Raw genomic sequence first — 121,896 nt, 5'->3', positions numbered from 1 at the left:
CATATTCCAAGTGAAGACAGTGTTTCTAGAAAGATGGCATCACCAACCATGTGAAATGTTGCTAATTCAAATGGTGATAATGATGAGGTCCAGCACGTACGCCTGTTGGTCCTAATGTTTTGCCCTGCGCGGATTTTTATTTCTTGTTATTTTCATGATACCAGGTATTTATCAGAGCTCTAAACATTCCATATAGTAGGCAGAAGGAAAAGGCATATAAAATGCAAGTGTATTTCTTTCCTTTAGTGATACTTTCTGGCAGTTTGGTGCACAATTTCTGCTTGCAACCACTGAACTTAGCCACAAGGCCATGATTGACTACAGGGAAAATGAGGACATGTAGCCTTCATTCTGGGTGATACAGATAAAAATAAGGGGTTCTATTGGTATGGGAAAGAGGGAAATAAGTATTTGCAGATGTTGCATTTCAAGTTCCCTGGGAAGCAGAATCTGAGATAGAGATTATTTCTAAGGAAGTTTATTAGAGAGTATTCTCGGGATCGACAGCTGATGAAAAGTTGGGGAAGAGAATGCGTATGGGAGACATTGAACTACTCCACAGTCCCAACAAAGATCTAAGCCAATCCTATTCAGAGTTGTCCATTGTTGGAAGTGGGCAGGGGCAGTCAGTCTTCATATTTCAACTTTGGTCATTTATTGCAGGCTTCCGACTGTTGCTGAAAGATATGTTGGGCAAGACAATTCTCTTCAGCTGAGAAAATTTCCAAAGAGAAGTGACAATTGAGGGCTCTCTGGCAGCACTTGGGGAAAAAAATCTTCATTCCTGTAAAGGGACCTTATAATATCTATCATTGAAGACTGCTAGAAGTATGTTTACTGTGGAGGATAAAGTAGGAAATAGAAAACACATTTGCCTCATTTGCCAAATGAGGACCTTACCTTCTAGTTACATTCCAAAGAACTCAAACACAAGGTTGGAAGAACTAAGTATTTAAAGAAAAATACAAACAGGGGTGGGTTTCAGAGGGTACAGTTTATCCACTCATTTACAATTCTTATTAAGCACTTACTGTATGTTAGATACCATGCTAGACAACATGATAAAACAAATGAATGTGATGGTGTGTTCCTTTGCCATCAGGACATTTAGTGACTCATTTGGAAGAATGATTGAAAACAGGTAAATAAGTGAAATAGTAGCTAATTTTGATACATGATAGAAAGACAATATTAATAAACAGTAAACAAATGACTAATTATGAGATATGTATTTGAAGGAGATGCTCATAGGAAAGAAGGAACTATATAAGCGAGAATCAATGATGAGAAGGAAGCAGCCTCAGGAAGAATGAGGGCACAGATTTCTAGGGGGGTCCATTCTATGGCAAAGTGACAAGTTTGAGAACTACAAGAGCATCTGCTTGACTGGGACACAGTAAGCAAAAAAGAGAGTTGTGTGAGATGAGATTAGTAGTAAGATTACTCAGTGCCTGAGAATCTGGGTTATTTTCTAGGCACAATGGAAGACAAGGACTTAACATCAATGAAAGTATATGTGATCAGAGTAATATGGTACATAAATTATCTCTGGGTGTAGTTGAGAAACTGATACTTAGGGATTAAAAAGACTTCAGAAAACTTGACATTATTTTGGAGAACTGCTTTCAACAATTATTTAATAAATACATAAATGTTCCACACTCTAGAAATATGGTGATGAGAAAACAGACAAAATATCTTGCTTAATGAAGCTTAATTTTTTATAAAGTGATTCTCTTTCTATCCCTATCACTTCTCTATGCACAAACACAAATTTATAAAATTGAATGTATGAAAAATAATTTCTGAATAACTCTTATAGCTCTTCATATATTTATTTTTGCTTTTAAAAAATACCATTCTTTTACCTTGTATTAGAATTATTTGTGATACATACACACACTATCTGTATGCATACTACCTTTTATATATATATTCTATATGCTGTACATGTATATTATGTACGTATGTGTGTATATGATGCATGTGGGTTCCAGATGGCACAGTGGTAAAGAATCCACCTGACAATGCAGGAGGTGCAGGAGATGTAGGTTTGACCCCTGGCTGGGGAAGATCCCCTGGGTAAGAAATGGCAACCCACCCCAGTATTCTTGCCTGGGAAATCCCATGGACAGAGGAGGCTGGCAGGCTACAGTCTATGGGGTTGCAAAGAGTTGGACATGACTGAGCGACTGAACATGGGCATGAGAGCAGCTGAGCATGAGCACGATTATGTATGTATACACATTTATATATTATGTATGTATAGTATATATATTATATATGTGTATAGACTACTATATAGTGTTATATATAATATGCTCATGCTAAATTATGCAGTAATACATAGAGTATTCATTTTTGTTAACTATTTGAATAAAAGTAGTAACTTTAATAGTTTGGAGTGTAATCTCAATTTTGTCATGCCCCATACTATATAACATACCACAGGATATTCTCTGCTGAATTCACAAACTTGTGTTCATATGTTTCTATAAAAATAATTTTATATTTTAATTTTAATAAATAATTATTTTAAATATCATCTTTTCCTGTTTTATGTGAAAATATACCTAAATAAGCATTTCTTATTTTTAAATATGTCAAAAGTTAGTGTCAAGGCAAAAATATTTTTGCTTACCTATGACTAATTATTATTTAACTCATTCTAATTGTGATAGATATGTCAGGGGAGTGGGTAATTTTCTCCATTCTGTCTCATCACAACAAAAATTTCAAGCAATGGACGTTAAAGGACTCAGCATGTCGCAGCTCTCAGACCATGTTATAGCTCTTGGACAGATCAGTGTTACAGCTCCGTGTTACAGCTCAGTTTTATTTAGAAAATAAAAGGAAAATACATCATTGAGGTGTGAGTGCATGCTGACCCAAAAGACACGAAGAGAAGAGAGAGAGAGCTTGCGTGTGTGCGTGCACTTGTGTGTAAGGGAGAGAGAGCGAGATCCCCAGCCTTTTGGCTCCTATTTTTATATGATTTTCCTCCCCCTGGGCCTGCCCTATATAAATTGGGCTAGCCAGGAGTGCTGTTTGTTCTGCCTGAGGTCCTCACTCCAGTCCTCGGACATTCCTTTGTTCTATTTTTGTGGGCTTTTCCCTTCCTTGTCTTTTGGCCACTGCCATTTTGGACTCCTTTGTCCTATTCTAACTACCTAACAGATATTTATAAAACAATTTAGAAGTTTTCTACATTGATTCTGAATAGGATAGCTTAGTGGAAATAGAACTCAATGTAATGCTCTTTTATATGTTGTATTTTCACAAAATCTGTGATAGAATTTTGGATTATTTCATGTGAGAGATTTATGATACTTTGCTATGATTCTACCCATTCCATAAGAGTAGGGTAACTAATGGAATGCTTACATAATTAAAGAAAAAAGAACACCATTTTTTTTCAAAGGTTATAAACATTTTTTGTATATGAAGCATGCAAATATTTGAAGCATAAATGGATTTTAAATTTTAAAAAGAACATTGTTCTAGTCAGGGTTTATATTTTTTGTTTGTTTTTTCTTAAATAGACTGTGTGTGTGAAAAGCAGAACATTGAAAACTCACTAGAATTTAGCTACACTTCCATCCATATGCCTCTAAACTTTTAAATGTGTTTTAGACAGAGATCTGAATGTACTATAACCTGGAGACTGTTTTTCAATCATAAACCATGCATTTAGTTGGGGAGTCTGAGCTGATCAGGGAGAGAAAAATCTTTAAGGGAGCAAAATACACATCAAACTGATGTCAAAGCTTCCACTCCTTTGAGCTACAAAAAAGAACACCATGAACTGATCACTAATCATGTGCACTACTAAGCCTATGGGATTCACAAGACTGTTGGGATCCAACAGTGCACATGGCCCTTCCCACCGGCTAGCAGAGGAAAATCTTTTTACTCAACAGGAGAAATGTGACACATGCTGAAACAGAGGCAGAAGCTAAGAGTAAAGAGATTTAGCTGACTGAAACTTTTCTAGACTCTAGGAAAATTCTGTCAGAGGCAAACTCTCAAGAACTCATTTTCCATTCACTCCTTAGAGCTGTATAAGAAACTATAGAGAACACTTTAGCAAAGAATTAGAGCAGATTTTATCAGCAAGCATGGCTGATTATGAAATGCTCTTAGTAATGTAACCCAGGCCTGCAGCAATGGTGTTAACCAAAAAGCTAGAGCAGGTTACCCTAGCTTTCACCACTTTTTTGTTTTGTTTCCTAAATATGATAGAATTAAGTCTAAATCTTAATACATAAGATTTATATATATTGATATATTATGCCTGTTTTCAATACTGACTTAAATATTATTAATTATCAAAGTATAATGCCGTCAAGTTTTTTGAGAAAACTCTCTTAGACTTCTATTAGTCAGAACACTTCCATTACAGTGGCTAAATCTCCAGGTTGGATAACACTTCTTAGTAACAGCCTCAGGATCACATCAGCTTTGAAAGGACAGGAGCAGGCTGGGGGTCAGTGCCTTCAGGCATCTTAGTTTCTCTTTCTCTGGGCTTCTGTTGCTAGGCACTTACAGAGAATAAAGGCAGGGCTATTGTTTAAGGGTGGGTTTCCCCCTTTCCCTCCTAAGCTCCAGTTTCTCTGGTTCTGAAATAAGTGACTATTTGGAAACAGACTACAAAGAGGCCAACAGAAATTTCCACACATTACCATCTAGTTAATATCCCTGGGCAAAGAATTCTAAGGTAAGAGCTATCAAGGAGTTTTTCTAAATTTGCATTCTACTTGAAGGAAATTTTTTTAAACAGAAGTTTGATATTATTAACTCTAATAAAATTATAGGTTTATCTTGAGTATTAACAGTATTAGTATTTGTTGAACACACAATAAATTTATTTTTAAGGTATTGATTTTCCTTTGAAATGTGTGGTACTTTTAATTCAGCAGGAAATTGAAAAAATCTTTTTGGCAGAATTTAACAATACAGACTGAAGGAAAGCATTTATGGTGAAAACTGTGATCATGCTATTATATTGCCTATGGCACAATTATTTAACTTTCTTTAGTTGATAAACTAAATCAATGGACTTTGTACTGTGAAGCTGTTAATATTTTGGGAAAAGATTGCTGCTGCCTTAATTTTACAGATATTCTGATTGCTCTGGACACAGAAATCATGAAGGACATTTTGTCCCTTTGCAAATGTGACTGCTTTCTTTCCTTTTGAAACCAAGCTCCATGTTAACTATTTCAACCAGTTTTCTAATATAACAGGAACTGGCCTCTGTGTGTCAACAAAAATGAAGAATCTAGCATAATACATGATACCAGGGTAAACTGGGAAGAGGGCAAACCCTCAGAGTTAAAGTATTACTGCAATTATCAGGAGAGGTTATGTGTTTGTCTGTCTAAGGCCATAAGGGGAAACAGAAAAATGTATAAATATGTTCAACAAAAAATTTAAAAAGAGATGAACCACACAGAAGGATTTCTGGTATTTTGAGTAAGGAAAATCCTTCCTTGAAGATCAAAGAAATTCAAGAATAGATGGGTCCAAGTCTTACTTTGTCAAGAGTATAGAAAATATAATGGAAGTTAAGTATTGTTGGTGGTGGTCAGTACCTAAGTCTTGTCCAACTCTTGGGAACCCTATGGACTCTGCATGCCATGCTCCTCTGTCCTCTACTGTCTCCTGGAGTGTGCTCAAGTTCATATCCATTGAGTCACTGATGCTATCTAACCATCTTATCCTCTGCCACCTCCTTCTCCTTTCCCAGCATCAGGGTCTATTTTAATGAATCAGCTCTTCAATCAGGTGGCCAAAGTATTGGAGCTTCAGGTTCAGCATCAGTCCTTTCAATTAATACTCAGGGTGAAAAAAAAATACTCAGGGTGATTTCCTTTAGGATTTATTAGTTTGATCTTGCAGTCCAAGGCACTCTTAAGAGTCTTCTCCAGCACCAGAACTCTAAAGCTTCAATTCTTCGGTGCTCAGCATTCTTTATGGTCCAACTCTCACATCCATGCATGACTACTGGAAAACCATAGCTTTGACTATATGGACACTTGTCAGCAAGGTGATGTCTCTGCTTTTTAATATGCTGTCTAGGTTTGTCATAACTTTCTTTCCAAGGAGCAAGCATCTTTTGATTTCATGGCTACAGTCACAGACCACAGTGATTTTGGAGTTCAAGAAAATAAAATCTGCCACTGTTTCCATTTTATCCCCATCTATTTGCCATGAAGTGATAGGACCAGATGTCATGATCTTAGTTTTCTGAATGTTGAGCTTTAAGCCAGCTTTTCCACTCTCCTTTTCACCTTCATCAAAAGGTTCTATAGTTCCTCTTTACATTCTGCCATAAAGGTTGTGTCATCTGCATATCTGAAATTTCTGGTGTTTCTTCTGGCAATCTTGATTCCAGCTTGTGCTTCATCCAGCCTGGCATTTCACATGATGTACTCTGCACATAACTTAAATCAACAGGGTGACAATATGCAGCCTTGACATAATGCTTTCTCAATTTGGAACCAGTTTGTTGCTCCATGTCTGATTATAGCTGTTGTTTCTTGACCTGCATACAGGTTTCTCAAAAGGTAGTTAAAGTGATCTGTTTATTCCCATCTCTTTAAGAATTTTCCAGTTTCCAATTTTTGTTTGACTGGAAAATTTGTTCCAGTCAAATTTCCCAGTTTGACTGTTGATCCAAACAGTCAAAGGTTTTAGTGTAGTCAAAGAAGCAGATGTAGATGTTCTTTTGCAATTCTCTTATTCTCTCCATGATTCAGTGAATGTTGACAATTTGATATCCGGTTCCTCTGCCTTTTCTAAATTGAGGTTGTACATCTGGAAGTTCTCAGTTGACATACTGCTGAAGCCTAGCTTGAAGGAGTTTGAGCATTACATTGCTAGCATGTGAAATGAGCACAATTGTACTGTGATTTGAACATTCTTTGGCATTGTCTTTTTTCAGGATTGAAATGAAAACTGACCTTTTTCTAGTCCTGTGGACACTACTGCTGAGTTCTCCAAATTTGCTGCTGTGTTGAGTGAAGCACTTTCACAGCAACATCTTTTAGAACTTGAAATAGCTCAGCTGGAATTCCATCTCCTCCATTAGCTTTGTTTGTAGCAATGCTTCCTAAGGCCCACTTGACTTCACACTCCATGACGTCTGGCTCTAGGGGATTGACCACACCATCATGGTTATCTGGGTCATTAAGACTTTTTTTTGTATAGTTCATCTATGTGTTCTTGTCATCTCTTCACGTCTTCTACTTCTGTTGGGTCATTGCCATTCTGTCCTTTATTTGCTTATCTTTGCGTGATATAGTCCCTTGGTGTTTCCAGTTTTCTTGAGGAGATCTCTTGTCTTTCCCAATATTTTTTCCCCTCTATTCTCTGCTTTGTTCACTTAAGAAGGCTTTCTTATCTCTCCTTGCTATTCTCTGGAACTCTTCATTCAGTTGAGTATATCATTCCCTTTTTTCCTTTGCCTTTCACTTCTCTTTTTCTGTCAGCTATTTGTAAGACCTCCTCAGACAACTACTTTGCCTTCTTGCATTTCTTTTTATTTGGGATGATTTTGGTCACAGCCTTCTGCACAGTGCTGCAAATCTCCATCCATAGTTCTTCAGGCACTCTGCCTACCAGATCTTATCCCTAAATCTATTCACCTCCCCCTCCTCCAATCTATAACCATAAGGGATTTGATTTGGGTCATACCTGAATGGCATGGACATTTTCCCTACTTTCTTCAATTTAAGTCTGGATTTTTCAGTAAGGAGCTCATAATCTGAGCCACAGTCATCTCCAGGTCTTGTTTTTGCTCACTGTATAGAGCTTCTCCATTTTTGCCTGTTAAGAACATAATCAATCTGATTTAGGTATTGACCATCTGGCCATGTCCATGTGTAGAGTGGACTCTTGTTTTGTTGGAAAAGGGTGTTTCTATGACCAGTGTGTTCTCTTGACAAAACTCTGTTAGCCTTTGCCCTGCTTCATTCTGTACTCCAAGGCCAACCTTGCCTGTTACTCCAATTATCTCTTGACTTTCTACTTTTGCACTCCAGACCCCTAGGGTGAAAAGGCCATCTATTTTTTGGTGTTAGTTCTAGAAGTTCTTGTAGGTCTTCATAGAACAAGTCAGCTGTTCAGCTTCTTCAGTTGGGGCACAGACTTGGATTACCATGACGTTGTATGGTTTGCTTTGGAAACAAACCAAGATCATTCTGTTGTTTCTGAGATTGAACCCAAAGACTGCATTTTGGACTGTTTTGTTGTCTATGAGGGCTACTCCATTCCTTTTAGGTGATTATTGACCACAGTAATAGATATAATGGCCATCTGAATTAAATTCGCCCATTCCTGTCCATTTTATTTCACTGATTTCTAAAATGTCAGTGTTCATTTTTGCCATGTCCTGCTTGACCACGTCCAATTTACCTTATTTCTTGGACCTACCATGCCAGGTTCTTATGCAATATTGTTCTTTATAGCCCTGGACTTTTCTTTCACCACCAGAAAATATAATGGAAATTAAGCACTGCGTTGATCAAGTATAACTCTGGTTTCTTGATATAGTAACATCTCAACTTTGACCAACATATTACTTTACATTGTATAAAAAGTCTCGTGTACACCGACCCATGTAATCATCAGAAGGAGACTATAGAGGAGATAACAGAAGCTTGGCAGGATTGAGGGGCGTGTCTAAGATCATACCAGCAGTCCAGCACAGAGCATGGATGAGAAAGATCTCAGGTTCAAACCTGAGACCTTTGCCATGCTGCCTTCTTTCCACACTGCACTGCCTATGCTTGTAAAAGAAATAGATAAAGAATTTGGAAAGAAAGGGTTCATGATAATATGGGAAAAATTATGTGATTTATGGGGTAGCTGTATTTGGAAAAGAGATTTATTTACTGAGATTCAGGAGCAGAAGTGCTGATAAATTTAAGGGAAGGCCATTTGTTGGCTGCTTCAATGTAAATCCAGAGAGGTCCTTTGCCTACAGTCATAGGGATGTTTTGAATGGATAATTCCCTTTTCTATTTCTTCAGTTTAACTAACAATACACAGATCTGCATACTCTATGCTAAGCAATGAACTGTAACTGTCAATGGAGGCAATTTCTTAATTTTACTGACATGTAGGCTAATATCTAGTTAAGGTTTAAATTACAATCTGGCAAATACATACTTCAATATTCCATTTGTGAAGTTGAAGCAAATGCATTTGCAACATATTTCTTAAGTATAGGAATTGCTTATTCTAAGATATTAAAGGACCCAAGGTAATGTGGCTGTTTTCTGGTTATCACATATAAAAATCTTCAAAACTTGGGAGTTAGTTACTGTTAGATACAGTTGTTTTGTTAAAATGATTTCTTTTAACTATAAAAGAAATGAAAGTATTTTCATTTTGTGTAAATGCTTATGTGTGTATGAATGAGTTATATGCCTTTTTAAAATAAAAGATTGAGACAGAAATGTTAAAGTTGTTTAATGTTTCTCAGAGTTGCCCATGGTGAATGGAAGATGTCTTAGTCTACTCAGTACTGTTATCACTACTCTGATAATGGTTCTACTAGCATTGATTTATATTTTTATCCAGTCAAATACTATATACCTTCTACAATCCATTGTATTTTTGTGAGTAATACACTGAATCCATTTCTGCAGGTCTTGTTTTCAACTTACAGTTTTGCTTTTGGGAACATAACAGTAATGATACTACTAATGAAGGAGTTGAGTATAATAAGTTATGCATCACAACTGCTGAGAATCCTTCAGATGAATGCAAAGTCCTTTGTGAGCTATTTTTGTTCTGATTATAACACTGTTTACAACATCTGGTCATTCCTTAATTTATTACTAATGAGAGTTTGTTAGCAGCTGGGATCATGCTAAATTTAAGCTAAGCTTATTTAAATTAGGGTATGAAACCATTTTCCTGCTGCTTAAGAAAAGTAAACTTCTTAGGAAAATTACTTTCATATTTTGTCTCTGTGTGTTACAATCAAGTCCCTGCAGAACAACCATATTTCTTTTAGTTAATTCCTCTAAGATGTGACAAAATTATTGGCTTCTTATTTTTCTATTTTAGGGAAATTTTGTCATGGTAAAAAAAAATGAATTGTTTGATTGTTAGTCAACTACTTATCACCACTTATTATTAAATCTGTGCGTGTGCACATGCGTGCATATGTTTCATGGTTAGTCAGTTGGAAAGAACACTTAACATTTTTCGCAGTATTAAAATTAGACAAAATCATCTAAGCTCTGTAAAATTTACTAAGATATTTTTAAGAGAATGTGTATGAAGACAGATTAGGTATAAAAAGACTATTGATTTCATTTTACAAAATCTGAATTTTAGTCCTGATTCTAGCAGCAGAATTCACTGAATGTCCTACTGTATTTTTTTCTTTCATTTCATATTCTAGACATGTTATAGCCAAACATTCCAGGAAAAAAACTCACTCAGAAGAACAGCATGGCTAGTGGAGTGTAGTTTATTACACCAGTGGGTCTGAGGCAGAGTCTCCTCTTTAGCCAGGCACTCTGACTGACTTTCGCGAAAACCTTATATACCTTAAGTGTACTGCTCAAGCCCACATCACCAAATTCCTTAAACCTAGCCTGGAAAATGTTAAAGGGAGATATAATCAGGTTAATTGTCACCCTTATATGCAGAGTATGTCATGAGAAATGCTGGGCTGGAAGAAGCACAAGCTGGTATCAAGATTGCCAGGAGAAATATCAATATGCAGATGACACCACCTTTATGTCAGAAAGTGAAGAGGAACTAAAAAGCCTCTTGATGAAAGTGAAAGAGGAGAGTGAAAAAGTTGGCTTAAAATTCAACATTCAGAAAACTAAGATCATGGCATCTGATCCCATCACTTCATGGGAAATAGATGGGGAAACAGTGGAAACAGTGTCAGATTTTATTTTGGGGGGCTCCAAAATCACTGCAGATGGTGACTGCAGCCATGAAACTAAAAGACGCTTACTCCTTGGAAGGAAATTTATGACCAACCTAGATAGCGTATTAAAAAGCAGAGACATTACTTTGCCAACAAAGGTCCATCTAGTCGAGGCTATGGTTTTTCCAGTGGTCATGTATGGATGTGAGAGTTGGACTGTGAAGAAAGCTGAGTGCCAAAAAATGGATGCTTTTGAACTGTGGTGTTGGAGAAGACTCTTGAGAGTTCCTTGGACGGCAAGGAGATCCAACCAGTCCATCCTAAAGCAGATCAGTCCTGGGTGTTCATTGGAAGGACTGATGCTGAAGCTGAAACTTCAATACTTTGGCCACCTCGTGCAAAGAGTTGACTCATTGGAAAAGACCCTGATGCTGGAAGGGATTGGGGGCAGGAGGAGAAGGGGATGACAGAGGATAAAATGGCTGGATGGCATCACTGACTTAATGGATGTGAGTTTGAGTGAACTCCGGGAGCTGGTGATGGACAGGGAGGCCTGGCATGCTCTGGTTCACGAGGTCACAAAGAGTTGGACACAACTGAGCCACTGAGCTGAACTGAAATACTCTTGTATTCAGAATACACTTATAAGGGACTTCCCAAGTGGCTCACTGGTAAAGAGTCTGCCTGCCAATGCAAGGAGACACTGTTTGAGTCCTGGGTTGGGATGATCCCCTAGAGGAGGAAATGGCAATCCACTCCAGTATTCTTGAGAATCCCATGGAGAGGAGCCTGGTGGGTTACAGTCCGTAGCATCACAAAGAGTCAGACGACTGAGCATGCACACATGAATACTCTTGTACAGGACCTTTTGTGGACATATTTTCATTTATTTTGGATAAATATCTCCATGTAAAATTTATTTGACAAGTGTGAGATACATATTTAAACTTTATAACTGTCACATAGTTCTCCAAAGTGCTATCACCATTGTGCATTTCTACAGGAAATACATGAGAGTTCTGATTGCTTTACTACCTTCCAACATTGGGTGTTGTAAGTCTTTTTAAATTCTAGTTCTAATGGTAATGAAATGGTATTTCATTGTATTTTTGTTTTGCTTTACTCTGATAACTATACATTCTGGGCAGCTTTTCATGCATACATTGGCCACTTTTACATATTTTTTGTTATATGTCTATTTAAGGCTTTTGCCAATCTATTAATTGTATTGTCTTTTTATTATTTATTGACAGGAATACATTTTACAATCTGGATAGGTAACTTTTTCAAATATCTGAATTTCTATAATTTTTCTCCAATGTGAGTCTTGATTTTCATTTAAGAAAACTATCTTTTGATAAGCTGAAGGTTTTACTTCTGAAGGGATGGATCAATTTTTTATGGCGCATGCTTTCTGTTTCCTATCCAAGAAATCTTCCTCTGCACCAAGATCATGAAGATATTCTCTTATATTTGTTTTTTGAAGGTTATGGTTTAGGTTTTAAATTTAGTCTATGATCCATCTTAAATTAATTTGGGATTTGGAGTCAAATAGAGGTAAAGTTTCATTTTTTAAAATTATATATTTATTTGCTTCTGTATCTTTTATTAGTAAGATTTTTAATCATAGAATTGACAGTGTTTTTGCCCCCAAGTCATTGTTGATTGACTACCAGACTCACTACTTCCTTCACTGTTCTATTTTTAGAGAAAACTCTCTTGGCCTTATATTTTTTGGAATACCAAAATGTCTCTATTTAGATTATAGATTGTCTTGAAATCAGGTGTGAGAGTTAATCAATTTAGTTCTTTTTGAAAATTGGTTGAACACTTTAGATTCACTTTCTTGTGAACTTCCTAAGTTCATTAATTAGTAGAAGTTTTGAAAAATTTTTTGAGGATTACACAGAGTTGCTATGTACATAGGCATGCTATCTCTAGTAACGGCATTTTGTTTTTCCTTTTCATTCACTCTGCTTTTGTCTCTTTTGCTTGCCTTGTAACAGTGACTAGGTCTTCCAATACCACAGTGAGTAGAAGTTAAAAGATCAAGGATTTTTGCTTGTTTTTTAAATCAGAGGAAAAACATTCAAATGTTTTATGATTAATACAGATATTATCTGTAGATTTTTATTGATTGCCTTCTAGTTCCTGTATACCAAGGGATTTTAATATGAACTGGTGTTTAATTTTGTCAAATGCTTTTCCATCATCTATTTAGACATATATAACTACATTTTTCATTATGTATTTTCTTTTGCTAATGTGATCAATTACATTGCTTGATTTCTGACTGTAAACTAACCTTGAATTCTTAAAATAATCGTCATGGTGTCATGATATATTAGCCTTTTACATACTGCTTTTATTGAGAGCATTTTTGTTTACATGTCCATGAAGGATGTTAGTCTGTGGTTTTATTTTTATTGAAATGTTTGGATTTTTTTAAAAAGTATTTTGTTCTAGTTTTTTCTGACCTCATGAATTGAGTTGGAAAATATTAATTCCTCTTGTACTTTTTAAAAGAGTTCATGAAGACATGATATATGGTTTAAAGAACCTACTAATGATTCCATATGGGCTTGGAGTTTTTTGTTGTTGTTGTTGGAAAGTCTGTTATGAATGTAGCTTTTAAGATTTTTTTGATTCTATCTATTAAGTGTTTATAAAAATATAATAACATGCCTTTTCACTTAAATTGGAAAGTATATTGGCATGTGGATCTTCTGGAGACAAATCCTTTTAGGTTTTATCTATTGAAGATGTCTTTACTTCTCCTTTACTTTTAAGGATATTTTTATTACATAGATATAAAATTCTAGCTTAGCTTTTTTTTCCCCTTTGTGTATTTTAAACATGTCATTCCATTGCCTTCTCTCATTCGTTGTTTTTAATTAAAAGTCAGGAATAATAGTTGGACACTTTGTGTAATGTAACTTATTTTTAAAAATTACTGAGTGCTTTCAGTATTTTCTTTGGCTGTTCAGAATTTTACCTACAATATATACAGGCACAATCTCCTTCTCAGGATTTTCTGAACTTCTTTAGCGTTTGGGTTAATGTGTTTCATCAATTTTGGAAAATTTTTATCTATTGTCTTTTAAAACTGTATGTTTTGTCCTAGTCTCCTTTTCTTTTTCTTTTATTAAATCTTTTTCTTTTATTACATCTATGTTATACCATATGAAAATGTCCCACAGATCTCAGATACTGTTTTGTTTGTCTACACCTTTATCTTTTTTTGTTGCAGTTTGGCCAATTTGTCTATAACCTGCCTGTCTTCAAATAAGCCAGTTGTTTTCCTTTCTGTGTCCACTGTGTTATTAAACTTATCAAATTATTTCTAATTATATATATTTGCTTCTATTACTTCTATTCTCTTTATACCTTTTGTCTCTGCTGACATTCCCTCTGTATTCAGACATGTTGCTCTCATTTTGGGATATTTAAGTTAAATTATATCAATACATATAATATCTGAGCTTTTTCTGAATCTTTTTGTACTAATGTTTTCTTTCTTGACTATGGGTCACATTTTCTTGTTTCTTCATTTGTCTCATGTTTTTTTGAGAGTATTATGTGTAAAAGAACTGTAGTAAATAATATTTACTTCAGAGAGGGGCATACTTCACCTATCAGGTCTCAAATATGGGGTACACTGCTGGTTAGTCCCTTCAGTTACATCTGACTCTGTGCAACTCTATGGACTTCTCTGTCCATGGACTACTCCAGGCAAGATTACTGGAGTGGGTTGCCATGTCCTCCTCCCAACCAGGGATGGAACCCTGGTCTCCTGCATTGCAGACAGATTTTTTACCACCGAGCTACCAGGGAAGCCCCAATATGGGGTCTAATTCACACCAGTTTGTAGTTGCGGTAGGTTTAATCTAAGCTAAAGTTGTTATATTTTTATTGTTTTAACTCAACACAGTTTTAAAATTGATCATACTTTGAGTATGATCAGGATTTTCCTTTCGATTAAGCTTGAGATCAGAGCACAAACAAAGCTCCAAAGAGTTCTTTATTCTTTGCAATACAGAAAAAAATATCTCTGAACTTTGTGTATTACTGGCCTAAAAATAAGGTTTCCAATTATATACTGCCTCAACATGTGAACCCTAGAGGGCTTCTTATGGCCCTAACCACAAGTTCCCTTCCCCATTCTGCTCCAGTGGATAAGGTCCCCTGGGCAAATAATTCTCCTTATCAAGGGGACCAAGCACAGTTCCTCCTCATCCCTGAGTGGTGGGATTCAGTTCTCTGCCAGCTTGTAGAATTATTCAAACAAGCCAATTTCACCCTCCAGTGTAGGGGGCAACCTACATTCTTGATATTATAAAGCCGGCCCCTAAAAACCCCTGGCTATTTTACTCCGTTCTCAGGTACAAGCTCAGTGCAGACAAGTGTGGCATGTAGTGTCTTCCTTCCCAGGACTGTGAGTATATGTACAAACTGCTACCAATCTCATTTGTCCATTGTCAGGTGTCTTGTGTCAGCCATCTCTACCGTCATAAGGTGGAAATTACTCACCAGTGAAGAGGAGGTGATTAAAATGCTGTAGGAGATCTCCTGTTTTACAGTAAAATATCTATTTTATTTTCATCGCTAGTGAGTTATCTTTCTTCTCCAGAACCACCCCTGGATTTCTACAGTATGGAAGGTATTTCTCCCACCTTTTGCCTTATGTTCTGCCTTTAGGGGACCACTGAAGTATGCTCAGTGAAGACTAGCATACCTCAAAACCATTTTTATTTTCAGTCCTCTTGCCCTTTACCCAGCCTTTGGAGGGTTATGGAAATGACTTAGTGAAAACTAATTCCTCCTCTGTTAGCCTTTTCTTATCACTACCCCAGGGAAGGGATGGAAGCTGAGGCTGCTTGTAGCAGTCCTCTGAGTATGGAATCTAAGCTCTCCATTCAGCTTCTTCAGGCAGGGACAAGAGCAGCACCACAGTTCTTTCTGTGGTGTTTGGTGGGAGTAGAGCAATTAATGTCTACAAAGATTTCTGTCTTTCTAGGTTGGCCATTTTCTTCTGGTCCTTTGTATTTTCTTGGGGTTTTTATTGTTTATGCCATCAGTGTTTCTAGTTTGCCAAATTCTACCATACTTGGTCAGGCAGATAATAGGCAGAAAGAAAATCCAGAGAACCCCGTGCAGTTGTTCCTCAGGTCTCCTAGCCCATCCGCCTTCCTCATCTTCCAGAGTCTTCTTATGTTTGTATTATATATAGTGGCCAGGAGTTTTAGATGTACTTAGTAAGAGGAAGAAGAAAACATATGCTTCTATATTTCCAGAAGCAGAAGTCATTAATGATAATCAATCAATGATTAGCCACAACTCTCATGAAGAAAAAGAAAATGCTGTTTCTAAAATGTGCAAAAGAAATTAGTCTTAAAGACTTTTTAATACTTTCAAGTATATTGCTCTACTTAAATGGAAAATATAAAATAAGCAATAGGAAGTTTTGAAAACTATAATATAAACATTTCCTAAGAGGGTTATTTGGTCATCTTTTATCAATTTGCTCTTAATGTTCCTAATTATAGAGTTAAAAGTTTTATATTAAGACATAATATGTTCTTTCCTGACAAACTAATAAGCTTGTCTTGTTTAATTTTAAAAATTATTTGACTCATTATACTTCCATATTTCCTTTCCTACCAGACTACTGGACCTAAATTTTATAGTTAATTTTGATTTGTTTGCACATCTGAGATTTTACTGGCATAACTATTTCTTTATTACCCTTTAGTATACAGCTCTTAGACTTTGCTTTGTAGTTCTCATGTGCCTGTGATGGTTTCAAGATAAACTGTCTCAAACATATTTTGAAAAGAGATGAGGTAGAAACAGTGGGCTTTCTGAGTCTTATTCTAGAAGGATTTGCATGCAAGAGGTAATCGTATTAAAAGGGTATCCTAGGAGACTTCCTGAAATTGTACTCATAGGAGGAGTACTTTGTATTTATATATCTTGCTTTTTTTTTTTTTTTTAGTTTGTGTAGCTGTGCTCAGTCGCTCAGTCGGGTCCGACTCTTTGCGACCTCATGGACTGTAGCCCGCCAGGCTCCTCTGTCCATGGAATTCTCCAGGCAAGAATATTGGAGTGGGTTGTCATTTCCTTCTCTATGAGTTGGGGAATGGATCCTCCTCTCTAACCCCTGACAGGTGCTACTACAGCTATATAGAAGTACTTCATCATTTTATCCGTTCATTTGTTTATTTAGTAGACATTTATTGAATGTCTACCAAACACTATTCTAGATGCTGGGGATGTAGCACTCATACCATCCTGAAGGTTTCACTCTAGCAAATGAAGGAGCATATTATCTGTGCTAGTGAAGAATAAGGCAATTGCATCTGGTCCAGTAACTTCACAGCCAATGGAAAGGGAAAAAAGCAGAAACAGTAACAAATTTTATTTTCTTAGGCTCCAAAATCACTGCGGACAGTGACTGCAGCAATGAAATTAAAAGACACTTTCTCCTTGGAAGGAAAACTATGACAAACCTAGGCAGTATATTAAAAATCAGAGAACACCACTGACAAATGTCCATCTAGTCAAAGCTATGGCTTCTACAGGAGTCATGTATGGATATAAGAGTTGGACCATAAAGAAGGATGAGTGCTGAAGAATTGATGCTTTTGAAATGTGTTGCTAGAGAAGACTCTTGAGAGTCCCTTGGACAGCAAGGAAGTCAAATTAGTCAATCCTAAAGGAAAAGAACCCTGAATATTCATCAGAAGAACTGTTGCTGAAGCTGAAGCTCCAATCCTTTGGCCACCTGATGCAAACAGCCAACTCATTAGAAAAGATCCTGATGCTGGGAAAGATAGTATCACTGACTCAAGGGACACAAATTTGAGAAAACTAAAAGTTAGTGGAGGACAGAGGATCCTGGTGTGCTACAGACCATGAAGTTGCAAAGAGTTGGACCTGACTTAGCGAATGATCAGTGATCATACAATACTGAACAGGAATTGAAAAAGGCAGCCAAACGAGAGAATACAGTAATAAAGATTAGACTAAAAGCAAATTTACAAACAAAAAATTTCCCCTCCATAAATTTAAACAAATATAAATCACAATATTATCAGCAGTATCTCACTATATGTTTTATCTGTGACATAAAAGCAAAATATACAGTAAAAAACAATTGAGAAAATGAATGATGACAACTTAAAAATTATTTTCTCTAGATTTTTGTAAACTAGTCTTCTAATTTTCTATTTTTGGTGTGGGGGGTGGGCAGTGGAGTTTACTGTTAGATGATGGAAAGAAGAATTGGACATCAGTCTCAGTCTCAGTTCATTCACTCAGTCAGGTCTGACTGTGACCCCATGAACTGCAGACACCAGACCTCCCTGTCTGTCATCAAATCCCAGAGCTTGCTCAAACTCATGTCCATTGAGTCAGCGATGCCATCCAACCATCTCATCCTCTGTCATCTCCTTCTCCTCCCACCTTCAATCTTTCCCAGCATCAGGGGCTTTTCCAATGAGTCAGTTCTTCACATCAGGTGGCCAAAGTATTGGAGTTTCAGCTTCAGCATTAGTCCTTCCAATGAATATTCAGAACTGACTTCCTTTAGGATGGACTGATTGGGTCTCTTCCCAGTCCAAGGGACTCTCAAGAGTCTTCTCCAATATCACAGTTCAAAAGCATCAATTCTTCAGTGCTCAACTTTCTTTATAGTCCAACTCTTATATCCATACATGACTACTGGAAAAACCATAGTTTTGACTAGATGGACCTTTGTTGGCAAAGTAATATCTCTGCTTTTTAATATGCTGTCTAGGTTGGTCATAGCTTTTCTTATAAGGAGCAAGTGACTTTTAATTTCATGGCTGCAGACACCATCTGCAGTGATTTTGGAGCCCAAGAAAATAAAGTCTGTCACTATTCCCATTTTTTCGCCATCTATTTGCCATGAAGTGATGGGACCAGATGCCACGATCTTAGTTTTCTGAATGTTGAAATTTAAGCCAACTTTTTCACTCTCCTCTTTCACTTCCAAAAAGAGGCTCTTCAGTTCTTTTTCGCTTTCAGCCATTAGGGTGGGGTCATTTGCGTACCTGAGGTTACTGATACTTCTCCTGGCAATCTTGATTCCAGTTTGTGGTTCATCCAACCTGCCATTTTGCATGATGTACTCTGCATATAAGTTAAATAAGTAGGGTGCATATACAGCCTTGACTTACTCATTTTCCAATTTGGAACCATTTTGTTGTTCCATGTCTAGTTTTAACTGTTGCTTGACATCCATACAGATTTCTCAGGAGGCAGGTAAGGCAACCTGGTATTCTTATCTCTTTAAGAATTTTCCACAGTTTGTTGTGATTCACTCAGTCAAAGTCTTTGGTGTAGTCAATAAAGTCAAAGTAGATGTTTTTAGTCATGTATGGATCTGAGAATTGGAATATAAAGAAAGCTGAGCACTAAAGAATTAATGCTTTTGAACAGCAGTGTTGGATAGGACTCTTGAGAGTCCCTTGGACAGCAAGGAGATCCAACCAGGACATCCTAAATGAAATCAGTCCTGAACATTCATTGGAAGGACTGATGCTGAAGCTGAAATTCCTACACTTTGGTCACCTGATTTGAGGAAATGACTCACTGAAAAAGACTCTGATGCTGGGAAAGATAGAAGGCAGGAGGAGAAGGGGATGTCAGAAGAAGAGATGGCTAGATGGCATACCGACTCAATGGACATGAGTTTGAGCAAGTTCCAGGAGATGGTGAAGGACAGGGAAACCTGGTGTGCTGTAGTCCATGGGGTTGCAAAGAGTCGGACATGACTGAGTGACTGAACAACAATCTACAAATCATGAAGTCCTTAATCTAAGATTGTCTTTTAATTCCTAATTACATTTTTGTTTCAACTTAATATGATTTTTTCTTATGATTAGAAAAGGCTAAAATAATAATAATGAATAATAATATATTACAAAAAGAAAACGGAAATAACCCCATTATATCATCAGCTAGAGAGCGCCATTTTGCAAAATATATTCAATCTTTAAGGTGCAATGAAAAAGTGACATACAAACCAGATGATAGTACATAATATAATGAGTTTTACAGTTGCTTTCTTATAAATTACTCAATGAAAAAAAATGGCAATAGAGTGAGACAATTTAACTTAAACAATTTAGCAACCATGGGGGTATAGCAAAATGACTGGGTTCAGGTGTAAAAATTCTGATAATATAGTTCAATCCAGAGATAATTTTTATAGTAATTAGAAGAATGACTGAATATTTTTTAGGCAATAATCCCAGGAATATTATTATTCTTAACTGTTAGTTGATGAATATTAATGAGTCTCAAAAGCAAAATTTGAGGCTAGACTTCTGACAGTTTCTTAAGTATAGATACTTACTTTATGTCTCCAATTAAGGACTGATCCATACACCTAAATCCCTCAAATGAGATGGTGATTCTCTGGGGAGTTACAGCACAAGATGGCTTATTGGATTGATAATGAGATACAGAACCTTTAGCCTTCTAATCACAAGGTCACTTGTAAGCTAGGATAGGGGTAACCAAAATCATTATTGGTCAATATGTTACAGGAGGAGAAATGAATTGCTTTAGCTCAGCTCAGTTTTTATTACCATTTGAGAGCCATTTGTTGTCTCTTATAGATCCAGTGAGTGACCCTTTACCACTCAAGTTCATTTATCCTAAATAGGATCAAGATTTTTTTCAAATCATAGAACAAAAAAATGTATGTGTGTCATTATTCTGATTATTTCTTAAACTTTCAGGATGGTCTCTTAGTCTATTTTTACTAAATCTAAGAAAATGATTTAAAATTGTATACTAAATAGAAATACTTCACTTACAGCTTTCTAATTACTATTCTGTTCTAAGTCAAAGATAGTTGCTTGTGTCTTTTCCAGATAAAGAAGCTGTAATGTCTTTTTCTTAGTACTGACAACCATGCTTGTGTTGTAAAAACTATGCAGTTTCATCACTCTTCTTAGTACGTAATTACTGCCTGGATTGTCTGTGCTGGACCTATTTGCTCTTTTACAAATGCAAAGTTAGTTAGTTGCTCTGTGATATATCTGAGAAACAGATGTTTTGTACTACATATCATAGTCAGTTGGGTTGCTGCTGACTAATGTGTGTCGTAGTTTAATTAACCTCATGTTATACCCTCTCCAAATGTCAACAACAGTCTATAGCCATACCACCTTGAATGCGCCCGATCTTGTCTAAATGTCAACAATATCTTGTATAAGAGAATGGCGGAGATGAAGGGGAGAAAATGTATTAAGACCAAAAAGTTAGTAGTTCAGAGGAAATTTAGGCCTTGTTTCGAAACCTGGTGTCCTGTATACAGAATTAGAGACAAGAATATATATCTGTAGTTGTTGTTCAGTCGCTCAGTTGTGTCTGACTCTTTGTGACCCCATGGACTCTTTGCAACCCCATGTATAAACGATTAGAGACAAGAGAATATATCTATAATAATATATAACCAAATCATCACGAGGTTTCCAGTTTTTTGGTTCTGAAAGAAGACATCACAAGACTGAATATTAACAAGAATTTAATACCAGACCTTGAAGTTGACAAAAAGATTAATTACCCAGAGATCTAGCCTTCAGGTAATATATAATAGAACACAAGTACATTGAGACCCAAGAATATTCTTGCTTTATAATCTCAGCATCTAAGAGAGCACCTCGCTAAAGCTAGCAGGTGATTTGTGTTATTAGTGAATGAATGAATGAAAGAAGAAGTATATGGATGAATGAACTATTCTAGTTTGTTACTTATATGTCTGAAGAGTATGCTATGGAAAATTTTTTATAGCTCAGAGAGCTTAATGGAAGCCTGAGAATCAGACATGTGTTGGAACAGTGAAATCAAAATCCCATGAAGCATCCCTACCGGGAAAACCACCATTGAAAAGTCTTTGATCAATGCAATTCCCTATTTTCTGCTGCTGATATATTTGGCACTACAGTAAAAATACAAAAATTAATATATATGATTCCACCTTAATTGACTTTCATATGAGTCCCCTCTTTCTTCATCCTTCTTTAGTGGTAAAATACTAATCACTCCCAACCATGAGAAGATAAGGATTAGAAAATAAAAGAATTAAATTTCTGATGCTTCATTCCAATAATTGGTTCTAATAGAAATTTTGAGAGCAAAATTTAAAATGAGTTTCTTGTGTACTCACATAATGCAGTAATTTATGCTTTTCTTTTTTATCATCATCATTGAGATTGACTTCAAATAATGCTACAGCTAAAGTGTAGATAGAAAAATAGGGATATGTTTTTATTTTTTCACAATTCAGCCTGTGATGTATGAAAGGGCAGAGACACAGCAGACTGAGTTTTTATTTATGTGTGTGTGTGTGTACATGTCCTTAAACAAAACATGGCTCTCTGGATGGGGCACAGTTGAAGTATCACATTTTTTTTTCTCAATTTCCTTGCATAGTAGAACAAAATGTAAACTCTTTGACTTAACCCATCCAAACAAAATTCCATCATCACCATGAAATTTCTCTTCAAAACTGAGCGACACATGAGATATGAGTGGACCTGGGAAAGTTAACTTCATGTTTCTTTCATGGGTTTTCCTGATAATCATTGCCTGTGTTTTTCCATTTACCCTCAGCTTCGTCGGTCACGGTTTACTGCTTCCATAGATCATCCTACCAGAGGTCACAGATCTCACAGAACCTACAGAAACAGGAAATCAAACTTCCTGAGTCCACTACAAAACACAGAAACCTGTTTCCTCTTCACATCTCAAACTGGCAAACCTCTGTCTTAGCAGATTCAGTGTGGAAGCAGCTGTCCGACAGGCTAGAAGGACTTTATCCCCCAATTTTACATGTGCTTTCTAGCTTCAAACTACTGAAATGAAAGGAGCAAGGCTAATTATCCTGCTTTCTAGTTTATGGAGTGGAGGCTTTGGGCTTAATGACCCTATGCACACTTGGACTACACCTGAGGATGAGAACTCCCATAAGAACATGACCTCTGCTTCAGTTCCTCCAAACAAAGGACAAAGTCTCCAGGTGCTACCAACCCCCCAGATCACATCAACTGAGGCGGCCACAGCTCTTGATTTCAGCACTTCCGAAGACAGTCTTCTGAAATCAATACCACTGCCCTCAGAGACAAGTGCATCTCCTGAGGGTGTGAGAAAACAAACTCTCACACCCACAGAGAAGACAGAAGAAGGGATGCTGAAGTTACAAACTCTTGCCCTCCAGACAGAATCTGCCCTCAAGCTCAGTCCTAAAGCAGAGTCATTTATTCTTTCCAACTCCACCCTGAAATTTCTTCAAAGCTTTGTTGGAAAGACGAATGAAGGAGGCATTTCTCCAAACTCAGTTGCAGGCATGGGAAATCGATCACCACGGGAAACATATCTCAGCAGAGGTGACAGCCCTGGCAGCCAAAGAACCAGCAAACAAAAATCAAGTTTTGAAACAACCAGAGGAAAGTAAGAAAATTCTTTTTATCCCCCCCTTTCTAATGATATGGTTTATAAGATTGCAAGCTAACAGTTAAACGGTCTTATTTCCAGAAAAGATTTTATGCTCAAGATGAGACCAGATCATATGTCAGTTAGATGAGGGAATTGAGCATTACCTTATCTTAAAAGGAAAAGCTGAACAAACAAAATGCAGCAATTTGTTTTAATTGAAGTGGTCCAAGTTACTAATAGAGGTACTTTAACTGGAGATGGTCACTAACAGTGTAACCCTACAGTGGCTTGTTAGTTAACTCACATCAAGCATATGTTGTTTGTGCTCAGAATTACACACAGAAGGTGAAAGAAAAAAATGTCAATGCAGTTAAGGTGTGAACAGATTTAAAAGTTGAAACAGGCCGGTGCTTTGGAAACTAAACAGTTATCTAGATCAAACCAAGCAGAGCTGGGTTGGAATTCTGGCTCCCATACTGTCTAGATCCTTGACTTGAGCAAGTCAATTGATGTTCCTGAATCTAAGTTTCTTCATTTGTAAAGTACAGATAGGAAGTACAGATAAAAATACCAACTTTGCAGGGTTATCATGCAAGATTCAAATTAATGAAATGTGCTTAGAAACATGATTCTCACAGAATGGGTACTCAACAAATCATATTTTACTAGTACTGTTATACTGAGTTATCATTAATGTGTTGATTAGAAAGGCCAATTTTTCAAATGGATTTTGATTTAAAATTAGAGAAAATTCCATTTGAATTGTTGAAACAAAATAATAAAGCTTAAAAAAGTATCATTAAAGAAGACTTTTAAAAGCCTCAAAAAACAAGAACAAAACACAGAAATGCAAGTCAATGTTCTGTTCATTTAATGTTCAAAATTATTTCTATGTTTGGAATACTAGAAGTTTAGTATATTATGAAACTAAACTTTCAAATACCTTTTGCCTATAACAAAAATTTCAAGGCACCAAATAATACCTTGGAAGCCTGAGGTAACACCTGATTATATAAACTAATTCAAGTTAATAATAGCAACTTACATCTGCTATATGAAAGGCATTGTGTTAATGATATAAAGGTGTTCTTGATATAAAGATGAGGACACATTGGGAAGCATATAAACCAATAGATTTGTATTTATTTAATTCCATTTTCTCTATTTCAAAGATTATAGAATTTTTAAAATATGAAAGTAAATGTGATTTTAACTAAAAACATTAACTTGGTGGAATGTGGAACATGCCAATGTACTATAAAATAAATACTACAGATTATAAAATGTTCAACTTGGGATGAATATACTTTGTCTATAACAGACATTTTAACAGATATAAATTAAACTTTCTCATGTTTATGAACAACAGAATATGGACTATCAAATAATAGTAAAATGTAAACTATTGAGAGTCATAGTCACTTATAAAATCATCTCTATTAATATTTTGTAATATTCTATGATTTAATTTTTTAAACAAGTTGTATAGAAACCTTAGGCACTCATAGAAAATGTCTTGAACTTTTTAGAGATGTGTGTCAAGATTTTTCAGTAGACTAGTAAATACAACCAGAAGACAAAGGGAACAGTTCTAATTAAAATACTGCTTAAGTTTTACGTGGCATTTAGAAATGGCATATAGCTGTTTCATAATTAGAAGTAGTAATTGATAACTTGATGAATACTAGATAAATGTGCATTGTTTTACCCAGAGACCTCACTGTCAAAGCTTATGAACACCTACTTATTTGATGATTGTTATATATTGCCTATTATGTGCCTAACATTGTACTGGTCTCTGGGGAAATAGAGAATTTTTAAAATAATTCCTGCTTCCAAGGAATATTTTCTATAAAAAGTAAGCACCAACATGTCTCAGATTTTTAAAAATTCACTATATGTTAGGAGGAAACAAGACATTAAAATTGTAACCTGCTGAGCAGAACTCCATCCCTTGGATTTTCCAATGAAAATAATCTTATATCTGGGGCTTCCCAAGTGGCTCTAAAGGTAAAGAACCCTCCTGCCAATGCAGGAGATGTAAGAGATGCAGGTTTGATCCCTGGGTCAGGAGAATCCCCGGGAGAAGATAAAGGCAACCCACTCCAGTATCCTTGCCCGGAGAAACCCATGGACAGAGGAGCCTGGCAGAGTACAGTCCATAGGGTTGCGCAGAGTCAGACATGATTGAAGTGACTTAGCACACATGTACTGAGAGAGTCTTGAACAAACTCCAGGAGACAGTGGAGGACTGAACAGCAACAACTTAGAGAGTCTACATCCTGAAGTCCTGGAGAGCCGAGGGTCTATTTCATTGTTTTCGCTGAACCATGCATCACGCAGGATCTCAGTTCCCTGACCAGAGGTCAAACTCTCTGTATTGGGAGCTCTGAGTTATATAACACTGGGCCACCAGGGAGGTCCTGAAGTTCTCTTCTGGTAAACTTTTCATTAAGTCCCAGACTTCTTACTCATTAAGCCATGCAATTGATAGTGGTGTTAGAGAAAACTTAGGTCCATCTATTATGGACACAGTGCTGACGAAAAGAAACCTTAACAAGGTCAAGAGAGATCTTTCATATTTTCATTTGGTTAACAAACAATAATAGTAGCAAACATTTTATGGTATTTTCCCTAGTACTGTACTATTCTGAGTGTGTATATATATATGTGTGTGTGTGTGTGTATATATATATATATATATATATGAAAATATATAATTTTCAATTCTTTGAACATTACCATAATTATATGAAGATTCTTTTACTATTTCATTATGGAGAGGTTAAGAAACTTAACTAGGGTCACTTAGCTAGTAAATTGCAGGGCAAAAATGCAAACCTAGGCTGACTGTCTTCAGAGACAAAGCATTCTTTCCCTATGTTATACTCCCTCAGCACAGTCTATTATCCCAACTGGAAAAAAACAAGTGCCCAGTATATTTCCCCACTTCTGAAGCTTCAGCGGCTATTCTTTGCTCCATAACAGAGTTCAGATTTGTTACCCAGTCAGTCACACAATGCCATCCTTGATCTGGCTCTCACCTATCTCCCCAGCCTCATGTTCTGTCACTTTCTGGCCATTAAAACTTGTAGTTTTCTAGTCCACAGTATATTGTTTGTTAAACCCATCTCTGGTCCCTGTTTGTACTTTCTGGCTAGCATAGTCTTATTTTCCTATCACCTACTTCTTTTACAACTAATAATAACACCTCCAGGAAGCCTTCTCAGTCTCAGTCAGGGGTCCCTCTGACTGTACATGTACTCTGAATTCTTCTTTCACTGCACTTGCATTAGTGTATTATAATTATATATGTGATCTCCCTGCATCTAGGGACATATTTTCGTTGCTAGTAAAGTATTTGGTTTATAATAACTACATAGTATTTAATGAACTGAGTGTAAAGTTTATGGATCTGTATGTGAATATATAGACAAATCCTTCCTAAAGAATTATTATTTCTGTATAAGAAAACCTGACTAGCTGGGGATAAACTTATCTTTACGTTTTGGGGTTTTTTCCCTACTGTTTTTGGAATTTTATAGTGATTGTACTTAAAAGGAATACTTACATCAATAGAATTCTTTCTGGCATATTTTTGTCTCATCTTATATCTTGTCTCATCTTAGCACCACAGAACTCCTGGCCACACCAGAGTTGTGGTTTCCTGTCTCACACAATGGAGGTTGGTCAGTGACCAAGCACTTTGAAACAGGCAGGATAAAAAGGAGAAATTAGAATTAATGTATCTATGAAGTGAGCCAATATTTGCTGAGGACTAATACAGGCTACAGATCATGGGGTTGCAAAAAGTCAGACATGACTGAGCAACTAACACTTTGAACCTTCAATACGTCCCCAGCATTGTGCTTGTGCTCAGAGTGAAACAGTGAAAACAAACTCCCACCTGTTCTGCCCTCATGGAACCTGCAGTCCAGGAGGACATGGGGAGGAAAAAGAGAGCATCACAATTGCTGGTTTGGAATCAAAAATATTCCTGATTTCGGAGATGTGTGTCTTAAAAATCGGTGAAATTTGGTATTTTGCTCACATGCTCATACTCACTTGGTAGCTTTCCATTACCTATAGAATAAAATTCTAAATCCTCACCATGCACATTGGGTCTTGCTCATGACCCCCTATCTTTATGATCTAAATTTCCTCCATGCTCCAAGTTCACTCCACTTCATCTTCCCCAGCCACAATGGGCTTCCTTCTGGTTACTGGCCATGTCAAGTTCATATGCATCTCAAGGAAATTTCCTGTTTGCTCTTGATAGAATGCTCTAACTTCAGTATTTTGAATGATGGATTTCTTTTCTTCATGCACCTCTAGCATTGATGTCCCTCTCTCAAGCGACCATCTCTGACAACCCAATGTCAAATTGCCATCCTTATCACCTTTACTTTTTTCTTTAAAGCATTTATTTGAAATTATTTGGTTTATTAATATAGACATTCGTGTATTTTATATTTTTTCATGTCAAACATGCACCCTGTGATAATGGGAACCTTGCCCTTCTCAATAATTATTCTATTCAACTGCTAACATAAGTGCCATGCACATAGAAAAAGCTAAACAAAATTCTGTGGAATGACTGCTTATTGGATGGATTTGGAGTTTGAAGTAGAGATCAAGGCTATAGACATAAGTTTGGAAAATATGAGAACTATAAAAATATGGATAATCAATTGAGGAGTTTTCTCTTTTTTTTAAATGAAAAGGAAAAGGGAGAGAGGGCAGAAGTCAGAGCTGGCCCTGAGAGTTTCCCACTCTCTTGTTGCCATTGTATTTTATTTTGCATATAGAATAGCCATAAACATTGTAAAATGTTAATGAAAAGGCCAGAAGGAAAAAGTTGAATATGGAACAAGATGAATACTTTATTTGCTGAGTTTACTGGAAACTTGATTTATTTTAGAATTTCATTTGTTTATTCTTTCTATAAACTATATAACTTGCTTTAGAACAAATACGTGGCTCAAGTTAAATAAATTATGATTTCTAGTATGTCTAAGGGTTTTCCTGGTGGCTCAGTCAGTAAAGAATCGGCCTGCAATGTGGGAGACCTGGGTTCGATCCCTGGGTTGGGAAGATCCCCTGGAGGAGGGCATGGTAACCCAGTCCAGTATTCTTGCCTGGAGAATCCCCATGGACCGGGCAGGCTAACAGGCTGCCAGCAGGGTCGCAAAGACTCAGACACAACTGAGAGACTAAGCAAAGCACAGTGTGTCTAAAATAATAAATACAAGTCTTTTATTAATTAGACCTCCTGTAAATAGAAATTTTAAAAACAATTTTAAAATTTAATGGTTTAAAATCACAAAAACTAATCATCTAATTAATTATATTGCCTATTATAATAAGCATTTTTCTGCTTATTCTGTAAATTATGAAGTTTTAGATGTGAAAAACCTGGTCAATTGAATTCAGATAACATCTTAGTCCATCCAGGCTGTTATAACAAAATGAAAGACTGGGTGGCTTATAAACAACAGAAATTTATTTCTCAGTTCTGGAAGCTGGAAGCCCAGGAACAGATTGCTAACATGGTCAATGAGGGCTTTTTTTCAGGTTCCTGAGTTCTCATTTTACCCCTACATGGTGGAAGGGATGAGGGATCTCTCTCAGGCCTCTTTAATAAGGGCACTAATACTTTATACCTAATAACTCCCAAAGCCCCCATCTCTCAATACTATCATAATGGGCATTTGGATGTCAACAAATGGAGTTTGAGGGGGACACAGACATTCAGTCTATAACACATGTAGTTTGCAAAGTTCTTATCAAAGCCCTACTAGCATCCAAGGGGATTATTCTCACATGCTGTAAATATCTAAAAGGAAACACACCATTTATGTCCTTGAGAAATAAATGTATCTACTACATTATTGCCAGTGAAAATACTAAAGTATATGCCGCATCTCAATTTTTTCTTGTTAATCATTTCCTTTTATTTCTTTGATATTTTTACTCACTAAATTGCTGCTGAATATATAAATACATATTGTATGATACATGCCAGATTTTAAGGAGTGGTTATATAATATAGGTGGTGAGATGAGAAGTGTTTGTATACTTTGTTTACTTAAATATGAAATTAACTTAAAAATGTGTTACTTGGTGGCAGGGATGATGCTAAAAGATTCAGTTTACAGGAGCAACTGATTTAGGTATAGCATGAAGCATCACAGTATCTGCTAGCCTGCGCTTCCTGAGGCTCTGCAGTTTGCACAGTGGGAAAGTCTGACACCTACTGGAGTAGAGTTACAATGTCCCTGAAAACACTCAAGTCACAGGATGGGGAAAAGAAACAAAAATAAGATAAAATTAGGCAAAATAAAACAGATGTATGAAAAAAAGTTTAAATAACTTTAGTGATTGCTATTTATAAAAATGCATATGTTATGCATATCTAATTCAATATACCTCTTAAAAATGGTCTATCATTGGCTTTAAAACTTGAAAAATAGGTTCGGTCCAAAAGGCAAACTCCATGCACATTCTGGGTAGGGGGGACCCTCAGCTCATTCTCCTAAAATTTTACACTGAAAATTACTACTATTACTATTATGATGGTATATATGCAATAATTTGTGACTCTGAGCACATGTCATTAAAAGCTCAATTATATCCACTACAATGTGCCCACCATGGAAGGCAAATCAGTGGTGCCTGACAAAAGACTTTAATTGCAAAGGATGGCATATAAAAGGTTTTTTTTCCTTAAAACTGAAGTTAACCAGAAATTTTAAGTATCAGAAATTTCCCATCATCTGAGATTTTCATGATTGCCTCTCAAGATCTATTTCAAATATTTCTATGATTCTTTTATAAAACTAATACTTCTATCCCAGTTTAAATATTATATAGACTTTAGAAAACGGATGGGCTATATAAAGGTGTTACACTAAAATAAAATGAAGCACAATTTTTAAAATTTGAAAATAGTCATTTTCTTAAGGAGATTATTATCAAGATGGACTTATCTTTTGGACTAACTGCCAAAACTAAATATAAAATGTCTAATGCTTTATTGTTGTGTGATTTACATTATAAGAATCTTTTCTTTTTAATGGCTGAGTAATATTCCATGGTGTATATGTACCACAGCTTCCTTATCCATTCGTCTGCTGATGGGCATCTAGGTTGCTTCCATGTCCTGGCTATTATAAACAGTGCTGTGATGAACATTGGGGTGCACGTGTCTCTTTCAGATCTGGATTCCTCAGTGTGTATGCCCAGAAGTGGGATTGCTGGGTCATATGGTAGTTCTATTTCCAGTTTTTTAAGAAATCTCCACACTGTTCTCCATAGTGGCTGTGCTAGTTTGCATCCCCACCAACAGTGTAAGAGGGTTCCCTTTTCTCCACACCCTCTCCAGCATTTATTGCTTGTACACTTTTGGATAGCAGCCATCCTGACTGGTGTGTAATGGTACTTCATTGTAGTTTTGATTTGCATTTCTCTGATAATGAGTGATGTTGAGCATCTTTTCATGTGTTTGTTATCCATCTGTATGTCTTCTTTGGAGAAATGTCTGTTTAGTTCTTTGGCCCATTTTTTGATTGGGTCATTTATTTTTCTGGAATTGAGCTGCAGGAGTTGCTTGTATATTTTTGAGATTAATCCTTTGTTGTTTCATTTGCTATTATTTTCTCCCAATCTGAGGGCTGTCTTTTCACCTTACTTATAGTTTCCTTTCATTTGAATCAGTTCTAATGAGATGGATGAAACTGGAGCCCATTATACAGAGTGAAGTAAGCCAGAAAGATAAAGAACATTACAGCATACTAACACATATATATGGAATTTAGAAAGATGGTAATGATAACCCTATATGCAAAACAGAAAAAGAGACACAGATGTACAGAACAGACTTTTGGACTCTGTGGGAGAAGGCGAGGGTGGGATGTTTCGAGAGAACAGCATCTATATTATCTGTGGTGAAACAGATCACCAGCCCAGGTGGGATGCATGAGACAAGTGCTCGGGCCTGGTGCACTGGGAAGACCCAGAGGAATCGGGTGGAGAGGGAGGTGGGAGGGGGGATCGGGATGGGGAATACGTGTAACTCTATGGCTGATTCATGTCAATGTATGACAAAACCCACTGCAATGTTGTGAAGTAATTAGCCTCCAACTAATAAAAATAATTGAAAAAAAAAAAGAATCTTTTCACTAAATATAAATGCTTACTTCCAAGTTCTGTTACTATTTCTTTCACATTGTATATTTTCTTTGGACTACTTTCTCCTTTGTAACTGGTGCACTACCTATAAATACTAATCTATACAGTCTGTGAAATTCTCTAGGTCAGAATACTGGAGTGGGTAGTCTTTCCCTTCTCCAGGGGGTCTTCCCAACACAGGAATGGAACCCAGGTCTCCTGCATTGCAGGCAGATTCTTTACCAGCTGAGCCATAAGGGAAGCCCAATGAAAATAAAGATTCCTATAAAGATTACATAACATTTGGGAAGTATTTAGGTTCATGTCTTCTTGGGACTATAGAGACATCTGGAATATATTTCTTCTGAGAGCTAAGCTTCATCATATGCATTGAACAGCAACAATAATAGTCTTCTGTATTGACCTGATGTACATAAACATTTACAGTTAAGATGAATTTATCAGGTCATTAGAGAAGAAAATGGAGCAATCTCTACTAGTGTATGAGGCAAAAAACAAAGTGGGAGATTTACACATACATATATACAGCTATATAGGTATCTATTCCCTTCATAAAAATATCCTATTGAACTCTCTGAATCATGTAGTCAGTATCAGCAGCAGCAACTGCTGTTTTAAATATATTAAGTCATTTAATCTCACAACAATTTGTGAGGTAGGTAACATTATTAAATTTATTGTATAGATGAGGAAGCCACATTTAATGAATAAGCTTGTGGCTAAGTTGTTTAATTTCCTCTTGTCCCTCATTGAATCCCTGTTCATCTCAATAAAGGGATGACAGGAAATGAAGTTAAAAGGTCTTTAAATACATAGTCTCCCCAAGTACAAAACCTTATCCAACTTTCAAGAGAAAATTACATACCATTGGCTAGTTTATGGTGGGAATTTTGCTGATTGACTTTGATTTCTAGTGTATAGTCTCAGGAATTGGTATTTTCACGGTACTGTGTCAATTCAAATCACAGGGTGTGAATATAAACATTTAAACATTTTCTTCTGTGAACAGGATGACAAGCAATTTATTAATCTGAGTTTTAACGACTAGTATAAATACATAACATTAATATTTTTAGATTGGTGCTTTCTATTTCTTAAGAAAAACACTTGTCATGGTCATTATTTAAATGAATCCTTTGTTGCTTCAGCCCACCCTCAACTCAGGATAAGAATGGATATGTGTGGGCCATAGTTTGGTCAGTGTGCACAGCAAACTGCAAATGACCAACTCATGGAATTTTTGTTTCTAATTTACTGTTTTCACTGTCTCCTCGGAAGACTGGATTTCTAAAATGTTTCAAAGTAGAATGATTGTTTATTTACAGTGCTTTTCTTAGTTCCTTAACCTCAAGACTTCAAGTTGTCTGAATCAAAATAGAATCCTCTTCTATCATTACTTTTTTAAGTTCTGCAAGTGCATCTCATGTTCATAAATAGCCAAAGATGTCTGCTCTTCCCTCAAACAAATCTCTTACCTATTAACTTGGAAAATCCAAAGGATCAATACAAGCCTCTTTCAATACATGTTGCTGCACAAAAGCAAGTGTTATTACCCTTAAAGAGAATCCCAAATGCAGTCTGCTGTTTGGAGGATTAGGACCCCACAGAAAGCTCAACACTTCAAAGAAACTGCTCTCTGTTTGCCATAATCAGTCTGGAAAGGTACAAAGGATTTCCAGATTTAAGCAAAATGCTTGTCTGGGATCATTACATTGCTTTTAAACTTGCCTGTCACCATTTCACCATGCTGAATTTTCTATTTTTAAACTTATATTTTCAAATTATTTGGTTTTAAAATTATATTTACATATTTAATATCCCTTAATGAGCTTATTTCGTTGGTAGCATAAACCTAATTACGAGTCACACCAGGGACTCTTTGGCTGTGGATAGTTCTCCCAATTTACACTGGATCAAAGATTGCTGGGCCATGAGCAACCTACTGATCTGCTTTTTTGCCTTCTATACTATTTTAGTAATGAAATGGTTTTACTATTTAGACTTTTAAACAATCACTGCAGGTGATGCTGATTTACTTTCACAAACAATATCTAGCTATCTTTCTATCATCTTTTTTTCCCCCAAAATCCAGGTTATGTATTCACAGTGGTACTTTTTTCCTGCCTCATACTGTCCCCTCCATAATCATTCAGCCAATGTGTATGTGACAGACAATTTAACTGGGCTTCAGCTGAAGTTAATCATTCCCCGTAATTAGGATAATCAGTGGATTTGCATGAAAAATCTATTTTTAAAATATCCCTTTATTGTAGTCTTTAATTTTTAAATTTTTGTTACCTGTTTTTGCCAGTTCTTTGTTTCACATTATTTTTCCAAGTATCACCACACTTGAACAAAATTTGCTAATGTGTCTTTTTATGTCTTTATGGAACTGAATTGTCCAACTTCTCATTCAAAAGAACCTTGCACAATAAGCTGTATAATACTCAATTTATCTGCCTTAGACAGATGAATGACTGAGTCAGCTTTATTTGTAGAAGACCTAAATATTTCAGAGCAGGTATTTAGTGACTCTGGAGGAAAATGTATTCCTTCTTTGGTTTTTAACATTTAGGTTGATTGTTGTATTATTTTAATAATTATTATTATTTTAAGCAGTATAGATTTCTTATATTCTAGTGATTTGGTGACATACATCTCATACTGATTTGAACTCATTTATTGCTGTTCAGTTGCTCAGTTGTGTCCAACTCTTTGCAACCCCATGGCCTGCAGCATGCCAGGCTTCCCAGTCCTTCACTGTCTCCTCGAGTTTGCTCAAACTCATGTCTGTTGAGTCGGTGATGCCATCCAACCGTCTCATCTTCTGTCACTTCCTTCTCCTCCTGCTCTCAATCTTTCCCAGCACCAGGGTCTTTTCCAATGAGCTGGCTCTTTGCATCAGGTGGCCAAAGTATTGGAGCTTCAGGATCATTCCTTCCAATGAATATTCAGGGTTGATTTCCTTTGGGATTGACCGATTGGATCTCCTTGCAATCTGAAGAACTCTCAAGCATCTTGGAAGCATCAGTTCTTCAGCACTCAGCTTTCTTTATGGTCCAAATCTCCTATCTGTACATGACTACTGGAAAAACCATACTTTTGACTCTACAGACTTTTTTCGGCACAGTGATGTTTCTACTTTTTAATATGCTGTCTAGTTTTCTCATAGCTTTCCTTCCAAGGAGCAAGCATCTCCTAATTTCGTGGCTGCTGTCACCGTCCATGGTGATTTTGAAGCCCAAGAAAATTAAGTCTGTCACTGTTTCCACTTTTTCACCATCTATTCCCCATAAAGTGATGAGAGCAGATGCCATGATCTTAGTTTTTTGAATGTTGTTTTTAAGTCAGATTTTTCACTCTCTTTTTTCACCCTCATCAAGAGGCTCTTTTGTTCATTTGATGCTATAGTCATGAGCTTTGCTACTATACTTTGTAAATCATTTCTGCCTTTACCCTCAATAAAAATAGTCTCTGTTACAAATGAGAGGGAATATGTATCTTGTTATATTTATATATAGGGAGAAATGATAGAAACAGAAACGTAAGAATGAAAAAATCATATAATCCAATCAATCAATTAACCTATAGTTATTAAGAACTTTCTGGACATTGAAACTACTCTTAAGCTTTGATAATTATGAATAATACTGCTATAAATACTCAGATACATGATTCCTGGTACATATGTGCCATGGTTTCTCTAAAGTGTATATCTAACCACTGGATCAGAGGATTCAATATTCATTTTTACATGATATTAACACATTCGTTTTCAAAGTGGTTGTGCCACTTTATAATTCCACCAGTAGTATGTATGAGATTCCAATTCTCTATCTCCTCTGAACACATGAGACTGTCAAATCCTCAATGTTTGCTTTTTGGAGGTATAAAGCATTATTCCATTATGATCTTAATTTGCATTTTCTTGATGTTGACAAGACTGACCTTTTTACATGTATAATAGACATTAGTATTTCTTTGTATGAAATGTTTGTTCAAGTAGTTTATCCATTTTTCAGTGTTCTATTTTTTGTTTTTATATTATTTATTGGTAGGAATTTGTTATATTTTTTTGGATGTTATTTTTTTTGTCTTTGCCAAATATCTTCTCCTGATCCACAGTCTCTCTTTTTAGATTACTTCTGGTGCTTTCACATGAATAGAATTTTTAAATTTTATATATTTTAAGTATTTTAGCTAGTACAAAGAAAAGCAAGAGGGTTGTTTTTGTACTTTAACCTTATATGTTACAAGATAGCTAAATTCACTCATTACCTCTAAAAGTTTTTTGTAAATACATCACAATCTTCCACATAAAACATGTTTTCTGTAGGTAAATATAATTTACTTATTTTCAGTCTATGTGCCTTTCTCTTTCTTATTACACTAGAAAAGTTTCCCAAGTACTGAAGATATTTGTCTATGCTTTCAAGAGGTTTAGAGTTTTAACTCTTCCTTTGAGACCTTTGACCTGTTACTTGGTTAATTTTCATATCTGGTTTAAGATAGCAGTTCAACTTCATTTGTTGGCATGTGGCTATCCATTTGTCTGGTCTTGAAAAGAGTACTCTTTCCTCCGTTAAAGTGCTAGGCACTCTTGACAAAAATCAACAGAATATAAATGTAAAGGTTTATTTCTGGACTCTAACTTTGACCCATTGATCTCTATCTATATCCTATTAATTAAGCCAAATGCAAGTCTGAATTAACGTAGTTTTGTAGTATGCTTTGAAATTGGATAGGGTAAGTACAGAGTGCTCTATTTTTTTTCCCCCAGTATGCTTTGGCTTTTCTGAGTTACTTGCATTTCCCATATAAATTTTAAGCTTTAAATTTCTGCAAAAAAGGCAGCTGGGATTTTGATCAGGATTGTGTTTAAGAGATCGGATGACAATATTCACCAAATTGACCAAACAATGTTAAGTTTTCTAATTGGTAAACACTTTTTATTTATTTACATCACCTTTAAGTTCTTTCCACAATATTTTTTAATTTTTGTAATTCCTTTGTTAAATGTTTCATGAGGACATGATTACTTTGATACTAATGTGAATGGAATTGCTCTCTTAGTTTCATTTTTTGAATAGTTTCTAATGTGTAGAAACACAACTATTTCTCATATATTGCAACCTTGCTGTATTTGCATATTAGCTCTACTAGTGTTTTAGTGGACTCAGAATTTTCTACATGCAAGAAATATGCAAATATAAGTTTTACTTCTTCCTTTTTAGTATGGATCCATTTTTTTTTTTTTTTACTCTTCCCCAATTACCCTGAATAAAACCTCCAGTAAAATGTTAAAAGTTCCATCTTAATGACTCACTTTTCTTTAAGAGCCTCATATAAGTGCTTAGCTGTAAGTCCAAACTTGGGAATCCCAATATGACAAAACCCAGCCATTCCCCAGAATCCACACAATTGCCATCTAATAGTGAGTACAGCTACTCTAGACAATACTTTCCTCCTATTTGCAGTAAAAGTCTGTTTGCCCTTTTGATAATTCAAATTTTATGTATCTTAAAATTGGTTGAAAATTTATGCTTTTATATCCCTGGTCTACCAAAAAGTTTAAACTGAGGATTATATTTTGGTCTGAAGCTTCCTTAACTTTACTAGCAATTAGTATATCATCCACATATTAGATTAAAACTTCATTAATTGGAGATCCCTAAATTCCTTGGCTAAGGCTTCCCCCAAAATAGGCAGCAGCTGGGAGGGGCATGCTAAAATCCTTGTGGCAATACCATCCAAAAAATATTTCTTTGTATTAGTCTCTAGATCATCCCATTCACAGGCAAACAATTCTTGGGACTCAAGGCTATGTAGTAAAAAGCATCTTTTAAATCCAGAACTATAAACCAGCAGTAGGCTCTAGATAAAGCTGTTCACAAAGTATATGTGTTTGGCACCACAGGATATATATCCTCTACAGTTTGGTTCATGGCTTTCAAATGTACAACAATGATCATCTCTGATCCTGAGTTTTTGTTATTTATTTATTGGCCATGTCACATGGCTTGTAGGATCTTAGTTCCCTGACTAGGTATTGAACCTAGATCACAGGGCTTCCCTTGTGGCTCAGCTGGTAAAGAATCCATTTGCAATGCAGGAGACCTGGTTCTATCCCTGGGTTGGGAAGATCCCCTGGAGAAGGGAAAGGCTATCCACTCCAGTATTCTGGCCTGTAGAATTCCATGGACTATACAGTCCATGGGATCACAAAGAGTCAGACAGGACTCTGCAACTTTAACTTTCACTTTCTTTCACAGATCACAGCAGTGAAAGCCTGGAATCCTAACCAGAAGCCCACTAGGGACCCCTCTCTGAATTTTTGTACAAGCAGAATTGGAGGGTTATATGGGGGTTAAGAAAGTCAGATTGATTGGCATATAAGAAATGTGGCTATCAGAGGCTTTATACTTTCCTCCACATGCTTCTTTTGAAGGCTATTGCTTTGAATTTGGAGTCCTGGCACCTGGACGAATTTTTACTACTATTGGGTCAGCCATCTTAGTTCTTACCGTCCTCCTGTCATCCCAAACACCTAGACTTACCTTCCTGAAATTTTTCAGGAATTTCAGGTTGATGTTTTTCTCCCAACTATAACAGAACAGCTTGGAGAGTTTCCATAGTAGTGCTCAAAATAGTTTACTAGTTGGCTAGCAAAAATACCAAGAGCCTAGAAAGGCCTCTTCTCACATACATGGGGTGGGTCTGGTGTCTACCAGCAGAAACTCAAGGTCTGGGTGGTGCAATGTTGGCTGTACCCTTGACTTCATCGGAGATGAAGGAAGGCACCAATCTGGGGTTCAAAGCATATACTTTTTCCTTTATAGAGTCTTGCCGTCCTCACCAACTCTTCACCTTAATGCTGGTTCTGAGGGGTTAGCCCACCCCTCCAAGAATGAAGGTTTAGAAAGAAAGAGAGAGCACCTGGGTGGGCATGCAACCCCTACATCAAAGCTCGGTCAATATCCTAAGTTTTAAACCCAAGAGCTGAGAATGTATTGCAAATGGATTGTCTATAGATTGCAAGTCTTGAGAAAATGGCCTTCCCTTACTCCCCTCAAAAAGAAGGAAACAAAACAGCCTCAATAGGCATGAGAGAGAAAGTAAGAACCTTAGGATTTATTTATTTATTTGAACCTTAGGATTTAGAAACCAGTTCCTAGTTTTGTTTGGTTTCTGGAAAGAAACAAGCCAATGTAGCAGTGACTTGGCTGTAAGAATTCCCCAAGACAGCACTGAAGAGACCGACAGTCTCAAAGATGACCAGCGTGGATGTGAGGACTCATTCAGGGGTCACTGGAAACCTTTCCATTAGAGATGGTTGTCAGAAGTATAGCGTACACACGTGTTAGCCAGTTGCCAAGGAACTCCATCCACACATTCCCAAGACTGCCGCCAGCTTGGTCAGAGGGCCGTCAGTAGTTTTCTCCCACGTGCTGGTTGTGGGCTTGCCTATTGCAGAGGATCTGTCTCACTCACCACCTTGAAAGCTTACCTGATGAGGAGGGTGGAAGAGGTGACCATATCACCTTGAAGAAAGTGAAGTGAGGAGGCTACCTGAGGTTCAAAGCTGAATTTGACAGAGGATACAGGTTTTGACAGTGAAGGCCAGGGAAGCCTGGGATGCTGCAGTGCATGGGGTTGCAAAGAGCTGGACAAAAGTGAACTAAACAGGTTGAAATAATCAAGCGTTCACTTCTTTCAGAGCATGTTGGGGTTTAATCTTCCTAGTAGAAAATCAAAGCATTTTACCTCCCCAGCAGAGACCACAGACAAGCGAATCAAGACATCTGGGCAATTTCCAGGTAGAAAGCATTCACCTCAAAGCCTCCTCCACATTATAGCCTGTGGCATTGAGCACCACCACCAATGTTTGTTCCTACTGACAGAATTTCCTCTCTGCCATATATTGACAAACATATGTTGTTGTTTGTCACTAATGTATGTCTGACATTTTGCAACCCCTGAGACCATAGCCCTCCAGACTCCTCTGTCCATGGGATTTTTCAGGCAAGAATACTGTAGTGTGTAGCCATTTCCTTCTCCGGAGGATCCTCCTGACCCAGGGATGGAATCTGTGTCTACTGCATTGGCAGGCCTATTCTTTACTGCTCAGTCACCAGGGAAGCCCTGCCTACATATACACACACACACTTAAAAGCAGTTTAATGCCTGTTAGCTTGGCTGATACAAAAGAAGGTTAAAATTCTCAGTGAGGAAAAACTAAAATGTATTCAATTGTATAAAGGCTTCTTCCCTTTCAACAAACAGGGATAAAGCAAATTTCCTCCCATTTTTCCTCTTTTACAAAAGAAGTCTAATTGTAAGAGAGTGTTATAATTCAAAGACCATTCTTTGGCATTTTCCTCAGACTCCAGCTGATGTTAGAGCTATGCTGTGTAACAAAAGAAAGCCATTTTCTTTTTGTTGTTGTTTTTCATAACTTCAATATACCATATATACAGTAGGAAGTTTTATATAGAATTGCAAGAACATGTTATCATTTAAAGAATAAAAGCACATAATTGAAAGAGTCATGTTATAAGCAAGGACAGGTACAAACTTACTGATAGAGTTCTGTAACCAAATGATTCTTAGATATCTCCATTAGAAAGTGTCTCCATCTTTGAGATAATTCAACTTTCTCCAGCCACTCTTAGATGTAGTTAATACTACTTAACTGCTATTTTCAATGAGCTTACTAAGCATTCTCTTAAAGTTTTATTTGTGTTTTGGAAGGTGTTTTTTTGCTTTGTTTTATAGCTGGCTAAATGTAGGCCAAGTTGACTACCATATTCATTATTTAAACTCCAAGTAATTACATAAAATTCTTTTTTCCTGTTACTGCTTTAACTATCTCAACCTTCCTTAAATTCCTATTTGTCTAATAACATTGCCCCACCTGTTTTCTTTCTTTAATCTCTTTCATTAACTCACTGTAAAGACTCATGGGTGTCTCATATCATGCTAAGTTGGAAATCGATGATTTTTCTTCTAGTTCCCATTTTACTAATTTTACTTCATGTATTTCCCATTTATTTTTCCTATGCTTACTCCTTAGGCCGATTGGTATGATCACATACTTCTTTTCTTTTCCCATTAAATTTGCAAGTAAATGGTTGAGGTACCCCATTTTGGAAATTTCCCCCCTACACCTCAGGAAGACCAGAGGAAAATGATACCAAGGAGGTGTCTTAGGTGGAAAATTCCTCTAACCTAGGCACAGAATTTGTTCTGGAGTGGGCACTTTTCCTGATTTACACTCCCTCATCTCTCCTTGACTCTCTCACACAGCAGAGTAATCAGGGCTGGTTCCATTAAGAACACACATCTATACCTCCAGGCAATAATATAGGCATGAGTGAAAAGCCAACCCCAGCAGAAAGCAAAATTTCTAGTCAGAGAGCGACGTCTTCTCCTGAATCAGAGGGCCCTCATTAATATCAGGTTTAGGGCCTTCTTTGGGGGTCCAGTGAGTAAGAAACTACCTTCCAGTGCAGAGGATGCAGGTTTGATCCCTGGTCAGGGAAGATTACGCATGCCTTCTGGCAACTAAGGCCGTTTGCTGGAATTACTGAGCCTGCACTCTAGAGCCTGTGAGCCGCAAGGGAGACAGGACACAGCCAAGATTAAAATAGATAAATAAAAGTTTTTTTAGTGTATCAAGTTTATCACTTGGTAGCAGTCATTCCAAGACTCAGTGGCTATTAACCAAGTCTAACAAAATAAACACAGACAAGCATGGACAAAGAAATTCAAAAGCCTGGGACTCAATCCTTTGAGTACCTCAGCAGCCTTTAATTCCCACCCTACCTTGTGGAAGTGTTTGACCCTCAGTCCTGTCCGACTCTGTGGAGTATAACTCACCAGGCTCCTCTGTCCATGGGATTCTCCAGGCCAGAATACTGGAGTGGGTTGCCATTCTCTTCTCCAGGGGAATCTTCCTGACCCATGGATCGAACCTGGGTCTCCTGAGCGGCAGACAGTCTTTACCGTCTGAGCCACCCGGGAAGCCACACCACCCTCCCTTGGGGTGGGACTCTAACAATCCTGAGAAGGTTTCAGCACAATTTCAGCACAGGCACCTTTTAACAAGGTTACTCACCCTAAAGACTTATCCTGGAGCAGTTTCTCCTCTCAGAAGTGAAAACAGCACGGAGGAGCCTGGAGAGCAGCAGCAGGGATACAGGAACCTGACTGCTGACCCCTAGACAAGTTTGGTCTGGGCAGCCACTTAGGGTCAGTGGCCAGGGTCCACATGCTGCTAGGGGCCATAGTGCCCCGGTGCCTTTGGCAGACAGTCATAAGATTTCTCTCCCTTGGCATCACCAAAATCTTTACCTAGCAAGGGCTCCCTCTCCACCGTGCACAGAAGCCAAGGTACCAGCTCTTGAGAAGATAAAAGTGTATTGCAAGGTTGATTGGCTGTCTCCTGCATCCAGGGCTCAAGGTGAAATTTGGGGGAATTAGGGAAATTTTAAACTTGGAACCTGATTGACTTAGTCCATATAAACTCCCTCTGCTGCTGGAAGCCAGATTTTCCTGATTGAAGAACTTCTCATTTCATGAAAGCCTCAAGTAGCAACATTTTTGTCCTATTGAGTTCCACAAACCAAAGATTCTTGATCCTGCAGTTATTCTGGAGATAAGGGTTCCTGTCTTGCATATGCCCAGTGCTGTTTCTGTGAAATAACTCAAGGTTTCATTAACCAACAGTCTGCTCAAGGAAGCAAGACCCCTTTAGGCTGGTGCTATTTCCATTTGATTAATCAATGATGTATTTAAGAATACAAACTGGTTTAAGCCGGTCAGTATTTTACCTGCTGTTTAAAATTTAATAAGCTTAATGTTATTTTTGCTATTGTAACTATAACTGATCTTAGCCATATGGCTAAACTTTTTATTAATTATAAAAATGTTGACATTAATCTTCACTAAATTGCTAAACTTATCTATTATAATCATTTACATGGATTATATTTTCTTCATTCACAATCATGTCACCTGTGGCTAATAACAATTTTTCTTCACTTTTGAACCTTACACCATTCATTTGCTTACGTTTGTCTTACTGCATATTGTTCAATGGGTCTAGGTCTGAGTCACTATCTCAGTCTAATATTGATAATTTGCATAAGGGCAATCTTGGATTTTGAGTTAGCTTATAGCTCAACAGTAGAGATTCTGGTTTTAGCTATGATTTATTCTTAATTTACTTTGATCTTACAATGTTTATTAATCATAAATACAGTCATGCAATAACAGGCATGTTTTCTCTCATTTCTGGATATTTTAAAGCTAGATATCAAATTTTCAAGGTATCTAACATACAGTAGTGGCAGTAGATATAGGTCTATGAAAATAATCTTGATGAAAAGAATGTTTTCTGAAAATAATATTTTCCTAATGTAAATGATCTCTTCCTTAGGAACTGGTGTGCTTATGTACATACCAGATTATCTCCAACAGTGGTACTGGACAACCAAGTCACTCATGTTCCAAGTGGCAGAGGGCCCTGTGGCTGGACCAGTGGATCCTGTCCTCAAAGGTGTGTAATGTTTCTTGAAAATACCCACTGCTTATACCATAATCATGTGTGGCCTGTAATATGCAGAGAAAGTTAATCATACCAAGTACATGTATCTACAGGAGGGTCAGGGTAGGGCCATCACATTAAACTAGATGTGTGATCTTTAGTTAAAATGCACAAATTATCCTTGCATCCAGTCCCATCACTTCATAGCAAATAAGATGGGGAAATAGTGGAAACAGTGGCTGACTTTATTTTTCTGGGCTCCAAAATCACTGCAGTTGGTGACTACAGCCATGAAATTAAAAGACAGTTACTCCTTGGAAGGAAAGGTATGACCAACCTAGATAGCACATTAAAAAGCAAAGACATTACTTTGCCAACAAAGGTCCATCTAGTTAAAGCTATGGTTTTTCCAGTAGTCATGTATGGATGTGAGAGTTGGACTATAAAGAAAGCTGAGCGCCAAAGAATTGATGCCTTTGAACTGTGGTGTTGGAGAAGACTCTTGAGAGTCCCTTGGACTGCAAGGAGATCCAACCAGTCCTTCCTAAAGGAGATAGGTCCTGGGTGTTCATTGGAAGGACTAATGTTGAAGCTGAAACTCCAATACTTTGGCTACCTGATGTGAAGTGCTAACTCATTTGAAAAGACCCTGATGCTGGGAAAGAGGATGAGATGGTTGGATGGCATCACCGACTCAATGGACATGGGTTTGGGTGGACTCTGGGAGTTGGTGATGGACAGGGAGGCCTGGCGTGCTGCAGTTCATGGGGTCACAAAGAGTCAGACACGACTAAGCAACTGAACTAAACTGAACTGAACTGCCACTTATGGGTGTTTTTAACATATGTGAGATAAATGGAGTAACATGCTTAGCCTAGTGCCTGGTACTTTGTGGGTTTTTAATAAATGTTAACTCTTATGTTTGTTTCTATTTTTATTATTACTATTATTCTATGACCAGGCCAACAATCCTTTAATTCCATGAAATTCATATGGTTCTAAAGATTTATTGACAATTTCCCTTTCATATTAGGCTAAAGAGAAGCCCATAACTTGGCAAGCCACTAATTGCAATTATGCATGGTAAAGCACCTAGGTCGGCTCTTTCTTCTTGTGTCTATTTTAATGACTTATGTTATTTAGGGTTTTTTTTAAATTATATAATTTTCCTAAAATGTGAGGCTGGGTGATAATTCTCTGAATTCATGCAGTCACAGTAGCTCAGCTGGGGGTGTCTCAGGAAAGCCTGCAATAAAAACTAAAATTGTTATTCAGGCCATGATGGCTAATGTTATGCAAATTATCATACAAATAACTCAGGCAATGAATCAGTCTGGAACAGTGTGCAGTAAGGATACATAAAATCAAGGTGTTTCTTAGTCCCTAAGGGCATAGCTAAGGTCCAAGGTCCAATGAACTAAGCACATCTTAGGGATTTGGGAGACCTGAGGTCCAGTTCTTCTGGCATTTACTCCCTTTACGACAATTTCCTAGTGAATGTGCAATACAAAAAAAGGACTGTTAATTCTTTAGTAGTGAAAATATCACTAGAATAACCCCAATCACACTGCCCTTCTGAGTTTAAGGTGAGCTTTTTTTTTCTCTTTGAACAAACTAGAAATATGTATCTTTGTTCCCATTTTTTAATCTTTCTCTACATTTGAGTGAATCTCTCCATTTACTTTCTATTTCAGTAGAAAAGCAACATTTGTCAGTTTTTCTTTGTCTGAGCCACATGCACCAGGGATACAGTTTGTCAAAGCAAGAGCGGTTGAGTCTGACAGTAATGCAACTAACTGCTTGAGTTCACCCTGATAAACTCTAGAGTGTTTTCCCAAACTGCCTTACTCCCTGTTTAGCATTAGCTGATGGACTAGAGATGCTATTTCACTGGACAGAGTTATTTGCTGATTATAATTTACAGAAATAAATACAGATAAATGATTAGCCTACTTTCAGAGATGGAAGAAGTCTTATAGCTCATTTTAAAATTGAGAAATAATTTCACACATAATTAATCACCCGTCAAGTTATCACAGAAACTAAGACCCAGCCTGTTATAATACATTTTCCCACATAATCAGAGTTTGTCCATGAAAGTGACTACTGTTGTCTCCACATAGTCATATGTGACAGATTCAGATAATAATAGGTTCCTCATCAGCAAGCCAGGGTAATAATACTGTCCTCATAGAACTAATATGAGGATTAAACAAGATAATACAAACCAATTTCACAGACCCATTTAATAAGAAGTATTACCTAAATATTAAAGTCATAGGGATAAGAATCATGTGACCAAGTTGTATTTATGATTTACACTCACATATTTAAAGCTTGCAATTTAGTACCATTTGCTATTTATTATATATTGATTATTAACTTAAAATGCTATCGTTTCTTCATTTCCCTTTCATGGTTTCTTCTCAGAAACATTTTCTCATGTTAGAGCCTTTTCTCTCTCTCTCTCCCCGCTCCCCCCCCCCCCCCCCCCCGCTTCTTTCCTCTCTCCCTCTAAGAGAGATACTATATAAGAGAAATAAGAGGTAGTATAATTTTAAAACTTGAGAGATAAGAAAGTACAGGTTAAAATCATAGTGGCTATCATATTGTTAATAAGATCACCGATGTCTAACTTGTTTCAAGTTGTTTAATATTGATCTGGAGGAAAACAGATTCTTTTAATCCTGATGATATAAAAAATAGTAAGAACTAAAACTAATTATTCCCATAACCTATTTAAGTATTAGAATCAAAATAGATTTTAACATTGGCTTAGTGAAAAGCATTATCAAGGGAAAAATCATAGTCTCTTTAGAAAACATAATGATAGGTATAAATTTTAAATACCAAAGAGTATAAACCTGAATGTTTTTTATAATGTATTTAAAGAACTCTAAGTTTGACAGTAATATTGATGATGAAGATTATTATGGTAAGAAGAATAACAGATAACACTTAACATATGCTTTTTATATTAAATGCATCATCCCAAACACTTTTATTCCAACCGATAATTTAATGTGAGACAAATAATCTATTTTCCCCCAATTGTGCTCCTCTCCTCTAGATCTCAGAAGATATCAAATTCTGTGTACAGGATGCAACATAAGATTGTTACCTCATTAGAATGGAAGTGCTGTCCTGGATTCAGCGGACCAAAATGCCAGCTAAAAGGTATCTGGGTTCCATGCATGAGACAGGGTGCTCAGGGCTGGTGCACTGGGATGACCCTGAGGGATGGGATGGGGAGGGAGGTGGGAGGGAGGTGGGAGGGGGTTCAGGATGGGGAACACATGTGCACCCATGGCTGATTCATGTGACTGTATGGCAAAAACCACCACAATATTGTAAAGTAATTAGCCTCCAGTTAAAATTTTTAAAAAGGTATATTCTAATAGCAATTTCATAATCACAATGAGAAGCATAAAACTACTAAAGAATAAGCAACTGATTCCAAAGGAGTTGTGTTTTCTCTTTTGAATCCAAGTAAATTAACATGCAGCGAAACTACCAAGACTTACTATTTTAGAGCTTCCTAATGTGGGAGCTATTCCAGCACCCTAAAATTTCATAAGCCATCCTTTAAATTCTTTCATTTTTGTATTGGTTTCATATGATGAATAATTGGAGATCTGTCTAAATATTTTAATTTCCCTTACCTCTGTGGCATCAACAATGCCTTATTAAAATATCAGAAATTCTAACTTTATATTTTTAAGTAAACTGTCTTTAGAAGTGAGCCTATGTAAAAATAAAATCATCTTCTAGTTTTGTTCCAGTTCAATCATTTGAAATAATATCATCTATAAGTGAAATTCTGCTTTTTGAAACATATCCTAATGGAGCCATTCTTCAACAAAGTTTAAAGATTTTCTGGTGGCAAGCCTGATCAAATGCATGGTAACCTGCTATGCTCTAACATCCATGTGACTATTATTTTGCTTTGGGCTTTAAATAGGTTTCCTTTGAAAAATAAAGTACAGCATCAGAATACATATTTTAAATGAATGAATATTACAAGAAAGGCCATTAGCGGTAGCAGGGAATTCAATCAACAGTGTAAGAGACTGTGATTAAAAATTAATGTAAGTGTGGAGAAACCATTATGATTCACATTTTAAAAAAAGAAAGTTGTAATATAAAAGCTCTAGGAAACTTGCAGTTTAGTTAAGGATATTATATATGGTTCTTCTAGCCCATTCATTGAGAATCCTAAGCAAATTTCACTGTACTGCTATTTATTCTGGATCTGGACTGAATTTCATAAATGTTATTTAATACATTTTCAGAGTATAGCAGCATTAGGTAAAACAAAGTTTTAAGCAAAATATCATCTATACCAAAAATATTTGCAAACAAGGTAATTTAGCATGTTCTAAAAAAACCTCAAAATATGATCCAGCTTTCAAAGGATTTTTGATTTCCATCAGGTACACAGACATACTCTCTGTGATAAAACATATTTGTTTATAGTCTATGTATGTCAAATGGTTAAGAGTTCTGGAGAACATTTAGTACTCTATTTCTAAAGTCTACAGTTCATTTTTATATTTCTCTTCTTATGAAAAAAGATCCTTAGGATTATTAATTTCATTAGCATTTCTTAAATATTCAGTGTATGTTCAGAAGGGTTCACAATATACCCTTTTAGAAATTTTGAATGTCATTCCACGTCCTATTGTACATAACGGACTGAATTCAGACATGTAGCAGGAAGAGGAGTCTGCATGTCAAAGATTGTCATGGTCTCCAGCTGATGAGGACTATGTTCCTTCATGCTTCTTCCTTTTATACCTGCTAATGGATTATTAATCTCTAAAGGTGGACTGTTTAAGCCTAGGAGGAAAAAACACAGAATTCCATCATTATAAATGGACACACAATTAAAAAAAAGACTAGTTGACAGTTCTGAATACATACTATGTACTCTTTTTCCCTTTTTTCAAAGTATTATATGAAATATTTAAACTGAATCCAAATGGGATTTGCTTTGTTTTTTAACAACACCTCCTGGTATAATGGAAGCAACCTGTGGATACCTTTAATACTAGATTCACAAATCGTTATCTTGAATCCCCATTAACAAACACATCCCACAACAGTTCTGACTCCGACTTTCTGTCACAATACTGTAACTAGAATTATGCAGGTACCTGCTCGTTAAGCTGCTGTGGGAAGGTCTGCTTTCCATTGAAATCTATGGTAGGAATAATTTTCTGATGGTAGATGTGCCCATTGTGTCATTTTGTCATACAATCAACCCTAATACAACTGTGATTCCAAGGGAACCTACTGTTGGTCCATACGATATCCTGACCATCCCAGTCTTCACTTTTATTGCAGTACATAAAAGCTGTTGAATTTTTTATTAGTGCAGTTGATGCACTGGTAGTATCAAGAAATTCTGTGTCCCTTTGTCCCTTGAACCGTTCTTCATTATCTCATCTATCCTTGGGGCAGGGGGTGGGGGGTGAGGGGGAGTGCGCACATTTTCCTTCTGATTCCTACCCAATTACATACCAAGGTACTCCTCCCCTTTTCATCACACCTTATATATGTGCCAACAGTCTTTTATTCATATGTGGGAGAGAAAATTGTCAGGTTTCTTTTGACAGCACTCTCAATGCTGTCTCACATGACAAGCAGCTCCAAATATGGCAAGAACAATCAGTGTGGCTGATCCATTCTTTAAATCCCTTCAGAGCCCTCAAGGGTTTGAAATAACCGGGTTATGTAGCTACGATGACAATTATTACCGTGTTAGTCCTTTACAACAGGAGGGAATTATTTTATTCATAGAAAATTTGTAAAATATTACACGAATTTCATAAATTCTTCTTTCCCCACAACTTTCCTTCCCAAAACAAAATTAACTTCATAATAGAAAAAGTAACAATTTTAATTTAAATTGCACTGCTGCTGCTGCAGCTAGGGAGGTCTTTTTAAATATATAATCAATAGATCAGAAAATGGAATTGCTGGCAACTATACTCTCATTTATTTCTCCAGCTTCATTTTCTGCCCTTCTCTTTTTCTGTCTCTCTCTCTTTTACTAGACCAGTCCCCAGCCTGTTAGGAAAGGATGTGTGATCCAAAATCCATGGGGGCAAAAGAATTTGTACATAAACAGGTCCATGTTTATCTACAACTGAATCGCTTTACTGTACACTTGAAACTACACAACATTGTTAATCACCTATACACCAATATAAAATAGAGCATTAAAAAAAAAACCATGGGGCATTTCTTTCTGTGGTCTTATTCTCCAACATACTGTTTATATTATTACTAACCTTCCACACATGCTCTTTTTGCTGCAACTCAGAGAATCAAAATTCTGGTAAGAAGTTCTAGGTTAGCTATTAAAATATTAGTCACACTCTTAAGAAGAAACTAAGTTTTAAAAAGCATAAGTGAATAGAGTTTTGTTGGGAAGAAAAAGGGGCACCAAGTCCAATATCAAAGTAACATTTTTATATATTTTACATTTGTTACACCTTTCTTGAGGGTCAGCAAGCTTCTCTTCACAAAGTGACCTAGATTTGTGATATGGTATCCAAGATATGTTTTGAAATATCAGTAATGATATACTTTCTAAGACAATTTTATCAACTTGGTAATAATGTGCTTTTCCAGTAGATGTCTCTAAAATGTTCTGAAGTAGTTAAAGGAAATTTTGGCTTGCTCTAATGACACAAAGGACAGGAATTTAAGTTCAAATAATGTTAGTTTAGACAGAAGAAGTAAAAAAAGCTTCTCTAAAAATCTGCTTTTAAAAAAATCCAGTCAGCTTTAATCAGATCCTCTATCTAGGAAAAAGGTATTTTGTAAAACTTTTATAAAATATATCATAGTTATTATGAATGTCACAAAATGTAATTAGTTGGTTATTAGAATAAACAGACCCTGCCATATGTTATGAATATATAAAAATATTTCTTTTTATAAGTGTGCACTAATTCAATAAATTATGTAAGAGCTATTGTACTATTTTAAATATGGGGCTTCTCTAGTAAGATTATTTTGAAAATTACTTCAATTAATATACAATAAAAGTTACAATACTTGAAACAAAAAAAAGCTTTATTTCTTATATTTTTGCATATCTAGTTCTTCTTGGTGGTAATTAATGCCTTCCCCTGAAAAAGAACATTACCTCCTCTGCTCAATAATATTACAATACGTTTAGTCAAAAAGCACAATGTACTTTTGTTGCATCAAACTGTAATCTTCTATCTAGCTACTAAATCTCAGTAAATGTTTACATATGTACTCAACGTCATCATGCGAGTGTTCAAACTGGCCTTGTCAAGCCACACAGGAAGTCTGGCTCTAAGGTGGAGAGAGCAAGCTTCCTCATTACTGAGACGCCATTAATGACTTCCTCCATATGCCTCAAAAGCCTGGAAGGAAAAAAAAAACTCAAAAATAACACCTGTCTAATTAAAAGAAAAAAAGGAAAAGCACCTAATAAAGGAACAGTTGCTCTTGACACTTGCTGACCTTGCTTCTCTTAAGCCCTGATCCACCAAGATCAGAGATTCTAGTGCAAGGGCAAAAAGAGTAATTTTATTGGGAAAAGAGAAAAAAGAAATTCAATTTTTAAAATATATTGAACTTTTTAAAAATCAGAAGAACATAAAGATCTGTAGAATTATTCTACTTAAATTAATGTCCTTCTGTCTCAGCACCAATCTCTTAGAAAGGATCAAGAAAAAAACTTAGAAATTTGTACATAATGGAACAAAACAAAGGTCTCTGCTTAAGTGCAAGAAAAGAAGATTGCCTGGAAAACCTAGAATTGTGGCAGTCCTGTGGTAGAGAATACATAAGGAAGACAGAAAGAAAGATTGCTAAATGAAAAAATAAAAGAGCATCGATCAACCAGGAATTTTATCACAGAAGAGTAACTGACTCCACTCTCAGAGATCCTATCAGTGCTTCTCCACCATCTAAATCCCAAGAAATAAATTGGGATGAATGCAAGTATTGAACTCCAGTCAACAAACAGAGCTAAGAAAAGATAACAAACTATTGAATTTGCTAAACAGGCATTTCAGGTTTTTAACAGCCTTGGCAGAGATCCCATCCAGTGAATTCCACAGAAAAGAGGTTCATATGACAATTGGGTCTCAAAGATATTTTGTGGTGCTTAATGGTTGTTTCTTTTACTTAGGAGTACAATTCTTCATCCATTTCCTCCTAAAACAATTAATGAAAAATAACTATAGCTAAGAGCAAATGTGAAGTTTTATACACACACACACACACACACACATGCAATCACATTAGTTTTTGTCATTCAATATTGAAAGAGTTTCTTTCCACTTACATATTCTTTCAAATCAGTCTTTTTAAAACTTTAAAAAATACAGAGAAATATTCCTAGATTCCTTAAGAATTTCCATACCATATTCCATAGTGGCTGGAAACTCAAACAGGGGCTCTGTATCAACCTAGAGCAGTGGGACGGGGAGGGAGATGGGAGAGAGTTTCAAAAGGGAGGGATATATGTATACCTGTGGCCCATTCATGTTGAGGTTTCACAGAAAACAGCAAAATTCTGTAAAGCAATTATCCCTAAACAAAAAATAAATTAATTAAATATATATATGGAGAAATATTAACTGTTTTTTCATGAATTTATTTCCACATGCTGAGGAATGAATCAGCAAAAATGAGTATGCAAGAAAACAAAAGACTTCAGTCAATATTTCTGTGTTAATCTTTATCCTTTTCAGTTTATTTCTTTTTTTCTTCCTAAAGTGCTAGTGTTAGTCAGTCAGTCATGTCTGACACTTTGTGAACCCCATGGACTGTAGCCTCTGTCCATGGAATTCTCTAGGCAAGGATACCAAAGTGGGTAGCCAGTCCCTACTCTAGTGGATCATCCAGACCCAGGGATCAAACCTGGGTCTCCCACATTGCAGGCAGATTCTTTACCATCTGAGACTTTCTGAAAGCTTTCTTTATTTAATTCTCTTCTCCCATTTTCTTATTCTAAAGTTTTTTCTTATCTTTTTAATTCTAATTTGCTGATTTGCTCTAGTATGTCACTTACTATTCTCTCATTGGCAATGCAATAACATTTTTCCAGATTACATGAATGAAACTTACTTGAAATTCTTTTGATGCTAAGGTGAATAGAAAATTACACTTAAAAAAAAAAAGAAAGAAAATTACACTTAAATTCTTCCTATACACCTCCTTTCTGTTCTTGACCCTTTACCTCTTATCTAGGTTTGTTTTCACTTTTTGCACATTCAGGATCTGGCCTGGAGTGAGTGGCAAAGAGACAACCATAATTGGATGAAGTATTCTGCCTCAAATAGAACCCAGCACACGTAGAATACCCTTCACTTCCTCTTGTGTGAGTGTGTGTGTGTGCTTGTGTGTGTACGACTCTCTTTTTGCTGGTACTTTCCAAATCAGGAACATTCAATGAAATGGAATGTTACAATCTCCACATCAAATATGTAAGATTTAATACTTTGTAAAGAGAAGAGACCCGATTTCATTAAAATATGATAATGCAATATAAAATAATGCCTTATAATTTGTAGTGAAAACTTTTAACATTATATTTTAAACCCTTGGGAATGTACTGTGTAAAACGTTATTGCAATTTTTATTGAGGTTGCTTCACTTTAGTCAGGGTCATGAGTGCCTCAATTAATCTGCCTCTTGATTATGTGATGGGGTGGCAAGGGTCAGGGGTCATATTCAAAAACTTGACAACTAATTTGGTATCAATTAATATATGTCAATATAAAAATCAAAAATTAAGAATATTACTTTATTTTCTTAAGTTACTCCTGGAGGAGGAAATGGCAAACCATTCCAGTGCATATGTTACTTATATTATAAAAATATATACAAAGTAATTTAAATCATAACACAAATCAGTCATTATATTATTCAAATAAATTCTAAGCAATTTATTAATTTCTTTAAATTATTGATGTGCTCTTTTTTTATATATGGATGACATCAGCTAATTGATGTCCCCATCAGAGATATGTTTTAATATAGGTAACTGCCTCGATCTGTTTTAAAGACTTCTCCATCAGATTTAGAGCCATGAGTGACATGAAATCTCAGTAAGTTTATAGTTTCTTTTAACATCAATGGTATTGCCACGCCACTGAATTATGTACTAGACACCACTGAGTTAACAGTGACTGCATTATGTTTTTTCAGTATTTCTGTGCGTATTTTTAAATATTCAATATATTTATTATTAACTAAATCATAAAAATTCTTATAGGAATGTCCTATTTAATCAATTCATCTGCTGCTGCTTCTACTAAGTCACTTCAGTTGTGTCCGACTCTGTGCGACCCCATAGACAGCAGCCCACCAGGCTCCCCCATCCCTGGGATTCTCCAGGCAAGAACACTGGAGTGGGTTGCCATTGCCTTCTCCAATGCATGAAAGTGAAAAGTGAAAGTGAAGTCACTCAGAGCTCTGCAAACATTTGATCAAATTTAGGGCATCATAAATCAAGGCGCTTAAACATTACACTTTTGAGTTTTGTCATAAAAATTTCATTTTCACATAAGCTATTAGAAAATCTGTATTTTATCATGTAATTTCTCCCTTATTAATTTTTGTGTTAAGTAGTATCTGTAAACATTTTTCATATCTAAAATATCTTTTATCATTTTTCAAGTTATTTTCAGTTTAAAAGGAAAATAATTTTTTCCTTATACAGTTAAAAAATATTTAGAATGTCATTTATGAAAACCAATTCTCCTTTTCTTTTCTGTAAAAAAAAAGCTTGTTTTCCAAACGTTAAACATAAAACTGATCTGAATATCATGATGATGTTAAAAGTTCTAATTTTTTCTAAAATTCTTATTTTATTGAATTTTACTAACATATTTGATAAAGTGTTTTTGAAGCTTTTTATTTCAAAGGCTTTTACTTTATTTGAAAATTTTTATTATTACAAAAGCTTATTTCATGAAACTAATTGGTGGGCACTAGTGGTAAAGAACCCACCTTCCAGTGCAGGAGGCATAAGACATATGGGTTCCATCTCTGGGTTGGGAAGATCCCCTGGAGAAGAAGTGGCAACCCACTCCAGTATTCTTGCCTGGAGGATCCATGGACAGAGGAGCCTGGCAGGCTACAGTCCATAGGGTCTCAGAGAGTCAGACACGACTGAAGTGACTTAGCACACATGCAATTTCATAAAGTTCTTTAATATTTTTCTCTTGATCACAAATTAATTTTAACAGAAATTAAATGCCATTGAAGACAAAAAAGTCTAGTAATTTTTAATAATACAAATTTAGATCATTATTTGAAACCAACATTTCATATTAAGTAAAAACTGATGGACTTCCATGGTTGTTGAGTGGTAAAGAACACACCTGCCAATGCAGGAAAGGAGGGTTTGATCCCAGGGTCAGTAAGATCCCCTGGAGAAGGGAATGGCAACCCACTGCAGTATTCTTGCCTGGAAAATTCCATGAACAAATGAGTTGGACACAACTTAAGGAATAAAAAACAACAAAACAGTTCACTAATTTTTATTGAAAATCAAGTTGATTTTATTTCAAAAATACAGATTATATTTTAAAATATAATTTATTTTGTATATTGATTTGTTATTTTTGATTTTGATATCTTATATATCAAAAGATGTTCCAGACTGATATTTGCATTTTATCATTAGACAATTCAGGACTAGTTTCATTTTGATAACATTTCTATTTTTTCTAAGGTTCAAAAAATTTCACACTCATGATATCCAAAAGAAATACTTTGAAAATTTAAACTTTTGTCTCCTTTCCAGTGTTTTTAATAATTTATTATAAATTATTTAATAATATTTAGCAAAATCTATGTATTGAGAACAATTAGTATGTACTAGAAAGTAAACTAAAGTAAGCACCAAACAATTTAGAAATTCTATCTACTATATAAATCACACCTAATAAGAAACTGTGTGTGTGCGTGCTCAGTTGTATCCGACTGCAACCCCATGGACTGTAACCCACCAGGCTGCTCTCTCTGTCCATGGGATTTTCCAGGCAAGAAACCTGGAGTGGGTTGCCATTTCCTTCTCCAAAATAAGAAACTGATGTCTGTGAAAAAGTCGATGTAGCGTGTCAATTAAGGAATCTGCCTTAAACTAATGAATCTGCCTGCAATGCAGAAGGCTTGGGTTTGATCCCTGGGTCAGAAAGATCCTCTGGAGAAGAGAATGGCAAGCCACTCTGGTATTCTTACCTGGAGAATCCCACGGACAGAGGAGCCTGGAGGGCTACAGTTGGTGGGGTCCCAAAGAGTCAGACATGACTCAGCGACTACTGCTACTACTGTGTAGTGAATAAAACGGACCCAACAAATTGCTAGTTATGAAAACAATTCTCAGATGTTATAAAGGAATTCCATTTATCATGTATCCTAAACGATAAATCTTTTATCACACATACACAATTAACTTGGAATAATTTAATATTGCAATTTTTAAACTAAGTTTATCAGTTATTGTTATTTAAATTGTATCCAACTCTTTTGCAACCCCATGGACTGTAGCTTACCAGGCTCCTCTGTCCATGGGATTTCCCAGGCAAGAATACTGGAGCGGGTAGCCATTTCCTTCTCCAGGGTATCTTCCTGACCTAGGGATCAAAACCATGTCTCCTGCATTGGTAGGCAGATTCTTTACCACTGAGCCACTAGGCAGGTGCTTATCAGTGATTACACTTTATCATAATATATTTGCCAGTGTCTGCAATGCTGGAGACCCGGGTTCGATCCCTGGGTCGGGAAGATCCCCTGGAGAAGGAAATGGCGACCCACGCCAGTACTCTTGCCTGGAAAATCCCATGGACAGAGGAGCCTGGTAGGCTGTAGTCCATGGGGTCGCAAAGAGTTGGACACGACTGAGCGACTTTACTTACTTTGCCATAGCTGTATTTCAATATTTTAATAATTGCTAGGTCACATTGGTGCATACTGACTAAATACAATTCTGGAGTTAGGGCTTTGTGGGATGTTACCAGATAAGAGTGAGGTGCTATAGCCTAGGCTTTGAGTGGAAAGACCCTTTTATTTCTGAGACATACTGAAATTGTCAGTGGGCTCTAGATTTGATTGCTGGGTAGGTAGCTCAAACACTTCACATGCACACAGTTAGGAATCTCTCTTCGAGGATTGTGTGTGTTAACACTAAGAATAGTATTATCTATAGTAGGGAATGGGAACTGTGAAAACCACCCTCCACATCCACCTCACTTCATTGACTCCTTATAAAGATCTGCTTGTCTATGGAATGGGAGGAGACTAAAGGTTTTTATTCACTTATTAAATCAAGTGTTTAACATGTGCTCTTGTTATTAACAAAGCTAGTGGTTGTTTAAAATTTCCGAAGATCAATCCAATTGCACTCTGGATTGCAATTTTTAACTTAAAAACATCTGGTGTTTTCTGAAAAAAGAAAAATCTGGTACTTTATGGCTTATAACATTGACTTTATTTATTAGAATTAGAAAATTTTGAAATTTGTTCTAAATTAATGGTTCTTAACCTTGGTCTTGCATTGAAATCCCCTGCAGAGTTTAAAGAACTATATATACACATTCTCAATTCCCCAGAACAGAGTTACAATTCATAATCTTCAGATGGGGCAAGGAAGATGGACAGAATGTTGACACTTAGTTTCGAAGTTAACAATCACTTCTGATTTCCATCCATGACAAAAAACTACTAGTTTAAAGAAATGTTAAGAAAAAAGAAGAAAAGCAAGAACATAATGTGCTTTAAAAGTTAATGATAGAAAAATAAATTTGAAGAGCATCCTTTTTTGTATGCCACAAAATATGTGGTCTTCGTTTTTATCATAATTACACATTGCTTCCCAACAAAACCTTCTACCTACCAGGTTGTGGTAGGCATTTCAATGCACCAGTTCTTTTTATCCTCCTATGATCTGGCTCAGGAAGGTTAGCAGTAAAAAAATGAAAAGACCATTTGTTCATTTTGCTAAACCCACCTTTTCCTTTTGCTATAAATACAAGTCTATATCCTGAACAGTCTTCCACTGCTAAGACGAACAGGTAAGGTAGTGAGGTGGAAAGTTGCTAAGAATGATTTATCTTGATAGATGGATTTAATCCCAGTGATTCACAAACTTCAGTGTGCATTGGAATCAGCTGGAGAGCTTGTTAAAGCACAGAAGTTGTGCCCAAAAGTTGTATTTTTATAACTCCTAGGTGATGCTGATACTGCTGATTTAGGGACCCTGGTTTAAAAACCAACACTTTACTCTTTAGTAACACTCTTAAGTAGATAGATTTTAGCTGCCAAGAAAATACTTTATTACATCTAAGAAGGTATCTTGATTTTAAAAATTATACAATTATTTAACATATATTTCTATAAATTAATTTGAATTGGGGCTATAATAATTTTACTGCTAGGATCTAGCATAAAGTTAATACTCTTCACCACCTACCATAGCTCCCAAATACATATACTTTTCCCCAAGCTACAGATTGCCTTCTTCCACCAAATAAATAAAAAATTATCCTGGACTATTTATTATGCAGTGGAGAGAAGAAAATCAAAACAAAAACTCTGGACATGAATGGAGATTCATTAATTTAGCTCAGTGCCCTAAAGAAAGCAATGCAAAATTTAGTTCAACAATAGAGACTAAGTCAAAATTAGTGCCAAATATGTATACTTTCTATGGAGTAGAGATGATTTAGTATTATTGTCATAGCAACATATCCCTATGGAGCATAATTAACATATGCCAGAAGTGCAGTTTCATTGGTACATAATTTCACATGGGAAGAAGAAGTCAGACACCAAACACTTGTTTTCTCATGTCTGATATTCAGACCTCAATGAATAAATTTGTTCATTAGAAGTATGCAAATTACTGACATATATTACTTGATGTGTTCAATATTTTTAATAAATCTTCCATCTAAATTGTTTTCCCCAGTAAAAAATTATATTCCCATTTAAAATATTGTTGATTCATGGGGAAAAAGAAGCAATTCTTTAAGAGAATAAATTTATTTTATAAGAATTTCTATTTTTCTGAAATTTCACTGATTTTACTGCTTGATCCCCTTTAGACATGCCCTGTAATGGTTTACTTTTACTTACAGTGTTTCTGTTTTGAACCTATGTATTTCTTAAAAATCTGGGGAAAATCCATTTAAGTGGCACTATTAAGCAAATATTCTCTTAGTAAAGCACTTGTAGCTCTCCCTTACTTTCAAGTGGCCACCAGTTGGAAATTGCTTTGTTAAACAAGATGTCTTCAAGACAATCCACTTAGAAAGCTGCTACAGCTTTTAACACAGCTTAGTTTAAGGGCCCCTCAATTATACTGGCAGTATACATCACCAGTTTACACAGCTTCCCCAAACTATCATCCATTTTCAATTACAAGGAAACCGGAATAATTTTACTTTTTTCAAAGAGAGCTAGAATCTTGCACTTCCAGCACCAATGTGGTAGCACATCACCCTGTGGATGGGGGCAGAGCCGCTCACTCTGCAATCATGCTGGACCATGACCATCATGCTTCAGTAAATGGGAAAATGCACGATAGCCACATTGCTTCTTAGGACTGGAAAAAAGTGAGGCCAACCCAGTGCTTAACTCTCTCTCTTCTCTTTTTGTTTCTATCCAGCCCAGGAACAACAGCAGCTGATACACAGCAAACAGGCTGAAAGTCACGCGGCTGTTGGCAGAGGAACATTGGAGCAGCAGCAGCAAGACTGTGGTGACCCAGGTCACAGACTGTAATTTCTGTAGTCCCCAACCCAGTCATTGTCAGCTCTTTTCATGAAGACTTACAAACAACACCTCACTTGCCTGTCAAATGTTTGATGCTGGCACATTAGCATACCTCTTGACCCTTTCTACTGCTGCTGTGTATTCGGTGAAGCTGAGTGAGCTGCCAGTTGCCAGCATGAAGGGAACATGTGGAATTGTTGGAGCTCTCTGCACAGACACAGAAGGGAATAGAAATGCTGTCACACTAGGTTGTAAGGAATTCACAGGTTTTCAAATTAAATCACACTATTGTCCTCCAAAGAGTACAATTATGGAAGAACTTTGGCAAGGATGGAAGGACTTGATCATTTTAAAGTAGCTAAGTAGCCTCTCTTCCCTTGTTTGATAAGAGATTACCAAGGCGTGTTGGTCACAGACTAGAGCAAAGAATTGTGGCTCAGAATCAATAAGAATACCATGTTGATCTAAAGTTGGCATGTCACATACTTTCTCATCTTTCTAATCATAAATATTTCACCATTCCTTTTAGATCTCTTTAGAAACATAAAGTTGGTCACTGCTAAAAACATCTATATTTGGCATATATCTAGTCATACAAAACAAGGCACTCAAATTGAGGAATCTGATGTAAGGGAATCTCTTTAAGAATTCAGGTGAATATAGCTTATAAACTGTACTCGATTTTTGTTAATGGGTCAAACTTCAGTATTTTCACAAAATACAATGAAACCCTCCTTGAATTATTGAAATCACATGTAAAATTATGGAAAGTATCATTGCTTTATAAAGTGATTCTAACCAAATTCTGAATCTCTTTATCTCTCATTAAAGAATACCTCAGTAAATAAAAAATTATCAGAATATAGATACAAACTACATATATATGTAGTATATGCATATGTAGGTGTATATATGTAGTATGCATGCACATGTATATGTATATATAAAAAGTTACACTTCTTCAATTTTGGAGCATTGGATTTGAAAGCAGAAGATGATACATTAGCTTGGTAACCTCAAGCAAGTTATTTTAGTTTTCTGACTCAATTTCCTCATCTATTGAAAATATAACAGACACTTTAAGAAAAGAGAGACTGAAAATTCTGGGCAAAATTAAAACATTTTAGACTTCTAAGATATTGGAATGCTTTTTACAAATTTCTTCCCCTAAATAGTATAAAATTTAGGATGCCATTTGCCAAGTGTATATAATCTATATTTTCAAGTATGAAGTGCAAACACGGTATCTGAATTACCACTCAATCTATCATGAGATTTGAATGGTTTTAAATATGAATTTTTAAATGTTTCCTATTTTCTTATCTTACATATCAGCAGTGACACAAAAGATGACTGACCAGATGAACTACCAGGCAATGAAACTAACCCTTCTGCAGAAGAAGATTGACAATATTTCTTTGGTCGTGAGTGATGTAAGGAGCACGTATTCCTCACTAGAAGAGAAATTCAATGAAGACAAAGGCAGGGAATTTCAATCTTTTCTAAAAGGTAAATGTAAATTATTCATTTAGTTGAGACAGAAGGCAAATGACTCACTTATCTCTTCTCACATCATTTTAAGATCTTCTCTTTAGATTGGGAGGTAGAGAAGTCTAAAACAGATTTTGCGGGGAATAAGATACTTTTAAATCCCTTAATTTCTGAAATAATTGGAAACATATAAATATATTTTTACTAATACAGACAAATCTTTGAATATTTCATCTGACCTACTGACATTATGTACCCAGTTATAGCCTTATTTGTATTTCTTTATAGGTAAAAGGAGCTATACTTGATCTGCTTCCATTGTGTTTTCCAGTTCAAGATAAAGATGAGGTCAAGGGATGCTTATCAAGGCACATAGATCCATGATTGTCTCAATATTGATGAAGATATTGAGGATAAATCTAAAATATATTATTACCCCAGAAACTATCTAGCTCGTGGAATATAATCAATAAAATATATTCTAAATTCCATCAGGTCATTATTCATAGAAATCTGGGTCATTTTTGCCTGAATTTTTTGCTCTTGAAACAGCAGTCTCTGTTCCTTTCTGGAGGATCTGCAGGATAATCCATTTCCTGTTCATTTGAGTTGTTAGAATTCATTTTCTTGCAGTTGTAGGATTGAGGGTCCATTCTCTTGATGACTAAGCTTGTTCTCAGCTTTTAGGGGCTCCTCCACTTCTTGGCTCATGGTCTCCTTCCTCCATTTGCAAAAGCCAACTCAACAGCTGTTGAGTCCTCATGGAAGCTCTCAGACCCACTCTTCTGCCTTCTTCCTCATTAAGGACACATATGATTACATTGGACCCATCTGGATAATCCAGGATAATCTCCTCATTTCAAAGTTCTTAACCTTAATCATATCTGTCAAGATGCCATGGAAGGTAACATATTCACAAGTTCAGGCAATTAGGGACTGAACATCTTAGGGGCAGCAGCATTCTGCCTACCAGAGAGTTTTATGTATAGTGAGTAATTGGTATGGTAGCAATACAATAGCACCCCTTGATAATTTCAATAAATCCAATCTAAGGGGATCAGGGAAGGCTTCTACCAAGAAAAACCAAGTCAACTGATAAGTAGTGGATCAGGAGGAGTTAATTTGGCAAAGAGATTTCAGGCAGGCCATAGATTTTCTAGACAAATTTTGGTTACTAGGAGCATCTCAATTCACTAGGTTTATTGTATGTTTCCAGGTTTCAGGATTACTTGTCCCTTTCACTTTATTTTGTACATAAAAAATATTCACTGTGCATCCCATTTCTACCACTCATGTTATTTTTTTTCCTCTATTTTATGTGGTTCACAAATAAAAGAAATAAAAAGGTGAAGATTTCCATATCATTTATTAGTACAGAGCCATCATTACTTATTCAGTGATGTAAATTATTAGTGCTATTAACCAACTGAAAGAAAGACTCTGTCTTACATTTCTGGTATGTTCCCTATGGCTAAAACTCATAGCAAGCATGAGAAAGGAATAAATTTTCCCTGAAGTGATAGCTTAAGAAAGAAGTTAAATAGGAACAGTACACAATCAACTATAAACATCGTAATAAAATTTGTTTAGCAAAATTTAGTTATCATAACCTGAGAGAATTAGGCCTGTCAACAGCCTTTTGTGAACCTACTAACAAAACTTCTGGCCCTAACACAACAAAAATATGCCCTCATAGTAACAACAGTCCCTCTTCAATCAATTCAGTCACTCAGTCATGTCTGACTCATTGAGACCCCATGAATTACAGCACGCCAGGCCTCCCTGTCCATCACCAACTCCCGGAGTCCACCCAAACCCATGTCCATCAAGTTAATGATGCCATCCAACCATCCCATCCTCTGTTGTCCCCTTCTCCACCTGCCCTCAATCCTTCCCAGCATCAGGGTCTTTTCAAATGAGTCAACTCTTCGCATCAGTTGGCCAAAAGTATTGGAGTTTCAGCTTCAGCATCAGCCCTTCCAATGAATATTCAGGACTGATCTCCTTTAGGGTGGACTGGTTAGATCTCCTTGCAGTCCAAGGGTCTCTCAAGAGTCTTCTCCAACACTGCAGTTCATAAGCATCAATTCTTTGACATTCAACTTTCTTTATGGCCCAACTCTCACATCCATATATGACTACTGGAAAAATCATAGCTTTGACCAGGCGGACCTTTGTTGGCAAAGTAATGTCTCTGTATTTTTAATATGCTGTCTAGGTTGGTCATAACTTTCCTTCCAAGGAGTAAGCGTCTTTTAATTTCATTGCTACAATCACCATCTGCAGTGATTTTGGAGCCCAGAAAAATAAAATCAGTCACTGTTTCCCCATCTATCTGCCAGGAAGTGATAGGAGGCATTAATTGTGAGCTGAGCCCAGTCGGTTAAAAGAACCAGAGGGCTTGCAGTTAATGAATGTTCATACAGGGAACAAGAGCTAAATTCACCCCCAAGGTACTGCACTTTCCCAGCAAAACCATGACCCTTCTCTCACTTACACTACATCAGACCAAGCAGCACTGCTTTATCTGCTAGGAGCTGGAGAAACTATTTAAAATCAAATGCCCCAACACCTTAAGAGTTATCCAAGTGTTATGAATAGGCCATGCATTCACAGCCACAGGAGGGACAAGCCTAGGTATCTGATATCAGATATATCTGTTAAGTCACCATATACAATACCAAATTGTTTAGGAAGTAGTAGAACATGGAGTCACATGAAACAAAATCAAATACACTTAAAATGATGTGCTCACTCAAATATTGACATAAGGCGTTTTAACCTATTTTTGCAAAAGTTAGATTCTTGCACAGGTGTTTCTATAGTAACAAATTACATGAATATTATCTGAAGAGCTTGTTTTCTTGAAACAAGTTTTTAAAGCTAATAATCCGATTACTTTTCAAACACTAGCTATAATTTTTACCCTTTAGCCAATGCGGTTTTCCATTAAAATTTTAAAGCATAAATTGTTACTTTTATTGTTTATTTTTTTTATAATTACTTTATTCAGGATTCTATACTGAATTTTATACCTATTTACAGTGTTTTCACCTATTTTCATTCTTTTCCTGATTTTCAGATCATGCTGCTTTCCCCTTTAAAAATCCATTGTTATTGTTGCTATTGTTTACAATTAATAAATTCAGTTACACTTAAGTTTTATTTTACCTTGTCAATCTTGAAAAACATTTTAAAGCCAAAATCATTAGGTTATAAATTTCAGAGAAGTTTGATTCCTAACCTTAATTGTGTTTCATCTAGTTGTTACCATGAGAATTAAAGATAATTTTAACTAACGGAAAATGACTAAATGATCTTATATAAAGTGCCATAAAAATATCTTTTCTATTAAGTGGTGCCTTACACTCAGTGAAGCTACCGTATTCTGTTTTAAATGTCATAAATCTCATTGACCAAATTTCATTTTCTATGAAGCATCTAGAATATACTCAAAGAAGGTTTGTTGTATAAATGAGTGATGTGTCAAACGCAAAGTAAAATTTTAAAAATAAAAATACTTTATTTTTTTTGTTAACATTAAAATCATTTCTATTTTTATTTTATTTTTTATTTTTTTTAATTTATTTTTTTTTATTAGTTGGAGGCTAATTACTTCACAGCACTTCAGTGGGTTTTGTCATACATTGATATGAATCAGCCATAGAGTTACATGTATTCCCCATCCCGATAAAAAAATAAAAATACTTTAAAAACTGTCTTGGTATAATTGTTCATGTTAGTAAGTGCAAAAGCTAGACTGTTTCAGTATAATTTATCTTAATTGCAGCTATTCAATCTTTTCTAATAAACTTAGCCTTTCTTTAGTATTTTGGTGCTGTGTGTCACTGATTACTATTTCATACTTCACATGCTTTTTTTTTCTATTATATACAAGTTGATTTTCACTTACTTATAGTTTTTAGACTAAGTTTATTTCAGTTTCCAATAGGTTTAGAAATGTAAATTTTGTGCTCTAAAAATCTTAGACCTTAAAAGATCTATTAACAACATTCATCTTTAGTGTTTAGACTCCCTAAGGAAGTATTTATCCATTCACAGCTTTGTCTTTGTATCACATGAATTATCCAGTATCAAGATGCTTAAGCAATACATCATTCCATTTGGTATAATTGCTCTTTCACAATATGCTTTATGTAAGTCTATCAAGCAACTTAAACACTTTTGAAAACTTGCTTACAAAATAGAGACATGTAGAGACTATATATTTTTATTCGCTAATCACCTTTCTTGAATAGACTTCATAGTAGCCATAACTTGTTTCAATACTACATTGTGCAGACCTTCAATTTAAAATGATTTGTTATATGTTGCCTGTATTTTGCATTATAAATGTTGGCTACTTGTATTTGAATGGACATATCTTTCATTTATATCTATTTCATTGCCACATCTTATAAATATGCCTCAAGTATGTTTTAGTTTTTCCACTTTGTTTTTGTATGTAACTGGTTTGTCTGTTTTTACTTTTTAAAAATATTTATTTCCTGTTTTAAATGATTCTGAATAGTTCAAGAGTTTTTTCCTCTTTTCCCTTTTTTTTTAATGCTGCTTTTTGAATGTCCATAATTCTGGCTTGTGATCAATCTGTTCTTTCTAAAAGGGAGGTATTAGTATGTAGTTTATTAATGGCAAGTTTCCTCTCCCCTTTTTGTTAAGCATTAATGTAATGATATTGTAAATTAACTATACTTCAATAAAAAAATTAAAGAATTATCAAAATAAAAATAAATAAATAAAATCACCTAAAAAAGAATTAATATCATGTTATGATAGGTCATGTATATCTTAAATTTCTGTCTTTGTTTGACTTAGTTTTGTGGTTCCCCAAACATCTCATTATTTTTATTTCATTGTTGTTATGAACTATTGTTGAATTTTGTGATTATTACTTCATATTGCTCCTCATTTGGGAACCTCATGAAATTTCTTTCTGCAGTCAACACATTAAGTTTTAGAAGCACAAATACAAGCTCTGAAACCTAACTACAGTTGACCCTTTATCAACATAGGTTTGAATCTCCTAGGCCCACTTACATAAGCATAAACAGAGATTTTTCAGTAGTAAATACTACAGTGCCTCACAATCCACAGTCAGTTGGTCGAATCTAAGGATGTGGAGCTGTGGATTCAGACATCTGTTTTTTAGTCACTCAGTCATGTCCAACTCCTTTGTGACCCCATGGACTGTAGCACGTCAGGATTTCCCAGCCAAGAATACTGGAGTGAGTTGCCATTTCCTTTTCCAGGAGGTCTTCCTGACCTAGGGATCAAGCCCATGTTTCCTGTTTTGGCAGGCGGGTCCTTTTACCACTGAGCCACCAGAGATTCAGAGGAACCTCGGATATAACGGAGGGCCACTGCAGATAATATGTGGAGTTTTGGCTGTGCAAAGGGCTGGTGCCCCAATCCCTGCTTTGTTCAAGGGTCAACTGTACTAGGAAGCTAATAAACAGTCATGAGCTAACACCAGGTACTAAGGCAGAAAGCCCCAAACTGTTTATTTTCATATAAAACTAAGGCTAGAATCGTTGCATACAAGGATCTGTTAACTGAAGTCCATAGTATTTCCTTCATGTCTTTTTGTCCAGAGAAACTTAGTTCTATAATTCTAGTGTGTACTAACTGCAACTGATTTTTTCCCCTCATACTTACCAATTAAGAAGTGATCACCTTTTAGGAATGCCAGTAATTTTTTAAAATTTCATAAGCAAATGTAGTCAAGAAATATTTTTATCATTTCATGTCATTAATGTTTAGTCTCAAACTTTTACCTTTTTAGAGATATAAAGAGTTTTACACAGTTAAAATAATATGTCATTTATTGTTGTTTCTTATTTCTTTCTCCAGGCCTAAAGTCCAAAAGCATTAATGATCTGGTGAAAGAAATAGTAAGAGAACAATTAAAAATTTTTCAAAATGACATAGAAGAGACCGTAGCACAGCTCTTCAAGACTGTATCAACTGTCTCCAAGGAACTTGAAAATGTCAAACAAATAATTCAACAAGTTAATGAATCTGTAATTTCAGTAGCAGTCCAGCAAAAGTCTGTTTTAGTGCAAGAAAATAGGCCTACTTCAACAGATATACTGGACCTGAAAAATCACATTGTAAATATAAGACAAGAAATGACCTTTAAGTGTGAGAAGCCTGTTAAAGAACTAGAAGCAAAGCAGACTCATTTAGAAGATGCTCTAGAACAGGAGCGCTCCAGGAGAATTCTGTATTATGAATCCCTGAACAAGACCCTTTCTAAAATGAAGGAAGTGCAAGAGCATCTTTTATCGACTGAACAAACATCAAATCAGAAGAGTGTTCCAGTTCCTGAATCAGTTAGCAATAACATCACTGAATATGTATCTACTCTATATCAGAATATAAAGAAGCAAGGTTTGATGTTGTTGCAGATATCTGATGATTTGCACACCCAAGACAGCAAGATAAACAATCTTACCCTTGCTTTGGAGATGGAGAAAGAATCTGTCAGAAAGGAATGTGAAGACATGTTATCCAAGTATAGAGATAATTTTAAAGTTCAAATTAAGGACACAGAAGAGAATTTACAGGTTTTAAACCAAACATTGGTTGAGTTTCTCTTTCCAATGGACAATAAGATGGATAAAATGAATGAGCAACTAAATGATTTGACTTATGATATGGAGATCCTTCAACCCTTGCTCGAGCAGGGAGCGTCCTTGAGAGAGACAATGACTTACGAACAACCAAAAGAAGTAGTTGCTACAAAGAAAAAAGTGGAAAGTCTGACTAGTGCTGTTAACAGTCTTAATGTACTTACTAAAGAACTTACAAGAAGATACAACTTACTTAGAAATGAAGTACAGAGCCGTGGGGTTGCCTTAGACAGACGTATCAATGAACATGCCTTAGAAATGGAAGATGGTCTAAATAAGACAATAACTATCGTAAATGATGCCATTGATTTCATTCAAGACAACTATGTATTAAAAGAAACTTTAAATATACTAAAGTATAATCCTGAGATCCATCATAAATGTACCCAAAATATGGACACTATATTGGCATTTATTTCTCAGTTTCAACAGTTGAATGATTCTATTCAGATTTTGGTCAATGACGATCAGAGATATAACTTTGTTCTGCAAGTTGCCAAAGCCCTTGCATATATTCCTAAAGATGAAAAAGTAAGGCTGTCCACCTTTCAAGAGATTTCCCAAATGTTCAATGAAACCAGCTTCCAAGTCATAAAATTCCAGCAAAATATAAGTCAGCTGGAGGAAAAAATACTCTCAGCCACAAAAATTTCCCAAAATTTTGAAACTCGATTGCAAGGCATTGAGTCTAAAGTGACCAAGATGCTCATACCTTACTATGTTTCACTTAAAAAAGGCAGTGCGGCTACAGACGAGAGCAACCAGGCTCTACAACTGCAGGTATTAAATTCCAGATTTAAAGCACTAGAAGCAAAATCCATCCATCTTTCTATTAATTTCTCTTTAATTAACAAGACTCTCTATGAAGTAGTAACAGTATGTCATGATGCTTCTAGAAGTATATCAGAACTAAATGCTACCATACCCAAGAGGATAAAAGATTCCCTACCAAGTATGCAGCTTCTTCAGAAAAGTCTGACAGAACATGTGGAATCAGTAATTGAAATAAAAACTCAAATTGCCCTATCTAATTTAACTTGGTATATAAATCAATCACTGTCTAGTAGCATTGCAAATATTGTCAAGTCACAGAAGCAGATAAAACCATCGCTGAAGAAATCAAATGCTCTTAAACCAACAGTGAACCTGACAACTTTCCAGATAGGCCGGGCCCAAAGAAACACAGACAACATTCTACTTCCTGGTAAGCTATTATCAAAAAATAACATTTAATCTGTTTTCCTATTTAAGTCTATTTAGTAGATCTGTATGGTTTAGCAAGATCATAAGCTATAAAAGGCACTTAACTGAGCTTGGACAAATACTTAAGTAATTCAAAGATCTCTGATATATTATTTGAATCTTATATCATCCTATGTAAAGCAGTTATCAATACAAAACAAATGCTTATAGTGTAAATATTTGTTCTATATGTCTTAACTTTTTTTCTGACAGGCCCCCTATAAAATAATCAAGCTTGCCCTTGTGGAACATTTTCTTTGCATATGTAATTAAAGGAATTTATTAGACAATGAGCTCCTTGATGAATAAGACTAGATTGTGTCCTGTTTGTTTTGGTGTTACCTGACAAAATGCTTGGTGTACCATAGGAGCTCAGTGAATATCTGTTGAGTGACTGGCCCAGTGAATGCACAGTGAGCAGGAATTCAATTTGGGCTGTTGATAGAAGGCCCTGAATGACAAGCTAAGTATCTTAGTACCTTTGGGCTGCTTTAACAAAATTCCACAGGCTGGGTAGCTTATAAACAACAGAAATTTGCTTCTCAACCTGTAGAGGCTGGGGAAACTAAAATTAAGGTGCCAGCATAGTAACCATCTGGTGAGGGCCCTTTTCCTGGTTCACTTGGTTCTGATAACCACTGGCTATATTCCCACATGGCAGAAGGGATGAGGGAGCCTGTGAAGTCTCTTTGATAAGAACACTAATCCCATTCATGAGGGTACCACCCTCATCTCCAAAGCACCTCCAAAGTTCCCACCTCCTAATATCATCAATGGTGGGGGTTAGTATTTCAACCTATAAATTTTGGGAGACATATTCCAGGCAGGTAGACATGATTTTGTGAAGAGTGGTCTTTGGAAATTTCGAGCAGAGGGTTGGGTATGGTGAGAACTGCGTCTCAGGAACATGAAGCCAGCAGTTGTGTGTAGCATGAAATTAGAGAACCAGTTAGGACATTATTGGCAAAATCGTAAGAACTAGATCTCAGGAAGAGATAACTAAATCAGAGGAGATGGGTATGAATAATGTTGTAAAAGTACTCTCAGCAGAAATGAAAAGATAGTGGGGAAATTAATGGTCTAAGGAACAACAACACATGATTCCAGTCCTAGCTGTTTCAGTACATCTGTGTAGCCTTGAGTAAGTTCACCTATCTGAATCTCAGATTCTTGTATTCATATGATGGAATTGCAATCGGTATTTTGCTGAGCTCATTAGCATAAATATCCAGTCCCAGACTGTATCAGTCGCAAACTAGATCACTGTAAAAAAAAAAAAAAAATGTGAGCCATTCACAGCCTGAATGCATGGCACTTGGGAAGGGGAGAAAAGTAGAATATTCTGTGGTTTTGTACTTGGAAAATGCAAGGGTAAAAGTACCATTGACAAATACTGTAAACGCCAGAGGAGAAGCATACGTTTGGGAGGAAAGAAGAATTTATTGTAGTGCATATAAAGTACTTAATAGTCTCTCTGTATGAAAGAAGTGTTTTATTAAGATGTTTGGCATATGAGTAACATTAAATAATCTCTTCACAATGAAAAGAATACTATTCCTAAAAGAAATGGCAGTGTACCTCTCATATGAGTCTGCTGTTGAATTATACACTCATTTGGATGAATTTTGTATTTTATTGCTTTTTAATTACAAAAGGGTAATCATTATCCTAGAATAATATGACCCTTCATGTTTTATCTCTGAATGTTCTGATAATATTAAAAATCACAGAATAATACAAAGTTGAGATATCTTTTCACTATTTAAACTATTGTATTTACTTATGACTCCTTTCAAATTAATCTGACTCAGGAGAGCTAATCTTACTCTATGGGATCACAGAACAAATTATTTAGGCTTTACATATTTCCAAGAAAAGGCGATGTTTCAATACAAGATGTTCTCATAATAATCATTTTAGGAAAAACGTGTTGTTCTTCCTCCATATTATTTTAACCCTTGGTCTTTCTTCTATGGACACTGCAAATGAGTTTCTGTTAAGCTCCATAGGATGTATGATCATACACCAGGTAAGCCATGTCCTTTTCCCCCTTAAATAAAAAGAATACCTGTATCTATACAGCAACTATAAATTTAAATAGCTTCAAAATTAAGAGATTCAATAGAACATACAAAACTAACAAAGTTTCATGTTCTTTCATTATAAAGAATGCATGCTAGGAGCTTATAAAAATTGCACTGAGTATTTATATACCACTATATTAATGGGCTAATAATTAACTTAGTATTGATTCTTTTTTTACTGATGCCTTGATATAATTGCTTCTGGTTTCTTTATTTACTGTAAGTAGAATTTTTATAGACCTAAAGTTAATAATTAATTAAAAGTTCTTTATTTTATCTTTGTAAAGATAACCCATAATGATGTCATGGCAATGGAGATATATTGGCCTAATTTCATATCTGGGGTAGATATTCACTTTATGTAGGAGCAGCAACATAATGTGTGGGGCTCTTTCAAGTGGATGCATAGATATGCATGTTCATTAAGCCAGCTCTGCTTCTATGGGTCATAAAACTAGTGGCATTCATTGGACAGCTGAGCAGGTAAAGTATATGTAAGGTAATAAAACCAGTGGATTCAGGCTAAATTCTCCTATAAGAATAAACCAATTGCAAAATATACTACTTGCTTTGATACCAGCTGTGAGGCACAGTGAAACGCTACTTAAATTTGGCTGTGTTTCCTTTGACCTTTGCTATGGTCTGGTAAATATAGTCCAGCCACATTATCCCCTTACCTAATGCCAGAAGGTAACTTATCATCATTTTAAAACTCTCACAATATTATTCAGATAATAACCACTATAATTTGCAGAATAAATACAATTTACAGAAATAAAGATCATTTAAACATAGTTTTTTTAATTTAATTTTTTATGAAGTGTAATTGATTTATAATATATTTTTAGCTTCAGGTATACAACACAGCAATTCAGTTAGACACACATATATTCTTCTTTAGATTCTTTTTTATATTATACATATTTTTCTTTAGACTCTTTCCCCTTATGGTTATTATAAAATATGGAATATAGTTCCCTGTGCTATACAGTAGGTCCTTGTTGTTTATCTGTTTTATATATAGTAGTGTATATATGTTCATCTCAACCTCATTTATCCCTCCTCCCTCCCCTTTTCCCCTTTGGTAACCATAAATGTTTTCTATGTCTGTGAGTCTCTTTCTGTTTAATCTTAATAACTGATAACCTCCTTTGAAGCCTAGTAACAGGAATACTATAATGAGGTAATATTGGATACTGTTTAATAACACTACATCCCAGGCTCAGTTCAAACTATTCTACGTATGTTCCTTCATTTAACATTTATGAGGTAGCTATCATTATTCTTACTTTGAAGATGAGTAAACTAACCCTCTGCCTAAGGTCATGCCTTGCGACAGAGTCTGACTCCTGGCCTGCTGGACACAGGGCTCAGCTGAACCACGATACCCTCTTCCTTCTGCTTGTGTTTGATGCATCATACCTATTTCAGGCTCTGGCCATATCTGAATATTTCTTATGACCTGAGTCAAACTCCCAGAGAGTTTGCTTTTTTGAGAATCCAAATACTGCCACTTATTTCTGCTTCTGATCAGAGGGAAGTAAGTGGCTGTTTTTCAGTTTAGCTTTTCTATGATAATGGACAATGGGCAGTTGTAATTGAAAGTTACCATTGGCCATACAAGATCTTCTTGGGGCTGATACAACAGCAGGTAAAATTCAGAGTCCTCTTCCCCTCACTTTCTTCTGAGCCATTGCCACATTCAGTTATGCTAACTATGATCCCTCCTAGGCCAATGCTGATAAACTGTTCTGGTTGAATCCCTAAATATTTTATTTGTTTCTAAACAATAGTCCAATAGACATCAAGAGGATTTTATTTCCACTTTGAGGATTTGTTGTACAATTGGCAGACTTGTCCCTGCAGAAAGAGTTTAGCTGCTTGCCTTCCAAGAGAAGCTGAATTCTGTGGCAACAATGTCAGCAGCACGGCTGAGGCTGTGTCCTCTGCTCGTGAGTCCACTGGCTTTCTACTTGAACTATTTCCCCTGTATTTACCAGGTATGTTTAACTCTCCTTAATAAACCTCTCATTCATCACTATCACTTTAGTAGTCTTTTTAAGAAAGATTACATTTTGTAAAAGATTTGGTAGTGTATGATATACAGCTTTTTAAATGATCATTGCTGTGAATATAAGCAGTTTAAAAGAGAAAAATAAGAAACTAGTGGACATTTAACTGTTTTATACCATTTTAAAATCATTTATAAATTTTGTGACACAACATACAGGCAATTGTGGATGATTAAGAAGCACTGAATCACCTAGCAAGACTTACTTGTAATAAATCTTTTTTTCTAAAACTTACCTTCCTCATATATAAAATTAGAATAACATACCCACCTTACAAAGTTTAAGGATCAAAGAAATCAACTGGCACACAGTGTATTATTAACATGGTTATGACTATATGATACAATTTTCTCAGTTATATTCAATGTTTATATTTTCTTCCTTTAATATTTTCACTTAATATTTGATATGTAATTATACCCATGTATCAACATAATTTAAATGCTCATGGTATTCCATTGTTCTACTTTTAATTTATAAGTCACTGTGTTTTAAATTCAACATGTTGATAAATGAGTTTATGCTTATCACATAACAATAAGTCAAAAGGAACAAGATTAAAAATGTAAAGGCTTAAATGTATAAAAATTCTTGTGCATTACAGGCACTAAAAGAGATCTGCAGAAGTTTTAATGAGTATTTTCCACGGTATTTCGGCTCTTGATATGCTTTTCCATGTTATAAAAAATAATCATTCTCACATATGCCTCAGGATAAGTTGAATTCTATACAAAATAGTTGAATATAAGCTAATTAAATTTTGAAGGATTGCTGCTTCAATTTAGAGTTTACAATGCATTTCATAAGGTATCCAAAATGTTTGCCGATATGCTGGAAGCACTCACGGTACTCTGAAAATAGCTACACACATAGCTAAGGTTTATTATAGTGAAATGACACTTGATATAATTGGCAAAGGAAAAGGACCCAGGCAGAATCTGGAGAAATCCATGCATAGGCTTTCTTAGGCTCTTTCCCTCCTATAAGGGGGTACACTTCTGTGTGGGATCTTTTTTCCAGTCACCAAAACATGCAATAACATGAGATTTTTCTGCCCATAGAAGTCCACCAGATATTCAACTCCTAAGGTTTTTATTGGGGCTTGTCTTAGTCAGCGCACACGGCTATATTGCTATGACAAGTACCATAGGTAAGGTGGCTTACAATCAGTAGCACTTTACCTCTCACGGTTTTGAGATCAGGCCAGCATGGTCAGTTTCTGATGAAAGCCCTCTTCTGGACTGCAGACTGTCAGCTTCTTTTATTCTCACATGACAGAAAGGGAAGGAAGGAGAGAGCTCTCTGGGGTCCCTTTAAAAGGGCACTAATCCTACTCATGAAGGCTCCACCCTAAATACCTAAATGCCTCCCACAGGCCCCACCTCCTAATACCATCCCTTAGGGAGTTAGAAATTCCACATATGAGTTTGTGGGGGACACAAACTTTCAGTTCAAACAAGGTTGGTCATGTAGGCTCCCTCTGCTGAGCACATACCAAAACTCTAATAGGAAAGAAGTTCAGCCTATAAAACACATCATTTGTACCATGAGTCAGGGCACTATGAAGACAGTTTTTAATTAGAGAAGCCAAGTTCCCAGATATGGATCAAGGGCAAATTCTTGAAAGTCAGCATTTCTAAAGGTAGCAGTCTCAGGCCTGCTATATAAACTCTTTTCTGCTCATGATCTTAAAGATACTCTTTGTGCCAGAGTTGGTTAGCAAGCCTGTCTTCTGAGGATAGCATCGCCAGTTTGTGTCAATAAAACAAGGTTGAAGAGAATATTAAATGAAGTAGTTTTTGTTCATTGTTCCTAAGAAGAAGAAAAGAATCCCCTAGCTTTCCAGAGGATTCCCCTTTGTATGGAAGGATGACAGTTGAAGAGAAGATGCTGGCAAAATTGACAACTCTTTCCTGCTTAATGTCTTGTAATAAAGTGACCATGGAATCTAAAGGTGAACAGTCAGAACTCTATGTGCTTGACATTCTCATCTGAGCCAAAATTTATAACACATGCATCTGACGATAAAAAAGAAATGGAACAGGATACCAGGATTCATTTACATAGTCACTACATATGCTAAGATTAGTCTCCTAACAAGAATCACAGGAGCTATTTCTCAACAGCAAACTGTTTCTTTGACACCAAAGATTTGACACCAGATCTAATTATTAACTGGCCTGTGATTAAATACAATGAATGGATGTCTTTCCACTGGTTGCTAACAACACTGTAAGTTCAAAATTGCACCTGACACTGTAATATTATTTTATGTTGTACTCATTTTCAAACATGAGGAATAATCTGTTGGGATTATTAAATCACAAATTGTGAGTGTGTTGCACAGCCGTCTGAGTGGACATGATTCTCACATCTTGACAAAAAATTGCAGCATAAAAAATAGTTATGCCATATGTTTTCTGCACATGAAATTTGAAAAACATACCCTAAAAGTTTATAATTGCCAGTTTTACTATGCACAGCTTCAAAGTGGATCTGAAGAGAAATAATAAGTATTTTCTTAGTATTATTTCTCAGAAATAATAAGTATTAATATTTTCTCAGAGTCCCAGAGTGACTAGCTGGGATGTTTAATAATAAACACTATTTGGTCTTAAATAATAGGAAATATTTTTAAAGAGAAATAATAATTATTTTATTATAAATTTTATTTGAATTATTCAAATCTGCTTATTTTGAACATCACTTTCGGGGAAATATAACATGGTATTTTGTTTTGTTGATATAATTGATTAATCTAAACTCAAGTCTCTTCACCTTTCAAACTAATTACCAAAAATACTTATTATACAGTGTTTAGAGAACTAAAGAAGTCAGTGAAAGAAAATTACTGAGTCTTATTTTGCCAGTCATGTAGAAATTAAAATACACATCTACCTTTTACAAAGAAAGATATCATTTTAATAACCAACAGTCCCTTAAGAACTCTTTTCTAGACTTTATAATCTTAAACAAGTGTTAAATTTAAAAATTTTCAGGGATATTTATAATAGATTTTAGAGGTAGCTGCACAAATATTAACTACCAATAAAATCAGGTACTTTTATAGATGCTTGAGATACATAGCATTTTTAGAAATTTGTGTTTTTCGGAGCTTACACTCTAGCAGGGATAGAGAAAGATAAGCAAAAATGTAAATTATATAGTCTGGTAAAAGGTGATGAATGTTATGCATAAAAGAAAAAGCAGAGGTAGAGAATCAGTACTGTGGGATGTGCTGAGTGTGTGTAGGGAGCCAAGTGTAGTATTAGTAAATAAAATCATGGGATAGGGCTCAATTTCTGGAAAAATAGTGAACCCGGCAGGCAATGGGAATATAAAGAAAACTTTGTAATTTTGTTGTAACACAAGTTGACAGTGGAAGATGTACCTATAGAGTAATGTGGTATTTCATTGTTGTGTTTTATGTTTAAAAATTTTTTCCATGTGCTTCTGAACACCATGTTGATATAGCTGTTTTGAACATGAAAGAAGAGAGACATGTCACAGCATATACTAAGCACTAAATGAGTGTTATAGGAGTTTATTGTCATAAAAGCTCAGTGTCTTATTAAGAACTGGATGTTTGGGCAAATCTCATGAAAGAGGTAGTTTTGAGCTGAGCATTCATTCAATCAACCATTTATACCCTGTGTGCAGTATCATATGTTTAAATTCATTGCTAGTAACAATGAAAGATTTTTGAGCAAGAGTATAAGATGATCAATAACCTCAGATATGCAGATGACACCACCCTTATGGCAGAAAGTGAAAAGGAACTAAAGAGCCTCTTGATGAAAGTGAAAGAAGAGAGTGAAAAAGACGGCTTAAAACTCAACATTCAAAAAATGAAGATCATGGCATCGGGTTACATAACTTCATGACAAATAGATGGGGAAACAATGGGAACAGTGACAGACTTTGTTTTCTTGAGCTCCAAAATCACTGCAGAGACTGCAGCCATGAAATTAAAAGACACTTGCTCCTTAGAAGAAAAGCTATGACCAACCTAGACATGTTAAAAAGCAGACACATTACTTTGCTGACAAAGGTCCATCTACTCAAGCTTTGGTCTTTCCAGTAGTCATGTATAGATGTGTGAGTTGGACCATAAAGAAAGTTGAGTGCCCAAGAATCGATGCTTTTGAACTGTGGTGTTGGAGAAGACTCTTGAGAGTCCCTTGGACTGCAAGGATACCCAACCAGTCCATCCTAAAGGAAATCAGCCCTGAATATTCATTGGAAGGCCTGATACTGAAGCTGAAGCTCCAATACTTTGGCCACCCAAAGTGAAGAACAAACGGAAAAGACCCTAATGCTGGGAACGATTGGAAGTAGAGGGAAAAGGGGACGACAGAGGATTAGATAGTTGGATGGCATCACCAGCTCAATTGACATGAGTTTGAGCAAGTTTCAGGAGTTGGTGATGGACAGGGAAGTCTGGAATGCTGCAGTCCACGGGGTCACAAAGAATCGGACATGACTGAGCAACTGAACTGACTGATAGCATAATCACGTGTGTGCATTATTAAAATTTATTCTAAGTTCTTCCAGACATCAGTTACAAAATTACAACTATCCTGACTTGAATAGATTAAGACCTCAATAGGTGATAGAGAAAGGAACAAAATGAAAACTGCAAAGTTAGTTAAATGTGAATATATCTTTAGCAGAAAACAGCCAGTTGAAAACACAAAAACTTGGAATAAAAATAGCACCAACATTTAAATAAAGCATCGATGATGAGAAGTCAGTCATTCTATTAATGGAAATAGAAAGGTTAAGAAGGAAGTGCAGATGCACATGGGAAGAGAAATTTAGTCTGTGATACATTAGTTTAAAGCTCTGTATCCCTGCGTGTGTGTGTGAGCTTCTGCATGCCCAATCACTCAATCATGTCTGGTTCTTGTGACCCCATGGACTGCCCCTTGCCAGGCTCTTCTGTCCATGAAATTTTCCAGGAAAGAATACTGGAGTTGGTTGCCACACCCTCCTCCAGGGGATCTTCCCAACCCAGACTTGGGTTGGTAAGATCGCCTGCATTGGTAGGCAAATTTTTTACCACTGAGCCACCTCTATCCCTATGGAAATGTTCAAAAGTCAATGAGTAAATGGCAGATAGATGGGGGGACAGTGGAAACAGTGGCTAACTTTATTTTTCTGGGCTCCAAAATCACTGCAGATGGTGACTGCAACCATGAAATTAAAAGATGCTTACTCCTTGGAAGGAAAGTTATGACCAACCTCGATAGCATATTAAAAAGGAGAGACATTACTTTGCCAACAAAGGTCTGTCTAGTCAAGGTTATGGTTTTTCCAGTGGTCATGAATGGATGTGAGAGTTGGACTATAAAAAAAGCTGAGTGCCGAAAAATTGATGCTTTTGAACTGTGGTGTTGGAGAAGACTCTTGAGAGTCCCTTCGACTGCAAGGAGATCCAACCAGTCCATCCTAAAGGAGATCAGTCCTGGGTGTTCATTGGGAGGACTGATGTTAAAGCTGAAACTCCAATACTTTGGCCACCTGATGCAAAGAGCTGACTCGTTGGAAAAGACCCTGATGCTGGGAAAGATTGAGGGCAGGAGGAGAAGGGGACGGGGATGAGATGGTTGGATGGCTTGATGGACATGAGTTTGGGTTGGCTCCGGGAGTTGGTGATTGACAGGGAGGCCTGGCATGCTGCAGTTCATGGGTTCTCAAAGAGTCGGATGCAATTGAGGGACTGAACTGAACTGAACTGAATGTAGGTCTGGAAGCAGAAGAGGGTTTGTAGATAAAAATTGGAAATTATTGCACTGATGTGATAGTTGAGGGCACAGAAGTAAATTAGGTAGCTAGAGAAAAAGTAGAGTACTGAAGATAGAAACGTGGGAGAGAGAAAAAATAATCAGAACCAGGAAAGTATATGAGTCTCTGAACTCAAAGTCTTTAAGAAAGACATAAAGATGTAGAAGAAGGATCTGTGCAAACAAAATAATAGAAATAAAAATGTTGGGGAGATGTCTGTTTATTTTTAGTATAATTTACATAGAGTTAAATTCACTGTTTTTTTCTTTAATTCGCTATTTTTGACATGCAGTCTGTGAATTCTGACAGATGTGTAGTCATGTAATCACCACAAAAGTCAAGATGAACAGTTCCATCACACCCTCAAATTCTCTTATGTACCTTTTTAGTCAACTCTATCTCCACTCCCAGTCACCACAGTGATATGTTTTCTCTCCTTTACCCTTTTATCTTTTGCAGAGTATCTTTTACATTAAATCATGCAAAACATTATACAAATCCACCAGTATCTGTTCTAGATACTATGTCCACCACGACATTATAACTTTTCTTTATCTTTCATGCTATGTACAAATCCACCAGTATCTGTTCTAGATACTATGTCCACCACGACATTATAACTTTTCTTTATCTTTTATGCTATGTAGGCTTTTGAGCCTGGCTTCTTTCACCTGGTATATTTGAGATCCTTCGATGTTGTTGCATGTGTTCCTTTTCATCACCGAGTAGTGGTCCATCCTATGGATGACCTACAGTTTGTTTACCCATTTAGCAATTGAAGGATGCTTTGGCTGTTTACAGTTTGGGGTGATTATGAATAAAGCTGCTGTAAACATTCAGGTTTACACTCATACATACAGGTTTTTGTGCATACACAGTTTTCATTTCTCCTGAGTTATACAGCCATAGCATAACTTAGTTATAAAATAAATATAGTTTTAACTTTGTCAGAACTGGTCAACCACTTGCCATTTCCATTAGAAATGTATGAGAATCCTAATTGCACCACAATCTTGTCAGCACTTGTTGTTTATTTTACTATTTTAATAGATATATTATTGTATTTAATTGTGATGTTATTTTGCATTTTCCTAATGACTAACATTGTTGAACATGTTTCAGTACCTTTGCCATTTTTAATATTCTTTTGATTGAAGATTATAACTCTAAAGAAAAAGGCAAAACAGATGATAATGTTGAGTAAAAAAACATTTCATTTTCTGGGTTGTGACTTAGGATAAATATAAATGACAAGTGTTAGAGTAAATCATCTGAAACAGGGCTAATCCATTTGGTAAAGATTGTTGATATGATGAAAAGAGCTTTAAATTATATTTGAAGTGTTGAGAAAAAAAGATCCCAGAAACAAGATCAAGAACAAAAGACATGAATTTAAGAAGGAGAACAAAATAAAAACTGATAATTGAAGGAAAAGTAGTAAGATGGTTGAAAACAATGTTTCGATCCATCTCTAACTAATGAAGAGAGTATGAGTGTCTGTTCATAACTAATGGACAGGAAATGAATCTGAAAAAGTAATATAAACAACTGCTCACATTTCTAGAAGTTGTTGGAAAGGGACATATGAAACATTTTTAGAGCAATGAAAGGATACGACTTATATGATAGATAGTTTTGATAAATGATGAAACAGAATAGCCCTGAAAATTAACATATACATTAGTATGAGGGTGAAAACATGTTAGCATTGGCATCAGGAGGAAAGGTAAAGAAAAGTTACAATGTTGTGTGGACACAGTATCTAGAGCAGATACTGGTGGATTTATACAGTGCTTTCTTCTGGGTACGAGAAAAGTCGCCCAGAGGCACTGAGAGGTCCTCTCACTAGTCTGTTAGAAACTCCATCCTGACCTCAGCAGGGATCAGAGTTATCGGTCCTGCACAGTGTTATTATTTAAATGATGAAATAAAACAATAAAATCCTGATGCTAATCTATAACTAAGCATTAAAAATAAAAATAATTTAAATAATAAATAAAAATAAGATATTATATAAAACATGTATGGTGCTAGGTGTACTATAAACAAAAATAGAAGTACAAGACATCAGTATGAAGTGTCTCTTCGTTATTCATCAAATGCCTATTGAATGAGTGCTGAATGAGCACGGAGAAAAATTAAGTGGATAGAGGGGTAAATTAAACACAACCTCTCTTCTCATGGAGTTCATACATTAAACAAGCAATTAAAATAAAGAATGGTAAATATTGGCAAAGACAGAGTGCTTTGAAAATGTAAGGAATTCTTCAAGCAGTTCAAATTTAACATGAGTCTTTATAAAATATGGAAGTAGGATTAATAGAAAAGTATAACTTGAGCACCTATCAGGGTTCAGAAAGCAAAGACCAGAACAAATTGAGACTTATGAAACATTCCAATACAGTGGTAAAGGAATTTTAGTTCTGTTCAGATCAGGAAAATGAATATTAACAGATTAGTCATGCTATTTGCACAAGATGAGAGAATATTGAGTTGGCAGAACTTAATTGTGCTGATCTTCATCAAAGAAAATAAATGTACTGGAAGGAGTTTGAAGTTCTACCCAAGATAGAAGTTGTGGAAAGTTTGCTTGAAATAATTCCATGTCTCTAGAAAAACATGCCAATGGCATCATAGAAGCAAACTGTACCTGATCTTTGAGAAAAAGTGAAGAAGAAATAGTGTTAGATAAAGGATGAGATCATCTACTCAATCTTCCGTTGATTTGTTTATTAAAAGACAGTTTTTAAAACTGTCTTTAAAAAGACAGTTTAGTACTTCAATATGTCAAGCACTGTGCTAGTCAGTAGTGACACAAAGTTTAAAAAGTAGAAACCCTGAGTCCTGTCCTCACAAAAGCTCACGCTCTAATTGAAAGTAGGAACAAATGAGCAATTACATGATGTCTCAGCAGGTAAAGAATTCACCTGCAACGCAGAAGACATAGGAGACATGAATTTGATCCGGGAGTGGGGAAGTCCCCTGGAGAAAGAAATGGCATCCCATTCCAGTATTCTTGACTGGGAAAGCCTGTGGACAGAGGAGCCTGGTAGGCTACAATCCTGGCGTTGCAAAGAGCTGGACACGACTGAGTGACTAAGCATGCACACAGACCTGATAAATTCAACAGGAACTTCAGATCATCAAACAATTGAGAGAATCTATGTAATTCTATCAAAAGGAAAGATGTAAAAAAAAAAAAAAAATGATGTTTTATTTAGAGTATGATTTTTATTAATTCAGAGACAAATTGCCCATTGAACACAAATATGTACAAAAACTTATAAAAGTATCTAACCATTTTTTAAGTATTTTAGTAATAAAGGTAAAAAAATACAAATCAGGTGATATACAAAAGTAGATTTCTATCTGACTGTATAATGAAATAAAAATAGCTTCAATTGACAAATCAGTGCCAACCAATCTTTAGCTCTCTGTTACAAGGTTCTGTACTTAACAAGTATTCCTTAAATATTTTTTCAAAATGAGAATATAGCCAATATCTTATCATAACTTTAAATGGACTATAGTCTATTAAAATATTGAATCATTATGCTGTACCTCTGACACTAATAACATAACACTGTAAATCAACTAGACTTCAAAAAAATTCTTTTCATTCTAATTACACAGGCATGCAGTTTGGTCATATTTTATGTGAATTTGAATTATTTAAATATGAAGTAGAATGTATTTAAAATATTTATGATCTCACTCTTGAGATAAATGTTAAAGCAAATAACCTTAATTTTAAAAATCATCAATGATCATGTTTTGAAATGAGTGACTTGTAAACTGTTTACACTATTTCCACAAGGTGGAGCCATAGTGGTAACTGTATCTAGTAATGTATTCTTCCAAACGTTTCTTTCCACATTATTATGTATTATGTTTATAACCATATTTATCATTTATAACCATATTTATAACTTGAGGATTTCTAAATAACTGAAATTATTCTATATCTAATAAGTTAGCTGAAACACTGTCTTCAGCAAATTGAGTATGTTGGGGATTTATCTCACTCTTTTACTGCTGTCTAATATTCCTTGCTGAAAAAAAAGTGGGAGTAATAGTGTTAGTCTCTTAGTCGGGTCTGACTCTTTGCGACTCTATGGACTGTAGTCTGTCAGGCGCCTCTGTCCATGGGATTCTCCAGGCAAGAACACTGGAGTGGGTTGCCATCCCTTCTCCAGGGGATATAGATAGAAACCAGGTCTCTTGCACTGCATGCAGATTCTTTACTGTCTGAGATACAGGGAAGCTCTGCTGAAAAGATACTATAATTCATTTAATAAGTCCCTTCATCAGCGGTCATATAGGGGTCCTACTACTTTTCACTAGTGCAAATGATATCATGAAGAAATTTCTTGAACATTATCTTTGTGCAAGAGTCTCTGGAATATATGTTTTGCTGGGAGAAATTTCTGGCTCAAAGCAAATGAATCTTTTTAATTCTGTCATATTGTCCTATTCAAAGGTTCCAACAATATAAGGTCAAACCAACATTATACGAGAATATTCATTTTCTGCATGACTGTTTTGTTTTTAAATGTTGCCACCTGATATAAAACATTGTTGATGATAATTTGTTACTCCTTAATTAGTAATGAGGTTGAATAAGTTTTGAACTGTAGTTGTTCACTGACTTCCCAGCTCACATTACTTGCCCATTTGCCACTATTTTTACAGGGGTACACTCTTTTTTGTGGGGATTAGTCAGAACTTTTTATTTGTTATAGATATTAGTCATTAGATTGTTGTATCGGTTAAAAAATACTTTCTCAGCACCTTAAAATTTGATAATGTGCAGCTTTCATTGCAAATGAGTTTTGAGTCTAGGTGGCCAAACATCAGGATTTTTCTCTTATGGTTTCTGGGGTTTGTTTTGTGTTGAAAAAGCTTTCCAAAATTTTAAAGCTCAGCAAAGATATTCTGTTTATTTGATTATAATGCAATAATTTTTTCACATTTAGTATTTTTATGCACCTGGAATTTATATTTTTCTGAATATATAGTTAGCTTAGCACCATTTATTGAACAGACTTTGTTTTCCTTCTGTGATTTGAAATATTACCCTCGTCACGCACTGGTTTCAATTGTGTGTGGTTGTGTGTCCAGATAGCCTATCAGTTCTACAGTTGACAGAAATCTTAATATTTAACACAAATAAATGCAGTGGATCACAGAATTATTCTCACTTCCAAGAAGCAGGAAAGGGCTTCAGAAGAAGCAGTGCAGAGAGTTCAGAGATTTCGTGAAATCCCATGACTGCATTGGTGGGTGATCTGGGCCTAGGAATGCATTTTTCCTATTTCTGACTCAGTGTTTTTCCCATTTTGCTGCAAACTCTAATTTGAGATCAACAGAAAAACAGGTTATTTTTACCCTCTTTTATCTTGATTGTTTTTCAGTAACAGAGGAGTATTCATACTGTAGTAGATCCCCATGCCAGCATGGAGGCACATGTATAAATGCAAGAACTAGCTTTGTCTGTGCTTGCCGACATCCTTTCACTGGTGACAACTGTACTGTCAAGCTGGCAGGAGAAGATGCTTTAGCTCCAGGTAAGAAAGTACATGTGTCCTTGGATTTGCTCAATGTCATAAACAAAACTATTCTTTGAAATGTTTACAAACGCATGTTTAGACCTGCTTAATCTGGACTCACTTGAGGATTAATTCCTTTTACTTCTGAAATTTACTGAATAACATACATGGTTTTGTCAGGTAAACTAAGTCATATACACTATATGAAATTTTCAATGTTGGTTTAATAGAAGCAGTTTATTAAAAATCCCCCAATTTGTTTTTTCTAGTGCATCTTAAAAGAAAATATAGATTGCATAAGAAAATATAGATTATACTTTCTTAAAATAATATATATATATTATATATTGTATATATGCCATATAATATATATGTATACATAGTGTGTGTATATATATATATATACATATATACATATATTTATAAACTTTTTCTCCTCGAATAAGAATGCATCTTTGATTCGTATCAAACCTGATCCCATAAATAAAGCTTTAATAAGTGTATAGCAGTGTGTCTTCTATGAAGGTCATAGCACCATTCTGACCGGCTGAGGGCTGTTAGACCATGCTAAAATGTAGTGAGTAGCGCAAGATGCCTTTTTGTCCATTGACTTTCATAAGTATTGGTTGTTAAAGATTTACTTCCAGAGTGTATCGTTTTTTATTTGCACACAAGAAAATGTGTTCAGTGCTTAATATTCTCTTTAAAATGATGGCAAAAATATGTTTCAAACCAGGCTTTTCTTAATAATATGCTGCATAATAAAGAGTGAATTTTTTAGTCTGCTTTTAAATCTCAGCCTTTGTAAGTACATTTGGCATTAATTACATAGAAGATTGCTTTTGTCTGCCTCTCTATAGTGCATATGATTTCACTGGGTCTCCGTTTTAGCCTCCAGAAACTGTCTGACAACGTGCAGGAAAAATTGTTTCTACATCGTGTCAGCTTTAATTCATACAAGAGGCTTTAAAACATTCTGGCATACCATAATAATCATAAAATGCTTTGAATTCCTTCATCTCTGGAGAGATCAAAGTCACACACAAATTAATCTTTGAGGCGTTTTTGTGAGTGATGTATTGAGTGTTACTGTCATTCTACCCTGATCTAAATGGAGAAACTGAGTCTCAGAGAGACTAAGCAATTTTGGGTAGTTCAGGTGAGAAAAGAGGCAGGCATCCAGACACACATGCCCTTGTTAAGTCCAATGAATGACTGTTTTACTTCTACTAACCCTTTTTATAACTGAGATAAAGAATAAAGATATAAACAAAACAAGATCAAAACATGAAAATCAACTCTTTCCATTTTTTTTTCCACTAACAGATTTTTCAAAAGGAACTTACAGATATGCACCGATGGTGGCATTTTTTGCATCTCATACTTACGGAATGACTACACCTGGTCCTATCTTATTTAATAACTTGGATGTCAACTATGGAGCCTCATATACTCCAAGAACTGGAAAATTCAGAATCCCCTATCTTGGGGTGTATGTTTTTAAGTATACCATTGAGTCAGTTAGTGCTCATATCTCTGGATTTTTAGTGGTTGATGGAGTAGACAAGCTTGCATTTGAGTCTGAAAATGGTAACAGTGAAGTACACTGTGATAGGGTTTTGACTGGGGATGCCTTATTAGAATTAAATTATGGGCAGGAAGTGTGGTTGCGCCTTGTAAAAGGAACAATTCCAGCCAAATTTCCCCCTGCCACTACATTTAGTGGTTACTTATTATACCGTACATAAATTAACATGAAAGACAGACTGTCACCTTTACTGAGAAGCAGCCAGTGTTTTTATTTATCTTTGCATGCACATCTACTCTATTTTTGGTTTTTAAACATGAATTAAAACGAACCTTTTTATAAAATCTGAGTAAGGCTCTATGTTTGTTTATTTCACAAAATTATTTAAATATCTTTTAAACAACCTGTGTATGAAAGAATTTTGCTCCTAAAGAGATTTAGTAGCATAGAAAACAAAATTGGTTTTTTAGCATAACCATTCCTATTTTTGTTTTTTCATGTTAAGGCATTGCAATATAAAGGAATATTATAAAATAATAATCAGTTACTATTGTCAGTCACAGTAATCTTTTCAACAGAACATTTAACTATTGTGATTCCCTGTGTACATAAATATATAACATATGTTTCTTAAATTCACAAATTCCAAGTACTGAAAGACCAAGAAGTTGTCCTTTAACTTTGATTTTCAGTCTTTTCTGTTGTTTTAAAATTTTACATATTGAAATTTTCACTTGTAATGAAAATTTTTAAACTTGAATTAGAAATTTGAAATATGCTTTACTATTGTTTCCTTCCTAAACTATATTCAATATCCTGTGAAAAGCCATAATGGAAAAGAATATGAAAAAGTATATATATGTGTGTAACTGAATCAATTGCTATATACCACAAACTAACACAACATTGTAAGCCAACTATACATCAATAAAATGTTTTTAAAAGATTCTTTTTTCCTTCCTATAATTAGAGAATAAAGAAATAGTTAACACATGAACATTTACACCCAAGTCTAAAGACACAGAAGTGGGTATTTTATCTTTCTTCCGTCATACAATAACTGTGTGTGTGCTCTGTCACGTTCAACGCTTTGTGACTTCATGGACTACAGCCCAGCAGGCTCCTCTATCCATGGGATTTCCCAGGCAAGAATACTGGAGCAGGGTTGCCACTTCCTTCTCCAACGGATGTTTCTCACCCAGGGATCGAACCAGGTCTCCTGAACTAGCAGGCAGATTCTTTACCACTGAGCCACCAAGGAAGCCCATACAATACATACAGGGGAAAAAAAAACACCTTTCTCTAGTGAGTGGCAACACATGGCAGACTTGATTGTATTTTTATAACAGGTGCATATATTCCATGGTGACACTATAACTTATGGATTTATGGTGTGCTTCCTGTGCCCTGGTTCTCTTCTGTGCAACTAATATGTAACATCTCATTGATTCCTTACAAACTTTTTAAAAGGTGGGTATTAACCAAGTTTCACAGCTCGGAAGGACTAAGGTAGGATTTAGAATCAGCCATTCTTCTCGAGCACCCACTTGCATCCTTTCTGTATCCTACCTCCTACAGATGTACCGTAATTGATTTAATAATCCCTTTGAAGTTCATTTGGATTATCTCCAATGTTTCATTATAACAATATTATTGTAGTGAACACCCTTAAACATACATCCCTTATATATTTAACAAGATATTTCTGAAGAAGAAATTCCTGTAAGACATTCTAAGAAAGAAGTAAAAGTTTTTGGTATGGAAAACATTTCTCATGAATTAATTTATTTAATGCTTATTATAATCCTGTGAATAATGTACTAACCTTATGAGATATATATCATGTATTATACTCTTTACACTGGTGAGAAACAGAGGCACGTAAGTGGGTAAGTTTCATAACAGTTCAGGAAATTGTGAGAATTTCAAGAACAAAAGATAAGCATATATTTCTACTTTGCTACAAGTTCTATCAAAAGGCCCTTGAGAAGATTGTTATCCAGTTTCCTCATGTAAAGGAGTATCCATTGCTCCCAGACATACTAATCAAAACCAACAGTGCTTAAAAATACTGCCAATCTTAAATGTGAAAATATTATTTCCTCAGAGCAGAAACTTAATTTTTCTTCAAATTTTCTAAAACTTGAATGCACACATCCAAGCAAAGAGGTATATACAAATGTTCACAGTAATTTTGTATGTAATAGCCAAAAACTAGGTTTCACCCACATGTTTGGCAATAGATGAATAGTTAGGCAAATTTGGATATATCCACACACCAGAGGACTGCAAATCGATAAAAAGGAAGGAACACACAACACATTCTATATGCCAATCTGTAGAATATTTCAACCTGCAGCCTAATGAAACTTGGACAGCCCTGCAGGTAAGTGTGAAGTGTGTATTGCCCAGCAGAATGTCTCATGTTGAGCCAAAATTGCTGTGCCCTCACAGCCAAGCCTCACTCAGTATACCAGGAAGAGTGGAAGCCAGTTGCTGAAAAGTGAAGGCTGAATGACTGACAGTTTCTCCTCTTATGTATAAATGTGTTATTTTCAAAAGTATTTGGAGAATTTTGATAATTTCTTTAGTCTTTGCCTAAAATAACATCACAATCTGAAATGTGTATGACTTCAAATACTCCTAGATTAAACAGAATTTTTGTTTTCCAATTATACTTTTCAACAGATACCAGTGATTTCAATGGACTGCCTTTTCTGTAACAGCAAGAATAGTAGGAAGTGAGTCATTTGACAATATTTGTCATTGCCACACATGATTTAATTTTTGATTTTTTAATTAGATAATTTAGAATATTCAGCATTAAATGACACTTTAGTGTTTGAGTTTTAATTAGTAATTTTACCCTATATTTTTACACATATTTGTAGAAACGCACATTTAAATGACAAATTGCCACCAGTTACCAAAAGGTATTGTAGCCACTTCTAAGTTTCTGTGAACTTGTTTGTGTTTGTTTTTAAAAGCCACCCAATATCATGCAGGACAGCTTAGCAATGTATTTGTAACTGTCATGATCAAATTTTTCATATATTAAAAAAATAAACTGGGATTTTCTTGATTTTCCCTATGCACACAGCAGACTTTAATGGATATTATTTTGCAGATTGAATTCCAGAGCTCTTCTCTCTCACCAGACCTTCCTGCCTAGCAAAAACCCAAAGTGTACTCAGACCCTAATTACTGATGACAATTTCATATCCATTCATTCATCAATTATTTAATAAATACCCACTTCGTGACAGGCAGGATAAATCATATATTAAAGTAATGTAAAAATAAATATCAAGTAAATCAGTACAGACAGATACTGCATTTGAAATACATTATTCAGAGTCACGCTGAGATTTACTCTCACCAAAATCATGAGTAGCTCCACAGGAATGGAAAATGCATCTTTACTAACCAATTTTGCCAACAAAGGTCCATCTAGTCAAAGCTATGGTTTTTCCAGTAGTCATGTATGGATGTGAGAGTTGGACTATAAAGAAAGCTGAGCATAGAATTGATGCTTTTGAAGTGTGGTGTTGGAGAAGATGTCTTGAGAGTCCCTTGGACTACAAGAAGATCAACCCAGTCAATTCTGAAGGAAACCAGTCCTGAATATTCATTGGAAGTCCTGATGCTGAAGCTGAAACTCCACTACTTGGCCACCTGATGCAAAGAACTGACTCACTGAAAAGACCCTGATGCTGGGAAAGATTGAAGGCGGGAGAAGGGGACGACAGAGGATGAGATGGTTGGATGGCATCACTGACTCAATGGACATGAGTTTGAGCAAGATCCAGGAGTTGGTGATGGCATGCTACAGCCCATGGGGGTCACAAAGAGTCAGACATGACTGAGAGACTGAACTGAATAACCAACCTCCCTCTATTTTCTACACCTCTGGCCAAACTTCCATTACTTGTTTTTGGCTCACTCCAGGAATAAAGAAACTTCATATTCAAAGCCAAGTGAGCCTAAATTGTTCTTTCTTACCAAACTGCTCATTTTGGAAGAATGGTCTAGCATCATTAGGGCACTGTGCTCAGTCTCTTGGCTGTGTCCAGCTCTTTGTGACCCCATAGACTGTAGCCCACCAGGCTCCTCTGTTCATGGGAATACTGGAGTGGGTTGCCATTTCCTTCTCCATTTGGGCATCAAGAAATGCTAAAAATAAGCCAAACTGATTTTCACTTGACTAATTTAATTAATGCTCTTAAAGGGGATTTTTTTTATGTTGTTCATCTGTTTCAAAATATAAACTCACTGAATTGAATGAACTTTTAATTGATAGAAGTTCATTTGTAAATAAACATTATTTACATATAAATATTTACATTACACATACATTTGGTCATATGTAAATTCAGGTTTTCATTTATCTAATATATGTCTAAATACTTCTAAATACTTTTTTATCTAATATATATAAATTATGTATATTATACACATAAAATCTAAGATTTTTATCATGTACTTTTCATCCAGTCTGAAGAAAATGGGTTGACAACTTGGCACTATTTTTTATAACTGCTACAGTTTATTACTGTCAATTTTTTCACATTAGAAACTAGTTGAGTAATAATTTTTGCTTTCAAGGGAAATTTTTTAATGCAATAAAGTACTCCCTTCTCAAAATTGTTTGCCTATCCTCTACCTTTGCAAGCACGTGTGGGACACTTCAGAGGAGAAATGATAGCCCACCCTTCCTAGATTGCACGTTTACTCTGGTTGATCTTCCCTGTTAGAGGCGGAGACATTTGCTGCCCCAGTGGTTTCAAACCCGGTGCTTCATCAATGAGCCGAGGAATGTTATAAGGCACATTCTCGCTGATCTCACAGATCAGTAAGAATCTTCAATCACCTATACTGGGTTTGTGCTTGGGAAAAAAACAATAACAAAGCAGTGTTCATTTCTCTGGGCTGACATGCTAATTAAACAATCCCAAACTCTGGAAAAGTCCAAATTTAGGATTTTTAAATTATTTTTATTCATGGGTTTCTCCATGAAATATCAAAATCCAGATTTTGATCATAACACTTCCCAGAAAACAAGTGTCAGATGTAGTAATATTTAGAATACTTTTAAATGTTATTTGCATATTTAAAAAAACTATCAATCCATAGCAGATTCTGGTTTGTAACATGATTTCCTATTATATTCAAATAAATACTTATAGCAAGCCCAATGAAGATTACAATTAAAATGCTTTAAGACCACAATCTAGGAGTCAGTGTTTTTTCAGTATATTTAAATCTACATCCGAAAGTTTGGATTAAAATACTTGAATTTCCTATCTTTTAAATTCGAACAAATCCTGTATCAAGTCCACTCAAGAATGAAAATACTACAGGACACAAGCCGAGGGTTGGGCATTCTTATAAAAACTACTCTACTTTGCTTACTTAGCCAGCAGAGAAGAAACTGACTGCCTAGAATCTTCTTACCAGGAAAAAGACAATTACAGAGAGTTTCTAAGATTACAGATAGTGTTAAAAATTGTTTTGGTAATTTAACTGCCCTTCATTGATTTTTGCTGTCACCATCACCAAAGCATTTAATTGTGCATAATCTGTATAAAGAGGACCACATATCTATTTCTTCATCTATATGAAAACTGTGAATTAAGGATGACAATTTGCCAGTACACATATGTAGAAAAATACCTTTGTACTACCTAACCATTTCCAAAAATCATTTGAGAGAGCTAGATGAATAATATGATAGGAAAAATATTAAACTTTGACAAACATATTTGCTACTTAAACATCCAATATGTGTCAAGAACATGTGCTTTTCTCATGCTAATTTTTTAGATATATGCACTAATTTTCATTATTTGTCACAGTCACCTTGTGCTTAACAAAGAATATTCTACAGCGATGCCTTCCACAGTCTCAAGCCCTGTTTTAACCCCCTACTGCACCTGATTCCATATCCCACCATTGTATTAATAGATTTGTTGTTTAGATCTCTTTAATCCTGCTGAGGAGGCAGTTAAACAGTGTGGAAATTATTCTGTAGATGAAATTTAAAAGACTCTCCAGGGATTAATTGTCTTTTTAATGTTACTTTCATTGTTCTTTCTGAAGCTCGTCATTAAGGTTTTAATCATGATTCTATTTCATAAACACTAATTCTATTTCCTTTAAATGGTCAGCAAACTGATAGGTCATTCATGGGTTTTAACTTTTCACAGAGCTCCATATTAACAGCAAACTGAATTCTATCCCATGCAATGAACAAAGACCATTACTGAATTTCTCTATAATACTTTTGGCTTCTCTCATCCCATGTGGCATATTTGACAAAGCAACAACAGCATCATCATAACCAACAACCACTACAAAATACCCTAAGGGAATTCTTGGGATTCACAAAAGAACCTCTGCTTTTATACTTAAGAAATATATTTTAAATATTACTGGAGCAGTATTGGTATCTGAAAACTGATTTTGTAGTGTATTCTGAAAAATGGGCAGACAGAGACGCCTGTAGAGAATCTTAGAGTTCCATGAGGTTGGGCACCATTGCCCATCAATAAAGTTCTTGGCACTGCAAGTAGTGGAAGATCACTGAGGTCAGTAAATATACAGAACATACTGAGAACTGAAAAGGACTAAATGTCTTAAATTTATTCTTTAAATTTTACTAATTTAGAAATTTTTCTAGTAAAATTCATTTTACTTAATTTGATGGGACAAAAATAATTTGAATATTTACGTTTGTGAGCAATACCAAAACTAGTCCTGATTTTTGTTTTTAATTAGAGATTTTAATATGTGACATCTACATTTAGCTAAGGCTGTTATCTTTGTTAGACAGGTTTTAGACCTGTGATGAAAGCATGGAATTTTCTTAAAATAGTCTCATTCTGGGCTGTAACAAATAGCTACTTACTTGCCCTAGCTGCATACTTAACACACTGAGGCAGTTGCGCCAACTGTATTCTTCACACCAATGGAAAAATGATTTTGGCAAGTGACCTTGTGAGGAAACTATTCTCAAGAAGGCAGAATAGCTACTACCTCAGGAAGAATGACTTCTCTTACCAGTAAGTAATTATGCAGAATTTGAATTGCAGTTCTCTTCTTGAAGTACACATCACACAAGCTACTCATTACCCTTATATCACTGCAGTTTAAAAATTGTAACATCATTTTTTCCCAGAACTATAAAATCAAACACAACACCAGCTACAGAGAGAAAGCTCCTAAATATTTTCTTTCCTCTTGCTTCTTTCTGGCAACTATCTGACGGAAAATGTATGGAGACAAAAGAAAGAAGAAAGATCAAAAGAGAAATAAGAATGAGGAAAAGGAAGATGAGTAGGAGGAGGAGGGTGCCCTTGAGAGGGGGAGAGTGATGAGGGGGAGCAGAAAAAATAACTAGAGAGCCAAACCGGTTAGTACTGAGAGAGAGACTGTGGTCAGACCCAGAGCGATGTAGCATGGGGGACTGAAAGCCATCTGAGTTGTAAGATAACAGTACATTTTCCTCAACTTACCTCTGGGCCCAGATGGCACTGTTACCCAGCAAGAGCTTAGTGACCCTCACATGTAGACACAGATACTTTGGCATTAACATTTGAATAAAAGAAAAGAGCTTTATTTTGAGGTCTACCAGCAAGGAGACAGAGCCCAAAGCTGCCTTTCTGCTCCAGACTCCAGGATAGTACTTAGGGGTTAGGGGAATCTCAAACTTTGAAGCTGATTGGCTAGTCTCAAATCAGTACATATAAGCCACTCATGCTGCTGGAAGCCACATTTTCCTTATTGAAGGAATTCTTAATCCCTAAAGGGTGTGCTGCAGACCACGGGGTCGCAAAGACTAGGAAACGATTGAGTGGCTGAACTGAACTGACCTGAAAGGGATCTGATGGCAAGGCTTCTATTCTTTGAGTTTGTAGACTGATGAAAATCCTTGGTTCTGGGGTTATCCTGGAGATATGAGTTCCCATCCAATATATGCCCAGAGCTGTCTATGTAAAATAACTCAAGGTTTGACTAATCAACTATTTAAGGAGGCAACACCAATTTAAGACGATCAGTGTTTCATGCAGTTTCAAAGGGGAAAACCCACAGAGAAAGCCTGCAACCTATTTGTATCTACTTGTTCCAGCATCCATTTAGAAAACCATGACTTTGTCTTGAAAAAAAAAACTTGACCCTGTCCTTTGAACTTTGTGGAGTGCTATTTTCTGAGTCATGTATGGATGGCATAGTTGGAGTGTAAAGAAAGAGAGCACCAAAGAATTGATGCTTTCGAACTGTGGTGTTGGAGATGACTCTTGAGAGTGAGTCCCTTGGACTGCAAGGAGATCCAACCAGTCATCCTAAAGGAAATCAGTCCTGAATATTCATTGGAAGGACTGATGCTGAAGCTGAAACTCCAATACTTCGGCCACCTGATGCAAAGAACTGACTCATTGGAAAAGACCCTGATGCTGGGTAAGACTGAAGGCAGGAGGAGAACGGGATGACAGAGAATGAGATAGTTGGATGGCATCACTGACTCAATGGACCTGCGTTTGAGTAGACTCCAGGATTTGGTGATAGACAGGGAGTCCTGGTGTGCTGCAGTTCGTGGTGTCACAGAGTCGGGACATGACTGAGCAACTGAACTGAACTGAAATGATTTTCTGAGTAATATACCAGCTTCACAAATTAGGAAGTAAAGGGAAAAGGAATTATTTTCTCATTCCAAAAATTCTGTATGATAGTGTTCTCATATTCTTCCTTTTTGTTCTTAAAACTTGGCAATGGGTCTAACAAGAGAAAAAGTTAGCATTCCTACAAATTTTCTTTCAGTGGCATTCTAAGAGTCAGTTCAGTTGCTCAGTCATGTCCGACTCTTTGCGACCCCATGAATCACAGCACGCCAGGCCTCCCTGTCCATTCTAAAATTATTTCCTAGTATAAAACGATTGTCAGTTTGTTTATTCAGCATATTCTTTGAAGTCCCATGAGGCAGGTCTGCACTTTAAAACAAAAGGCATGAATGGGTAAATTGGTCACATTTTCAACAAATTAAGCTTATGTTCTGGTAATACCAAGAACTGCCAAGTATCTACACTGGCGTTGCTGCTGATAAGTGTAGGAAGTTAGCAAATATATTTAAAATTTTTATATGTTTTCTGAGCTCTAAAAGCAAAGAAAATGCTACAGAATTTTTTTTTTTTATTTAGAGTAGTGGCTTTAAAATGTATCTGCATTTAATTCAGATTGCTCTTACTATAAAGTATGTTCTGTATAACTATTAATCATAAAATAATTTATCATAATATGCCTTTTTCTCTCTCCCCAAATTTCTTCTTAAAAGATAAAAGGAAATAAATTTCCATCTAAAGTAAAATTTCATTGACTTCAGTCTGCATCTGTTTTAGAAAAAGAGAATTTGATTAACAAATATATAACTAAATAATCATAGAGGTAGAGTTTGGGAGAGGAAGTTCTTTGTAAAATCTCAGAACAGATATCAGAGGCACGTAATTCTGATTTTCCCTTCTGAAATATTTTATAACATCATCCAGATTAAAGTGAGAATTTTTTTCAGAATAAATGCAAAGACATTCTGAAAAGTATTTTCCAACTTTTTCCTATTTTATTTTTTGCCCCATATTTTGTAAAGTCCAAGAATACTCTAAAAAACTTTCTAGGAAATACTATATTTTCAGTGAAATTTATTTTCATTGTATATAGACCTGAAAGGAAAGTAGTAATTACCCTGAAAGTTAAAGTGTTAGTCACTCAGTCGTGTCTGACTTTTTGCAACCCCGTGGACTGTAGCCCGCCAGGCTGCTCTGTCCATGGGATTTCCCAGGCCAGAATACTGGAGTGGGCAGCCGTTCCCTTCTCCAGGGGCTCTTCGTAACCAAGGGATGGAACCTGGGTTTCCCACATTGCAAGCAGGTTCTTTTCTGTCCGAGACAGCCAGGAAGCCCTGGCTGTCCTGAGGAAGACATATAGACCTGAGGAAGGCCTAATTATATTTTCTTTTTGAAAATGTTACCACTAATATTCTGTTCAACAAGATTCTATAGTTATCTAAACCAAATAAAATGCCATCAGAGTATTATATTTAAAAGAAATTATTTAACATCATTATTTACAAATTGCAATTAGTTTAAGCATAGATTTTACTTACGTGAAATATTTATCTTGTGCAAAGAAACACTTTACTTATTTAGGTGAAATGTTTGTCTTGTGCAAATAAACGTATGGAATGAATTACCAAAAAAAAAAGTCTGTACCTAGCCACCTTTATAATCAAGTAAAAAAAAAACACAACTAAATAAAACAATTTGATTTGTAATAGGAGATGAAGCAACTCTTGGGTTTAATTAGTCATTATACAAAAAAAGTCCCAGTAAAAAAAATTTCTTCCTAAGTATCAGAAGCCCTTTGAATGTACAGAGCTCACATTATTGAAAATCTGTATGTTTCAATTGATGAAGATTAAGCATGATGAATGCTTGATTATCTCAGATGAAATCACGTGTGCTGACAGAACATCTGTTACAACCTCCCCTCTTGTTATTTTATTGCAAATTTACAATCTATTGCAACTAAAATAGCGTGATTAAAACTACAGACATTTTGAATAAAGGGTAATTTATGACCTCTCTAAATAATCAAACCTATTTTGCAAGCGGCTGAGATTTTAAAACAGAAAAAGGTTTCTGAAACCCTATACGTGTTGCTTTTCATTCAAAGAAACACTCATATTTGGTATCTTCATTCAGTCACAACTACTATTAAAAAATCCAAGAATCAAAAGTGTTTACAATATCCACAAGGACTAACCCAGTGGCCACGTATAGTAGATTTTTATTTAGTATTTGTTTACTGAACACTTAACTTGAAAATAAATATCTGAGTAAAATGTCCATACACACAAGTTTTAGGTGTGTACAAATGTTTCACACTGCCTAAGAAAGTAGCTAAAATTATTTCATACAGAATGATGCCATATTACACGATTTATAAATGCAAGAGTGTGAAATAGTGTAATTTTTAATGTTTATGAAAACAATCTCCCTCATATAACTGATATTCCCCATAATCTGCCTATGTAACAATTAAATCTATGAAACTATGTTAACTCTGAATAAACGGCTATAAAAATCATTTGTAAACTACAGCTTAGTGGTGATTTAGTCGCTAAGTCGTGTCTGACTCTTGCCACCCCATGGGCTGTAACCTGCCAGGCTCCTCTGTCCATGGGATTCTCCTGGCAAGAATACCGGAGTGGGTTGCCATTTCCTTCTCCAGGGGATCGTCCCAACCCAGGAATCGAACCCGTGTCTTCTGTGGCTCTTGCCTTGCAGGCGAATTCTTTACCACTGAGCCACTAGGGAAGCCTTGACTATTTGCATATTGCTAACTAAAATTTCTAATCTTATTATTTATTTACCTTAAATCAAATTTTCTGACCAGAATGAAGCACAGATTTAGGTCCCAAAATGGTCAAAGGTCAGTCAATCCCAGAGGTCACACCTACTTCATGGGAGAGGCTGTCTTTTAGGGGGGCCGGTTTTATAGGCAGAAATTACTGAGTTCAAACGCAGTCATGAGCATTGGACTCTTTTCTGTTTCATTTTCTTTATCTGCAAATAGACATAAAAATAGTTCCCACGTATTATTAAGATTTTTATAGAGATTAATTATGACAATGCTTGTAAAACATTAAATACAGTGGCTGTGTGTCTGTGTACTCAGCCCTGTCTGATTCTTTGCACCCCCCTGGGCTGTAGTCTGCCAGGCTCCTTTGTCCATGGAATTTTCCAGGTAAAAGTACTGGAGTGGCTTGTCATTTCTTACTCCAAGTGATCTTCCTGGCCCCAGCATCAAACCCACATCTCTTGTGTCTCCTGTATTGGCAGGCAGATTTTCTACCACTGTGCCACCTTGGAAGCCATGATTAGCACCTAGGAAATACTTACTAAGTGATGGGCTAGCACTGTGATGCTGGAAAGACGATCATGAAGAGTAAAGGGGAACGCCCAGAGAAGGGGAGGAGACAAATGGCCGCTCTCAACCACTGCTTATTGTTGTATTCAAGTTTTAACAAAGAAAATGAAAAGCAGTGAACAGAATGAGTGTAAGCTTATGAAAATGGATAGGACAAAAGATGCCCTTATGCCAGAATAAACTTGTATACTCATCTTTTGACAGACTAAAAATCTGAAAGGAAAAATAAGTACAAAGCAAGCCTTACACACTGGATTGAATACTTCTGAAATGAAATGTATTTTTAGCCTGAGGTAATACATCAGTGTTTGGGGAAAACAGAAAATGAGGGCATGTGAAGAAAAAAATGTAATAAAATTATTTGCTGAATTTCAAATTCTGTATTAATTTGTCACCTTTCTTTATTTATGTCACAGACACAAACCTTGCAAGGGTGTACAAAAATGTTTAACTATAAAAGGATATGAAAAAATGCCAAAATGAAAAATAATTTCTCACATAAGTAAATTTTTAAAAATTAAGATATAGTCTCCATATAATATTATGTTAGTTTCAAGTGTATAAATAGTTAAATACAGTTTTAGGCTGGATAATTGGCTTTTTAAAATCAGTTTTACTGTAGTAGTATTCCAGCCTTCTTTAGATTATATTAACCATGGTGTCAAAATGACAAATCACATATAACATATAGAAATTAAAGCTATTGAACTTCATGAACTGTTCTAATGCATCAAAATTGCATGAACCTTAAGAAAATCATTTTATATTGCTCAGATTTGTTTAGTTCAGTAGTGGTAAAATGCTTCACTAAAATTTCTTGACTTATCTAAAGTAAGAATTTTTAAATGCTGGATTAAAAATATGTCCCCCTGTTCTAGCACATTAGAAAAAATCCTAAATTAAAAGCAGAGCAGAGCAATTAAATAAAAGGTTTTATGATGGAACTATAATGCATAGTGGTTATAAGTAAGATTTCTTGGCTCAAAATCTGGCTCTGCCATTTGCTGTGTGACCTTAGGTTAGTTACTTAACCTCTCTGGGGCTCAGTTTCATCTTCTGTAAAGCATAGTAATACTATTTACCTCATAAGATTGGTTCAGGTATTAAATTAATATACCTATAGCATTGAGAATACTAATTAGCACATGAGTGGTAGTCTTGAAATATTCACTATGGTGTCTGGAATTTCACTTAAAGGTAAAATAATTGAAATAATCTCAAAGTTTAAAAATGATAAAAACTTCTTTGGCATCAGTATCATGTTGCCCAGAGATGTACACTTCAATTCATTATCTAGCATTTATTTACTTCTAATCTCAAAGAGATTTCACTTTAAACAAAGATTATGAGATTCTCAGAAAATCTCACTTGAAATATTTTATGGTTATTATTATAACTTATAATATTTTATAATAACCTCACTTGAAATACTTCTTACAGGAAATATTTTATTAAGAATATCTTGAGTAAGTTAATGTAGAACATAAACATTCAAATAGTGCTAAAATAATGTATTCCTATGTCTGTTGCCCTCCTGAATCTTTTCAAATATCTAGTCTATGGTACAGGTAAATCACAGATTTCAGACTTTGTCCACATGGATTCCTGCATGCTTGATTTAGTGATGATTTACTCAAACAGAAGTTCAGAAAATATCTGTTTATTATTATACAGAGTGATTAAATCCATTTATGATGTCGTGATGTAAAAGAAATATATATGTTTGGTCTTTGTCCCCAGTTTCTGGCATAGGGCTTCTAAAACCCTCACAATTTCTTGAATGATAAGGCTGAGCAGATTGTTTTTTGCAATTCATAATAAGTCCCTTTCAACTATATCCGAGTATATATGCTAATTACATGACTAGTTATTGAAACCCCTAGATAGCTTTCCAGAGAAAACTGCCACATACTGGAGGGCTGAAGCTTACAATCTTACCCAGTGGACCTACAGGTACAGGAAAGGGACTGGTTAATCACTGTCAACCAATGATTTGATCAATCATGCCTAGATAACAGAACCTCCATAAAAACCTTAAACAAAGGAATTTGGAGAACTTCTGGGTTGGTGAATGCATTTGAGTGCCAGGAGGATGATGTACCCCAAACTTCATGGAAACAGAAGCTCCTACAACTTGGAATGCTTCCAGATTTCATCCTATGTACCTCTTCATCTGGATATTCATTTGTGTCCTTTATAATAAACTGATAATATTAAGTAGACTTTTTTTCTGAACTCTGTGAGCCATTATAGCAAATTATTAAAACTGAGAAGATAGCTGTAGAAACCCCAATTTGTAGCCAAGCCAGAGAAGAGTATTGGTGACCCACTACTTGTGACTGGTATTTAAAGGTGGAAGACAGTCTTGCAAGACTGATCCCTTAACCTGCGGGTCGACTTTAATTCTGGGTAGATAACTGGCATAATCAGTGTTGGCACCTAGCTGAGAAATGCAGAATTGTTTGGTCTGGAAAATCCACACTTTTGGTGTCAAAAGTTTTCCACATAATAATAGATAAAAAACAAATCATAGTGGTAGATCACTTAAAAGAGCAAAGGAGCGTTGATGAAAAAATAAGCATGTTAAAACAATGGAACCCCATAGATAGTGAATGCAATTAGGAAGAGTAAGATGATAACAGAACTAGCTTGAGACTGACTCAGTTGTCTAGTTAAGTGACTCAGATCAGTGATTTGGCAAAGAGAGAAAAAAGCAGTAAGGTGAAGACACAGTTGTTTTCTTTTTTTTGTCATATACATATACATACACATATGAAAAGCTGAAATTCTGAAAAAAAAAACACTGAGAGAAAATAATTTTGTACTCTGGATCCCTCACCTATTTCAAAATGCACATGTACTATTAACCACTAGGAAAGCAGTCATTCTGTTTTTGGCAGAGATACCTGGCTACTTAAAATGAGAGCATAGAGGAAGATATAATAGGAAATAATTTTCTGAAATTCAGATATCCACTTATCTTTATGCTTATCGCTGTGACTTGCTAGGTACAGCAATATGGCTCCCAGGGCAGGAACGCAAGGTCAAATTCATTCCCCTTCCGCCTCCATCTGGCTTCCCTTAAACTAAACCTAACTTCTGAGCTCAGGATCCTATACAAGGTGCACAACTCCCTGGGAATGTAATTCAGTCACTGCTTCAATCCCCATGCCTCATCTTCTGCTCTGTTACGCCTGCTTCTCTTTTGGTGAGCAGCTGCCTAAGCAGAGTCCTTACTAAATCACTGGGAATAAAAATGTCTTCAGCTAATATTGTCTAGTTATTTGATTTGTCATGAGTTAAGAGACAACAAACAGAAGATACACAACAAGAGGGTGTCAAGATTTTTTAAATTATTCCAAAAAATCCATTTGTATATTATAATAAGCTGTCATAGCTCTTAAGCCATACAGTGGACTGCACAGTTAATTCTCTGAAAAAGAAAAATAATGCCTCAGCATATATTTGCTTTTATGTTGAGAAGAACATAATTGCTCCACATCAAAAAAAATCACTAAAAGGAGCTTTCTTGTTGAGTTTTAAATTTTTAAATTAACTTTACAAATTAAAACTTCTCAAAATATTGAAAAACTGAAGGAGGATAAGATGATAACTGTCCCATTATATACCACAGTCTTTGATCTTCCAGAAGCCCTGATGCTCTCAAACGTACTTGTCTGAAGGTTTCTTTTTTCTTGGAGGAAACAAATTAGTAATTATCAATACATGCACAAGTTACAATTAATAGTAGAAATTGAAAGAGATGAGTATTTCATGGAGGGTGGTCTGGGGATTTTCCTGCCTCTGAATACTTTACTGGCCAGGAGGTTAATCACATAATGAGAAGCCCATTCTATTTTAAGGCACATATGTTGTTCCCAATACTAAGGTAAAATATATTTTATTTTCACATTAGTTTAGTTCTTCCATGTAAAATCATATAGAAAACAATTTCTACATTCTGACTATGACTTGTCAATGCCTCTTTCAGAATGTCACACCCAGAAGGGAATGCTCTGCTCCAGACACCGACACAAATACCATGGGGAAGGATGTTCAGAAGTTTTGCCTAACAGGACTTATCAGCGGCGGCAGGTTTATGACATTGAGATTGCCAATGCCTACCCCTCAATACTTCCAGTTTTCCTGGAAGTGTCACTCAAGGATCACTTGGCAGGACTATAGGCATCTTTCTCCACTATTGTAGCAGCTGAGACCTAAAATGAGTCTCAAGTCATTTCACATTAAGCTATTCTGTAAATGAAAATGGAGCCCTGAGCTTAATTATGCAAAACTTAGCAACTATAATAAAACTCTATTAATGCTGTGGTTATACACACAATTAATATAAAATACATTGTTATGGACTGAACTGTGTCTCCCTCAAAATTCATATATTGAAGTTGTGATCCTCAGGATCTCAAAATGTATTTGTACTTGGAGACAAGTGTTTAAGAAGTAATAAAGTTAAAATGACATTTTTAGGGGGGTTAACCACTGGTTTCCCTGGTGGCTCAGGAGATAAATAATTTGCATGCAATACAGGAGACCTGGGTTTGATCCTTGGGTCAGGAAGATTCCCTGGAAAAGGGAATGGCTACCCACTCCAGTATTCTTGCCTGGAAAACTCCATGACAAAAGAGCCTGGTGGGCTACAGTCCATGGCATCACAAAGAGTCAATATGACTGAGAGACTAACACTTTCATTTTCTTTAATCCACTAACTGGTGTCCTTATAATAAGAAAGCACCTATACTGAGGAAATACCATGTGAGGACACAGTAAGAAGATGACCATGTGCAAGCCTTCAGGAGAGGCCTTGACCTGTGAATACAAACCTGTGAACATCTTGACCTTAGACTCCATGAATCCAGATGAAACAAATTTTCAGTTGCTTAAGTCTCTCAATCTAGAATTTCGTTATGGCAGCCCTAGGAAACTAATACCTGTATATTGTATATAATTATAAAGTTATTATGCAATCATATACATATGTTTTTACTATATACAATAATACATTAATGTATAATAAATTAATATATAACATTAATATTTATCTTATATATTGCTATATATAATTTTAAGAGTTTGATAACACTAAATGTACATGTATATCACCTATATCTTATCTATAAATGATCCAGTGGGGTAAATTCCCTTGGAAGAAATAATATTAAGGTCAATATAAGTTATTCATGTCTGTAATAAAGTTTTATATAAGTTTTCATCTATGTTGGAAAACACTAGTTGTGAATTGAACAAAACATAGAATGCAGAGATCATTCTTAATAGACAGCTTAATAGATAGCTTAATAGATACTGTGCTACCAAGGAATTTGCCTTCTCTAGCCAAGAGCATTTTAAAAAGTGCTGACAACACACACAATTGCCTTCAACCTAACAAACTTAGTGAGAAATTTCTATCTGCATTTTGATCTTCCCACAGTATGGTGCCTGCATCTTTCAGAAGAATGTACCAATCATTTGCTCACATATGCCAATAGCAGCATGCTGTCAACCTCCACGTTGTTGGACCTATCTATTGTATTTGACATCCTTGCTCATAAGTTCTCACATTCTTAAACAGCATATGTTTTTTCTTAAATAAAGGTTATTCTTTGCTCATGAAGCATATATGGTAACTTATCATTATTATTACCAAGCTTTTTCTGATTCACTTTAAAGATACCATTAAGAACCATGAGATTCAATTCTTGAGTAAAAGTGAGTCAAGAATTGTTGAATCTAATTTATATTTTCCTTCAAAGATCATCATTTTGAAGTATAGTTTCAGTTGACATTATTATGTGGATGATGTATGAGTTTATTTTTCATCTCTCAAAGAGCAATTTAAAAATTGACTAAGTACCTGAGTGTCATTTGCTAAGTAAAATTGTGAGGATCAGACCATCACCTGAATAATTCTCACTTTCATAGGAATTGTATTTATACTCCATAGTTACAGAGACATATTGATCCATATGGTTTAGTGATAGCAGGAAACGTCACTGGATTCCACTATAGTACAGGTTCCAAGTATTTTAGTACTCTACTTTAAAATCTTACAAAAGTGGTATCTTAAAATAATATTACAAGGCATCTTACATACAATAACAATTTAACACTCAAAATTAGCTTACCAGCAAGACATTACTAGAATTTCCCCAGTAGCTCAGTGGTAAAGAATCCATCTGCCAATGCAGGTGTAAGAGACGCAGGTTCAGTCCCTGGGTTGGGAAGATCCCCTGGAGTAGAAAATGAAAACACACTCCAGTATTCTTTTCAGAACAATGCCATAGAGAGAGGAGCCTGGTGGGCAATAGTCCATAGGGTTGCAAAGAGTCGGACACAACTGAATGACTGAGCACACAAGACATTATTATCCCGATTTTACATAAGAAGTTAGTGAGAGGCTCTGGAAAGTTAGACTACTCACTAATCTGAACTGGGTGTCAGAGGAAAACATGAACCATGTCTGACTCCAAAATCCACTCTGTGTATTGCTACACTAATGCATAACTCTCATTGAAATATTGTGAATTGGTTCTATTTGGTTTCTCCACAGGAAGATTATTTTAAGGTTGATGTTATTTAAGAAACCAGGTTTTTCAAAAACCCTTGTTTAAATTTATACAACTGGTTGATCTCATGATTAAAATAAAGCATTAAAAATAGTTGTATAAGCCTGATAACAATAGAAAAAAATTCACATTTTGATATTAAAATTAATAATTGGAGAGAGTTCCCAAGATGGCAGAGCAGAAAGACCATGAGCTCACCTGTTCTCACAAAGGTATACCAAAATGAAGACTATTTATAGGATAACTATCTATGAAAAACACAAGAACCTACCAGAAAATTTAGGATATAAAGAAGGAACCACAAGGAGATGATGAAGAGAGGCTGAGTCATGGTATAGTCAGACCAATACCTCTGGGTGGGTGACCCACAAATAAAACAATTAGAACTGCAGAGATTCTCCCAAGCAGCAAGGGGTTTGAGTCCCACATCAAGCTCCCCAGCCTGGGTTTTCTGCACCAGGAAGATAGGTCCCCACAACATTTGGCTTTGAAGGCCACCTGGCTTACTTTTGGGAGACATAGAGGGCGGTGGGAAATAAGAGATTCCACGCTTAAAGGGCACACACAAAAATCTTACATGCTCCAGGACCCAGGGCAGGAGCAGCAATTTGTTAGGACCCTGGGTCAGACCTACCTGCTTATCTTGGAGAGTCCCCCAGAGAGGCAGGAGGTGACTGCAAATCACCCTTGCAATGTAGACGCTGGCGGCAGCCATTTTGGGGAGCTGCTTCTACCACCGGTAGACGCTAGTGCTGGCAAGCACTGTTTTGGAGTCCTCCCTACAGCTTATTAATCTCAGGACCCAGCCACACCCCTGCCCACCAGCCTGCAGGCACCAGGGCAGGGATACTTCAGGCTAAGCAAAGCAAATAACTGGGCAGGCACACAGCCTCCCCCGGCCCCGACCAGCAGACAGGCTTCTCAAAAAAAAAAACCAAGCCCACAGCCTCCGCTGAACAAGATGCTGCCCAACACAGGGCCCAGTCCATCACCCAGCTCTGCCCGCCAGTGGACAGGCACCACCTCCAGAGTCCCCTGGGGCCTGGCCCCAGCCACTAGTAAGCCTGCTCTAGACTCTGAAACCAGCTGCACCAACCAGAGGGCATACACCAGCCCCAGGACAGCCACAGCCCCATAGCCTGTGGTGGCAGGACCCCGCCCACCCACCAGCGAGCTGAACCAGCCTTTGGTCTGGTGAGCACAGGTCCCACCCACCAAAGGTCAACGCAAGCTTCAGGACACCCCAACTCCTGCAGCCAGTGCAGCAGGAACTGGCCCTATAACCAGTGGTCCCGTGCCAGCTTTGGGACTTCTGAAGCCTGCAGCAGACCCAAGGATGCAGCTCTGCCCACTGGTGGGCCCGCACCAGCCCCAGGATCCACTTTCACCCACCAGTGGGTGAGCACCAACCCCAGGACTGACGCAGCCCACCAGTGAGCCAGCCCCAGCTCTGTGGCCCCCTGGGGTTTTGCAGCCAGCTACCTTGTGACCTACAACCAGCAACTGGCAGCTCCCACATAAGGCAGGGTTTGTGACAGGGGCTAGCCTGCCTGCCAGACCACCCAGAGTAATCAGCCCACCACAACAGAAGTCCCCATGCAGCCAAAATAGGAGTTAGAATATACCCATATATGTGTGTGTGTGTGTGTGTGTGTGTGTGTGTGTGTGTGTGTATTACTGAGAACAAGATCATAAAATGGGAATCAGAACATGGTATTTGTTAAATTCATCTTTGAGACAAAATGTTGTGGGGCTGAACATGTTAATAAACCAAAAAGTTCTTCAATAGATATTTGCAACTGAAAAGTTCCCAATAGCATTAGGACTGACCCAATTATTTGGAAGATATGCTGATATTATCTCTTCATCCCTCCTTGTGACAACTTTGAGTGATTGTCAAATAAACAACTTGAATTTGAATGCTTTCCTCTTGTATTATATGGTTATTCACCTAATAGAACTGATGTGCAGAAAACTGTGCAGTGATGACTGACAATAGCAATTTTACCATTCCAACACACTTTGTACTATGATTTAATCACCCATGACATTGTTTTTAACTTCTTTTCCTCCCTTGGCTCAGAAACCTTATGTGTGGAACAAATATACAAACAAAATGGAAAACAGTGTACTGGTGTGATTGCAAAAAAATGATATGGAAATAGGAAAACCATGCTAGCTTCACCACTCTTTCAACAGGAAGGATTTTGGCCACACAATGCTTATTTCTATTTCTCTGAGTGTAAGAGGAAATGTTGTTTAATTATCTGAATGATTAATGTGCTGACACACTGATCTATACCACTGTTTTTGACCATTGTTTCTTTAAAAGAAGAAAAAGTTCCAGAACCCTTGGGAAACTGATTCCAGTTGAGAGACATTAATTGAAGATACAATTCTTAATCTAATGAAATATTTAAAATTCCAAATTAGCACTATAAATGAGAAGTTTATATGTTTAACTATTAAAAATAAGTTTTAGGGTTATCATCCAAATAAAACCAAAAATTTCATGACTTCTTTCTGAAATTTTGATCCCCAGTTTCCGTAATTCATGGATCTCCAGTTTACCTATACAAAATCAGACAAAAAGTGGCGTTCTATTTCAAATTGAGTATGAGACCTCTGCAGCAAGGAGCTTGCATTTGGCTTCAGCCCTGTCTGTTATTAGATAAGTCTGAGTGGGTCACTTCAACTCTGCATCTTTTCCCTCATCAACAGTGAGAGTTACATTTAATGCTCTCTGAGAACTTGTGGTCAGCCAAATGATGCCCCTCTCTCCTGAACACAGCCCCTGGAACCTGGAAAAGTTAACCAATATGACAGATGTACTTAAGGTAAGGAAATGCCTTTGGAATGTTTTGCTTTTACTGTGTTTACTTCTCATTTTAATTAACATTTTTACATGTACAGAAATTTTAAAAAGAAATAAAGTGCATAAGGTTGGTAACAAAGCAATCCCCCGGATGTCTTTCACACATTTCTCCTTTTCATAGGCAGTGATGTTGGTAGTCTTATTTCTTGAAATTTCAGTTTTTGGACTCATTCGATCACTTGCTACTGTGGAAGATGAGCCCCACAAATACACAACCATCCCACCACTAACCCTCCCAATATAGCTATGTCATTTGGTTGATTAGATTAATGTTTTTGTTTACATTATGATAATTATGCAAATGTTAGTCACAAATGAGTTTTCTCTGGAGTTAATCATCTTCTTTGTTTGCTTAGTTTTCTCTGTACTCTTCACTAATTCAATCCCAAACCATTTGCCAAATGTTTAAATGTCTTCTCCTAAATGATCAGATTTATGAGTCATCATGTCAGCTTCACTTTTTCCTCCAGTCCAGTCTCATTGCCCTCTTGGCCTGACACACAGCTGTCACACAGGACCCTTTGTGCTCTCATTGTGGGGATCCTTTTCATGTCTTTCCAAAAAGAATCTATTCAGTGTTTTCCTGTGTCTAGTTTTTGCCTCTCATTTGAAAGACTCAACTTCTCCAGCTTTCACAGAAAGTGTACAAGCGACGTAATTCTTTGCTACTCTACATGACTAAATATCTTTATTCTATCCTTGATTGAAGTGTGGTTTGATTTAAAATTCTCAGTTTAAAGCAATTTCCTTCAGCTATTTTAGCACACTATCGATGACCCTGTTAGCTTTCTATGTGAGCATGGAGAAATTCAAGCTATTTTGACCCATCATTTTTTATTAGTGGTCCCCTATGTTTTGGTTCAGAGAAGGCAATGGCACCCCACTCCAGTACTCTTGCCTGGAAAATACCATGGACAGAGGAGCCTGATAGGCTGCAGTCCATGGGGTCGCGAGCATCAGACACGACTGAGCGACTTCACTTTCACTTTTCACTTTTATGCATTGGAGAAGGACATGGCAACCCACTCCAGTGTTCTTGCCTGGAGAATCCCAGGGATGGGGTCGCACAGAGTCGGACACGACTGAAGTGACTTAGCAGCAGCAGTGTGTTTTGGTTTTCTCTTCCTCTCTGGATGCTTATAGGTGTTTCTCTTTTTCCAGAAGTGTTCTGAATATTCACTATGTGTCTAGGTATGGATTTATTTAAATCATTAATTTGGACACTCCATGAAAGGAAGGGATGGATAGAAGTAAATGAATTTGCAAAATTGAAGTAATTTCTCTTGGATTTCACTTTTCTAATAAGGTAAGGTCTTCTACTGAAGTCCACAGAATTTTTTGGAAAGTTATTCAATTCTGAATTTTGGAGACCAGAAATGAGTTCTTATTAGACAAGTTTATTCTTAGGTCAAAATAAGAAACAGGGACTTCCCTGGTGGTTCAGTGGCTAAGACTTTGCACTCCCAATTCAGGGAGCCTGGGTTTGATGCTTGGTTGGGGAACTAGATCCCACATGCCACAACTAAAGATCTCACAGGCCACAACAGTTTGATGATCTTGTGTGCAGCCAAATAAATAAATAAAAATGTTAAAAAAAAAAAAAGAAGTAAATAGGACTTTGGGAGTCTTAAAGATACTAGGAACCCAAAAGCTTGAGAATTTGTTGATAGTTTATGGACTAACGCACAGGTTGCAAATATTTTCACATTTAATAATGATGTGCTGGGCATCTATGCAAAACATAAAGCAGGTGATCAAAAATCCATTTTGCACGCTTAGCCAATACCTCTTCCTATGCTATTCCCTCTTTGAGTTCTAAATGCCTGAAGTTGAATGAATGGGAGAGATAGAGTTTCTCTGAGGAAAGCTGGTGAAATATTGCAGCATTTTCTTCCCCCTTTCCCTTTTCTCTCAACGAAAGAGAGGATCAGACTATTCATTTTTCATCATGAGAAAATCGAGATGGTAGTCAGGAGGACTGCTCAGAGAGATTGACTTGTACTGCTCAGAGTTTCAGGGAGTTACCAAGTCAGTGTTATCCACATCTGGAAAAGTTTTAAATGAACTGTTACAGACAGCTGGCATTTCTGATCTTAGAGTTAACAGAAGTGACTCTATTGGAAACAAAACCAGAGACTATATCTGTAGACATGCAGGGGAGCTCAGGATTAATATTTTCCCTGAGTCAGAGTCATCTGGAAAGGAACCTTCTGCAGAAGTGTGACTGCCTAAGACAAGGAACCACAGAAGTAAAAGGATAGATGTGGGGAGGTGATGCAACAAGAGCTCATTAAGTCATATACCACTCATGTTTAAAAAAAAAAAAAAAAAAGTACATTATGCAAGTCCTCACAGAAACTTCCAAGAGTGAAAATCAGCATCAAACACAGGTCAACCATAAAAAACCTCAAAACCAGATTGCCTGCATACTAGCTAATATTCTTACAGATTTTAATCCAGTACCATAGTTGATTACATTGCTGCTCTAATAGGTCCAGATATGGTCATCAGAAACTCTTTCAGACTGAATCTTATGTCTTTTCAATCTGACCCAAACTTTTTTTTTCCTTCTTTTAACATGTTTGTAAAACACACAAACGCACAATTTGATGCTGGCACAATGAGATGCTCTAGGCTTCTCTTGCATTTTTCTCAGCACAGCACAGGAATCACAGTTTCTCCAAGAAGTTCTGGTTCTCTTCTTGGAGAATATATTCAAAACCAAGATCCTAACACTTAGTTCACTCTTTGAAAAGAGTCAATGCTTCTAGACCGTCTAAGTGCTTGGAGCTAGATAACATATGTAAGTACACTGAACCTTTACTCACACACATAAAATTATGTTTATTTATCTACCTATTTGCAGATATATATTTGCAATTAGTTCTTGCTGATTCCTATTTAATTCAGGACCACTTGGTTCATTCTAGCATTCACCTTTTGCTTATTGGTAAACTCTTCCTCTGACAGTGAAATTTTTATTTAAACCCTTTAAAAAGCTTTTCCTTGTACTCAGAATAATATTCTCATTGATCACAAACCCTGTGTGATCAGTCCTGCTCACTCAGCTCACTGTTATATATTCTACTCCAAGCTCATTGGCCTCATTTTCTTGGTTTGAAACTTCTGCTCCTATTACAAACTTAGTTGTTTGTTCTAGAGATGTCTTCTCTGTGTTCTTTGCTTTTCTGGCTCAGTTAAATGCTATCTTGTCTAAGACAGAGGCCCTCCTTGAACATGACCAACAGGGGCACTCTTCATATACTTCCATCTCTATCATATAATCCTGGTGACCACTTTTATTGCACTCAACACTAGATGAAACCTCCTTTTATTTTTGGTTCACTTATTTATATTCAATCTCTTCAACTAGAATGTGTCATGAGGGAAGGGACTTGCTTATGTTTTCCTGACAGCTACCTGATCAGAGCATAGAATAACTCCTGGTATATAATAGAGACTTGACAAATATTTACAGATGTAGATGACACCACCCTTATGGTGAAGGGTGAACTAAAGAAAGCGAAGAAGAACTAAAGAGCCTCTTGATAAAAGTGAGAGAGGAGAATGAAAAAGCTGGCTTAAAACTCAACATTCAGAAAACTGAGATCATGGCATCTGGTCCCATCCCTTCATGGCAAATAGATGGGGAAACCGTGGAAACATTGGCAGACTTTGTTCTGGGGGGGCTCCAAAATCACTGCAGATGGTGACTGCAACCATAAAATTAAAAGATGTTTACTCCTTGGAAGAGGAGTAAACAACCTAGACAGCATATTAAAAAGCAGAGGCATTACTTTGCCAACAAATATCTGTCTAGTCAAGGCTATGGTTTTTCCAGTAGTCATGTATGGATGTGAGAGTTGGACTGCAAAGAAAGCTGAGCACCAAAGAATTGATTCTTTTGAACTGTGGTGTTAGAGAAGACTCTTGAGAGTCCCTTGGACTGCAAGGAGATCCAACCAGTCCATCCTAAAGGAAATCAGTCCTGAATATTCACTGGAAGACTTGATGCTGTAGCTGAAACTCCAAAACTTTGGCTACCTGATGCGAAGAACTGACTCATTTGAAAAGACCCTGCTGCTGGGAAAGATTGCAGGCAGGGGGAGAAGGGGACAACAGAGGATGAGATGGTTGGATGGCATCACCAACTCAACGGGCATGAGTTTGAGTAAACTCCAGGAGTTGGTGATGGAAAGGGAGACCTGGCATGCTGCAGTCCATGGGGTCACAAAGAGTCAGACACGACCGAGCAACTGAACTGAACTGAACTGAAATATTTACAGAATTACTCATAGAATCACTGGCAGTCAACAATGATAGTCTGCTTTATCAAGATTGGACACCATGAATTTGCTATAATATTAGTTTATGTAGTTGTGAGCATTCAGTATTTCCTGAATGGGAGAAGAAAGTTGGGATTATGTTGATTTAGAGTTGTCATTTTGCCAAATGAATGCACCAAAATGATAAGAGGATAGGGCTGCTATGAGTATTGGCAAGAAAGAAGTTGGGCAGCAGAAGAGGGGGATACCCATCATGGAGGATAACACAGATATGAGCTTTTCAGAAGTATTGGCCACAGTAGTGTGTTGCTAGTGGGAGTGAGAAGAAATAGAGTGGGGAGGCAGAAGGATTTAGACCTCTCCAAAATTGCACATCCTACATTGAATAATTTTATTTGTGACTGAACCATAGCATAGTGGGGCAGCAAGTAACATCAGTTGTTATTTTGGCCTCTACAAAGTTTTGGAAACAGTAGCAGTCTCTGCTCCTTGCAGGAGATTGATGTCTTGGGACCCCATCAGAATAAGCATTGTTCAGCTTCTGAATTCCTAATTAGCACATAGTTGTTTGATAGGACACCTAATGTATTAACATATAAGTGGCTACCCTGGCCTCAGTTTTTGTCTTCCTCCAGCCCCTATGGTCTTCCCCTGTGGCTCAGCTGGTAAAGAATTTGCCTGTAGCGTGAGAGATCTGGGTTTGATCCCTAGGTTGGGAAGATCCCCTGGAGAAGGGAAAGGCTACCCACTCCAGTATTCTGGCCTAGACAATTCCATGAATTTTATAGTCCATAGAGTTGCAAAGAGTTGGACAGGGCTGAGCAACTTTCACTTACTTACAGCCCCTATGGAGATCTTCCTAGAATGTCTTCTTCCTGGTAGCTATAATTAGATCAATGAATACAGTTTCTGCCTTTTCCTGCTGTAATTAACTATGATTTGTCAGATCATTCCCCAAGAATGAGTTTTAAAATCATCTGTGCTTAGATGAAGATGTAGCTGGCAGATGATTTGAAAGGTTAATAATGAAAAATTAGAGAGAAGGACCAATACGTGATCCCCGACCTAGTCTGATGGGAATAAGAAACAAAAAAACAAAAAATTAACAAATAATAACAATAAAAAAAAAAAAAACCTTTAAAAACCCAAACTGTACAGAATGAGCAGAAAGAATGGAATGAGACGTAGGTTGCTTTTTCTTCTGAATTTCATGATCTCTTTCAGGTTAAAAGTACAATTTACCTCACTAGAAGTAATTTACTAAATGTATTCTGGAGGAATCCCTGAGTCCATGTATCACTGAAAATGAGCAATTTGTTCCTTTCTTGTAGTAACAGGCCCAACAAATTATATAGAAATAAGGGAACAAGAAATGTCATTAAATATATTGAACTGGTTGAAGTAGTGGTTTTCAAACTGTGTTCCAAGGTCAGAGGCCACTTGCAGAAGGGCAAGGCAGAGGCAGCTTAAAATAGATCAACTCCATTTCTATCTGTTTTCTACATTGAGGTTCTACATGAGATTAGATTTAAAAACAGAATTCTGCTCCAAAGTGAATTAGAAAACCATTGGTCTTCTAAGGATAGAAAAAAGGAACATTTAAAAAATATACACACAACTATTTTCAACTATATCATATAACATATCAAAAATATTTTAAACTTCTGTACCTATCACTTAAGGTATATTCTCATAATTGGACTTAGTAATTTTGAAATAAAATGGAAGTAAGAAAGAGAAAAAGAGAGGGAGGGAGTGAGGATGACAGAAATATTGGGCTGGATTCTAGTTCTTACTTCATTCATCTTCTAAGTAAATTGTTCTTTGACAATTACGCTTGAAGTCTAAGACTATATGAAAATAGACTACATGAAAATAGACATGTAATTATTTCTTTTTATTCATAAAGCAAATGTAACATTGCATTAAAAAATAAAATTTACCCAGAAAGATGAACCAAGTGAAAGTAAAATATAACTAGACTATACTAGGCACTCTATAAATATTTGTTAAATAAGTTAATGATGAATAAGGTTTCAAGATAAGATGTAAAACTATAATTTCACCTATTTTTTCAAATGCAAAATGATTATTAAGCTTTTGGGACAATATGTATTTCCTGGCATTGTGAGAAAAAATTTTACCTTTCTCTTGAATTAAAAAAATAATAATTATTTGATTCTTTTTTTTAGATGAAGGTAAGATTCACATAACATAAACTTAGCTAGTTTAAAGTGATCAATTCAATAGCATTTACTACACTGACAATCTTGTGTAACTCCAATCTGTACACCATTTCAAAACATTTTCGTCATCTCAAAAAACCCTCCATGCTCACTAAGAAATCACTTCTCATTTTCTGCTCTCCTCAGCCCCTAGCAACCACCAATTTGCTTTCTGAATCCATGGATTTATCTATTTTGAATATTTCATATAAATGGTATCATGCAAAGAAATGTGATTTTTTGCATACAACTTATTTCACTTAGAATAATATTTTCTAGGTTCATCCATGCTGTAACATGTATCGGTACTTTATTCCTTTTTATTACTAAATGTGTTCCTTTGCATGTATACACCACATTGTACATATACATTTATCTGTTGATGAACATTTCAGACTGCTTCTACATCTAGCTATTGTAAACAATGCTGCTGTGCATATTCATTTACAAGTATTTCCTTGGGTGATTGTTTTCTGTTTTCCAGGGCATATACCTAGTAATAAAATTGCTGGGTGATATGCTAATTCTATTTTTAATATTTTTGAGAAGCTGCCAAACTGTTTATCACAGTGACTGCACAATTTTACATTCCCCAGCAAAATTTGAGTGTTCCAATTTCTCCATATCCTCACCAATACCTGTTATTTTTCATTTGGTTGTCTTTTAATCAAACATTGTTGTGATTAAATACAATTATTGGTTTAACAGGAGAATAAATTTTTCAATAAAGGATTTTCTTTTTCATCTAGTTCCTTTGCTATTTTTCCAAAATTCAATTTCTTGCTCCTCTTTATCCAACATATATTAAAGAGTTTCTGACTTTATTGAGGACCCAGATGTAGAATACCCTATCATTATACTGTTGGGGCCTGTTTTCTTTAAATGGAATGCCAGGATTCATTAAGATCCCAGGTAACGTTCCTGGCCATTTTTTTAAATCACTTCCCACTCCATTATCATAATGCTGTATGTTTCCTTCTCTACTAAATGCTTTTGGTGTCAAATATTTAGGTCTGTTATACTGACCTAGATTGGGAGTGAATAAGAAACCAAAATACAAAAAAAAAAAAAAAAAGAAAGAAAGAAAAATACAAAGACACTAATAAGGAAACGTTAAAAAAAAAATCACAGAACATGTATGTCTATATGATATGCTATTTCACATGTGAACACCAAATTATTTCATAGCACAAGAAAATGTAAGTCTCAGAAAATAAAACATGAATATTTTGATCTATTTTTTGACATTTGACCATTATTTTATGTGATTTCACTGCTAATTTTGCTTTTTGCTCACATAATTTCATTTTTCTGCTCCATGGCTACTTTATCATCTAGAATCAGTTGTTTAGGTGATGCTAATGTGGCCACATATCAGTTTAATACATTTCTGCTCAAGCAGTGATCAGTCACACACCACCTGCCAAGCATTGTAAACGATCGCCAAGTAGACAATTTTGACAGGCTGTTCCCAGGAGATACCTGCACTGTGTTTTGTAACAGGCGGCCGCCCAGCAGGATCACAGTCTAGGAATGGAAACCCAAAAGCAAGAATGAAAAAACAGGGAAATAAAAGATGGAGCTGACTAAACACAGAATAGAATCTTTAAAATTTAGACATGTTGAAAGAATATAAAACCTTAAGCCTAGGAGAGAAACATTAAATAGTATGTACTCAGAATTAAAAGAAATGTTAAAAAAACTGCACCAGATGATGAACAATGAAGACTGAATATGAAACAAACATAAATTCAGAAAATGACAAAGGGGCAAACACAGAATTTGGCAATTTTTGCCAAATAAAATTGGAAGGATAGAGAATATAAAGCCTAATGGAGCAGAAATAAACAAGGAAACACAGTGGCACACAAACAAAGCAATAATTCCTAGAGACTACAGGTCACTGATAAAACACACTCTCCCAATGGGAAGCTTGGGGTATCAGTCGCATCATCACTTGTTTACTTGTATAAGAGCTCCACCAGTATTTGTTGGTTCTACAAGAAAGACATGCTATATAGAAAATTTGCATATGTAAAACAAGGAAAATAGCATTATTTTCTCTTCTAACCTGTGCAACCATATTAATTTGTATGTATTGATATTTCCTAAATGTGTCCTTCCCTCTGAGACATAATAATGTGCCTTTACGTATGATGCACTTACCAGGAAATAGCACCAAGTAAACTGCACAGATATAACTAAAGGAAAGCTTGCTTCTTTAAAGACTCCTGTTAAGGGCTGCAAGCTGGACTTCAGCAGTGGGAGGAGGCCCGCAACACTTTGCTCCCACTTGACTCACGGTGCTGTGCCAGGTGGGAGGAAAACAGACACACTCTGCTTCCTCCCGTCACGCGGAACAGCTTGGGGAACCCACAAGCAAAGAAGCCAAGGCTGTCACCTTGAATCCTGTTCAAGAGGAAGACAAAGTGCCTTTGTCCTTGCTTCTGCACAAGGGAGAGGCCCGTGAGTACAGGGTCTGTTACAGAAGACCTGCCTAGAAGGGAAGCATATTTGAGACCAGACCTCGGGTAATCGGAGAGTCACGCTTTTGTGATGCTAGAACCTACATGGGACAGTCCTTGATTTGACTGGTAAATATCTGCTCTCTAAACTGTTCAATAACAACTTTTGATGAAAACACCAGAGCTGCAATTGTGGTAGAAAGCTATTCTAGTGTTACATTTGTTAACTAATTTTTATGAGTTGCAGAACAGAGCAAGATAAAGTCACAAAGACACTAAGTCCAGAGACATAGAAAAAAAGTGACCAAGTAGTTCTTTGAAGAGTGGATGGAAAAATATTGGATAGTTGTACTGAAGTGGAGGTGGTGATGAACCCATAAGAATCAAAAAAAGTTTGCACAAGAAGCACCAAGTAACTATTAAAAATGCCTCTTTGGAGAAGAATATTAAAATAGTTTAAAAGGATATATCCTCTAATCATAGAAATTCCACCATTAATTACCTAGAATGTAAACATATCTTATATTTACATACTATATGGATTTATTCTTTAGCAATCAGTTTGCATAAAATCTCTCCATGATTCACAACAAATATATGTAACATTTATAGCTATAAATTAGTCACACAAAATTAATTTATTTCTATGATAACCATTAATAGATATGTTAAAAATAAAGTATTTCTGACATCTATAAATTTAAGATATAATAGAACTAAGCATAGATCTGATTCAGGCATCATTAGGAGAAGGATGCTGCTTGCCTGGTCCACATGTACAAACATGTTTTCTTTTTTGGTGGTTACAAATATGAGATTGGCCCATGAGTTCAGATATCTCTCTCAAGGTCAACAAAATAATATGGATAATCACTGATGAAATATTATGGGATTGGAATCAGATAATAGAATGAACAGGTTATAATTTACTAACCTGAGCACACATTTTATAACAAATTCAAATAATAAGTAGGACAATAACATTCTGGCTAATCAACAATACCTTCTTACTTAGTCATTGAAAACACCTGAGCCCAACATACTAATGGTACTATGAGAATCTTTTTGTTCTTTCCCTTTTTGTTTCTTCATTTAGTTTATATTCTACACAGGATTTTGGAAATAATACAAAACCTATACCATAGGATTTTGCTGAAACATATTGATCATTTCTTTTTATTAGGATTGATGAGAAAGTTTCAAAATTTCTCAGCAACTGAGAAAACATGGACCTGTAGCCAGGTCATCCTGGATTTGAATCTTACTTAGTTCTATAGCCTTGGTCAAATGACATAACCCCTTTAACCCTTGGGCTCTGCTGTGTAAAACTGGACTATCTAGCATCTAGGTTTGTGTGAGGATCTGAGACACCTTGCTCAAGATCTAGTACACAGCAGATACTTGATAAATAGCAGAATTTTATTTGTATTTTATTCCTTCTCCCCTGGCCGCTGGTAATGTTGTCTCTTTGAGCCCTGGAATTGGCTCAGGTGAAGACAATCTACTTGGCCAGAGCAGCCCAGAGCTAAGGGTTTTTCTGTGTAGTTGTATAAAGGCCTTGGCCCCTCACTTAACCTCAAGACCATTGACAGGCCATCTAAGCCTCTGTGCAGACCAGCTGACTGACTGAGCTGAAGTCTTTGTCCTGGTTGTGTTGCCACCCAACCTCTCCCTCTGCTCAATCCCGTTATCCTCCCTTTTCTTCCCATAGTCATTAATCAGGAAACCACTCTCTAATAAACTTTATAGACCAAAATTGCATCTCAGAGTCTGCTTCCCAGCCAATCCATCCTGCAACACTCCCCTACTAGTTAAGAATATGTAATGAGTAAGATGAAAATGTTTGGGAGAGATGGAGAATATAAGAGTGTAGAGAGACTTAAAAAGTTTTTCTAGGATAACAGAAGTATGAAGGAGAATAACCCAATTTCAATATTAAGAGTGAAAATTCAATTGCAATCTCTTTGCAATATCTAATGATAAAGAATCTGCCTACCAATGCAGGAGACATAAGAGATGTGGGTTCAATCACTGGGTTGGGAATATCCCCTGGAGGAGGACATGGCAACCCACTCCAGTATTCTTGCCTGGAGAATCCCATGGACAGAGGAGCCTGGAGGGCTACAGTCCAATGAGTCGCAAAGAGTCAGACATGACTAAAGCAACTTAGCTCATAAACCTAGTAATAATAAGAGTTGTTGTTTAGTCCCTAAGTCATATCTGATTCTTTGAGACCTCATAGACATAGCTCGTCATGCTCCTCTGTCTATGGGATTTCCCAGGCAAGAATCCTGGAGTGGGTTGCCATCGCATCCTCCGGGGGATCTTCCTGACCCAGGGATGGCATAGTGGCATAGTAGGGTTTATCTCTGTGCTTTCAGCAGTTTTGAAGTGCACAGTGTTGTATTTCCATGAGACACAGTTTTTGGCTCATTGATTATAAGTCTAAAGAATCTTACTTCCTAACTAAATATAGAAGCAGAAGATAAATGCCTGATTATGAAAACCAGGGATATCTTAACAACCTATTTGAAAAATGATTCACCAAAGATATTGACTGTGAAAATCACTGAAAGTTATTTCCTTGGTTTTGGTCACAGTAGGTCCACATCTGGCATTTGGTCAATCACTCATTAAATATTAATTAGCATTATTTATGCAATTTCAATGCTCTTTTACCCTATTAATGGGAGAAACCTGAAGAAACACGCTCTTCAAAAACAATAGGTTCTCTCTCACTGATCTGCAGATTGCTTATCTAATTTAAATAAATTTCTTTGTAAAAATAAATTTCCTTTTTCATAAGCCTGAAATAGCAACAGTTAATTGAATGCAAAGAAAAAATCTTTTACTTCTCAGCATGGAATTTTTTCCCAAAAAAGTTATCCAGTTAATTTTTATCAATATAAAGAAGAAATCACTACACTACTTAGCATTTTCTGAGTCTGCATATTTATCTTTTTAAAATATATAGAAGAACTTTAAAATAACATAACTTTAAAAATGAAGAGTTTAATACACAGAAAGCTATGCATATGTCTAGCAACAGCTAAAACATGCCACACAAGATTGGCTCTTTAACGTGCCAAGAGTTTAAAAATCATTCAGCAACAATGTAGGGGCTTGGAAATATTGAAGAGTAACATGGTTAACATGTGACTTGTTAGAGTAACTTTTAAAAATACTTGTAAGAGTAACATGTAAAAGTAAAACACAAATAAAAGTATTTGTAAGAGTAACATGATGCTTTTGAACTGTGGTGTTGAAGAAGACTCTTGAGAGCTCTTGGACTGCAAGGAGATGAAACCAGTCAATCCTAAAGGAAATCAATCCTGAACATTCATTGGAAGGATTGATGCTGAAGCTGAAGCTCCAATACTTTGGCCACCTGATGCGAAGAACTGACTCATTGGAAAAGACCCTGATGCTGGGAAAAATTGAAGGCAGGAGGAGAAGGGGACGGAAAAGGATGAGATGGTTGGATGGCATCACTGACTCTATGGACATGAGTTTGAGCAAGCTCCAGGAGTTGGTGATGGACAGGGAAGCCTGGCGTGCTGCAGTCCATGGGGTTGCAAAGAGTCAGACACGACTGAGCGACTGAACTTAGTTAAATGAACATGGTTAAATGATATTGTACAATTCTTTTTTTTTTTTTTTTTTTTAGTACACATTTGAGTCTCTGCTGTTTGCCAAGCATTGTGGACAAAGGTGCTGTGGTGGACTTGGGCTGTCACTGAATTGAGTAGGAAAGGATAGGAGACTCAGCAATCCCAGATTTCATTTGCATCAAGCTGTGTGGAGGATGAGAGTGAACAGATCCTCAGGGAAATTCTCAAAGCTACTTGTCATCTAAACAATAAACAAATATTTGGTGAAATTCAACATGGTTCAACTATTACCTACAGTTTTGAGACTTTAAGAAACTTTTTCTTTTTTTTCTTTTTTTTTTGAGTTGAGACTTTGGGAAGCATTGGCAAGGCAAAATCCAAAAATTTTCTTTTGCCACTTTGGATAGGAAAAACAAAAACAAAACTAAAGCCACTATATGTGGTATATGTATCATTACATCCTTGTGCCTGAAAGCATATATTCAGATTCAATCTCTAATCATACCCATGGTTACAGGACCCATTACATCACTTCCACACCTATTGACTTGAATAAATGGGATAGACTTGTGTTGCAGTTTGTCTTTGATTTTCTTTGCAATTTATTTCTGGAATTACAATTAGCAAATCAAATCTATTCTTAAATTTTTCTTAATGTATATGGTGGTTATGTTGGGAAAGAAGTAAGAATATCCTATCATCTTTCAGACAGCAATATCTCTATCATATGAAGATTTTTGTGCAGAGGGGATAATACAAAATCTGTACCTTAGGCTGTTTGTAATGTGCAAGAAATTAATATGCCTCTTGGTTATAATAATACTGCTAAAGCATAGACATAAAAATTAGATATTTGAGATTCAAAATATACAAACATAATAGTAGGATATAATCAAACCTAAGTTTTCAGATGTTATTTTCTATTATAGAAAATCATTATAGAAGGTTGTCTTATCAAGGACTAAGAAAAACTAAACAAAGGGCCAGCTTTTTATTTTGTCCCTCTTTCTTGCTAATCTGATTTAAAAATTAAGTTTGGATATCAAAGCCACTTTTGAGATAAAATAAGGAGTTCTATTTGATTCTGTCATCAATAATGGAGGAAACCTTTAACCTTTTTTTGAAATTTGCATTCACTAAGTCCAAAAGGACTTTATTATGAGGTTAATAAGATTGTGTCTGTAGAATATTTTAAGCTCTTTTATTTTCAGAATGATAAGCAAATGTGAGGTTTTATTATCATTATCATTATCATTGGCTTCAAAGGGAATTTGGATTTCACAGCTCAGTGGGATGAAAAAAGATAAGAACCTGGCTACTGGAGTTCAAATAACATCGGGGTTAAAAATTCAAGGAGAAGGTGAAGAGACAGAGGGAGATAAACCTCATTTCATTGATACATCAATGATGAGAGCCAGCTTGAGCAAGACTGAATCCTAAATAAACTATCAGGGTAAAATATACATACCTCTTTCTCTCTCTCACACACATACATACACATGAATTGGCTTAATCATTTAAATTAATTCCTCTGTTTTTCAATTTAATATATTGCTCATGTGTGGTGTGTGTGTATGTGTGTGTGTGTGTATGCTCAGTTATCTGACTCTTTGCAACCCTAGGGACTGTAGCCCACCAGGCTCCTCTGTCCATGGACTTTCTCAAGCAAAGAATCCTGGAGTGGGTTGCCATTTCCAACTTCAGTGGATCTTCCCAAACCAGGGATCAAACCCATGTCTCTTGCATCTCCTGCACTGGCAGGCAGATTCTTTACCACTGTGCCACCTGGGAAGTCATATTACTCATGTTCCTATGTTAAAGTCAAAAATAATTAAAATTAAAGGTATTCCTGACCACTTTTACTAATGCATGTGTTCATGGAATTTCCCTCCACGTTTAATGTTGCATGTATCAATGATAAATATAGCAGACCACTTCTGTTAGATTAGCTCACGACAATTTGGTCCAAAGAAGTAACACCTGAGATCTTCCAGTCTGAAATGGATAGTAATATTGAGAGGAAAATTTTTAACATTTAATGGTTGTTGGTTCTCCCATGGTCATGAAATCAAAAGTGACATATTTTCAAAAGAGTTTAACATCTGCACTTTTTTAGTTCAACTGAGAGCAACTCATCGAAATGTAAATCACGGGAAAGTATACACACAGAAATGAATGGATAAACAGCAGAAAAAATAAAAATGTATTACCTCTATGCAGCCATTTGTCTTCTGAGAGCATGAGTAAAGCTTAAGTCAGATACAATTAAATGGACTGAAGCTTTAACAGTGACTTTTGAACTGCTTGAATTAACAAAATCAATCCTTATAAATTAAGCTATCAATGATCTATGGTACAATTAAGTTCCATAATCAAAAAATGCTACAGTGCATGCAGTGTCACTTGTGCTATTTCTAACACTGAATTTTAACTACTGTTGGCTAACTATTCCTGCAGGGTTGTGTAAAACTCCATCTGGCACACTAGACACTAACACTCTGATACACGGTTTTCTTTTCCATTCTTCAATTTAGGCTGACATCTGGTGGTCTAGGGAAACGACAAGTAATGCTTCTGAA

General features: G+C 36.1%; 1 protein-coding gene across 2 annotated transcripts; it reads left to right on the top strand.

Moving 5' to 3' along the window:
• Nucleotides 1–22,699: 22,699 nt before the first annotated feature.
• MMRN1 (multimerin 1) lies at nucleotides 22,700–85,644 on the top strand. Of its 2 annotated transcripts, none has more exons than XM_065907510.1 (8): nucleotides 22,700–23,389; nucleotides 43,005–43,124; nucleotides 46,183–46,289; nucleotides 58,783–58,884; nucleotides 60,228–60,398; nucleotides 66,252–68,237; nucleotides 83,633–83,785; nucleotides 85,094–85,644. In XM_065907510.1, the coding sequence occupies exons 1-8, from the start codon at nucleotides 22,800–22,802 to the stop codon at nucleotides 85,513–85,515; spliced, it is 3,651 nt and encodes a 1,216-aa protein (XP_065763582.1). In that variant the 5' UTR covers nucleotides 22,700–22,799; the 3' UTR covers nucleotides 85,516–85,644. The 2 variants fall into 2 exon arrangements, with proteins under 2 accessions (XP_065763582.1, XP_065763581.1); XM_065907509.1 differs by having other exon boundaries at nucleotides 60,225–60,398.
• Nucleotides 85,645–121,896: the final 36,252 nt, after the last annotated feature.

The sequence above is a fragment of the Muntiacus reevesi genome, chromosome 16 (genome assembly GCF_963930625.1).
Source record: "Muntiacus reevesi chromosome 16, mMunRee1.1, whole genome shotgun sequence".
NCBI classification, from domain to species: Eukaryota; Metazoa; Chordata; class Mammalia; order Artiodactyla; family Cervidae; genus Muntiacus; species Muntiacus reevesi.
This window is presented reverse-complemented; position numbering and strand designations above follow the sequence as displayed.

Excerpts from the sequence above, each read along its gene's own strand:
- MMRN1 (XM_065907509.1), top strand. The coding sequence starts at position 22,800 with ATGAAAGGAGCAAGGCTAATTATCCTGCTTTCTAGTTTATGGAGTGGA. Across the intron at positions 46,290-58,782 it reads ACCAAAATGCCAGCTAAAAG|CCCAGGAACAACAGCAGCTG; the intron begins GTATCTGGGTTC and ends GTTTCTATCCAG. Across the intron at positions 60,399-66,251 it reads ATTTCAATCTTTTCTAAAAG|GCCTAAAGTCCAAAAGCATT; the intron begins GTAAATGTAAAT and ends TTCTTTCTCCAG.